Source organism: Mobula hypostoma, chromosome 9 (assembly GCF_963921235.1).
Source record: "Mobula hypostoma chromosome 9, sMobHyp1.1, whole genome shotgun sequence".
Taxonomy (NCBI): Eukaryota; Metazoa; Chordata; class Chondrichthyes; order Myliobatiformes; family Myliobatidae; genus Mobula; species Mobula hypostoma.
In genome coordinates, this window is record NC_086105.1 from 16,368,189 (window position 1) to 16,512,367 (window position 144,179).

At 41.2% G+C, this 144,179-nt stretch overlaps 2 protein-coding genes across 8 annotated transcripts; both read left to right on the forward strand.

Moving 5' to 3' along the window:
- Positions 1–10,260: 10,260 nt before the first annotated feature.
- On the forward strand, positions 10,261–46,607 carry cand1 (cullin-associated and neddylation-dissociated 1). Of its 3 annotated transcripts, none has more exons than XM_063057793.1 (15): positions 10,261–10,568; positions 20,252–20,395; positions 24,341–24,495; positions 28,897–29,020; positions 32,962–33,218; positions 33,300–33,405; positions 33,661–33,809; positions 36,033–36,325; positions 36,762–36,903; positions 38,790–40,283; positions 41,278–41,373; positions 41,947–42,116; positions 42,210–42,374; positions 42,797–42,904; positions 44,004–46,607. In XM_063057793.1, the coding sequence occupies exons 1-15, from the start codon at positions 10,501–10,503 to the stop codon at positions 44,226–44,228; spliced, it is 3,696 nt and encodes a 1,231-aa protein (XP_062913863.1). In that variant the 5' UTR covers positions 10,261–10,500; the 3' UTR covers positions 44,229–46,607. The 3 variants fall into 3 exon arrangements, with proteins under 3 accessions (XP_062913863.1, XP_062913864.1, XP_062913865.1); XM_063057794.1 differs by having other exon boundaries at positions 33,661–33,788; XM_063057795.1 differs by lacking the exon at positions 10,261–10,568 and adding an exon at positions 22,020–22,161 and having other exon boundaries at positions 20,258–20,395.
- A 2,294-nt stretch (positions 46,608–48,901) lies between these two features.
- On the forward strand, positions 48,902–81,011 carry LOC134352320 (uncharacterized). 5 transcript variants are annotated; one of them, XM_063059618.1, is made up of 8 exons: positions 48,902–49,390; positions 53,646–53,744; positions 54,454–54,511; positions 57,803–58,010; positions 60,760–60,861; positions 61,029–61,161; positions 70,527–70,747; positions 77,291–81,011. In XM_063059618.1, the coding sequence occupies exons 2-8, from the start codon at positions 53,739–53,741 to the stop codon at positions 78,507–78,509; spliced, it is 1,947 nt and encodes a 648-aa protein (XP_062915688.1). In that variant the 5' UTR covers positions 48,902–49,390; positions 53,646–53,738; the 3' UTR covers positions 78,510–81,011. The 5 variants fall into 5 exon arrangements, with proteins under 5 accessions (XP_062915688.1, XP_062915686.1, XP_062915687.1 ...); XM_063059616.1 differs by lacking the exon at positions 48,902–49,390 and adding an exon at positions 49,903–50,344; XM_063059617.1 differs by lacking the exon at positions 48,902–49,390 and adding an exon at positions 49,903–50,344 and having other exon boundaries at positions 70,530–70,747.
- The last annotated feature ends 63,168 nt before the right edge of the window (positions 81,012–144,179 follow it).

Below are 144,179 nucleotides of genomic sequence, written 5' to 3' on the forward strand. Positions count from 1 at the left end.
TATACATCCTGAAATTCTTATTCTTCACAGACATCCATGAAAACAGAAGAGTGCCCCAAAGAATGAGTGCCAGTAAAAATGTTAGAACCCCAAAGCCCCCTACTCCTCCCTCCCATGCACTAGCAGCAGCAAAGCAACAATCCTCTCCTTCCCCTACTTACTTCAGCAAAAAAAAGCATCAGCACCCTCCACCCATCAAACAAGCTGTGGCAAAGCCCCCAAGAAAGACCATGATCTGTTGTTCAAGAAAAACTAATCGTTCATCAGGGAATTCAACATACACAGGCTCTCTTTCTCTCTCCCCCCCCCCAAAAAAAGGGACAGAGAGGTTATGGGGAAAAGGCAGGAGAATGGGGTTGAGCGGGATCACAAATGAACTATGATAGAATGGTTGTACAGACTTGATGCGCTGAATGACCTAATTCTGCTCCTATGTCTTATGGTCTTATTTGGAGAAGCATAGTCTGATTAGGGATAGTTAGGCTTTGCGAGCCTGATGGACGTTTATGAGGAAGTGACAAAATGAATTGAAGGCAGAGTATTGGATATGGTATACATGGATATAGTGCATAAGTTGTTCAACAAGGTTCACTGTGGTAGGCTCAATCAGAAAGTGATGAGGCTTTGCAATCTGTCAATGTGCTGATGTAACCTATGATAACTTCCTACACTATCCACAAGACCACCAATGCTTCATTTCATCTGCAAACTTTCCCTGAATGATAGGTCAGAGGGTGGAGCAGTTGGTGTAAAGAGATATGCAACATGTAGAGAAACTGCAGGCAGGATAGGCAGTGGATTATATGCAGTTTGTTGGATGGGTTGAAATATGTCTATTTTAATGCAAGAAGCATCAACCACAAGGGTGGCTGGATCAGTACATAGAACTACTACACTGTTACCATTACAGAGACTTGGCTGCGCCGTGGGAAAGGAATGGCTGCTGGACATCCCAGTGTGTAGGTATTTCAAAAAGGATCTAAGAAAACTTCTATAGAATACTTCCAATAGAATGATTTCTCACTTTCTATTTCTGACTTCCACCCACGTTGATTCAGTAGACAATGGCTCCATGACATCCTCGCTTTCTGCAGCTGTGATAATACACCTGACTGGCAATGCCACTCCCCGCATTTCTTTTACCTCCCTCCCTGTCCCTTTTGATTATTAAGGTTGTCAAAGGTTACAGAGGGAAAGCAGAAGAGAGTTGAGAGGGAGATAAAAGTCAGACTTGATCGAAATGCAGAGTAGACAATAGGCTGAATAGTCTATTTCTGCTTCTATATTCCACAGTCTTATCATGGAATGGGTATAGATGATTTTGTGCTTCTATGTTCTACGGTTTTATCATGGAATGGGTATAGATGATTTTTTATTATTATGCTTCATATTATGCACCTGAAAACTGTCATATTTAATGGATTTGCTTATGCCTGAATTTGATGTACTACCTCTTTAGGGACTCTTCAGATTCAGCTAACTTGCTTAATATCCCTATTTCCTCCTAGCAGATCGTTAAATTGCACGTTGAGGAACATGTTTTGCTCTGGCAGTTAACACTGCATGGTAAAGCTAAATGCTATCCGCACAAAACCATGGGTGGATACTTGGAGGACATTTTGATCATGCAGCTAACCGAGCTGGTGCTTCACAACTCTTGTAGCCCAGGTTCAATCCTGACCTTGGATTCTGTTTGCATGAAGTTTGCACAACTTCTGTGTAACTGTGTGGATCTCCACAGGCGCTCTGGTTTCGCTGCACATTCCAACGATGTGTGGGTTCAGAGGTTAATTGATGATTGTAGACTGTCTCTGGTATCTAACTGAGTAGCAGTTTTAGGGAAGTGGGAGAGGAGTGGAAAACTGATGAGTAGACGGGACGAATAAAATGGGATGAGTGTGAAAGCAGGGGTTCCTGACCTTTTTTATGTCATGGACCAATACCACTTAGCAAGGTGTCCATGAACCCCAGGTTGGGAACCCTGTGTGAAAGGATGATTGTTGGCTAGCATGGACTTGTTAGGCTGAAGAACCTATTTTCCTTCTGAACAGTACTATGAGAGTATAGATTGCTCAAATTGTGTAATGATAGCCTTTTCTTCTTCTTCTTCAGCCATTCACCCCTACTGAGGCACAGGCTGCCAACAGCAGTCCTCTATCCTGGGCCATTCTTTCAAATTTTCCCAGGTGTAGCCCATCTTCTTGGTGTGTCTTTCTTCGACCATGGACAAGGTGCTTGGAGCTTCTTTTGGCATCACTGTAGCAGTGTTTTTATGGGATAGGGTTGCTAGCCCCATGCCCAACCATGCCCTTTCGCAGCCAGGCTTGGGACCGTCCATGGCAACGTTAATAATAGCTTTGTAACCGGTGAGAAAACATGGAGCTTAAGAGCACTCAATCACAAACGTGAAAGCATCAAAATTTCTCAGCTACTTAAGACATAATAGTGTGTCTCAGCCATCTAAGTATAAATCTATATCTGCTTCTGCTGTGCCATTTAAAACTGATCAATATTAGAGAGAACCTTAATTTGTCTTGTCCTTTGCAAAACCTTAATGCGTCAAGGGTTTCACAGCCAATGACAATGTTCGAAGTGTAGTCACTGTAATAAAGTAGAAAATATGCCAGCCAATTTGTGCACTGTGAAGCCCTCCAACAGCAGTGAAATCTTAATAATACTGTGTTGTTTTGTTAAGCTGTATTGGTTAATGGATGAATATTGGTTTTGATTGTGGGAAGAGTTTTCTTCCTGTACTTCAGACAACTCTCTAATTTATGCTTCCTCTAAGATTGAGAAATTCATATTGTACATCTAAAGTTATTATTTTAAATTTGTCATTCTTGTTTCTCTGTTCTTTTTAATCTTTGGCAGACAGAAAGAAATCTCCGGTAAATAAAGCAGGAACCTAAAAAGGATACATTTAGAGAAAAATCGGTATAAAAATGTGGATTACTGACTGCTGTGGTGGCGGGGTGGAGATGCATCTCTACCAAAGGAGGTGTGAGGTGCTTCTTCCCTCCACTAACCTGTGGGTCACCCTTGGGCAAGGTGTAGCATCCGCTTAGCCCTCTGATCAGGGTCACATGAAGCCATTGGAGCAGGAGATGGATGGCTGTATGAGCAGCTGGTGCATATCACAGGTCTTGGTTGTGCAACCACTGATGTCAGGCACAGTCTCTGAAGTGTATTGATAATGACTGGGGTCACCTGCTTTCTAAAGACACTGACCAGAAGAGGGCAAAAGCAAACCACTTCTGTAGAAACATTTGCCAAGGACAATCATGGCCATGAGACCATGATCACCCACGTCATACGACACAGCACATAGTGAAAACATAAACAATTGCAAGTAGCAACTCTAACTGATTGGATTTAAAGATTGGTTCACATCTGTAGGGATAGTGGTGATGTAACGTTTAATCTATCAAATCTTTGTTCGAAAACATTTGTAGAATTCTAATGTATTTCTGGAATCTACCATAAATTTACTGATGCAATGTGGGAAGTGCTTAGAAGATTTAGATTTTAGATGAGATTAGATTAGATTATGAGGACACTCAGTCCTCGTTTATTGTCATTTAGAAATGCATGCATGCATTAAGAAATGATACAATGTTCCTCCAGAGTGATATCACAAAAAAAAAAGACAAACCAAAGATTAACACTGACAAGACCACATAATTATAACATATAGTTACAGCAGTGCAAAGCAATACCATAATTTGATAAAGAGCAGACCATGGGAATGGTAAAAAAAAAGTCTCAAAGTTCCGATCGACTCCCGATAGTCCCCGATAGCAGGCGGCAGAAGGGAGAAACTCTCTCTGCCATAAACCTCCAGGCACTGTTGATGATGCATTGGAAGCAGTCCGAAAACTTCGAGCCTCCGACCAGCCCTTCAATACCGAGCACCGAGCACCATCTCTGCCGAGCGCTTTGACCCCATCCCGGCCGCTGAGCAACAAGCAAATCCAAGAATTCGGGGCCTTCCCCTCCGGAGATCCTGGATCACACAGTAACAGCGGCAGCGAAAAAGGCATTTCAGAAGTTACTCCAGATGGTCTTGCTAGAATTGAAATAGTTTTATATTAAGAAAACTGAAGCAGCCTTGCTAGTCTCTGAGAAAGAGAAAGCAGAGACCCTTATCAAGAAGGGTGATTAAGTGGCTGTGGAAGAACCATTTCCAAATGTGAATACTTATAACAAGGGGTCCCACTACTACAGTAGGGGTTCCCAGGTATTGTCCATGACATAATAAGGGTTGGGAAGCCCTGTATTGCAGGTACTTTGATTAAATATCACAGCTCATTTATTTTTGCACTCAGGGTTGATGCGGGATTTGATGCCTTGTGAAGAGTTTGATGCTTTGAAAGGATGAAATATTGAGGGCGAAGAGAATGGAAGTGCAGATTGGGAAAATTCCACCCATTTTCTGTTCCTATGGAGTATATGCATCTACGTAAGCATTGTTATGGCATGTTTGATTACAGACTGCAAAATTCTGGCAAGAAATTAAAAGCAATTAAGCTGTTGGATAACTGATAGATAATTTTGGGAACACACACCACATTATACTATAGGTCTCTGCTGATCTCAATGTTTGCATAAATACAGAATGCTGTCATGTTATTTTAGCAATATACAGCATATTTAAAGATGACCTTAAATGATTGGGATTTATTGTAAAAGAGCAAAATATCATAGAAATAGATATCATAAAGTCTGGTCAATTCGAGGCCTAGTGTTCAGTGATTGACGCAGACATCCCACCTCTCCCGGAAGTTCTGGGAGTCTCCTGGATATTAATAGTGGCTCCCTGATGCCTGCAAGTTATATATAATATCGCGGAAATTGATTTTTTTGATAGCCAGCGAGAGAACGACAGAGAGAGGGAGAGAGAGAGAGAGGGAGAGAGAGAGAGAGAGAGAGAGAGAGAGAGAGAGAGAGAGAGAGAGAGAGAGAGAGAGAGAGAGAGAGAGAGAGAGAGAGAGAGAGAGAGAGAGAGAGCACACGCGCCATGGCAGAATGTTTCAAAAAGAGAAAATATAAAACGTACGTCACCCCAGACTACCCTAAAGTATACCCTGCCTAATAGGGGTCAAAAATAATTTCAGTGTTGCTCGCTGCACTGTTTGCAACAGTGACTTTTCCATTGCCCATGATGGGTTAAAACTGTAAAAGACATGTTGAGGTGAGTTTAACAGGTGTCATTTGTTTATTAGCATAGCTAAACTAGTTATTTAAACTAGCTGGCTAGCTGCTAAGGAGCTACTCTATTGCAGACATTCCAGCTCTCCTGGAAGTTCCAGGAGTCTCCCACAGGTTCCGGGAGTCTCCCGCAAATTGATGGTGCTACCTCCTTGAAATGAGTTTTTGCAGGGTGGGATGGGGTTGACGTGTCCTGGGTTTGATGCTGGGACCGAAGCCCAAGGATCAAATCGGAGTACGAAAGTCGAGGGCCGTTGACTGGAACCAAGTCTGCGAATCTCTACCAGCCCACCGGGGAGGTTGACACCTGGTGTCTGAAAGCCAGAGTCTGCTGGAGGCCTGTCCTGAGGTGAAAGGACTGTGTATGTGAGGGGCCGGGAGGGAGGAATGGGGCTTGCTTTGCTGTTATTGCTTGGTTGTTTGTTGTATTCTGTGTTGTTTTGCCTAGCACTGTGGACATGCTAATTTGGCACTGGATGTGTAATGTGTGGCGACATTTCTGGGTTGCTCCCAGCATAGCCTCCGGTGTGCTGGTTGTTAATGCAAGTGTTGCCTTTTTACTGTACGTTTCGATGTACACGTGACAACTAAACTTGAATCTTGAACTGACGTCTATCCTGATGCATTCATTGTACATTCTGAGTGAAGGATATCTCCCTGTTAGAATACTTTAGTGTGCCTGCCTTGAGTCCAAGTATTCCTAACCTGTATTGTGTTTGATTCTGCCATCCAAAAATGATCAAACAGTCCCTGGACTGCCTTTACGAGAAACATTCAGTACCTTCCCTCATTCATGCCAAGTCAAGTTCATTGTAATTCCAAGCAAGCTTGTCTCCAAACTCCTGGGACTCAACCTCAACTTCCTGACCAACAGGCTGCAGCCAGTAAGGATGAGCAGTGACACCTCTGCCATCGTTATTCTCACCACTCTTGTCCCACAAGGCTGTGTCTTCAGCCCCTCCTCATCCACTCTCTGCATCTCCTTGACAGTGTGGCCAGATCCTACTCTAACTCCATTTGCAGGTGATACCTGATGCACTATCAATTACTCCAGAAGACTGGAAGTAGAGTAAATACTGAAAGGCTTTTATCAGCAGTAAAGTGTGACCTCGACCATGCTGAGTATCTGCCCTGGACTGAGGGAGGAGCAGTGGCACAATCGCCTTTATTCAGGGTTCTGTGGGAGGAGCCACAGGAGCAGTCAGCAGAGGGGCGTGTCCAGACAGGTAACCCAGTTACAACATATATATAAGCAACACACATCAAAGTTGCTGGTGAACGCAGCAGGCCAGGCAGCAACTATAGGAAGAGGTACAGTCGACATTTCGGGCCGAGACTCTTCATCAGGACTAACTGAAAGAAGAGCTAGTAAGAGATTTGAAAGTGGGAGGGGGAGGGGGAGATCCAAAATGATAGGAGAAGACAGGAGGGGGAGGGATGGGACCAAGAGCTGGACAGGTGATTGGCAAAAGGGATATGAGAGGATCATGGGACAGGAGGCCCAGGGAGAAAGAAAAGGGGGAGAGGGGAAAAACCCAGAGGATGGGCAAGGGGTATAGTTAGAGGGACAGAGGGAGAAAAAGGAGAGAGAAAGAATGTGTGCATATAAATAAATAACAGATGGGGTACGAGGGGAAGGTGGGGTATTAGTGGAAGTTTGAGAAGTCAATGTTCATGCCATCAGGTTGGAGGCTACCCACACGGAATATAATGTGTTGTTCCTCCAACCTGAGTGTGGCTTCATCTTTACAGTAGAGGAGGCCATGGATAGACATATCAGAATGGGAATGGGACATGGAATTAAAATGTGTGGCCACTGGGAGATCCTGCTTTCTCTGGCGGACAGAGCGTAGGTGTTCAGCAAAACGATCTCCCAGTCTGCGTTGGGTCTCGCCAATACATAGAAGGCCACATCAGGAGCACCGGACGCAGTATATCACCCCAGCCGACCCACAGGTGAAGTGGCGCCTCACCTGGAAGGACTGTCTGGGGCCCTGAATGGTAGTGAGGGAGGAAGTGTAAGGGCATGTGTAGCACTTGTTCCATCTTACACTTCCTCCCTTACCTGTGTATTTTGATGCCATGGCCAGCAAAACTAATCAGTGTCTTTACTTCGTCAGGTGGCTTAAGAAGTTTGGCAGGTCCCCTTTGACCCTCACCAACTTTTATTGCTGCACTACAGAAGTGCCCGATTTGGATGCAATAATGGCCTGGTATGACAACTACTGTATTCTGTTTGAAACTGCAAAAATCTGAACTGAAGGTGCAGCTCAGCTCTTCAGGAAAATCAGCCTCCCCTCCACGGTCTCTGTCTATACTGCCCTCTGCCTCACAAAGGCTGAGGGTAGCAGACACCAACAGAATCAACAAACTCACTCGTAAGGCCAGTGATGTTGTGGGGATGAAACTGGACTCTCTCACGGTGGTGTCTGAAAAGAGGATGCTGTCTAAGTAGCATGCCATCTTGGTCAATGTCTCCCATCCACTACATAATGTACTGGGTGGGCACAGGAGTACATTCAGCCAGAGACTCATTCCACCGAGATGCAACACAGAGCATCATAGGAAGTCATTCCTGCCTGTGGCCATCAAACTTTACAACTCCTCCCTTGGAGGGTCAGACACTCTGAGCCAATTGGCTGGTCCTGGACTTATTTCCATCTGGCATAATTTACATATTATTATTTAATTATTTATGGTTTTATATTGCTATATTTATATTCTATTCTTGGTTGGGGTAACTGTAACGAAACCCAATTTCCCTCGGGATCAATAAAGTATGTCTATCTATCTATCTAAAAGCAGCTAGCATGATCAAAAGATCCCACCCACACCCACCCAGGACGTTTTCTCTTCTCATTGCCCCCCCCCACCCCGCTGCCTTTGGGGGGGGAGTCAGATACAACTCATGCAAAATGCTGGAGGAACTCAGCAGGCAGACAGCATCTATGGAAACGAATAAACAGTCGATATTTTGGGCTGAGACCCACTTCAGGACTGAAAAGGAAGGGGGAAAATGCCAGAATAAAAAGGAGGGGGGAGGGGAAGGGAAAGAGGCTAGCTGAGAGTGATAGGTGAAGCCAGGTGGGTGAGAAAGACCAATAGCTGGAAAAGACGGTATCCGATAGGAGGAAAGAATGAATTATAAGAGAAAGGGAAGGAGGAGCGGACCCAGGGGGAAGTCATAGGCAGGTGAGAAGAGGTAAAATGTCAGAGGGGGAATAGAGGGACAGGGAGGGGAAGGGAGAAATCGATATATATGAAAGAGGCTTACTTCCGTCTCGCCTTTATGAGCCTGTTGAACAGTCCCCTAGTACTAGAGGATGGTTTCTTGTTCTCACAATCTACCTTACACTTTACTTACCTGCACCGTACTTTCCTGTAACTGTAGCACAATTCTGCACTCTTGTACGACCTCAGTGTATGGTTGTGATGATTTGAGCTGTATAAACAGTATGTAGGACAAGCTTTTCCACTGCACCTCAGTGAATGTGGCAATGATAAACCTAAAAGGATCCAGTGCTTCCCCAGTGTATATCAAAGGCCCAGTTATTATCAAAGTATACAACTCCGACATTCTTCAATTCTCCGGGTAGCCATGAAACCAAGAAAGAATTGAGTGGCAGCACAATCGTCAAGCCCCAAATCCTACCTCCCCGCAAAAAATCATCAAGCCCCAAATCCTACCTCCCCGCAAAAAATCATCAAGCCCCAAATCCTACCTCCCCGCAAAAAATCGTCAAGCCCCAAATCCTACCTCCCCGCAAAAAATCATCAAGCCCCAAATCCTACCTCCCCGCAAAAAATCATCAAGCCCCAAATCCTACCTCCCCGCAAAAAAAAGATGGTTCAGGCATATTACCCCCAAATCCCTCCTCCCGCACAAACAAACAAAATGGAACAGGCACATTGATTCCCAAATCCCTCTTCCCACACACAAAAAAATGAATAAAACAGAACAGGCACATCAACCCCTTTATCCTCCTCCTCAGACAAAAAACTGAGAAGATTGGGCAAAGAAAACACAGAGTATAAAAACTGAAAGACTGAGAAAAAGTGTCTATTGTCCAAATCCACATCCAAAACGCAGGAAAAAACTATCAGAAGGGACGGTTGAGGAAGGTATAAATGCCACCAGCCTAGACATGCCCAGGCATCATCCCTGATGAAGATGGCAGAGTCTGTCATCGAAACGTTGGTAAAAATTGATACTTGTACCAGGCTGGAAGCCCGAGAAGAGTTTATTCTTTATAATAAACCAATTATTAAGCAGCGTCCATTATTAAGGACCTCCAGTGCCCAGGATATGCCCTTTTCTCACTGCTACCATCAGGTAGGAGGTACAGAAGCCTGAAGGCACACACTCAGCGATTCAGGAACAGCTTCTTCCCCTCTGCCATCCAGTTCCTAAATGCACATTGAAGCTTTGGACGCTACTTCACTTTTTTTTAAATATACAGTATTTCTGTTTTTGCACATTAAAAATAATTTCAATATATGTAATTGACTTATTTGTTTATTTATTTTTATTTTATTTATTATTTTCTCTCTGCGCTAGATTATGTATCACCGGCATGTGACGTGAAATTTGTTAATTTAGCGGCAGCAGTTCAATGCAATAATAAACCTGATTCTGATTTACCAATACGCACGGTACAATGAGGTACGGTGAAAATTTTGCTTGCAGATGCATCACGGACACTTAGGAACAGACAACACGCAGTATACATATTATATAAAACGGTGCGTAGGGAGGGAGAAAATGTCTGCAAGAACAAAACAAGGGTTCTCGTATCTGAAACTTTGTTTCCATTCGCAAGTTTGCTCCCTCACTTGCTGTATTTGTCAATATTTTTACCACTTTATTACATATTTTCAGCATCTATGGTGCTTTTAATTCCCTTGTGCGGATCTTCTCCCTATTTCTTTTTAATTTGTTTCCCCACACTCTCCAACACGCCGGAGTAGTTTCGCGCGCGTGATTGAAATCAGCTGGCGGCGACAGTGCGCAGGCGCGGGAATGCAAATGGCGCATGCGCGGTGACCCACGACCCCTTGGCGGGGGTTGCGCCAAACTCCTGCAGACGCGCGTTGGCGGCGGTTTTGCTGCTGTGGAGGGAGTAGAGCGCTCCGTCGACGCCGGTGTGGCCACACAGCTGCGCGCCACTGCCGCCCCTTCCTCTCTTTCCTCCCTCTCTCCCTCCCGTCCGTGAAGCCGGACAGCCGGGGCCGCAGTCGGAGCTGAAGGAAGCGTCAAGCGTGGCCGCAAGGCGCTGGGGTGAAGGCCGCAACATGGCGAGCGCCTCCTACCACATCTCCAACCTGCTGGAGAAGATGACGTCCAGCGACAAGGACTTCAGGTGACGGCCTGATGCTGCCGCTTTGTCTCCTTGCCATCGAAGTTTGCGCCAGGCTCCGTTTATTAGTTAGAGTCACAGTCTCCCTTCCCCGCCCCTCCCTTTCCGTGCCTCCCCTGCCCCCTTCCTTCCCTCCCAACCTTGCTCTCGCTTTCCCCGACCTCTCGAATGAAGTAATTGCCCATGGGTACAGCGACTACTACAGAGGCTGTAATGGCCCCCCGGCCACCCTCTTTTGCTCAGTTCCTAGGTCATCTACCTTTAAGCCTGTTCTTTAATGGCAAATTCCAATTTTTATGTTGACGATCAGGGTGGTGATTGAAATGGTTACATCGTTTTTTAAAAATATACCCGTCTTTCCTAAATAAAAGCAATGACGCTGGAAAGTCCTGAAGGATGATTTTGTAGGAGCTGGGATTACATAGTGATGCAGTTGTAAGTGCCGAGAGGAAAGATCTGTGACAGAATAAACTGGAGAGGTTAGAGCTATATAAATAAATATAGTTTGTGTAAATAGATAGTAATCAGAAGTCACCAAAGGAGTGGGAAGAATATCGGAAATCTGAAAAATAAAAATTGTGTTTGAAAGATGCTGAACACAATGTTGACCTAGGAAGGTTATATGTGACTAATTAGAAAATGAGATAATATTTCATGTGTTTGCATGAGCTTCGTTGCAGTGGTTTATCAACTGACAGAGTGATTGAGTGAGGGCAGATTTAAGTGAAGCAAAAAAAAAATAGCTTGGGGTCAGGCCTGCAGAATTAATTGCTTATTTGGTGTACAATCTTGTTAGAAATATCATATCTGATGGAATCATAAATAAAAATAAAGCTCTTTATGTGGAAATCTTGTTTAGAGCCCTGAATGATTTGTAGGTGAAGACAGAAGTACATTTATTTGCATTTCTTCTGGTTGTCCAGGAAGGTGCTCTAATGTGCGTGTATATGTAGCGCAAAAAGAGGGCGGTGAAAAAAGTGAGGTAGTGTACACGGGTTCATTGTCCATTCAGAAACCTCATGGCAGAGGGGAAGAAGGTGTTCCTAAAATGTTGAGTCTCTCTTCAGTCTCCTGTACATTCTTGATGGTAGGTTTGATAAATAATGGAAGAATAAACACATGCTAGAAGGAACGATTCCTTTGGAAAGCTGAAAAGGCATCTGATGGTCACGTCACATTGGAGGCATTGAAAACTGTGGCCAAAACCTGTTGAATGTGATGGCTAATAAATTAGGTTTTAAGTTACATTTTTGGACCAGAACTGTGTTGCTGATGCTTCAAAATCAATTGCACATAAAGAGCAGTGTTTCAGTAATGTGGTCCTTTCAGCTTGACCTGTCAAGTTATTGTGTTTTCCATTTCCCACTGCTTTTACCTACTAGAGGCAGCTCAGTATTCCATGTCTCATTGGTGGATCAATCCTGACTGCATAATCTTCACAGTAAGTGCAACCAATCTGATTCATGGAGGGTTTTGCACCTAGCTGCATCAGTATTCTAAACTAATCTGTTCAAACATTGAAGAGGGGTAGATATGAAATTATTTGGAAGTTGAAACTGTCCTGAATGCACAATTTCACATACTGCAGTCAGTTTTATTATTGTTGCTGTGGTCCTGAGTAAACATGGGAATGATAAGGATACCTCTGGAAAAATTAGTTATTCTGGATGTAGGCAACACTTTTGTAGAGTTGTAGAATAATACAGCATGGAATTAAGTTCTTGAACCCAAATCATCCATGCTAAGACATATGCCATTCTGAACTAGTCCCATTTGTCTGTGTTTGACCCATATCCCTCAAAATCATTCCTAACTATATACCAGTCCAAATGTCTGAAAAGTTGCTATGCTCCTTGCTTCAATCACTTCCCCGGCAGCTCATTCCATATATGCATCACCCTCTGTGTGAAAGTTTGCCCTTCAGGTTCCTTTTAAATCTTTTCCTCTCTGACCTGAAACTTACGCCCTCTGTGTTTCCTACCCCACCCCCACTTCCCTGGGAAATACAGTGCATACACCTTATCTAAGCCCCTCATGATTGTATACACTTCTATAAGGTCACTGGTAGGGCTGTTGGTTTGCTCTTTAAGTATGTTTAAGTCTGGTTGCTTCATCATCATCATGTGTCATATGACATTGGCGATCATGGACTTATAAAATGACCATGATTGTGATTTTACAGTTTGGGTGGCCTCAGCCATTATCAGTGCTTTTCATTGATTGCCTGGCGTCAGTGGTCACATAACCAGGACTTGCGATATGCACCAGCTACTCATACAACCATCCACCACTTGCTCCCATGGCTTCACCTGACCCTGATCAGTGCTATACCTCGCCCAAGGGTGATCTGTGGATTAGCAGACAGAAGGAGCACCTTTGGTAGAGATGCACCTCCACCCTGCCATCAGCACATCCAGTATAAAGAAAGATGTCATGGCTGTGCTATCTCACGGATGGTATTGAATTGTTATGAAACAGCAACTGATGAGAGGAAAGTGGAAGCCCATGCGACAGAGGTCACAAGTTGTTTGTGCATTGTTTATTATAGAGTTCCTTTGCTCAGAGCATCATCTTGTTCAGTGTGTATTTTGAGGCGAGATAAATGGTGCATATTTAAAGGGTAATAGAACCAAGATTAAAGCTACAGGCTAAGTTAGAATTTATAGATTTACAGAACTAAGCACTACTTTCAAGTCTTTAAACCTCTGCCTTAATTTTAACTGAGCCAAAATTATGTCGAGTTCTGACATTGTTCTATGGGATGGATTCGAAAGACTGTGTGAAGGGGAATGCAGTTGATGAGGATTCAATTTATACACTGAAAATGAAAAAGCTGGATTCAGTTCCCGGGCTGTCAGGAGAGCTTTAAAAATGCAGTGGGATGCACTAGAAATAATACATTTTGGCCCAAGTAAGCAGCTGCCCCAATTAGCCAAAGTTTTATGGAAATATTCAAAGTATGTAGAAAGACAAATTATTGTTTAACTGAGTAACACATTATGTATTTAAATGAAATGCAGACAAATTAGACCATTACCCTTACTACAGTGCATCAGAATTGTATATAGTTCCCAGTGGCATACAAGAAAAAAATCTGCAGATGCTGGAAATCCAAACAACACGCAAACTGCTGGAGGAACTCAGCAGATAAGGCAGCATCTATGGAAAAGAGTAAACAGTTGACCTTCCGGGCTGAGACCTTTCATCAATCAGTCCTGATGAAGGGTCTCAGCCCGAAACATTGACTGTACTCTTTTCCATAGATGATACCTGGCCTACTGAGTTCTTCCTATGAGTGTGCTTATAGTTCCCGATAGTTATTGGAGGAATTCATCCAGTGTGTGCCGCTGTGTTCTTTTGATTGACTGTAGATGAACAAAATCAGCGCAGGCACCTATTGCAGATAATGGACTGCCTTCATACAATGGTTTCGACGATGCATCCTCCAAATCTTCATTTTAATTGTTATCTTCAAGATGATTGTTAGTTCCTCCAAATTCTTTGTAGTTCCTAACATGTTGAAGTTTCATTTTCATTTCTGGCATCTCTGAACCTGAATGCTTGAATCCGCAGTGAAAACAGTTCCAAATTGTCTTTCTGCTTACTTCTTGCCAACTATCAGTAATAAAAAAAAAACTGCTTTCTGAGCAGGATGGTGTGTTTACAGACATTTAAAATCTCCCTCTCCCAGTGTGTCATGCGCTGCTGTTCCAAATCATCTATCATTGTCCCTGTACATAAGAAAACCAAGGTAGCATGTCTGAACGATTAGCACCCTGTTGCACTCACTTCAATTATAAGCAAATGCTTTGAGAGGCTGGTGAAAGTTTACATCTGCAACATGTTGCTGCTCACAAGGATCCCCTACAATCGGCCAACCGACGGAACTGCTCTACTGATGATGCCATGGCCACAGCATTACACACTGTCTTCATTCAGCTTGAGAATAGTGATGTATATGTTAGAATGCTGTTTCTGGACTACAGTTAAGCATTCAACACCATAATTCCCTCCAGATTTGACAGGAAGCTCAGAGACCTTGGCTGGCACCTCACCTTGTGACTTCCTCTAGACTTCCTATTGGATCACTGACAGGTGGTAAGGATGGGCTCCCTCACCTCTGACCCTCAACAGAGGTTCCCCCCCACCCACCCACCCAGGGTTGTGTCCTGAGTCCCCTCCCCTACTTCCTTTACACCCACGACTGTACTGTCGCACACAGCTCCAACCTGCTGATCAAATTCGCAGATGACACAACTTTGATCAGCCTTATTTCTAGCAGTAATGGGACAGCCTACAGAAGAGAGGTTGACACCCTGACACAGTGGTGCCAAGATAACAACCTCCCTCTCAATGTCCAAAAGAGGTAATTATGGATTATAGGAGGAACGGAAACAGGCTCGCCCTGATCAGCATCAATGGGTCTGCAGTTGAGAGGGTGAGTAGTTTCAAGTTCTTCGGTATACACATCTCCGAAAATCTCACCTGGGCTGTTCATGACAGCTGTGTGGCAAAAAAGCACAACAGTGTCTCTTCCACCTCAGGTGACAAGAAGTTCAGCATGAGCCCCTAAATCCTCAAGACCTTCCACAGGGGCACCATTGAAAGCATCCTGACTGGCTGTATCATCGCCTGGTACGGGAACTGTACTGACCTTGATTGCTGGGCACTGCAGAGAGTGGTACAGACAGCCCAGCGCATCTGTGGATGTGAACTTCCCTCCACTGAGGACATTTACAGCAGCACATGCAGAAAGAAGACCTGGAAGATCACGCAGCATTAAAGCCAGGACCAACAGGCTACAGAACAGCTTTCTGCAAGCCATTAGCCTTATAAATTCACATGTCTGTACATTGTGTTGGAGTCATAACACAAAGATTTTTACTCCCTCACATTGTGGGATGGATGTAAGATTTAAATAAATTCTTAAAAAATTCTAATTGAAACACACAACTAATGCTATTCAGGAACTGTTTGCACTAAGCACAATGTAGTGTGGCCGCCACACAAGTACACGTGACTTTCACTATTTAGCAACTTCGGCGACAGTCTCCTGTCCGAATTACGTGACATAGTATCCCAAATAAATGAAGAGAATCTGTGCTCTTTTCTGGATTTGTTTTTGTTCGTTAAGAGTTGTCACAAATAAATGGCTCTCCTGATTAACTGATGGTTCAATTAACTGAAATCAACTGTATTAAGATTACTTGGAGTTCCATTAGATTAAACATGAAAGCGAGAGAAAACTGTGAGGTAATTGACAACTAGCAGGCAGTGAAAGGTGAGAAATCTGAATGCAGCCTTGAACTCTGGTACCAATATTCTGGCACAGAGATTTGCTGCCAGTAATCACCCATTTGCCATTAGTGTTTGCCTCTGATCCCCATGAGCTTTACTTGGGGTTTTTGGTGTAACACATGTAGAAGTGCAGTTTTTGATGTCAAAGCACTTTCCCCATAACTTGAAGTAGGACCAGAAGATTTCAAAAGAATATGGAAGGAACTTTGTTACTTTAGTTGATAGTTTAATTTTAAGTTTTTGTATTAATAATTTTGGTGTCATGCATTATTTATGAGCTGCATGAGAACTATTCTGGGGTGTCATTTGTTTTCACTTGATTTTAAATGCCTTGTGGTTGTAAAATATCTCAATAGTAGGTTTAAGACCATAAGGTATGGAAGCAGAATCAGGTGATTTAGTCCATGGAGTCTGCTATGCCATTTTATAATGGCTGATCAATTTTTCCCGTCAGTACCAATCTCCTACTTCTCCCATATCCCTTCATATCCTGACTCCCTTTGCGTCTCAGTTTTTTGTATTTTCTCTCCACTTAGAAAATAGTCAACCCTTTCATTTCTTCTACTGAAGTGTATGACTATACACTTCCCGACACTATATTCCATCTGCCACTTCTTTGCTTATTCTCCTAATCTACCTAAGTCTGTAGCTTCTCTACTTCCTCAAAACTACCTGCCCTTATACCTATCTTTGTATTGTCTGCAGACTTTCCATCAAAGCCATCAATTCCATTACCCAAATCATTGACATATAGTGTACAAAGAATTGGTCCCGAGAAAGACCCCTGTGGAACATCAATAGTCACTGGCATCCAACCAGAAAAGAATCCCTTTATTTCAGCCCTTCCTGCCAGTCAGCCATTGCGTTATCCATGGTAAAATCTTTCCAGTAATACCATGCGCTCGTAGCTTGTTAAGCAGTTTCATGTGTGGCGCCTTGTCAAAGGCCTAAAAATCCAAGTACACAGCATCAACTGGTTCTCCTTTCTCTATCATGCTTATTTCTTCAAATAATTCCAACAGATTTGTCAGGCAAGATCTTCCCGTGAGGAAATCATACTGACTATGCCTATTTTATTAGGTGCCACTAAGTACCTTGAGATTTCTTCATTAATAATTGACTCCAATATCTTCCCAACCACTGAGGTCAGACTAACTGACCGATAATTTCCTTCCTTCTGCCTCTCTCCCGTCTTGAAGAATGGTGTGGCAGTTGCAATTTTCCAGTCTTCCAGAATGATTCCAGAATCTAGTGATTCTTGAAAGATCATTACGAATACATCCATAATCTCCTTAGCTGCCTCTTTCAGAACTCTGGGGTGTACTTACCTACCTTCAGATCTCTGTTTCCCATGTACCTTCTCTCTAGTAATAGTATCTTAACACATCATGACCCCTGACAACTGGAACTTCCACAGCACTGCTAGTATCTTCCACGGTCAAGACTGATGCAAAATACTTGCTCAGTCTGCCTGCCATTTCCTTGCTCCCCATTACTACCTCTCCAGTGTTGACTTCCAGCGGTCCAATATCCACTTTCGTCTCTCTTTTATACTTTATTTATCTGAAGAAACTTGATATCATCTTTAATATTATTGACTGGCTTATTTTCATATTGCATCTTTACGTTTGTGATGACTTTATTAGTTGCCTTCTGTTGATTTTAAGTCTCCCAGTCTTCTAACTTACCTTAACTTTTGCTCTATTATATGCCCGCTTTGACTTTGACTTTTATGTTGGCTTTGACTTCTCTTAGCCACGGTTGTGTCATCTTGCCTTTAGAATTCCTTTTTGGTAGGTATATCTCCTGTATCTTCAGAATTGTTTCCAGGAATTCCACGCATTGCTGCTCTGCTGTCATCCCTGCCAGTGTTCTTTTCCAATCAATTCTGGCCAACTCCTCTCTCATGCCCCTACACCCTTTACTGTAATTCCGATACATCTGACTTGAGCTTCTCCTTATCAAATTTAAGAGTGAATTCGATCTTCTTATGATCACTTGCCCCTAAGGTTTCCTTTATCTTAATCTCTCTTATCAATACCGATTCATTGCACAACACCCAATCCAGAATAGCTAGCTGATCCCCTAGTGGGCTCAACCACAGGCTGCTTTAAAAAGCCAGTTTGTAGGCATTCTAGAAATTCTCTCTCTTGGAATTCAGCACCAACCTGTTTTTATCCCAATTTACCTGCATATTGAAACACCCCATGATTTCAATGTTGACCAGATTCTGGCATGCACTTTCTGTCTCTTGTTGTAACTTGTAGACTACATCCTTACTACTGTTTGGGAGTCTGTATATAATTTCCATTAGGGTCTTTTTACCCTTGCAGTTCCTTAGCTCTACCCACAATGATTCAACACCTTCTGACCCTATGTCACCTCTTTCTAATGATTTGATATCATTTTTTACCAACAGACCAACGCCACCCACTCCGCCTTCCTGTCTGTCCTTTTGCTACATTGTGTATCTTTGGACATTAAACTCTCAGCTATAATCTTTCAGCCATAATTCAGTGATGCCTACAACATCATACATGCCAATCTATATCTCTTCTACAAGTTCATCCACCTTATTCCATACACTCTGTGCATTCAAATATAATACCTTCAGTCCTGTGTTCACCATTTTCAATTTTTATTCACCTTTTATGTTGCAGCTCATCCTGTTGACTGCAATTTTGTCATATCATCAGCCTTGTTTATCGTTTCACTGCTCATTACTTCTGTTTGTAAACCAACTATCTCATCTTCAGCGCTATCTCTCCGGTTCCCATCCCCTTGTCAAATTAGTTTAAACCCACCCAAACAACTTTAGCCAACTGACCTGAAAGGGTATTAGACGCCCTTGGGTTCAGGTGTAACCTGTCCCTTTTGTACAGCTCGTACCTTCCCCAGCAAGAGAGGGTGAATAGTTTAAAGTTCTTTGGTATACACACTACCGAAGATCTCACTTGGACTGTGTACACAGGTTTTGTAGCAAAAAAAAAAGCACAACAGCGTCTTTTCTACCTCAGGCAACTGAAGTTTGGCAGGGCTCCCAAATTCTCATAATTCTCATACCATCTACAGGTGCACCACTGAGAGCATACCGACTGACTGTATCACCGCCTGGTATGGGAACTGCACCAACCTTGATCGCTGGGCACTGCAGAAAGTGGTACGGGCAGCCCAGTGCATCTGTGGACATGCAGAACGAAGGCCTGAAAGATCATCAGGGACACCAGTCACCCTGGCAAATGCTACCGCAGCATTAAACCCAGAACCAATAGTCTACAGGACAGCTTCTTTCTACAAGCCATTAAACTTTTAAATTCACATGTCAGTATATTGCAGCAGAGTCATAAGGCAAAGAGTTTTACTCCAATCACTTTGTGGGATGGATGTCAGATTTAAATTAATTCAAATTCACAGAAGAGATCCCAATGATGAACTCCTGCCCCCTGCACCAGTTCCCCAGCCATGCATTCACCTGCCAATTCATTCTAGTCTTGCCTCTCTGCCATGTGGCATAGGCAGCAATCCAGGTTTACTACCCTGGAGGTCCTGTTTCTCAACTTTCTGTTTTCAGGACCTCCTCACCTTTCACTGGTGCCAATATGCATCAAGACTTCTGGCTGCTCACCCTCGCCTTGAGAATATCTTGGACCCGATCTGAGACCTTCCTGATCCTGGCACCAGCGAGGCAGAATACTATCCGGGTGCCTTTCATGCGTCCACTGAAGCTTGTTTCAGTTCCTCTGACTAAGGAATCTCCTATCAACACTACAGTCCTTTTCACCTCTGTTTCTCTGAGCCACGGTACCAGAGACCCAGTCACTTGCTCCCTCCTGGTAGGTCATTCCCCTCATTAGTATCCAAAGTTCTATAACTATTATTGAGGGGAATGTATGTTAACTAAGTATGTTTTGTTGAATATTCTGCTTGTAGTTTCAGTAACTTGGGGAACATGAATGTTTGATCAAGTTTTTACTGTTGGTAAATATACTTATTCACAGCCAATGTTTTCTATCTCACTCACCAAACTTGCAAATTTGATTCAATGTTACAGGTGTACTCTGCACTGGCTGTGCATTTCCCCTCTTTGTCCTGACATTCACCTAGTTACCTGTCCTGTGCAATCTAAGGGTGACTACTTCCCTATAGCTCCTGTCTGTCTCCACCTCATTCTCCCATATGAATCGACGGTCATCAGTTCCTTAATGCGTTCTCACAGGAGGTTTATTTGTTCTAAAATTTAAAGCAGCTGAAACACCATTACAAATGCATTTTAGCTGCTGTTTGCTAGTCAATGAAAAATGTGCAATATTCAAATTTGCCATGGTATTTGTAGTCAGTGTTAATAGAAAATTAAACATGTAATTGTGTTTTATTTGTATGATTTTTAGATTCATGGCAACCAATGATTTGATGACAGAATTGCAAAAAGATTCCATTAAATTAGATGATGACAGTGAACGAAAAGTGGTCAAAATGATCTTGAAGTTACTGGAAGACAAGAATGGTGAAGTACAGAATCTTGCTGTTAAATGGTAAAAGATCATTCTCAATTCAGAAAACAAAGTTGCATGAATCATTATTTTATACTTGCTTGAATAGTTGGTTATTTAGAAGTATTTCCTGTGAGGTCTTCATATAATATCTGGTATGATACAATGGATTCTGGACCTTAGTCTACCATATAATGATTTGGCAAGTTATTACTTTCCTGCACTTTATTTGTGGCTGTTACATTTTATTCTGCATTCTGTTCTTGTTTTACATTGTACTACCTCAAAGCACAGTTTAATGAATTGATTTGTATAAACAGTATGCAAAGCAAGCTTTTTACTGTACCTGGGCACATATGACAATAATAAACCAGTTCCCTTTCCAATATGCCATACTATTACGATGGGGTGTGTATGACCTATACCCTTACCTAGAATTGCAGTCCTCAGTTTAGGCAAATTTCTGCCAGGACTTGAGTTATGCAGCTATTTCTTTGTTAGTTTGTGTCCTGGGAATGGGTGTTATTGAATAAATCATCACTGAATAGTTTTATGTTTTGTTTGGGCTCAGCTCAAGAAGGCTTGCTATTCATTTCTGCAATCGGGTGCCTGAGGTTACTCAACTTTAAATGCTAGATGATGGTGTTGAGGAGTGGGTGCATTCTTCTGTGCCATTAGTAGGTATTTTATCCGGCTCTATTACTTGTGTATGCTTATCCCACAAACAACTGATCCTGATTCTTTCCGATAAGACTGAGTAATTCCAGAATAATTTTGAAACTTATAGCATTAGGATCTCTAATATTATGGGAAGGATCAAAACTAAATAACTAGCCATCATATTTAGCTGGAAGAATTAATTTTTCTGAAGTGTCCATATTTTTATATTGTCTTAAGCAATTTTATTAAGACATATTTCACGATGTTCTATTTTTGTGGATATATATTGATAATATTTCCTTACATCCTAATCTCTACTTGCAGTTTTTATTGGACCCACTTTATTACTAACGGAATATTTGTACCAAGCCATTAAAAAGGCCTAACTACATAGTAATTGTATAGAAACAGAAAGCAGATATCTTAATACCAACTTAAGGCCATTGGCAAAATAACCAGAGTTTGGCATGAAGATTTTAGTGCACAACATATTACTATTTTCAAATTATTACCCTTAAAGCATATTGGAAGCAGCCTTAAACTCCAGAAAAAAAGAAATGATCAAATTTGTCCAATCTCTTTAAAGCTAATGCCCTCTAATCCTGGCAGTCTCTTCTGAACCCTTTCCAAGGCTTCCACATCCTTTCTGCAATGGTCACCTCCTCACTTGGCAATGGGCATGTGGCCAAGTGGTTAAGGCATTCGTCTGGTGATCTGAAGGTCACCAGTTCGAGCCTTAGCTGAGGCAGCGTGTTATGTCATTGAGCAAGGTACTTAACCACACATTGCTCTATGTGTGAGGAGTGGCGCGCCACACAGTCTTTCGTCCTGTGCCCTGTAAGGCATGAAAATGCCCGATGCTGGCCTCTTAGGCCTGAGTCGACGATCCCTCCCCCCCCACCCCCTCAAATAATCAACTTTGTAAGCCATGACTTGCCCCAAGAATCTGTGTTGATTGACCCTAATTAACCATGTTCTTCCATTGCTTCCCTACCATTGATGTCAGGCTCTTTGGTCTTTAACTTCCTGGACTGAACTAGAACTGCACATACTACTCTGTAACTGTTATACGCTGTGCTCCTCGTGGTAAAGGCAAGCGTACCATGCACAACTTTTACCACTCTGTCTGCTTGTGTTGTAATTTTCAGGCAAGTATGGATTTGGATCCCACTGCTGTCAATGGTGCTGCTGTTAATTATTTTTAAATATATTTTGGCGATTATTTATTTGATTGCCCTAAGTGCCACATCTTGCACTTAACCAGATTAAACTCCGATCTGACATTTTCCCACCCATAACTGTATCCATTTGCTTCCTTTGACGATCTTCTTCACTGTCTGCAACTCGACCACTTTTTGTGTTTGTCTGCAAATTTACCAGCTCATCTAGATTTTCATCCATTCCACTTATTTACGTCATAAGCAGTAGGTGTCCCAGCACTGATCCTGTGGTGCACCTCTGGTAACAGACCTCCAGTCAGGATAACACCTTCACCACTATCCTCCTGTCTTTTATCAGCAAGTCACTTCTGGATCCAAACTACCAATTCACCATGGATCGTATGCATCTTCCGGATCAACTTACCCTGAGGATCGTTGTCAAACATCATACTGAAATCTATGTATACAACAATCACTTTTCTACCTTATCATTCATTTTGGTCATCTCAAAAAATACAAAGCCGTGCTAACTGACCCCAATTAGTCCATATTCTTCCAAATATGAGTAAATCATATCCTTAAAAATTTTCTCCAAGCCGTTCCCTATCATTGAAGTCAGGCTCTTTGGCCTGTAATTTCCTGAATTATCCCTATTTTCTTTAAGCAACGAAACATCATTGGCTACTTTCCAGACCTCTGGGACCTCCCTGTGGCTAGAGAGGATGCAGTCCATGGAGTCTGAAATCCCAGGCTTCTGCATTTGACAATGCACTTGGAAGTCTACTTTCAGTTCAGAACCATAGTCAAGCAGATATACTCTGTCCATTGCTACAGCTGTGATCCCCTGGTGGTCACCCATTTCGGTTCCTCTTGCCGTTCCTACACTGACATGCCTGTCCGCAAATTCCTTGACCTACCAGTGAGGTAGGTTGGAGGAGCAGCACCTCGTATTCCATCTTTATTCAGCCTGACAGCATGCAAATTGATTTTTCTAAGTTCCAGTAACCACTCTCCTATTTTCCCCCAGCCATGCCTCCTCATCCCATTTATTCCCCCTTATTCTAGTGGCCCTTTTACCCTGTCTCTTCCCCTGCCCTACCTTCTGATCCCCCACTTCTTTCCCTTTATTCCTTCTTCAACCCTTTACCTCTTCCACCTATCACCTTCTAGCTTCTCACATTCCCTTTCTCACCCATGTGCCTTCAACCCTCCCCCCCTCCCCCCCGCCACATTTTATTCTGGTTTCTTCCTCCTTCCTTTCCAGCCCAGGTGAATGGTCTCAGCTTGGAACTTCCAATTTCATTTCCCTCCACAGATGCTGCTTGATCTGCTAAGTTCCCCCAGAATTTTGTATTGTTGCTCAGAACCACAGAACTTGTGGAATCAATCCCAATATATTTAGTTCAGTATGTCTTCTTGCTCTTCATGTGTGCAAGTACATTTCACTTATTATCTTTTGGCAATCTGTAAATTTAAATCATGTTGTATATCACAGATGGTTGTTTTATGTATCAAACCATAGTGCATTCTTTGTGACTGCTTGCTCCAAATCAGTAATCTTAACTCTTGCATTAATAGACAAAATTTTGGGAATAAGAGAATTCATTGATTTATTATTTAATGATTTACTACTGGCTGTGTTTTGACGAGACTTTTATAGTCATTGAAACAAGTGTAATTTTTACTTTACAAATCTTTTAATTTAGTATTAGCAGTAGTAATCACATTGTTCTCACAAGAAAAACAATTGTGTTAAATTGTTTAAAAGTTGGTGGAAAGAACAGAACAAACAAAAACAATGCTGGAAATATGCATCAAGGCAGCATCTGAAAAGAGAAAATGTTAACATTTTAAATTACAGAGCCTTTGTCGAAAGGAGGAAACAAGTTACTATTTAGTTGCAAAATAATTTAAAACTAACTTAATTTATCCCTTTCCAGTTTTGAGGAAGGATTTTTAAATTTGTTAAGCATTTCCAGCATTTTTATATCATATTTACAGCATCTGCAGCTTTTAAAATTTTGATGAGTTTATTTTAAAAGAGAAAATTTTGCATTTAATATCATTAAATATGACGTACATAGGTTATTTTTGTATCAAAATATGCTTTTGAGTATGTTCCAATCTATTTTTCTATTTAATTTCTAATTAAATATTTGTCCTTTAGTCTTGGCCCATTGGTCAGCAAAGTAAAGGAATATCAGGTGGAAACAATTGTGGATACCTTGTGTACCAATATGCTGTCAGATAAGGAACAACTACGAGATATTTCCAGTATTGGACTGAAAACGGTGATCGGAGAGTTGCCTCCAGCCTCTAGTGGTAAGCTTGTACTCAAATGATCCGGAACTCTTCATTTGAATTCCTCATCAACAAGTCTTAAGGTTACCATCCTTCCCAGGAATGAACGATACCTACACCTTCACTTGCGGAAATCATCACCACTTTGGATTACGTTAGCACTTGCATCACTGATCACCCAGATCTGTGTAAACTACTGAGTGAATAACATTCTTTTTTAAATTCAAAGCCCGATAGTGGGGGGAGAAGCTATTTTAATGTTAGTCTTGGTAATATTTAAATATGGATATAGAAATAATTAGTGGAGTTAATTGTCATAAAATGGTTAAAATTATAATTTGCCACTGCTAGCCGATTCAACCCTTCAGATCATAATGGATGATCAATATTAGAATATCATCTGTTTAGTTTAGAGATGCAGCACATTAACAAGCACTTCCAACCCAACAAGCCTGTGCCACCCAATTACACCCACGTGACGAATTTACCTACAAAACCATATGACTTTGGAATGTGGGAGGAGCATCTGGAGGTAGTCCACTTGGTTAACAGGAGTACGTACAAACTCTTACAGTCAGTGGCGGAATTGAAAACACGGAGCTGGTGCTATAACTGCTAAGCTACAGTGCCACCGAAGCAATTGAAGATGTCAAAATCCCATGCTAATGGTTGGGAATGTTTTTGAGACACATGAACCCTCCTCTTTTCACAAACTGGAGAGTTTGGGAATAGGGATCCTAACATACAGATGCAAGAAAACTTTGTAAACCCTTTGCAATTACTTGTTTTTCTGCATTAATTACTCGTAAAATGTGGTCTGATCTTCATCTTAAGTCACAATAATAGGAAAATGCAATCTGCTTAAGCTAATAACACACAAACAGTTGTTCTTTTCATGTCTGTCTTGAACATATTTTTTAATCATTCACAGTCTAGGCTGGAAAAAGTATGTGAACCCTTGTATTTAATAACTGGTAGCACCTTCAGCAGCAATAACCTTCACAAAATGTTTTCTGTAGCTGTTGATCAGACTTGCACATCAGCAAGTTGGAATTTTAGACCATCCCTCCATACCAAACTGTTTCAGTTCATCATTATTTCTGGGATACCTTGCATGAACAGCCCTCTTCAGATCATACCATGGCATCTCAATTGGGTTAAGGTCTGGACTCCTGACTTGACCATTCCAGAACAAAAAAATTCTCTTTTTAAACCATTCTGTTATTGATTTATTCTTGTGTTTCAGATCATTGTCTTGTTCCGTCATCCAACTTCTATTAAGCTTCATGACTGCTACCCTGACATTCTCCTGTAAAATGTCTTGGAATTCATTGTTCCCTCAATGATTTCAAGCTGTCCAGGCCCTGAGGCAGCAAAGCAGCCCCGAACCTTGATGCTCCTTCCATGATGTTTCACTGTTGGGATGAGGTTTTGGTGTTGGTGTGTGGTGCCCTTTTTCCGCCAAATATAGCAGTATGCATTTCTGTCAAAAAGTTCAACTTTTGTCTCACCTGGCCACAGAACATTGTTCCAGAAATGTTGTGGAGCATCCAGGAAGTCTTTTGCAAACTTGAGATGTGCAGCAATGTTTGTTTTTGGAGAGCTGTGGTTTTCTCCATGGTGTCCTTCCATGAATATCATTCTTATTTTTATTGTAGTGGAAACATGAACAGAGACTTTAGCAAGTTCTAGAGATTTCTGCAGGTCCTTGGTTTCTTCTTCACTTCCTTCAGCATCGCACATTGTGCTCTTGGTCTAATCTTGGCAGGACTCCCACTCCGAGGAGGAGTAGAAACAGTACTGAATTTCCTCCATTTGTAGACAATTTCTCTTATTGTGGACTGATGAACACTCAGCTCTTTAGAAATACTGTTGTAGCCTTTCCCAGCTTCATGCATCTCTACAATTCTTCTAAGGTCCTCTGAAAGTTGTTTTGATTGAAGCATCATGCACATAAACAGATCTTTCTTGAGAAGAGTGGGCTCTGTCAGTAACCTGACTTTGTCTTTTTTTTATAGGGCAGGGCACCTCTGCAACCCACACCTCCAATCTTATCTCATTGAATCCAAACACGAGGAATTCTACAGATGCTGGAAATTCAAACAACACACATCAAAGTTGCTGGTGAACGCAGCAGGCCAGGCAGCATCTCTAGGAAGAGGTACAGTCGACGTTTCGGGCCGAGACCCTGCGTCAGGACTAACTGAAGGAAGAGCTATTAAGAGATTTGAAAGTGGGTGGGGGAAGGGGAGATCCAAAGTGATAGGAGAAGACAGGAGGGGGAGGGATGGACAGTACCACTTCCTGGAGATGCTGCCTGGCCTGCTGCGTTCACCAGCAACTTTGATGTGTGTTCATTGAATCCAAATAGCTTTTGTAGAAGGCATTACCCCAGAGGCTCTCATACTTTTTTGAACCTAGACTGTGATTGTTTAAATGATGTACTCAGTATTGACGAGGCATACAATTGTTTGGCGTCTTGTGTTTGTCTGTTATTGTGACTTAGATGAAGATCAGACTATATTTTCTGAGTAATTAATGCAGAAAGCCAGGTAATTGCAAACTTTTTCTTGCAACAATAAAATATGGCTGGGCTTTAGAAGAGTGAAGTGAGTAAACACTTTGATGTGCAAAGCTTTGAAAACATTTGCAGCTGTTCATCAAATGATAATAGATACTAAGTTAGTGTTATTTTGAGTGATGGATTTTTATTAAGTTAAGCTTTTAAGGGATATTAGGCAAAGCTAGGTAAGTAACAGCTCAGCTAGTTTGTCATTGAAAGGTTTGACTATCTTGGCAAGTAGCCCACCTCTGATCTTGAGTTCCTGTGTGCTGGAAGTTCAATTGTTTGCTTCATGTTTTTCTGGGAGAATGCTTTTAGGTTCCTGGAACCTTGTATTGATGAATTACTGACAGTAGAAATGCTACTGAGTAAATTCTCCTTATTTATCTGGCCTGACTGGGTTTAATACCTCCTTTGATCTAGGGGAAATTTATACATCTAAGCAATATATCTTTATCTGATTCATCTGATAATAGATATAATTCTCATAAACTTATTGTCAGAAGAACATAATTTTTTTAAAGATATGAACTTTATTATTCCATTCTTTTAAGCTATTTTGTCATTGTCTTGTGTTGCACCTAATTTATATCTAAACTCCATTTACTTGGGAACCAATTTGTATACCATTCTAATAGTTGATCCAGCATTCACAGCCTTTAAGGGAACCAAGTTCTCTTTCCACTTCTGTTTGAATGAAAGCATGATTCCTAATCTACTTCAAAAGATCTCCAGTACAAATTTACATACTTAACTCCATTATTTTAAATCAACCCTTCAAGCTGATTGTTAAATTTTACTTAAGCAAAAGTACTGATGAATATGAGGGTAGATAAATGTGTTCATGCAACAGACCTCATAATATTGACAATTATTACATGAATAATGTGGATAAATAGTTTAGAAGTGGGTCAGTTGTTAGAGGTGATATTGGAAAGTTAAGTTCAGTGATGAATAATTCTATCATGCACCATAACATACAAACTCATTGCATTCAGCAGTTTAGTTGCTGCTGCTATCAGTAAAGAGTTTGTATGTTCTCTCCGTCACCGCATGCTCCAAGTGCTCCAGTTTCCTCCCATGTTCCAAAGACATACAGATTAGTAAATTGTGGGCAACTTATGTTGACGCTGGAAGCGTAGCAACACTTAAGATATTTTCAGATTATGTTGGTTGTTGCTGCAGATTACACATTTCACTATGTTTGAATATACATGTGACAAAGTTAATCTTATTGTAAGAAATTATTTTAAGTAGTCCTAACATTTCAGACAAGGTCCATTTTTTAAAATTCTTTATGCATTTTGCTCTTTGCTTTTTCTAATGATGCTTTTATTTATTTACTGAGGTACAGCACGGAATAGGCCCTTCTGTCCCTTCAAGCCACCCCAATTTAATCCCAGCCTATTCACAGGACAATCTACAATGACCAATTAACCTACCAACTGGTACGTCTTTGGACTGTGAGAGGAAACCATAGCACCAGGAAGAAACCCACAAGGTCACGGAGAAAATGTAGAAACTCCTTTCAGGCAGCAGGAATTGAACCCGGGTCGCTGGTACTGTAAAATGTTGTGCTAACCATTATGCTGCTATGCTGCCTTATTATTTTTATTTAAAAAATTTCATATTTGACCAAAGAACTTGGTTATTTGCTTATGCATTTGAAGTAATAAGTAATGTTAGGTTTGTTGCTGGCTGGAAAACCAGATTTCAAATGTGGTTTTAGAAAATGTATTCCAAGTAGTGGTATCATATGACTGACACAAATTCCTATGTTACATAGAACACTGGCAACACTGAAGTTCATTCACATTATTCATGTGAGAGCTGTTTGGGAATGTGTATTTATTTTCCAGGATCTGCTTTGGCAGCTAATGTTTGTAAAAAGATCACAGGACGTCTCACTAATGCTATTGCCAAACAGGAAGATGTCTCTGTTCAGTTGGAAGCTCTGGATATCATGGCAGATATGCTAAGCAGGTAATTTTATCTTTGGATGTCGGTTGAAAATCCATACTTTGTAAAGCTCTGTAATAAAGAAATAAACTTTAGTCATTTCTAGAGATAACACCACTGGTGTTCATAAACTGCTTAAGAAAGTCATTTTAAAGAATGTGTAAAGTTACTTGAGGGTAAAAAAGAAAATGGATTTTGCTTTGGAAATTTACCGTAACAATGCTCTAATGGGAACCTGCTGTAAAGGTTAAGATTAATAGGTACTGCAAGAGGGTAGCCATTTTGAAGTATAGATTAGCAAATTTAAATAGCATAGATAATTCTGAACTTGGGTTTCTTCCTAGAATCATCATCCACAATTAACTGGCTTGACACAAAGCGCCAGAATTGCTGCCCTTCCACACTTGCATGTTGGGTTATGAGATGAAGGGAGATCTCAGCAGTGAGTATGTATTGGGCAGTGTAATTGTGAAGCACTGTTCCTGCAACACCATTGCAGCCTTTCATCCAAGGCAAAACAGATGATAGATACTCATCTCATGTCAAAGCAATTTTTTTTAATGCTTGGCACTTCAGAGACACTTTGAACAAAGAAGAGGCCCTTCAACCCACAGTGTTGTACTAAACCAATTAAATTAATAATCAAAGGGCTAACTAAACTAACCTCCTGTGCCTAAACTATATCCATATACTTACATTTGTCTCACAATAATGTGTCTGTCTTCAACGTCTCTAATGTTTCTGTCTATCACCACAATCCCAGGCTGCGCATTCTGACATCCACCCCTCGCATCTCCTTTGAAATTACTCACTCTCAACTTCAATGCATGCCTTCTGGTATTAGACATTACAACCTTTGAAAAAAGAAAAATATATTGCCTGTTTACTCCATCTACATTATGCTTCTCATAATCTTATCAGATCTATCAGATCTTCCCTCAGCTGCTCAAGAGAAAACAACCCAAGTTTATTTAGCCTCTCGTGATAGCATATGCCTTCTAATCTAGGCAGCATCCTGATAAACCTCTTCTGCACCCTGACCAAAGCAGCAACATCCTTCCAATAATGGGGTGAGCAGAATTGTACACAAAACTCCAGATGCGGCCTAATTTAAGTTTTATAAAGCTGCAACCTGACTTCTGAAATCAACGTCTCAATTGATAAAAGCAAACATGCCATGTGTCTTCTCAACCACCCTATCAACCTGTGTAGCCACTTTTAGGGAGCTACGAACTTCTACCCCAAGATCTCTCTGCTCAACAAAACTTAAGGATCTTGCCCGTAACAGTGCGCTGTCTCTTTGCATTTGTCCTACGAAGGTGCAACACTTCACATTGGGCTAAGTTAAACACCTGCCATTTCTCTGTCCGCATCTGAAACTGATCTATATCCTGGTGATTTTTTTTTTCCCCAGTCTTCTACGCTATCCATTACACCAATTTTAGTATCATCTGCAAACTTAATATCTACATTTTCATCCAGGTCATTTATATACATGACAAACAGCAGAGGCGCCAATACAGATCCCTGCAGAACAGTACTAATCACAGACTTCCAGCTAGATTAAGTCTGTTTGACCGCTATCATCTTTTATGTCTTCTACGGACAAGCCAGTTTTGAATCCAAATGACCAATTCATCATGGATCCTATGCATCTTATTCTTCCAGATAAACCTTCCATGAGGGACCTTGTCAAATGGCTTATTAAAATCCTTTAAACAACATACCCAACTCTACTTTCATCAATCAGCCTCCTTGCCTTGTCAAAAAAAACTCAATTGTTAGTAAGACACGACTTGCCCTGCACAAAGCCATACTGGCTCTCACTAACTAAGCCATGTTTTTCCAAATGCTCATAAATTCCATCCCTAAGAGTTCTCTCCGGTAACTTCCCTGCCACTGGTGTGGGACTGACTGGCCTATAGTTTCCAGGATTATCTCTGGTTCTCTCCTTGAATAATGGAACAACATTAGCTACTTGCCAGTCCTCTGGGACCTTGCATATGGCTGGAGAGGACACGAAGATATTGGTCAAGGCTCTAGCAGTCTCCTCTTGTTTGATAACTCGGAATGTGTACCATCAGACCCTGGGGACTTATCCACTTCAGTTCTCTTTGAGAGATCTAACACTACCTCCTCCTTTAACTCAAAGTGCCTTAACGCATCAATACACGCAACACTGAACTCCCTATCTGCCGTGTCCTCCTTGGTAAGTACTGATGTAGAGTAGTCACTAAAGACCTCACCCACATCCCCTGCATCCAAGCAAATGTTCTCCCCTTTATCCGCGGGTGATCCTACCCTCTCTAGTTATCTTTTTGCTCTTGATGTATGTATAGAATGCCTTGGGATTCTCTTTAATTCCACTTGCCAAGGATTTTTCATGTCCCCTCCTGGTTTCCTAATTCCCTCTTGCGTTCTTTTCTGGTATTTGTATAATACCTGAGGGCTCGCTTTGATTCTGTTCCTAAGCTTTACGTACTTAACCTTTTTCTTGATTAAATTTCCTCACTCTCGACATCTCAGGTTCTCACCTTGCCACCCTTGTCCTTCCTATTCAGTAGCTAAAAAATATCGTTTCATCATTATCCAAGCTGATATTTCCTACTGACCTAAATGGTCTGTGATTCTGCTGTCATGTTGGACAGATCCTTTTGTAGCACTTGCAACTCTTGCAAGTTTGTACTGTACCGTTGACTACCACGTGGAAGGTTAGATGGGTAATATGTTTCTCTGTAAGTCACAAACTTGCAACAGGGTCAGCTGAAGTATGAGACTAAGTACCGCTGAATGCTGGCAGTTCTTTCTGGAACCACTGGCCGTAACTAGCACTGTTTAGCCCATTGAGTCAGTATTACAACTAAGCTCAAAGACCAGATACAGCAGAAAGGAGCAATGTGATTTAATTTCAAAAATTGACACCAGAGTAGCTAAAATCCAGCTGATGTAGGGAGTATGTTTCTGCATTTTACCCATCTTTTTTAATTAAACAGATTGGTACAATTCTGTCTACGAATTTTATACTAGTCGCGTACTGCAGAATCAACATATAATCCTTAACAGCAACAGAGAATACTAGAAACAAGCAAATATCAGGCAACAACTGTGAAGAGTAACAGTTTTCATGTTTTCTGAAGAAAACAGTTCATCTGAACTGGGTTCCAGTTTGGTCATTGATCTGAAACATTACCTGTTTCAGTTTCCATTGATGTTTACCACGTTTTCCGTTTTTTGTTTCAGAATTCCAACTCCAGTTTTTTAAAAATTATTTTTGAATATCCCTTAACTTCAGTATAGAGGGTTAAACCTTGCTTTGTTAGATCATTTCAAAAAATGGTTGAAAACTATTGTCAGGCCATGTTTGATACGATGCAATAAAAACTTAAAATTTCGGTACACTAAATAGAAGAAGTTAATACATAGTAAATTAAAATGCCCTTTATGAATTTTTTTTTTATAGACTGATAATCTGTGAAATCTTAAATGAAAGTATAGTGGAAAACTTTTTTTTAACTTCAAGTAAGCGGAACTGAAAGATACTCCAGCTCAAAGATATCCAATCATTTTCCAACTGTTTTCCAGCAGTATTTATTTAAAATAAAAGAACAGAAGTGGTAAATATTGAATAACATGTAAACAATGTACTGTTTATTAATCAGTTGAATTTGTCTGTCTTATTTCGTCCCATGTTTTTTCTAATGTACAGAATAGAAACCCTGATTTGGTTTGAAGCAAATATGTCTTGTAGTTCCATTATGAAAATGGATGAGAAATATCAAAGTTTATTTTTAAAACAAACATGACTTTATGAAAACCATTAAAATATAAATGTGCTTTGTTTCTTGCACTTTGTACTGTTACTTGGGATGTCTGGCGATTCCTGAATTGAAAGAGCACTTCAGATAGGTTGATGAAAAGTAACTATTTTTGGTTGAACTGTAACTGGAATCTTCTATCTTTTCTAGGCAAGGAGGTCTGCTGGTTAATTTCCATCCATCAATTTTGAACTGCCTTCTTCCCCAGCTTACCAGTCCTCGGCTTGCTGTGCGGAAGAGAACGATTATAGCCCTTGGTCACCTCGTTATGAGCTGTGGAAACTTGGTCTTTGTTGACCTGATTGAGCATTTGTTGACAGAACTTGCTAAAAACGAATCTATGTCTACAACCAGGACCTATATTCAGTGCATTGCTGCTATTAGCAGACAGGCAGGACACCGAATAGGTAACACGAATATGCAAAACTTATAGTAGTTAGCGAAAGTCATTGTTTGCGAGAATATTTGAAACTTTGTGTTCTCTTTAGGAGAATATTTGGAAAAAATCATTCCATTAGTTGTTAAATTCTGCAGTGTTGAAGATGATGAGCTGAGAGAATACTGCATTCAAGCTTTTGAGTCTTTTGTGAGAAGGTAAGATGTTAATTGGTAACTTGGAATTATAATAAAATGCTACCATCACACTGAAGTAAATTGCTGCCTTAGTGTGGTGATGGTATACAACTTGTTTCATTGTTGTAAGTAGAGCTTATGTTTGATTTGCCCTTTAGATAGAAAGTAAAATGCAGCTTTCTTCATAAGTGGTTTTGTGATTTAGATGTTGGATAGGTTTAAAATCGCTGACTTAATTTTAACATTAAACATTATTTTAATGCTCATGTTTCTTAGGTGCCCAAAGGAAGTTTTTCTTCATGTCACCACCATTATTAACATATGCCTGAGGTACTTGACTTATGACCCCAATTACAATTATGACGACGATGATGACGAAGATGATGCGGCAATGGAGTCCGAAGGTGGAGATGATGATGATCAAGGTTAAAGTAAAACTGATACAAATGTTCTATCTTTCCACATTAAAATTGGATGATGTATTTGGCATTAAGTAAAATGTGAGGAAATATATTGGCATGGATAAGGGGAGCTAACCAGTAGGATAAAAATGTCCAAATACTCTAAATAGTCATTTAGAGTAATTGATGTCTGAACTGGCAAACACCAGCATCAGCACTGGAGCCTCAGCTATTGACAACATATATTGATGGATTGGATGTAGAGACTTAAATGTACTGTAGTCAACTTTGTTAATGATACAAAAATAGGTTTTTGCAAGTTTTGATAGGTTAGAGAGGAATATAGAAGGGTTAAGTGTATGGAATTCAAGTTATTGCTTTGCAAAGGGATATGGGAATCCCAGTAGATCAAAAATTCAAATAATCCAGTACCCAGTTTTTTGAAAATCCCAGTAGTTCAGCATCTGACTTGATCGGTAATTTGGTGTGTTAAGCCTGCGTCTAGAGTCTGCAGGTGTGCAGCTGGAGTCTTGAATCTCGACTGTGGGCCACATATGTAGCTGGTGCCCATCTCTGAAATTCCATGAGTCAGGAATGTTTATGGCTGGATCAGGGTGTTTTGATTTCATGAGCTGAAGCTGAAAATGTGAAATTTACAGAAGTAAATTTACCAAGTTCTACTTTGTGTCCCCTTTAAAGTCTGTGGATTCAATAAAAAATTCTTTACACATTAAAGGTGCGTGAAGTATTAATGGGAGTCTGATGCTCTGGAAAGTTTGCTGTTCCAGTGCCTTCCTAATATAACACGTCTTATTGTATGCTAGTATTTTGCTAAATATTTATAGGGTGCTGGTGAGAAAGCACCTGGAAAACTTCCTTTGGATGTGATTGTGTTCTAGTAAGTGCAGGGGAAATTAACTTTTCCTCAGATGAAGGAGTTGATTTATGAAGCAAGATTGGGCCTACGTATGTAAGATGTAAGAGTTCAGAAGGATAGAGTTAGTATTTAAATACTTTTAAGGGGAATTGGCACTGCTGAGAGTCGAATGGATATTTGTAACTTGGGACAGTTTCAGAATAAGAGGTGACATTTCAGATGAAGAATTTCTTTTCAAGATGGTGAATCTTTTGAATTGTGAACTCCTGAGTTCTATGGAGGTAGAATCAATTTATTATTAATAGGCATTAACAGTCATTTTAAGTAACAAGGGAGTTGGTGATATGGGGAGAGAACATGAAAGTGGTATTGAAATGGGGTCATCTGTGATCTTATTGAAGAGGCTTGCAGGAGCAACTCTACTAAGGCTTGTAGGTGTCTTAAGTATGTCTCCCTGGTCTTCAGGAATGTACTTTTCTGTTCCTGTTCAAGTGTTAGTCCTGTCTTGGTTGGTAGCTTTCTCAAAAGGTTGTGCACCCAAATCCCAAGTGAGTAATTTGTGCACAAAATTTCAGGAGGGCATGTCATGTACAGCACCGAGGGTGCAGCAACTTCTGAAGGAGATATTAAGTTGCCCTCTAGTGGATGAGAATTTGTGCATGGCTATGCTAGTATCTTGGCCAATATTTATCTCTTAAATTTACTAAAACATCAACGAATAAAGACCAGATGCTCTATTTATAAATAAAGAGCTTGATTAGCACAAATTAATTACTCCATTGGTTGGAAGTCAAAAAACGAAACTATTGTGCTGGAAATCTGAAATAGAAACAGGAAATGGTGGAAACATTTGTATCAGGTGGCATCTGTGGAAAGAGAAATAGATGAAGTGTGTTTAACCTCGGGCATCAGCTATATTTCTTTCCACAGATGCTGTCTTAACAAAAATGTTTCCAGCCTTCTCTGTTTTTATTAAGGCTGTTGTATTTGGTACATCACAATTTTGTAAATTGGTTTGGGATTGCCTGGGGCTGTCAAAGGCTTTCATGTTGAGGAACATGCTACTAAATTAATGTTATAGCACTGTTAATTAGGTACTAAATAATTCTAATAAAATTAATTCTCGTGAGTTGTTTTTATGTGGACTTTTGCATATTGCTTTAATAACGTAACATCTAAGTGATGAATGTTCTTCCTGTTCTTTGTGCTGTTCTGCATTATGATGTACATTAACAGCCATGAAAATTCCAGTTGAATTTCTCTCCTTTCTTTCTACTTCATGATGTTTTCATTGATCTAAATATCTGTTGTGTCTGGATTCATGGTGCTATATATTAACTTTTTCTGCATTTGTCTTCACCTCTTACTAGGGAGTGATGATGAGTACAGTGATGATGATGATATGAGCTGGAAGGTGCGTCGTGCTGCTGCCAAGTGCTTAGATGGTGTGGTCAGCACTCGTCATGAAATGCTACCAGAATTTTATAAAACTGTATCTCCAGCACTGATTGCTAGATTCAAGGAACGTGAGGAGAATGTTAAAGCAGATGTTTTCCATGCCTATCTCTCATTGCTAAAGCAGACCAGACCTGCTCAGAGCTGGCATCTTGACCCAGATGCAATGGAACAAGAAGAGACACCTTTGGTTATGCTACAGAATCAAGTAAGTTTAAAGACGGCATTTATCATAATGAGTGCTACTTCATTGATCTGTATTCTATCACATTGGAAGGTGCAGAACATCCAATCTGAGCCTTCCATTAATTGCAACTGTGCCTTCAGATGGACTGAGTCTTGCTTTACAGTCACTATGTGCTTCATGCAAAAAGTGTTTCTCTTCATTTGAATGATGTATTGGCACTGGTATTAAGAGAAGTCTTGTAGATTGTATACCATTCTTATGAAAAGATAGTGACTCGAAAAGAAAATTCTTCTATCTGGCTGATGTAAAAAGGCTTGGGAAAATTTATTTAACCTGTGTGTTATTGAATTGGGGTATTGAATGTTTGATTACATGATTTATTATTATGTTCCATCTTTCTCATTTGTGTAGCATTTAAGGAGCTTAATTCAGATCTTGGTTAACTTTTCTTTTATAGGTTCCCAATATTGTAAAAGCGTTACACAAGCAGATGAAAGAGAAGAGTGTGAAAACTCGCCAGTGTTGTTTTCACATGCTGACCGAGCTGGTCAATGTGTTGCCAGGGGCTTTGACTCAGCATGTACCAGTTCTGGTTCCAGGTGAAGATGTCTTTTTGTAAAGTTACTTTTTAAGATCCTTATAAATTGTTGCAGTCTGAAAATTTACCTAAGACTTAGAATAGATTCTTTAAATATATTTGCCCTAACATAAATTGGAATGGAAGAGTCTTGAGTTCACGTTGTGTGAGTTGACACTATTGCAAATGAATGCTGATTTCCAGATTTTAAAACTATATTGCCCTGTTTTCCTCATGTCTTAAATCTGCCTGATAGCTTTTGGTCATCTCTCCTAATGGGTAATATCCCACTGGAATGATGTTAATTGGGTCAGATATGGAGGTCTGAATGTTCTGACTACTTGTCCCTGGATGTTGGGCAGCATGATGTCATAAGATCTTGGTGGAGACTTATACTTAGCCAGGGTACCTTTGGGACATTGACAGCCTTCAACAATTCTCACCCTTGGGCAGAACCTTGTCTATTAAAGCCCTGAAAACTTACTAAGATTTAAAATTTACAATATCACTTAGAACAATTTTAATAGTTTAAAATATTTCATCATCATCATTGTGCTGTGTGGCATGACATGGATGATCATGGTTTTTATGACTATGATTGTTCTTGGCAAATTTTTCTACAGGAGTGGTTTGCCATTGCCTTCTTCTGGGCAGTGTCTTTATAAGGCGGGTGACCCCAGCCATTATCAATACTCTTCAGCGACTGTCTGCCTGGTGTCAGTGGCTGCATAACCAGAACTTGTGATATACACCAGCTGCTCATACGATCATCTGCCACCTGCTTCCATGGCTTCATGTGACCCTGATCGGCAGGGGGGGGGGAGTTGCTGAGCAATTGCTGCACCTCATTTGGTAGAGATGTATCCCCAGCCTGCCACTCATTAACTATTTAGTTTTTAAAAATAAAATATATTATAACATCAAGGTGTAATAATGGCTTTCCCCACATTTATGAATTAAGAATGCTCATTGAACTGAATATGGATTCCGATTCTATGTCAGGTCTGGCTGGCATATCATTGCCAATTTGGAATAATGCTAGGCATTACTAGTGTGCATGCCCTGATGAATTCATTAACAGAGCAGATAACCATATGCTAAATGCTGGTAGATCCCACCAGACCATTGGCTACAATAAGTAAAGTTTTGCTTATTATTTTCTTAGATGGTTGAAAGTCAAACGTCAATTTATATTTTTATAACTTATATGGAAATCAAAACTTGTATGATTAGTGTGGGACCCCATGGGAATTTCACCTGGAAAGGAACATTAATTAGGACAAGGTTAGCATAGGAAATAGAGATTTTGTATCTGCAGAAATTTAATAATCACAAAATCGAATAAAGGGAAGATAAAGTCTTTAATAAAAAGGATGAAAGAAATGCTTGTAAAAAGCAAATGGCACAAAAATGTAGATGTAAGGAGCCATTTGAAATCATTTTAAAATGACAGTTAATGGAGCAAGAACTTTAAAACTGGTATTATTGAATGTTCCTCTTCTAAGTATTTAATTTAGATTATTACATTTGTGATTTATCCAAAGGAGTATAGCGGGTTTACAAATTGCTCTAAATTAATTCTGCTTTTGGCAATAGCAAATAATATTTTTATTTGCATTGAAGACAGTTTGACATTTTGATAAACACAATGGTAGAGGCTGATTGTTGGTGCAAGATCGACAGTTGAGGAAAAAATGGACAGTTAATTTGCTAAATCAAAAAATGGCAAATTGCAAACGTTTTCTCATATTATGAAATATGCACATTTCTCAATATGATCCTCCTGTGCTTCTGATGAAATGCATTATTATATTTGCTTGAGATATGCTAATATTTTTCATACATATTTGTAAATTAAGTGTTAAAATTATTCTAGACTGTTAGCTGATGTTTTTTTTTATTTTGCAGGAATAATCTTTTCCTTAAACGATAAATCTAGTTCATCCAACCTGAAGATTGATGCTCTTTCATGTTTGTACGTTATCCTTTGTAACCATTCGCCTCAGGTCTTCCACCCTCATGTAGATGCCTTAGTTCCACCGGTTGTGGCTTGTGTAGGTGATCCTTTCTATAAAATCACTTCAGAAGCTCTTCTTGTAACTCAGCAACTTGTAAAAGTAGTAAGGCCTGTTGATCATCTCTACACGTTTGATGCTGCTCCATACATTAATGACTTATTCACTTGCACTGTCAAGCGATTAAAAGCTGCTGACATTGATCAAGAGGTGAAGGAAAGAGCAATTTCCTGTATGGGACAGATAATATGTAATCTTGGTGACCATTTAGGCAGTGATTTACCTAGTACACTGCAGATTTTTTTGGAGAGGCTGAAGAATGAAATTACTAGACTGACGACGGTGAAAGCCTTGACGTTAATAGCTGGATCTTCTCTCAAGATTGACCTGCGACCAATACTAAGTGAAGGTGTACCAATTTTAGCTTCGTTCTTGAGAAAAAACCAGCGGGCATTGAAGCTAAGTACCCTTTCTGCTTTGGACATCCTAATCAAGAACTATAATGACAGCCTGACACCTGCTATGATTGAAGCAGTTTTAGTGGAGCTTCCACCACTTATTAGTGAAAGTGACATGCATGTGTCGCAGATGGCCATAAACTTTCTTACAACCTTGGCCAAGGTGCATCCTTCTTCTCTTTCAAAAGTCAGTGGTTCAATTCTTACAGAGCTTATTGGGCTTGTTCGGTCCCCACTACTTCAAGGAGGAGCTCTCAGTGCAATGCTGTATTTTTTCCAAGCCCTTGTTGGAACTGGAACTGCAAATCTGGGTTACATGGAGTTGCTACGAATGTTGACTGGTCCTGTTTATTCTCAAAGCAACGCGTTGACTCACAAGCAGTCCTATTATTCGATAGCAAAGTGTGTAGCAGCACTAACTCGAGCCTGCCCGAAAGAAGGGCCAGCAGTGGTTGGGCAATTTATCCAGGATGTAAAGAATTCCAGATCCACCGATTCGATTCGACTCCTGTCTTTGTTGTCCCTTGGAGAGGTTGGTCATCATATTGACTTGAGTGGGCAAACTGAGCTTAAGTCTGTTATTTTAGAAGCTTTCTCTTCCTCAAGTGAGGAAGTGAAATCTGCAGCATCCTATGCCCTAGGAAGCATTAGTGTTGGAAACCTTCCGGAGTACCTACCTTTTGTTCTGCAAGAAATAACAAGTCAACCCAAAAGGCAGTACCTGCTTCTGCATTCTCTGAAAGAGATTATTAGTTCCTCTTCAGTTGGAGGTCTCAAACCCTATGTGGAAAACATTTGGAGTTTGCTGCTGAAACACTGTGAATGCGCAGAAGAAGGAACTCGAAATGTTGTTGCAGAGTGCCTGGGGAAGCTTACTTTGATAGATCCAGAGACATTATTACCACGGCTTAAAGGGTACTTGGATTCGGGTGAGTTATTTCTTCAGAAAATGTATTTTGACTTAGATTGTAACTTAGTAATGGAGGGTAGAAGAAAAGAATAGAACTTTGCAATCTTGTTTAACACTGGTAACCAACTACTGATCCTATGAAATGCAGGTAATCATAAATTCCATCTTTGTGTGTGATATCTTTAGCTCTGTTAATAGGGGTAAGTACAGTATGTGATAGCAAAAAATGGGAATGAAGTAACATTTGAATACAATAGTGATAGAGTTTGAATGTTTATGAATGATGTGTCATTTTTCAGCCTGTGCCACAAACTCCCATTTTCTAGCCCCTTACTTCACTCTTCCCAGCAATGATCTGAGGCTGAACTATATTGCTGCATTGTCTGTCATCTCATGCACCACATCAGGAATATAGAAAGCCCAGCACCTGTAGATTCCCCTTCATGATGTACACAGTCCCGATTTGGGCAAATATCACTGGTCTTCCGTCATTGGATCTAAATCCTGTAAGCCCCAATTGAGCAGCGCAATGGAAGTGCCCTTACCTGAACTGCAGTTGTTTAAAAAGGTGGACCATTTCCATCTTCAAGGTCAATTAAGGATGGGTAATAAATGCTGGCTTTGTTAGTGTCCATATTTTGATCAATAAATCCAACTTCGATTCTGACGGCTTGAATATAATTAACTTAGTTGCTTCACTCTGGGAGTTGCTGTACCCTCAAACTCAGGCATTCATTGTGCCCTTTTGCCATTTTGGCCTTCTCATCCCTTCAAAGCCCAAATCTTTAACTGATCTTTAGGTTGGTCAGTAACATGTTTTGGAGCTCTTTGTTAAATCCACGTACATTTGTAAGTAAATATTTTAGAAGAATCAATTTCAGTACAAAAATATTAATGTAGTATAATAAAGTATGATTCAATCATAGAAACTCCAGCTGTTAAGTAAAGTATTAACAAGCATTTTATCCAGCATTCAGTTCATGATGTGCTTTGATCTTGTTACTCTCATATAGGGTCGTCTTACGCTCGAAGCTCTGTGGTTACAGCTGTGAAGTTTACTATTTCTGATCACCCACAGCCAATAGACCCTCTGTTGAAGAACTGCATAGGTAAACATTTCATTTTCAGACTCTGCTGTTTTTAAGTTTTTTGCAATACCTCTATATAATTATTTTAAAAGCTTCTATATTTGCCTCACTTCAGCATACTGGCTAAGATTATACCCATTAACACACCCATCCCCAGGACAAAGTACATCTATTCTATACAACCTATGGGTGCAGGATCAACTGGAAAATATTGTGTGGTATTTCATGAAACTATTCTCCTTAAGACCTAGTGGGTAAAGGCATGTCTGTTTCACCCAAAATAAATGAGGGTTCATTGCAAAATTCTGCTGCATTGAGTGATATTGGTTGGCAGTAGTATGAGGCAGTAGTGCCATTGCGTGGGATGGGAAATAGCGAGGTATGGTTCTTCCTGCAGATTTCAATTGATTAACATTTATTGGCTAATGTAAGAGTAGAAATGAAGTCTTTACTGCAATTGTAATCTGACCATGGATGCCAGAAGTTGGGAGAGTTAGGTATCTATTTCAAGTTTGAATTTATGATAGCACTCTAGTGATTTTTGGAAAGACCAAAAAAAAATTGCATTAATTTTTGACTAAATTGCTCTTTCAGGTGATTTCCTAAAAACATTGGAGGATCCGGATCTCAATGTTAGAAGAGTAGCTTTAGTTACTTTCAATTCAGCTGCACATAATAAACCATCGTTAATCAGAGATCTCTTGGATACTATTCTTCCTCACCTTTACAATGAAACAAAAGTTAGAAAGGAATTAATAAGAGAGGTTTGTGTATTTAATTTTAAAGTGACTGCAAAAATTTTATAAAATTTGTACTTTTAAGCCAGGCTTTGTCATATGCTGTCTGTTTTTTGACAGGTGGAAATGGGACCATTCAAGCACACTGTGGATGATGGTTTAGATATTAGGAAAGCAGCTTTTGAGTGCATGTACACGCTTCTAGATAGCTGTCTTGACAGATTAGACATTTTTGAATTTCTGAACCATGTTGAAGATGGACTCAAGGACCACTATGATATCAAGGTAATAACCTGAATCTCATTTATATTTTCCAGTAATGATTAGCAGCTGTCTGAAGCAAAAGCTGATGGCTATTTTACTTTGCAGATGTTACCAGTGTTAAGTATTTATTTCAGCCTTTGAAAATGTTCACTGATGTGTAGTTTTCCACAGATATCGGGGAATAAAGATCATGTAACCATCTGTTTATTTTGCTTCTCTTTCATGGTGTGTAAAGGACAGTTTAACATTTGGTCCATGTAGAGATAAGATGTAAAATAACCATTGTCAAGGCCAAATATCAGTGTTTCACTCATGGCTCAGGTACACAATAGGAGTAAAAGGGATTTTGTGTACTAATTGGGTTTTTTTAAAAGCAAGTTAAAGACTGATTAATTAAATCGTTGTCAATAGAGCTCTGTAGAAACCTACTTTTTATTTGACAGATGCTGACTTTCTTGATGTTAGTACGGTTGTCAACTCTTTGTCCAAGTGCAGTTCTGCAGAGGTTGGACAGGCTGGTGGAACCTTTACGTGCTACATGTACAACAAAGGTAGGCTGATATGCATAAAAGTTACTATGGTAGCAAAGTTTATTGGATTACATTTTGCTGAACATGAATGTAATTGTATTCTTAGTTTTCTAACATAGGCAAGTAAGGAATTACTTAGTCCTGGCATTCTGTAATAATGCTTAATTTGAGTATTGATGTTTTTGCCTAAAGACATTTTGATTTCTACTGTATTGACCAGTGCCTAATCCTCCAGTGACTTAAATGTACGTCAAAGAAATTATGTAATTAGTTAACTTAGAAGAAAGTGCCCACACCTTGTGGTTTTTAAATTGATATTCATTTAAAAGGTAGATATTGTGGAAAACATTTTGCTCATTATTCATATCTGGTTTGAATTGACAAAGATATCAAAGTTGGTGTTTATTTTCCTTTAATGTCGAGTCATTTTATACCAGGAGTATGACAAAGAATAGTTATTTTTTCATAGGACTTGCAAATTCTGACTGGATTAGAGGATCGTGATAATGTTTTTACTTTTTAAGGTTAAGGCTTTAATTTCAATTGGTGTGTACTAGATGAACAAGACTTTAAGTAACTTGCAGTCAAGGTTGAAAACTGAACATGTGATCATTAAACTTGGAATGCATTCTCTTAGGCAAAATGTACACCAATACTGTCCTTGCAAATATCATCAGGCACGCTTCATCCTAAACCAAAGGAATGTTGCCAATATATTATTCTTTTCCCTCCTGTTACTATTCTTCTCTACAATCCAGAAATAAGTTTATCATCCAGTATGTTGAAATTATAAACCTGGTCAATTTTGAAAATTAATATAATTATTCAATTCCCTTTACAACCTTGTGATGACTTGTGCATTTATGCATAGCAAGCTTTTACAAGAATAAATTATGATAAAAATGTTGCAGGATAAGTATTGATTAGTATACCTTGGGTAATTCCCCAGCTCTTCAGTCGTCATCCGTCAGTTCTGCACTGGCTGTGTCAGACTAAATTTTTGTACTGAAGTTTCTGAAGGAGGATATATTTGTATTAATTTGATCTGAACAACATTTAAAGTTAAAACAGAATCTTCGGAGAATGTTTAGTACACTTTAATGATTTTTTTCTCTATCAGGTAAAAGCCAATTCAGTCAAACAAGAGTTTGAGAAGCAAGATGAACTGAAACGCTCAGCAATGAGGGCAGTTGCAGCATTATTGACCATTCCAGAAGCAGAGAAAAGTCCACTTATGAGTGAGTTTCAGTCTCAAATAAGCTCCAACCCTGAATTGGCAGCTATCTTTGAAAGTATTCAGAAGGACTCATCTTCTACTAGCTTGGAGTCGATGGACACTACCTAAATCTTCTCTTCCAAAGAAGGAAACTCTAATTTTATTGTTGTAATGCACTGGAATTTCAGTCAGTACACAAGCAAAAAATAATCTGTACTTTGAGCTTTAAGCTTATGAATTTATTTTTAGTTTCATGGAAATACGTTTTTGTTTATTGTTGCTTTTTTTAGTGTTTAACCCAAATGGTCCTTGTAGTTAAAAGTGGGAAAAAGTGTAAATTTCACAGAATTCTTCATTGTCATACCACATCCAATTCAACAGTATTTTAAAAAGGTAAAACAATTGTAGAAGTAGATTGTGTATAGATATGCAGTAAAGATACTGGTGCGCTGAACGAATGAACTTGGAATATAAATGTTGAACTTTACTCCTGGGAGATTATCATTAAGGAAACTTCATGACATTCACCTTATTATTTGACATATTTTGTAAGGATAAAAGGTCTGTTTATCTGTCCACTGTTTGTTTCAGCTTGCTAAACAATAGTTAAAGAACTCTGCATTGTGGAAATTTATTATATTAAAATGACAGTTCTTAAATCATAGATTCGTACTTCCTATTCTTGAAATAACACAATTATTTCCATGAATGCTTCAGTACTCCGTAAACATTCCAAAATGTAACATGGAATTTGTATTTTTGTTTAGGATCTATATCGTGAACTCAACGTTTTATTCTGCGCACCACTTAAAGCCTTCATTTTTTTTATTTGATCTTATACATTCAAAATTTTTTTTCAAGTTAAGTCTAATAAATCTGCACTGAGGTTCTAGATTCGGTCCAATTCTAATACAGTGATATTGACTTGAGAAGTCTCATTTTAGTCTGGCTGATCACAGCATTGGAGTAAATACTAATTTATACATTCCTTAAAGCAATTTTTCAAAGGCAATCTTGCATCTCTGAATAATGGAGTCATCAATTTCACTTTCTTTATTCAATCCGTGTTATTTGGGAATCTTGGCGCATATGTTTATTTTGTTGATTGCTGGAGCCATAATGAATGGATAAGGTATTGAAAATACTAAACTTAACTTGATTCAGGTAGCAACTTGCATTTAAATACTTCATTTCATGTAAGAAAACCTCCCACATGGTTTTCTGACAAATTAAAAGACGTTAAACAGGAATTTAAGGGTAATGAAGAAGACAAGTGGAAATTAAGAAAGATGACCTTAGAGAATCTGTTTTTGAATGGTACAAGTGAGGTGGAAGAAAATTAGATGGGGTATGTGTTTGTTCATTTGGGTGGGAGTAAAGTTGTGATGCATAAAGGAAGGTCACACTGCTCTTAATTCTACTTTAGGTATTCAAATTTTAAGAATGTTGCATTTCTGTCATTTGTTACACCTTGTGTATATAATTTATCGACATTTTAGAAAATGATTCCACTGCAAACAAATGAGTTTTTATTACATATTTCCAGTGATTTCCTAGTTTCCATTGCAGTGTTAACATTGAGTGATAGGGTTTGTTCTGTAATACCTTGATAAAGAAATTTAAATTAAATAGCCATATTCTGTAAGCTAATGGCCAACTTGAATATTTGAGTTCTGTATTGCCGTCAAACAGATTTGTTTGCTCCAAGTGGCTACAATGACTTTTTTAATAATGGCCAAACATCTGTTTTGTTTAAAGAGATAACTGTTCATTAGCAGCAAAGCTATTATAGTACCATTTTCCCCTTCAGCATGAGATGAGAAGAGAGGGAACAACTTTTTTCCTAAGTTGCAATTTTTAAATTCAGTATTGCAAATAAACTTGCTGTGTAGCTGAGGTTTTGATCCAAGATTACTTTCTAAGACTGGATTACATTTCATTTATACTATTTGAGTGGAAGTTCATGGGTTCATTCATTTATCTCTGAAATGCAGATTATAATTTCACGTTTGCTTCTTTGTGCAAAGACCCGTACTTCCCTAAATTGTTGCTGTGTTTTGTACAGCAGGTATTTTAAATATTATTTGATGCATTAATAATGATCAGTAATGTTTTTGAGGGGGGAAGGGTGCAAAATAGTATTGAATTTGTTATAATCTGCTAAATTGTACATGTCAGAGGTTAACATTCTGTGAAGTCACAATTTTGTTAGCATTCATTGATGCTATTGGTGGTTCTGAAATATGCATTAATGTCTTTGGTTTATTCACTTTAACTGTCCAGAGATTTGCAATTCTTTTTGGTGAGTATGGATTTAGTATGTTGGGATGTGTACATTTTGTTAGTTGCTGATTTGTTTGATTTGGTTCAAATTTTTGGTTTGCTTCTACATAAACTAAGGCTAATAGCCGAGGAAATACAGATCTGCTTACAACAATAAGAGAAAGGATTGACCTTTTGAGTTGTAGTTCATGGCCAATGCATGTTTTCTTCCCAAAATATTAAATAAATGTTTTGAAAGAATGAATGGCTGTTTTAAAATCTGTCCAGTTGCAACATAGGATCATTTCTTAATATAATTGTACACATTAAGAACACATGGAGGGAGAGAAAAGAAACTTGAATTTTGTGATCCAACTGGAAGTTCACTGTCTTCAGAACATCTTTACATGCCAAGATACTTCACATCTACAGACTTAATCAGAACGAATATACTTCAGTGTTGTTGTCAGTTGTGTGGGGAAAAATCCCTTTAAGCTACTTTTTGCTCTGACGCAGTGATTGTTGAACAGTGCATATCAAAATCTCCTTTCTCCTCGTATCATATGCCAAGGGGTTTAACTTATTATTTGAAAAATGATGTGAGGCAATGCTCATTCACTAATCAAAATATTGGATGTCCTGACTCATACTGTGTATAGAAAATACTGTACCTCTTGGTTTCTTCATCTTTGGTTCCTAAACCTTTGATTTTTTCACTTGGAAGGTCTAGGAACTTCAATCATCAATTTTCCCATTCTTTTATTGCTGAGCAAAACTAACAGTGCTTTGAGCGTGTCCTCACACTTGATAAGGTACCTCCTGAAGCTACAGTAATTAACATCTTGGGCACAGGTGGAAAATTAATGCTGGATTTGCCTGTGGCCTGAGAACACTTTAAAGATTCTTGCCCCTTTGGTCAGATATAATTAATGTAGTATTTGAATGTAGCAATTTAATTTGTGACTACAGCTGCCACTGCAGTACGTTTCAAACCCTAAACTACTGCCGATTTTTATACAAAGCAAATTGTCATGTCACTTAAGATACTTTGTACAATTTTTCATGTGACTTCTGATAATTATTTCTAGAACTTTTTCGTACAATTTTTCATGTGACTTCCGATTATTTCTGGAACTTTCCTCACATTGATTGAACTGCATGTGCTCTGGTTGTAAGGGAGTAATGTTTCCAGCATTCTGGTTCTTAGTAGCATTCGTCTAGTTACCTCAAGGTCGCTAGTTCGAGCCTCAGCTGTGGCAGTGTGTTTGTGGCCTTAAGCAAGGCACTTAATTGCACATTGCTCTAGTCTGTGCGAGGAGTGGTGCCCCACACAGACTTTCAATCTGCGCCTTGTAAGGCATGAAAATGCCCGACGCAGGCCTCTCATGGTCTGAGTCAATGTTCCCAACCCCCCCCCCCCAATCTCTGGTTCTGGATATTAATTGCTTATTTATTTACATTTTTTCTTTATTTGCAAAAGTTTGTCTGGTAGCCTGGTTGAACACCCTAACTGGGGAGCCTTTCGTTGATTCTGTTATGTCTATTTTTCTATAGATTTGAGTATGCCCACAGAAAATGAATCTCAGGCTGAATATCGTTTCATGTGTGTACTTTGATAATAAATTTACTTTACACTTTGTCCTCGTAGATAACTTTATAGTATTTGTTACAGCTGTGATGTTTATTGTGGCCAGTGCACTGTACGGTATAAATTGAAATGTGGTTATCTGGATGGGTTTAGAGAGGCACTGGTATAGCTTGGATAGACTATTATTATCTGCCATCTTACTGATCTGCTGTCAGTTGTTGAAAGGCCTGGTTAGCCTGAATGTGGAGAGTCTGTCCCTGTAGTTGGGGGGGGGGGCGGTCTTGAGACCAGAACACAGCCCCAGACTAGTGGGATGCATATTTAAAACGGAGACGAGGAGGAATGGCCTAATTCTGCTGCTATATCTTAAGGTCTTATCTTCCTCTTCCCAAAAGATCAAGTCAGGAGTAGTCCGCTGCGATAGTCTTGTGACATTGAGGATTTTTTTTTTAAAAAAAGGCTAAACAATTACTCTGAATATAATGCAACAATACCTTAGAAAATATTGAAGAGACATCACGGGGGTGGTGGTCGTGGTGACAGTTTTACTTTATTCATTGTCTAATCATTTTAGGAGACAAGAAACGAGTAGAGATTGTGCACCCTTTATCGGAAAACCTCCAAAATATTAATTTGTTTTTGAACGCTGACATGATGCCACAAACGGAAAATTCCACAAGGCGCTGGGAAAACTCACCACAAACAATTGATTAGCAATTGTTAGTTTTCACCAGTGATCATAGCGAATTTCGTTAATGTTAATCACAAAGGGTCTCGGTTCGGAATGTCGACTGTTCACTTTTCCATAGATGCTACCCGGCCTGTTGAGTTCCTCCAGCATTTGTGTGCATTACCTTCATTATATTAATGGTATGCAATAATTACTGTTAGGTGCAGGTGTGTAAAACAAAGACTGGACTGCTTACATGTCGGTAAATTCAGAGTCGGGAATGATGGCGATGCCAAACGTATACTGACTGTCCACCTGGGCGCCCGAGGTCGTGATAGTTTACCTTTCCGCTGGTTCAATGTACATATTGTTTCATGCACAGAACTATGGCATGTATTAAATAAAACTACCTTCAGGGTATATGTACCATATAAGCTGTAAATGTAATATAAATAGATTTTGTGTTTGGCTGGGTCCCATCCTTAACCTATCTCATTCTATACTCAAAATCATAAAAATCAGGGCACTTCCGGCCCCAAGCATTTCAGATAAGGGATGTTCAACCTGTATACACCTCCAACTTTTCAATTTCTCACGGCACAAGTTTGCTCCTGCTTCGAGGGTATGGTGTGTGACTGACGGACGGTCACGCCCAAAGCGAATGAGAAGCGACTAGGATTTGATCAATGTTGCGTCTGTCAGCAGCTTTCTAAAGTCCAGTGGGTTGCAGAGCGTTCTAGCAGAACTGAATCAGTAAATCCCAATCTCGCAGTGAGTGTTGGTCAACTTCAAAGTATTTTACAATTGGTATATTAGAAAAGCTTATTGTGAAATTCTGGAGTTTGTTAGTTAAATTAGTTATATTCCTCTTGGACAGTCTCTTGGGATTGTGGATCTGTTTTCGCTTTGCTGTCAAGACGAGCGGTAAATCACTAGGAAGGTGGTGCTGATCTTGGAGGAGGACAGGGGTATAGAGTTCTTCGATCGCGCACCCAGTGCTTCTGTGTGTCTTTGGATGTTTGGGACGCTCTCAATTCCATCCCGGATATTCCTCCCGACTTTGAACTTTGTCTTAACACAAAATTAAGAGCTTGTGAGATAATTGTAGAATGTCGGCACTGCGTGTGTGTGTGTTGGTGGGTCTAATGCGGGATTGTAGGTTGAATTTGGAGTCACTGCATACTTCTCCGTGGGAGGTGGTTTCCGCGGGTCTCTCCCTGCCCCCGAGATCTCACCGGCGGCCGGACGCTACGGAATCTCACCTCCCGCGGTCGGCACCGACATTCCCGCACCGGCTCACTGCGGACTCTCGCGATACTCTCCACTTCTTTAGAAATATTAACTTCTATGAACTTCTCTGCCACAGAGTTGGTTTTCGGTTGAACGGTACAGATGAGACGCCTTTACCAAAGGGTGGAGTCATTGTTGGGTGGTATGCGGTTGGATTTGGGAGGAAGATTCTGAAACAGCTAGGTTCGACCTGGTGCAAGTCCAGCGAGGGATGGCGTGTTGCTGAGTTGGGGCCGTGCCCGCAAAAATACCATAATTCAGACCGCATGCTGGAAGGCGTAACTAAAGCGCATGAGACACCTACCATGCCCAGTGTTTAGCAAATGTTCTGTGCACTGGGTCCAGCCAACGCTCGGGTTTTATTGGAAGTCATGTACAAATACCACAGCAGACTTCATCTCGCAGCGTCGACGTTTTATCCACTGTGATTTAAAGGTACTTGTTGGAAAGGGACCTATTGAGGCTGGTGCTTGGGTTTGGACAATTGTTTAAGTAAGTGATCAAGCGATTATCTCTTTGCTCAGAAATATGTGACCGTAGCATCCGCTGCTGCTGCTAAATCAACGTTACATTTTAAAGATAGGTCGAACAACTGTCCCCATTTCTGAAATTATGTTTTTAACATCTTTGGAGTTTAGACGCCAGATTAATTATCCTGAAGCTTGCTCTCATCTGCTTTTGTAAAGCTAGACCAGCCTTTCGTCTGAGAAGCGTGGGGCACTTGTTTCCATGTGAGTACAGTACAGAACATTTTGCCAATATACTGTATATAACACAGAATGAAGTGGTAAAAGTACTGGATATAGTGTACTGTACTGACACTACAATAAATATTAGCAACTATTTGTATTGGATGGAGAAGAGTATATTCAAGAAGTCTACGAAAGGATGAACCGTTTTTCTTGCATCTTGGAGCAAGCTGAACAGGAGCAGTGCTATTTATTTACGCTTATTTCGAAATCGGTCAATTTTGGTGACATATCCGCAACCACAAAATCACATCAAAGCTACTTCCCAGCATTCATACTTACATTAGTAACCTTGACTTGGCTTTAGTAGGGCATGGAAATTTGTCTGTTGCAATGAGCATCCTTCTAGATTTGAAACAAGATGACAGTAAAGATTTCTGCTGAGGAGTCTCAAACAAGTCTTCCTCCAACACCAAAACCATAGCCCAACTTGTAAAAAAGAAAAGTTCAAAAGTTCACGCCAGACATAAACTTGAAGATACCATATTTCACATTAAAAAGTTTAAATATGAAAATTCAACATAATGTTTTCCGGAAGTGGAATTTCAAGTAGATTTGAAAGTGTATAACAGTTTGTAAAAAGAAGTTATTGCATGTGATTGTAGTTGCGTATTGCCCTAGAGAAGCTGCTGGAGTATGAACTGCCGCAGACCTGCTAGTGAGGGCCTGTCCACAGTGTTATTCACAAGGGTCTTCAGGACGTGAATGTGCTGATCATGAAGAATAGTTATTCCAGTTCTGGATGGTATGTCATTTGGAGCTGAATTTGCTGGATGTAGTGTTCGCATTTGTCTGTTGTCCTCCGTAGTATAGTACTGGAGATTACCGATTTAGTGGTTGTGATGTAACTGACCTTGGTAGGTAACTACAACACAGTGCAGTTTATAGATGGAAGGACAGCCAATTTGCAAGCTGTTTCGTTCTGGAAGGTGTCGGACTTTTGGAGTTTTATTCGAACTACAATTTTTCAGGAAGTTGGCAAGTATTCCAGTGTGATTGCCAGTCAAATAGTCTTCGAGCAGCTCATGTTGCCACAATATAGAGATGACTAGACTTGTTAAATTCCTGGTGAATAGGGAATACAAGACGATGATTGAATACTGTGTCATGGTCTGAATTACAAGGTGGGGGGGTATATAAAAATCCCATTGGAGGCAGCTGGTGTTTGGAACTTGCATTGTCAGGACCTTGCAGTACCTAGGCATAGTGTGCACAATGCATGGAATTGAACTTGGAAACTGAAGAAACTTTTCTCATGATTGTCTGCCAAGTCTTTTTGTGGTATATCTGCCAGGTTGCTTGAAGGAGCCCATGACGTTAATCTTTGACATGGTGTTTGCAGCAGTGTCCAAGGGGTTAACAAAATCTCCATGACCAAGCAGGTGAATTGGTAGCCTACCTGCTGCTGTTGACAAACTGATATTACCGTATAAAGAGCGTTTGATTGTTCTGGCAACACACATCAAAGTTGCTGGTGAACGCAGCAGGCCAGGCAGCATCTCTAGGAAGAGGTACAGTCGACGTTTCGGGCCGAGACCCTTCGTCAGGACTAACTGAAGGAAGAGTGAGTAAGAGATTTGAAAGTGGGAAGGGGAGGGGGAGATCCAAAATGATAGGAGAAGACAGGAGGGGGAGGGATGGAGCCAAGAGCTGGACAGGTGATAGGCAAAAGGGATACGAGAGGATCATGGGACAGGAGGTCCGGGAAGAAAGACAAGGTGGGGGGGGAACCCAGAGGATGGGCAAGGGGTATATTCAGAGGGACAGAGGGAGAAAAAGGAGAGTGAGAGAAAGAATGTGTGTATAAAAATAAATAATAGATGGGGTATGAGGGGGAGATGGGGCATCTCTCTCTCTCCTTTTTCTCCCTCTGTCCCTCTGAATATACCCCTTGCCCATCCTCTGGGTTCCCCCCCCACCTTGTCTTTCTTCCCGGACCTCCTGTCCCATGATCCTCTCGTATCCCTTTTGCCTATCACCTGTCCAGCTCTTGGCTCCATCCCTCCCCCTCCTGTCTTCTCCTATCATTTTGGATCTCCCCCTCCCCTTCCCACTTTCAAATCTCTTACTCACTCTTCCTTCAGTTAGTCCTGACGAAGGGTCTCGGCCCGAAACGTCGACTGTACCTCTTCCTAGAGATGCTGCCTGGCCTGCTGCGTTCACCAGCAACTTTGATGTGTGTTGCTTGAATTTCCAGCATCTGCAGAATTCCTGTTGTTTGATTGTTCTGGGCCTGTATTCATTGAAATGTAGAGCGGGGGGGGGGGATCTCATTGAAACCTATTTCTACAGTGAGGGAGTCTAAGGCCGGAGGACACAGCTTCAGCATAGAGGGATGTCCATTCAGAATAGAGACGAGGAGGAATTTCTTCAGCCAGAGGTTGATGAATCTGTGCAATTCGTCGCCACAAGTAGTGGTGGAGATCTGGTCATTGGATGTATTTAAGGCAAAGGTTAAAAGGTTCTTGAATAGTCAGGGCATGAAATGTTATAGGGATATGACAGGAGAGTAGGGTTGAGAAGGAAAATGGATCAGCCATGATGAAATGGCAGAGCAGATTCAATGGGCCGAATGGCCTAATTCTGCTCCTGTCTATTATGGTCTTACAGAATGACGTGAATTAGAACGGACTGTACTAAACTCAGAGCCTATGCAAGAAAAACGATTGCTGCTCTCACAATGGGAATATTTAAATTCCAATTATTTAAAGAAGTTACAGATTCTACAGCTCAGGTTCAACCACATTGGACTTAATAAGTTTCTTTAAGAAATTATATGGACATACATTTAGGTGGTTGGGGCTCAGTATCCATTAATAATTGGGTCTAAATGTGGGGAAGGATTATGCAAAGTACGTCAAATAGCCAGTTTGTTTCTTAATCTTACCAAACTGCAAATTACTGAGTGACTTGTAAATTATTTCACTGAACTTTGCTTTGTCAATTCAGTAAAGTGCTGTATTTTTGCATCTTCATTTATCCATCAGATTTTCAACATTCTTAAAACTATTATAAGAAAAAGTGAAAAGAAAGTTGCTGAGAAGACTAAATTAACTAGTGAACGAAAACTGCAGAAGGAGATGTCTGTAAGTCCAATTAGATTATAAGTGGAAATAATAGTCTAAATTATTTACCTAAGTAAATAATTCATTTCTGGTAATACTTTATTATAAGTTTTATAAAATAAACTTCTTATAAAATAGACTTTTTTCCTGTTGAAATACATTAAATTTTAATGTCATATTGTCAGGAGTGTATGTTTACTGTATCATTTTTAACATTATTTCTGTTTGTCACTAAAAATAGTAGGCCTCTAACAATTAGTAATTAATACTGCACCTAGAGTCATCCCAGGCTTCAGTTGACAGTTGTGAAATCAGATCCACATTTTCAGAATAAATTTAGTATTGAAACAAAAATCATATCTTTTTATGCCAGAGTCAGCTAAAGACTGACAATGAATATTGCGTCAAGTAAATTTTGTGGTTACTTTTGCAATATATTTATCAAAATTTCATACAGTGAGTAATGACTATATCTACCAACATAAAATACACATTTCTGACTTATTATAAAACACAAGGGATTCTGCAGATGCTGGAAATCTTGAGCAACATTCTCAAAAATTGCTGGGGGATCTCAGCAGGTCAAGCATTCACCTGACTTGCTGAGTTTCCCCAGCATTCTATGTGTATTGTTCCTGACTTACTGAGCTTGTTTGTTGCACTTTTTCAGATTCTCAATGTTATGATTCAGTATTTGAATACTGAACTTTAAATTTTAACACATTCACAGAATCCTATCAGACTGTACAAAAGACCGATAAAATCGCAGGGACAGTTGAGAGTTGCAGGTAAAGTTGAATTTTATGAATTTTCAATTTCATGGAAGTTTTTCAATGTGACCTTACCTGCAGAAATCAGTTCATTGTTGTCTTTGAGACTAATTAAAGTGCTTGCATTTTTCATATTCTTATAAAAATATCAGGATTGGCTCTTTAGATTAACTACACTTGCAATAATAATCAACAACTAATGGGAGATTTACTCTATTTGAAATACTGAGATGGTGCTCAGTACTCACTGTCGGAGAGCTGATCAGAGCTCGAAGTTTTCGGATGACTCAGAGTCGGACTGTGGTTGGGCATGGCAGGGAGAGTTTTTCTTCCTTCTCCCGTCTGTGTGAGATGTGGGACATTTGAGAGACTTTGAACTTTTACTGTGCTCATGGACTGTTCTTCGTCAAGTTATGGTGTTGTTGCACTGCTGTAACTATATGTTATAATTATGTGGTTTTGTTAGTTTCTTTCAGTCTTGGTCTGTCCTGTGTTTTGTGATATCACACCGGAGGAAATATTGTATCATTTCTTAATGCATGCATTACTAAATGACAATAAAAGAGGACTGCGTGTCTTCATAATCACAATCTAAAATAATGTGCTATTTTAAGAATTCATTACACAAAAGCTATCTAGGTAAGTACAGTACTGTGCAAAAAGTCTTAGGCACATATATATAGCTAAGGTAAAGACTGTAGTAATTTTATATATTGCACATAAACATGTCTTATTTGAGTGATGATGAACCTGATTCTCATATAGGTTTCTTTTGTGGACTGAGAGCGGGAAAGGGTCAGGGAGAGGGAAATTATGGTTGGGAAAAGTGGAAGGCACAGAAAGCAGAGCAGGAAGCACCAGAGAGACCTTCTGTAATGATCAATAAACCAATTGTGTGGAATCAAATGACCTTACCTGGCGTCTCAAGGCTGGCTGTCTCCATCCTCGCCAGCCATCCCCCCCCGCAATTCCGGCACCCCTTCTCTACTACCTGTCCCACATTCCTCCCACAGCACTCCACCCTTGCCACTCCCAGCATCCTTTGCTCCTGTCAGATCGACAAACTCGCTCTCTGCTCCAAGTTGACAACACAGTACTACGTAAAAGTCTTAGGCACTCTGGCTATATATATGTGCTTAAGTCCTTTGCACGGTACCGTGCATGGATAGGAGAGGTTTATAAAGCTACGGTCCAAATGCAGGCTTATGGATAGCTCACTGGGCATTACAACCAGCACGGTCAGGTTGTGCCAAAGGGTCTGTTTCTATAGTGTGTGACTCATGGACTTTAAGTGAATTAATTTGTCCTATAATATAGTGTCCCTTTAAAAGTTTGTGAATACATCGAGATTAATAACTGAACGTCCACATTCTCTATGCTGGAGAACTCCAGAGGTTCAAAACATAGATGGAGAGGATATTCATTGGTGCTCAAGCTTCCAACACCACAGTCCAAGCCTTCCCAAACTCATCAAATCTATGCATTTTTCACTAGTTTTGCTGTTTAAAAATTAATCTACCCTTCACATCTCTTCACCCTCAAGCAGGGCTCAATTACCATATCCTACCGATATTACAAGCATAATATTTTACCTGCAAATGCTGGCTTTTAAATTAAGCATCTAATTCATGACTACATCCAGCAATCTTGGGCAACAATACAGGCAGTGGGATAGTTCAGCTATCAGCAGCCGCTAACACCATCCAAGTACTCAAGTCAAAGGCAAGTTTATTGTCATATGCACACATACAATGCAAAACACAGTTACAGCAGCATCACAGGCACATAAAATCAAAAAAAATATAAATTAAACATTTTTATTATTGAACTATATATACTATATACAACCTTGAGATTCGTCTTCTTGCAGGCAGCCACAAAACAATGAAACACAATAGAACCCATTAAGAAAAACCCACACAACAAAGACCGTCAAACACATAATGTGCGGATAAAAAGGAACAAATCGTGCAAGCAATAAAAAGTCAACAAATTAGATAGATACTTTATTGATCCCAAAGGTAATTACAGTGTCACAGAAATTACACCCAGAATATTAACCGCTGAGCCCACAAAAGTTGCATGGGGCCACTTCTGCTCTGTGCCAAGTTTGTGAATCCACCCCAATTTGTACACAAGCAAGAAGTAGAAGAATCCCCTGAAATTGAGCATCGGAACTAACCCTGTGCAGAACCTGCCTTCCACCCACAGCTCACACTGACAATTTGAAACACATCCACAACACTTCCTGTATTGTTCCCTCAGATACCCAACCACAGGCAACTGAGGTGTATCAGTGCTGACCTACCTCTCTCCCCTTCTCTCCAGTACAAACTGTGCGTTACAGCACTTTTCCTAGTCCAAGACAAGGCTGTGACAAGCCATACAAATCCTGTTTGGAGGCAATGGTTCTTTCTGTACTTGTACTCTTTCAATCAAAAAGTGCCGGTTGTGACAGATTTAGCGGCTAGAAGTAGAAGTTAACTATTTTCTACATGCACATGAGACTACAAATAAGGAGGGAAATGGACAGTTGACATATCAAGTTGAGATCCTTTGTTCGACCCAAAATGTTAACTGTGCATTTCCCTCCATAGGTGTTCCCTGGCTCGCTGAGTGCCTCCAGCACTTCATGTTGTTCTAGAAACTAACACCTGCAGCCTTTTCTGTGTACGTATCAAATCAGGCTTGCCATTCGCTGTGGTCCTTGCTGCCTTGCTTTGTTTCCTGGTACCCCAGAGGCTCCAATATAAAATTCTAATGCCTATGTCCAAATCGATTTGGAGTTGCAGAGAGGTTAGAGGGGTTTTGAAATTTTATTAACACTCATGGAATGCTGCTGGCCTGGTATTCACTGCTAGATGGGTGGTTGAAGCAGGAAGCCTCATTGCATTTCAAAGGTACTTGGGTGAGTAGTTAATATTTTGCAACCAAGAATAATGCAGGCTGTGAGCTTGGAGTGGGAACTGGGCTTGGGAGCTTCTTTACAGCCAGAATGGTTTTCTAATGAGTCAAAAACTTGAAAATTTAATATAAAATAAAACATTTTAATGTTGTGGCAAGTATGAAAATTCACCAAGAAAAATATTCCAGTGCAATTCTGGGCAGAATTACCAATTCATTGCTAAGGAAAATGGGCAGAATTGCAACATTTTTAATTCCTCTGGAGATTGTGGGAATAAAAGGTATGCTTCCAAGTAGGAATAAGAAACACAGATCTTGTTTTTTTCCACAACTTTTTAAATATAAAAGCACATGTTTTAGATGACTTATTGGCTACATCAAAGTATCCTCCTAATGGTGTTCCAGAAAACAGAACCAACATGCACACGACCATCCCACATCTTCCAAAAATCAACTCTGCTGTTGTTCAAGAGAATGACGTAAAAGAGCAGCAAGTGCCAATTTCTCATATTGCTGACTACTTCATGGCGAGGAAGAAAACTCTTAAGTTGAATGGATTTCATTGGCAGAGGGAATATGTTCCCATACCTAGCAATCTGCCATTGGCAATAAGGTAAGAAATTTCATCTCTTATACTGAATCTGAAAATAGATCAGAGTTCTCAATGTTTTGCTTTCAGGGATGTTTAAATATTTACCTTACTAGCCTTTGTATCTTAAACCAGAAATTATTTTTAATTCTGTTATCTTTCAACATTAAAGTCCATTACTTTTTTCACATTTGCCTTCATTTGATTTCAATAATTAATGCACAGTGCTCTTATTGTGTTTAGCTTATGTACTGGTAAGTGTAAACTTAGGCCCTGAAAATATGAGAACTTTTATTAATAATTTAACATACTCAATTGGATTATAGTTTTTGATATTAGGTTGGTTAATCAACAAATTAAAGGCAATCACTAAATTTATAATGAAAAGTAACGTTTATTGAACAGTCTTTTTACTGGCAGCACTGTGAGACAGCAGCAGGCAAGTTTGTTGTCATGCTCTTACAGCCACATTTCAGATCTTGGGTGCTGTCCATGTGAAATTTCTCCATTTACTTTGAACTTTGACATTCTTCCTGTAAGTCCTTAGTTTTCCCTTTTGTGCATCTGTTTCCACGCACATCCCAAAGACCTATTGGTAGGTTATTTGGTCACTAAGTTGTTCCTGTTTTAGATGGGTGGATGAGAACTGAGGAGAGAAGATGTGGGGAAGAATAAATGAGAGCACGTAGGATTAAAGTGTAGTGCAGCCTCCTTTGTTGTAAGGAAATTTGAGATATTAAGCTTAAGGATTTGATATATCATCTCAGCTGTAACAAGGCCAACATCTGAAGTACTAGAAGACAAAAAAAAAGCTGTTTTTAAAGTAATATAAGAAACACAAAGCTTGAAAATAAACTTTGATTTTTTAAAAAACATTCATCAGCATATAGAAACATAGAAACATAGAAAATAGGTGCAGGAGAAGGCCATTCGGCCCTTCGAGCCTGCACCGCCATTTATTATGATCATGGCTGATCATCCAACTCAGAACCCTGCACCAGCCTTCCCTCCATACCCCCTGATCCCAGTAGCCACAAAGGCCATATCTAACTCCCTCTTAAATATAGCCAATGAACTGGCCTCAACTGTTTCCTGTGGCAGAGAATTCCACAGATTCACCACTCTCTGTGTGAAGAAGTTTTTCCTAATCTCAGTCCTAAAAGGCTTCCCCCTTATCCTCAAACTGTGACCCCTTGTTCTGGACTTCCCCAACATCGGGAACAATCCCCCTGCATCAAGCCTGTCCAATCCCTTTAGGATTTTATACGTTTCAATCAGATCCCCCCTCAATCTTCTAAATTCCAACGAGTACAAGCCCAGTTCATCCAGTCTTTCTTCATATGAAAGTCCTGCCATCCCAGGAATCAATCTGTTGAACCTTCTTTGTACTCCCTCTATGGCAAGGATGTCTTTCCTCAGATTAGGGGACCAAAACTGCACACAATACTCCAGGTGTGGTCTCACCAAGGCCTTGTACAACTGCAGTAGTACCTCCCTGCTCCTGTACTCGAATCCTCTCGCTATAAATGCCAGCGTACCATTCGCCTTTTTCACCGCCTGCTGTACCTGCATGCCCACTTTCAATGACTGGTGTATAATGACACCCAGGTCTTGTTGCACCTCCCCTTTTCCTAATCGGCCACCATTCAGATAATAATCTGTTTTCCTATTTTTGCCACCAAAGTGGATAACTTCACATTTATCCACATTAAATTGCATCTGCCATGAATTTGCCCACTCACCCAACCTATCCAAGTCATCCTGCATCCTCTTAGCATCCTCCTCACAGCTAATGCTGCCGCCCAGCTTCGTGTCATCCGCAAACTTGGAGATGCTGCATTTAATTCCCTCATCCAAGTCATTAATATATATTGTAAACAACTGGGGTCCCAGCACTGAGCCTTGCGGTACCCCACTAGTCACTGCCTGCCATTCTGAAAAGGTCCCGTTTATTCCCACTCTTTGCTTCCTGTCTGCTAACCAATTCTCTATCCACATCAATACCTTACCCCCAATACCGTGTGCTTTAAGTTTGCACACTAATCTCCTGTGTGGGACCTTGTCAAAAGCCTTTTGAAAATCCAAATATACCACATCCACTGGTTCTCCCCTATCCACTCTACTAGTTACATCCTCAAAAAATTCAATGAGATTCGTCAGACATGATTTTCCTTTCACAAATCCATGCTGACTTTGTTCGATGATTTCACTGCTTTCCAAATGTGCTGTTATCACATCTTTGACAACTGACTCCAGCAGTTCCCCACCACCGACGTTAGGCTAACCGGTCTATAATTCCCCGGTTTCTCTCTCCCTCCTTTTTTAAAACGTGGGGTTACATTAGCCACCCTCCAATCCTCAAGAACTAGTCCAGAATCTAACGAGATTTGAAAAATTATCACTAATGCATCCACTATTTCTTGGGCTACTTTCTTAAGCACTCTGGGATGCAGACCATCTGGCCCTGGGGATTTATCTGCCTTTAATCCCTTCAATTTACCTTACACCACTTCCCTACTAACATGTATTTCGCTCAGTTCCTCCATCTCACTGGACCCTCTGTCCCCTACTATTTCTGGAAGATTATTTATGTCCTTATTTATATAGTTAAAAAAAATTATTGCAGTGACCAAAATATTAGAAATCCATTAAGAGATGTGTTTCTTTCAAAACATGGGGGGGGTTAGGTGGGTGGCTTTGTGTGTGTAGTATGATACCAGAATTTGTCAAATGTGAATTTCACAATATACAATATTTTCACATTTTGTTTCAGGGGTTACAGGACTGGGAATCGTGATAATATGACGCATAAAGAAAAATGTATAGGAAATAGAAAAGGAAGAAAATCTGGTCTTTCAGAAACCTGCACAACAAGGTTTGCATGTTTCGACTTTGCTCTTTTCATAACAAAAATACAGCACAATGTACTAAGGTACATTTGTATGTAAATAAAATAAAATCCTAACTGTTTTACTTTTAAATACTGGAAGAAAAATAGTTGAGTGGAAATCTGCAAGAAGATCTGTTTCTATTTTTTTTTAGAAAAAATATGCAAAGTTCTGCAGAAGGATCAGCAGGTACAGATTCAAATAATACTGGCTTGGACAGCAGTGAAGCTGAGGACAGCCCGCCTTTGAGACAATACAATGGACCATTAATAACCAAGTTCCAAACAGTATGTGATGACAGAGTTTTTAAGAAAATTTTACTGTGAATATTATATGTTTCTGCTGGTGTTGTGGTTTATCCCAATGCATAATTTATAATAAGTAAATGAAGATGTTCCCTTTACCACAGTTTAGTGAGCAGAGTAGTATTTGGTAAACACAGTCTCACATAAGTTGACTCTTGCACCTATTTTTTTTTTGTTGTACTTGGTTATGCAGCCCCAAATAAATAAATATCCACATACAAATTAATGAAGAAGGGAAAAAAGACAATGCATTTTCTGACAGATTAAAATACTAAACCACTTGGTGCATGTTGATCTGCGAACTAAATTTACTGAATTCATACTATAGTTTCTAATATGGCCTGTTGCAAATTGCAGCATAGTGCAGATTTACAATGATCCAGCTGAGCGGATGATTGAAATATATTACCGAAGAAAACAGCATAAGGTATGAGCAGGCCATTTCTCCATTCAAACATCTGATAAAATTGCAGGTGGTTATCTATTTCAATTGCACATAGTTGTAGTATCTATATGTCCATTCATCATGCTATTATCTAAAAATCTGATTAGTCTTCAACATATCCATTGTATAATCACCACAAACTTATGGAAAATCAAACAGATTTCATTTTATTTCTGTCCTAAATTCTAAGCAGGAATCCGTGTTCGGAGAATGTTCCCTGCCAAGCCCTTTAAGAATTTTACAAGTTTAAGTGTGAACTTCTCCAACTTTTCTAAACATCAGGGAATGTAGATCCTGCCAACTTGATCTTAACTCCAAGGTCAATTCTCCCAGTCCCAGGAAAGAGATTGGACAACGTCAACTGTGCCAACTTTGAAGAGTATTTTCTTCCTTGGGTTAAAACTGAACGGCATATCTGGTTTCAACCCAGGACCCTATTAAAGGCATTTAAAACTCCTATTTTGTTTAAATTCTCTTGTAATAAAGACATTTGCTTTACTAACTGTTTGTCACACTTGCAAGTCAATTTTGTCAAAATGTGTAGCCATTGGGATGAGTTGCAGTGCAATAAAGTTGCAGTGAAATCAAAGCAAAAAGTATCAAATACTGGTCTTAAGGTGTTGTACTTAAATGCACGCAGCATAAGGAATAAGGTGGATGATCTTGTTGTACAGCTACAGATTGGCAGGTATGATATTGTGGCCATCATTGAGACCTGGCTAAAGGATGCATGTCTCTGGGAGCTGAACGTCCAAGGATACACGGTGTATTGGAAGGATAGGAAGGTAGGCAGAGGGGGAGGCGTGGCTTTATTGGTAAGAAATGATATTAAATCATTAGAAAGAGGTGATATAGGATCGGAAGGTGCAGAATCTTTATGGGTTGAGCTAAGGAATAGCAGGGGTAAAAGGACCCTGACGGCAGTTATTTATAGGCCTCCAAGCAGCTGCAGGGATGTGGACTACAAATTACAACTGGAAATAGAAAAGGCTTGTCAGAAGGGCAGTGTTATGATAATTGTGGGAGATTTTACCATGCGAGTAGATTGGAAAAATCAGGTCAGCACTGGATCTCGAGAGAGAGAATTTGTAGAATGTCTGCGAGATGGCTTTTTAGAACAGCTTGTTGTTGAGCCCACTAGGGGATCAGCTGTACTGGATTGGGTATTGTGTAATGAACCGGAGGTGATTGGAGAGATTGAGGTGAAGGAACCCTTAGGAGGCAGTGATCATAACATGATTGAGTTCACTGTGAAATTAGAAAAAGAGAAGCCGAAATCTGATGTGTCGGTGTTTCAGTGGAGTAAAGGAAATTACAGTGGCATGAGAGAGGAACTGGCCAAAGTTGACTGGAAAGAGACACTGGTGGGAAAGACGGCAGAGCAGCAGTGGCTGGAGTTTATGCGAGAAATGAGGAATGTGCAAGACAGGTATATTCCAAAAAAGAAGAAATTTTCGAGTGGAAAAAGGATGTAACCGTGGTTGACAAGAGAAGTCAAAGCCAAAGTTAAAGCAAAAGAGAGGGCATACAAGGAAGCAAAAATTAGTGGGAAGACAGAGGATTGGGAAGTTTTTAAAACCTTACAAAAGGAAACCAAGAAGGTCATTAAGAGAGAAAAGATTAACTATGAAAGGAAACTAGCAAATAATATTAAAGAGGATACTAAAAGCTTTTTCAAGTATATAAAGAGTAAAAGACAGGTGAGAGTAGATATAGGACCGATAGAAAATGATACTGGAGAAATTGTAATGGGAGATGAGGAGATGGCAGAGGAACTGAACAAGTATTTTGCATCAGTCTTCACTGAGGAAGACAGCAGGATACCAGACACTCAAGGGTGGCAGGGAAGAGAAGTGTGCGCAGTCACAATTACGACAGAGAAAGTACTCAGGAAGCTGAATAGGCTAAAGGTAGATAAATCTCCTGGACCAGATGTTCTGAAGGAAGTAGCTGTGGAGATTGCGGAGGCATTAGCGATGATCTTTCAAAAGTCGATAGATTCTGGCATGGTTCCGGAAGACTGGAAGATTGCAAATGTCACTCCACTATTTAAGAAGGGGGCAAGGAAGCAAAAACGAAATTATAGACCTGTTAGCTTGACGTCGGTGGTTGGAAAGTTGTTGGAGTTGATTGTCAAGGATGAGGTTACAGAGTACCTGGAGGTATATGACAAGATAGGCAGAACTCAGCATGGATTCCTTAAAGGAAAATCCTGCCTGACAAACCTATTACAATTTTTTGAGGAAATTACCAGTAGGCTAGACAAGGGAGATGCAGTGGATGTTGTATATTTGGATTTTCAGAAGGCCTTTGACAAGGTGCCACACATGAGGCTACTTAACAAGATAAGAGCCTTATGGAATTACAGGAAAGTTACATACATGGATAGAGCTTTGGCTGATTGGCAGGAAACAGAGAGTGGGAATAAAAGGATCCTATTCTGGTTGGCTGCCGGTTACCAGTGGTGTTCCACAGGGATCAGTGTTGGGGCCGCTTCTTTTTACATTGTACATCAACAATTTGGATTATGGAATAGATGGCTTTGTGGCTAAGTTTGCTGACGATACGAAGATAGGTGGAGGGGCTGGTAGTGCTGAGGAAACGGAGAGTCTGCAGAGAGACTTGGATAGATTGGAAGAATGGGCAGAGAAGTGGCAAATGAAGTACAATGTTGGAAAGTGTATGGTTATGCACTTTGGCAGAAAAAATAAACGGGCAGACTATTATTTAAATGGGGAAAGAATTGGAAGTTCTGAGATGCAACAGGACTTGGGAGTCGTCGTACAGGATTCCCTTAAAGTTAACCTCCAAGTTGAGTCAGTAGTGAAGAAGGCGAATGCAATGTTGGCATTCATTTCTAGAGGAATAGAGTATAGGAGCAGGGATATGATGTTGAGGGTCTATAAGGCGCTGGTGAAACCTCACTTGGAGTACTGTGGGCAGTTTTGGGCTCCTTATTTAAGAAAGGATGTGCTGACGTTAGAGAGGGTACAGAGAAGATTCACTAGAATGATTCCGGGAATGAGAGCGTTAACATATGAGGAACGTTTGTCCGCTCTTGGACTGTATTCGTTGGAGTTTAGAAGAATGAGGGGAGACCTCATAGAAACATTTCGAATGTTAAAAGGCATGGACAGAGTGGATGTGGCAAAGTTGTTTCCCATGATGGGGGAGTCTAGTACGAGAGGGCATGACTTCAGGATTGAAGGGCGCTCTTTCAGAACAGAAATGCGATGAAATTTTTTTAGTCAGAGGGTGGTGAATCTATGGAATTTGTTGCCATGGGCAGCAGTGGAGGCCAAGTCATTGGGTGTACTTAAGGCAGAGATTGATAGGTATCTGAGTAGCCAGGGCATCAAAGGTTATGGTGAGAAGGCGGGGCAGTGGGACTAAATAGGATAAAATGGATCAGCTCATGATAAAATGGCGGAGCAGACTCGATGGGCTGAATGGTCTACTTCTGCTCCTTTGTCTTATGGTCTAATTTTCTGCGATTTCTCTCCCAGAACATCCAGATTTTTGTGTATATAAACATCCGTCATTTTCCCACCATTCTGATTTAAAGCGTCCACTTTACTTTTTTTTCAACATTGCTCTCTATTATACTCACTGTGTTACAATTTTTTTATCCAGTCAATTAATCTATTTTTATACTTTCTTACCCCTTGGTTTAGTTTTCCAGCTGGTTTTATATCATTAACAAGTTGGACGTGTTATACCAGGTTCTATCAGCTAAGTAAAAGGTTATATAACTAGCCAAGGTCCATGTGCTGATGTTATTGGTAGCCCAGTAGTTATAGTTTGCCTCCCTGAAAATGACACCCATTCTTGTTATGCATAAACTATTATTAATGTTACTTTAAGACTCATGAGCCCTAATCTGTAATAACCTCATGTACTGTCGTCCATTACCTGCTTTTAAATATTTAAATACTGTATCATGTCCACTGATACTTCTCATACCTATCCGACTCTGTGTTAAATGGCTCTTCATATTCATCAAAGATGATTTCCCTTTCATAAATCCTTGTTGGGTTTACCCAGTCATATCTATTTTTACAAGTGCTCTGTTAATTAACAATTCTACACTCTAATCCAAGACTACTTTCATAATATATTCTGCTCATTTTAGCAAAAAAAAAGTGTCGACACTAGAAATCCAAAACACAAACACAAAATGTTAAGAGCACTTGGTAGCTCAAATGTCATACAGGGGAATTTATCTTTCAAGTCAAGAGCCCTTCATCAAAAATGGAAATGTGGGAAAACAAGCTCTTTAGGTTGTAGAGAAGAGTGACTGGAATGTTCATGATGGTTTCAAACCAAAGTAATGAAGCAATTTCTTCCTTAAAAACTGTTGCTAGGAGACCATAAGACCATAAGATATAGGAGCAGAAGTAGGCCATTTGGCCCATTGAGTCTGCTCCGCCATTCAATCATGGGCTGATCCAATTCTTCCAGTCATCCCCACTCCCCTGCCTTCACCCCAAACCCTTTGATGCCCCGGCTAATCAAGAACCTATCTATCTCTGCCTTAAATATTTGGCCACCACTGCCACTCGTGGCAACAAATTCCACTGATTTACCGCCCTCTGACTAAAGTAATTTCTCCGCATCTCAGTTCTAAATGGACATCCTTCAATCCTCTTGTCCTAGAATCCCCTACCATTGGAAATAACTTTGCCACATCTAATCTGTTCAGGCCTTTAAACATTTGGAACGTTTCTTTGAGATACCCCCTCATTCTCCTGAACTCCAGGGAATACAGCCCAAGAACTGCCAGACGTTCCTCATACGGTAACCCTTTCATTCCTGGAGTCATTCTCGTGAATCTTCTCTGAACCCTCTCCAATGTCAGGATATCCTTTCTAAAATAAGGAGCCCAAAACTCCACACAATACTCTAACTGTGGTCTCACAAATGCCTTATAGAGCCTCAACATCACATCCCTGCTCTTATATTCTATACCTCTAAAAATGAATGCCAACATTGCATTCGCCTTCTTCACAACTGACTCAACCTTTAGGGTATCCTGCACAAGGACTCCCAAGTCCCTTTGCATCTCTGCATTTTGAATTCTCTCCCCATCTAGATAATAGTCTGCCCATTTATTTCTTCCACCAAAATGCATGACCATACACTTTCCAACAATGCAGAATAATCTGCAATAGCTCCAAAAAATGTAGTGCACCATCAGATCAGAAAGTCTTTCAATCTGTTGAGTCTGTGCTGACCGTCAAGCACCCATCTACCCTCATCCCACTTCATTCTCTGCAAACTTCCTCCAGATTCTATCACTCACCACAGACTAGGAGAGTTTACAGTGTTTAATTATCACACTAACCTGCAAAGTTCAAAGTAAGTTTTACTATTAGAGTACATGTATGTCACCATATGCAACTCTGAGATTCATTTTCCTATGGGCATATTCAGCAAATCTACAGAATAGTAACTGTAACAGAATTAATGAAAGACCAACCAGAGTGCAGAAGACAACAAACTGTGCAAATGCAAATATAAATAAATAGCAATAAATAACGAGAACATGAGATAAAGTGTCCTTAAAGTGAGATCATTGTTTGTGGGAAACATCTCAATGATGGGGCAAGTGAGTGTAGTTATTCCCTTTTGTTGAAGAGTCTGATGGTTGAGGGGTAGTAACTGTTCTTGAACCTGGTGGTGCAAGTCCTGAGGCTCTTGTTCCTTCTACCTGATGGCAGCAATGAGAAAAGAGCACGGCCTGGGTGGTGGGATCGCTGATGGAGGATGCTGCTTTCCTAGGACGGCATTTCATGTAGATGTGCTCAATGGCTGGGAGGACTTTACCCATGATATACCGTGCTGAGTCCACTACTTTTCCGTTCAAAGGCATTGGTGTTTCCATACCAGGCTGTGATGTAGCCAGTCAGTACATACTCCACTGCACATCTATAGAAGTTTGTCAAAGTTTTTGAAGTCATGCTGAATCTCTGCAGACTACTAAGGAAGTAGAGGCACTACTGTGCTTTCTTTGCAATTACACCTGCATGCTGGGTCCAGGACAGATCCTCTGAAATAGTGACACCCAGGAATTTAAAGTTGCTGACCCTCTCCACCTCTGATCCCCCGATGAGGACTGACTCATGGACACCCAGTTTCCCTCTACTGAGGTCTACAGTCACTTCCTTGGTCTTGCTGACATTGAGTGAGAGATTGTTGTTATGACACCGCTCAGCCAAAATGTAAGTCTCCCTCCTGTACTCCACATTATGGGATGTGGAAGGAAAGCACTCGGAAGAAACCTACGTGGTGATGAGGAGAATGACCAAGCTCCACGCGAAGGGCAGGATTGAAACTGGTTCACCGCAGATGTGTAATAGCACCTTGACTAGCTATACCCCTATGGTGCCAAGTGTTGATTATCTGAATACTAAGTCTTGAGCACTGCAGACCACCATGATAAAAGTTGAGGCATCACTTATCAACTTTCCATTGAGCGTTGTCAGAGCAAAGTAGGAGGGCAAGCATACGGATCAGAGTGGGATGGACGATTAAAGTGAAAGAGAATTGGAAACTTGGGGCCACCCCTGGGGAGTGAACATGGGTACTCTGCAAAGTAGTCCCCAAGCTGTGTTTGGTGTCTCCATTAGAGTGAGGGCAATGTCAAGGGCATTGAAGCTAATATGCTAAAAAGGAAGAAGTGCAGGTGAATTGCTGCCTCACTTGGAAGGACTTGACCTCCGCATGGTAGTAAAGGAAGTGACACGTAAAAGGGCAGATGTAGTGGTTCCTGTGTTTACATAGGAATCAGCTGTGAGAAGAGGAGTGTTGGTGGAAGTGGAAGAATGGATCGGGCATCACAAGAAGGAGGAATCCGTTTGGAATGTTGACAGGAAAGGGGAACACATTTGCAGTTAAATCTTGTAGCAGATTAATATTGTAATGGTGAGATTGAAGGTGAGGATAGGGGATCCTCTATGCTTGTCTGTTCGGTGGAGAATGAACGAGAGTGGAAGTGCAGGAGGTAGAGGAAGTGCAGGTGAAGAGCCCTGACCGATCAGTAGAGAGGAAACCATGGGCAAGAAAAAAGAAAGACACCTTAATGCATTGGTGTGGGAAGTATCAATAGAGCAGAAAACATTGGTTTGCACACTGCTGGGGATTCTGTTCTTTCCACCCTCCCCGCAGTCTCTAAAATTGTTCTTGTCCATTTTTGATGAGGGTCATCGTTTCTCTTCGTGATTTGCTGAGTGGTTCTCATATCATCTTTTTCTATTTGCCATTTCCAATGGTCTTGTGGTTTGCAGTTTTTCTCCCAGCTCTTTACCAGTTGGCTTGTATACATTGCCCTCTAATCCTACTTCTTACTAAAATCTTGGGAATTCTGTAAAGTCCTCTGTTCTTGCTTTTTTTGGCAAAATAATATTTGAAGGAAGAAAAGGCTGCAATTTGAGAAGGGTGACAAGTCCTTTGATTTTCTGGCCATAACCTGTATTTTGATCTTGTTTCTGGTAATTGCAATTTTACACCCTGTTTTGAGATTAAATAAAAATCACAGTGGAATTTGGATTATTCCCACACTGCACATAACACTGTAGAGGAAACATCTGGATGTTACTTTAATACACCATTTTTAAAAAAGATAGATTATTTACGGTTACCCACTCATCTGAACTGTTGGAATTTTGGCTTGCTCATGCATTGCTGTACTTCCAGTCCCGTCATTCTTTTATGCCAAGTTACTTTAAATAAGCTGTTGCCCCATCAGTTATGAACCTCAACTTTGGCTGGTGTGTAAAACCAATGATAATTGTTCAGCTGCCTGTTGGCTAACAAATTATTGTTTAGGGAGGCAAGAATGTAAAGGAGCTAGTGAAGTACAATGAATAATGGACTGTGACCCCCCCCCCCCCGAATACATTGCAATACATTTGCTAGGCTAGGAGGAAATAGCACGGGAATGGCACTGCAATTGGATAGTTCTTTCAAAGCAGCCATTGTAGATGTGATACACTGAGCTGCCTCATTCAAGTTCTCAGATTCCTTGAAACACAGCAAGCTAGCTTATTTAAAGCCAAGTTTATTTCATGTTCAGAAGTACATGTATGCATGGATGCAATGAAAAAGGTACTTGCAGTAACATTGGAGGTACGTAGCACTATAAAAGCAGCATTCACAATAAAAAACAAATTGTACACAATTTTTAGAAGAAACAACACAATTAGAACAAAAAAAGTCAATTTTATTGCAAAGTAGTCATAGTGTTGTGAATCTGTGGTGATTAGGGTTTTGCCTATTGCTTCAAGAATAGAAAGGTTGAAAGGAAGAATCTAGTTGTGTGGGACATAAGATTTCTGTGTACCACCTGCCTGATGGTAGCTCCCATTAGCTTCCAAGCCTTTTCGGGTTCTTAGTGGAATTTGTCTATTCTTGCTTTAACTTTATGATCTCTTAATATTCTCTGTGAACAAATTCTGTTGTAAGATATTTCATTGATCTGGCTTTAATGATCTCATGTGGGAGACTGTTCTAGATTTCACTAGCTCTTAATTTCACTGATGTCTGAGCTCAGATTTGAACATTGCACCCCTTTGTTCAAGACTGTCACACTGGAGGATATAATTTTCCTCCATCTACCTTATCATCTTGACCACTTTCATTACACCACTTATTCATCTTCTCCATGCAAATACCGGGAAGTTACCAAGGGTAAGGATCTTAACACTAATCAGATCCGAACTAGAGCTATATGCTACTTGCTCTCATTGCTACACAGAGAAGCTTTTAATTCCCAGATTTAATATTGGGGTGCTGCTCCTACAAGTGTCATATTTTGCAAAGTCAAATCACTTGCTTTATTTATAAGCTTGTCTTTTATTCTGTTATTACAACCTTGCTCAAGCTTCACTCTTTTTTAACAAAGCAGGCAAGAACAAAGATGGCAGCAAGGTTCCAGGGAGGACTTGGGTACGCAGTGGATGGTGGCAGGAGTTTAAATGTGAAGAGTGTAAAAAGTGCTAACATTGCAAATAGCTCATCAGACTCTGTTGCAAGAATGAAGTGGACAAAAAGCTTTATGAGAAAAGCTGTTAATAGGCAGCAAAGACCTTCGGCAACTTCACTTGCAGAGAAAGGAAATACCAGGTGAAGTGAAGCTGCTGTTACAATGTATTTCCATTTTAATGTATCAGAGCGCTCCACTTCAGTGTTAAGAAAAGCCATTAATTCTAATGTTGTTCTCCACTTTAATCCATTAATACCATAGCATGGTCATGTAACAATAGCTCTGCTTTTCCATTGGAAATCATTGAATGCTTTTAGGGCAGGAGTCCATAATCATCTCTCTCCTAGAGCAGTTCACTAGTTCCATAAATATATATTCTTTTCAAGGCCTCAATGGAACCTTCCTCACCCACTTTACAAGCAGTGGATTCCTGATTCTAACCACACACTGAATTCTTTAAAAAAAAACATTCTCTTTATTGCACTTTGAATTTAATTCACCTTTATATTGTTTACCTGTGATCTCTAGTCCAAGACCATCTGCTAGTGGGGAGCCTTCCATTATCTACTCAGTCCCTGCCTCTCGCCAGTTTATGTATTTTTATTCAATCTTCTGTCATGCTTCTCCTAAGAAGGCAGTCCTAGCCTCGGATCTATCCATATAACATCACCCCAGGAACTATTCTTGAATATCTTCTCTGGACCCTTTGTAATATCTTCACAGTTTTTTCAGACAGAGGCAACTAGAGTTGAACACTATATTTCCCTTGGGGCTGGATCACTGTTTTATAAAGGTTTAGCATGACTTCCATGATGTATACTCTGTTCCTTTGTTGATTTAAGTTCAGAATTGTGTGTCCCTTATCAGCTGCTTTCTCAACCTACCCTGCCACATTCGATGCTTGTGCACCCATATCCCTGGTCCCTCTGCTTCTGCACTCATCGTAGAACAATATCCTTTATTCTATATTATTCCTTCTCATTCTTCCTATTAAGGAGCATCACCTTGTACCACGTTGATGAGATGCTATAACTGTGCGAGAAAAGGTTCTTGAGTATAGTTTTGGTTGCTGACACACTTGATGTGAACCCATTTTCAATTTGTAATAAATGTATGGTTACTGAATTCCAATCATGATTGATGCATTCACTGTTGTTGCAATACACCGTTACTTCTCTTTGCAGAACTCCTTTTGACAACAGCATGATTTGTGCTGAATCAGCTCGCCTACCTACCCATTTGATTCCCGTGGCTAGACAATCCTTTTGTATCAAAGTTCAAAGTAAATTTTGTTATCCAAGTACATGTATGTCACCCACATACGACCCCGATATTCTTTTTCCTGCAGCAACTCTATAGAATAGTAACTATAACAAGATTCAAAGAAAGATCAACCAGAGTGCAGAAAACAACAAACTGTGCAAATACAGATATAAATAAATAGCAATAAAGAATGAGAACATGAAATAAAAAGTCCTTAAAGTGAGATCATTGGTTGTTGGAACACTTCAATGATGGGGCAAGTGAGTGTACTTATTCCCTTTTGTTCAAGAGCCTGATGGTTGAGGGGTAGTAGCTGTTCTTAAACCTGGTGGTGTGAGTCCTGAGGCTCTTGTACCTTCTACCTGAAGGCAGCAATGAGAAAAGAGCATGTCCAGGGTGGTGAAGATCTACCACGATGGACACTGCTTTCCTCCTGTTTCGGGTAGATGTGTTCAATGGTTGGGAGGGCTTTACCTGTGATGCCCTGGACTGAATCCACTACCTTTTGTAGGATTTTCCGTTCAAAGGCATTGGTGTTCCCGTACATTGCTGTGATGCAGCCAGGCAATACACTCTCCAATACACATCTATAGAGATTTTTGATGTCATGCTGAATCTCCGCAGACCCCTAAGAAAGTAGAGGCGCTGCGTGTTTTCTTTGCAATTACATTGACGTGCAGGGTCCAGGCCAGGTCCTCTGAAATAGTAACACCCAGGAGTTTTAAGTGTACTGACCCTCTCCACCTCTTCTCCTCCAGTGTGGTCCTGCAGGATACATCAAAGTCCAGCCTCGCTGTCATGACTGTCATAGTTATCAAAGCTCGTTCATGTCTGCTTCTGTAATTGGAAAGCCAGAAGCAGCTTCTGTGTTGTCGCACCGTTGCAAGGAATGCACTTACTCACCCAAGGATATAATTCAGTGGAGCTCTACAGAGCTGCTGACTGAAAATGAGCATGATCTGGGCCATTAGGCGCAGCAGAAGGACACCACTGTTCCCAGGCACCATAGTCCACAGAGCAGAACTGAAAAACTAACCAGAGTAAACATTAACTACAGACTAAATACTTAAAAGCCAATTGGAAAAAGTAAACAAAGTCCTACAAGTTGTTAGATTATTATGATTTTTTATTTGCCCTTCCATTACTACAACTTGAATCTACTTTTTCTTTCATTATTCCTTTCTGTATCTCTCAATATTTCTCGTATTTTCCTCCTTTCGACAGCACACACTGTTAAAATGGAAAACCAACATAAAAGGCTAAGGGATGTTAGAAATGAGTTCTTGCTTTATTAATCAAACTTAGAAAAGGATATTCGGTGTGTTAAGCTTTCTCATTTCACTTCCTATTCTTGATCAATAGTGCTCACCAGTAACCCAAACTCAAAGACAGTATTTATAACTTCAGAAGCTCCAAGAAGCATCTTTTGCCTGAAGAGATTAGATCTATATCTCAAAGAATATGAAATATTGAACACAACACACTGCCTGTGTTATTTTGATTTATTTATTGAAATCCGACTCAGAATGTCCTTTGAGCCGCACCACCCAGCGACCTCCCAATTAAACCTAGCATCATCATGGGATAATTTACAATGACCAATTAACCTACTAGCCTGCACACCTTTGGACTGTGGGAGGAAACTGGAGCACCCATATACTCTATGGCAAGGATGTGCAAACTCCTTACAGACGACGTCGGAATCGAACTCCAAACTCTGACGCCCCGAGCTGCAATAGTGTCCTGCTAACCACAATGCTACCATGGCGCCAATTTGAAATCATTGCTCAAAAATTTAGCGTTTGTAGCACAGTTAGTTGCTGACTGACTCACTCAGTGAATTGATTGATCTAGAAGCATATATTAGAATTTTGATATTTTTGATGATAGTTGCTACTCAGAATGTACAGTAGACCACGCTGACCTCCAACACCAATCCACCATCTGGCAGCTACAGTTACTTGATTCCAGCTAAAGCCAGAGAATTGCCAGTTTCCTCTGGAGACTGCTGTGATCTAGATTTATCTCCCTCCTCAAAATGCTGGCCACTCAATATCATTATCAGGAACGATTGTATCAATTTCCACACCTGCACAAGTTCACCATCACCATTGTCAACCCTTCTTCTGTCTCTAAGTAACACACACAAAATGCTGGTGGAACGCAGCAGGTCAGGCAGCATCTATAGGAAGAGGTATGGTCAACGTTTCGGGCCGAGACCCTTTGACAAAGGGTCTCGGCCCGAAATGTCAACTGTACCTCTTCCTATAGATGCTGCCTGACCCGCTGCGTTCACCAGCATTTTGTGTGTGTTACTTGAATTTCCAGTGTCTGCAGATTTCCTTGTGTTTCTGTCTCTAAGTTGTCATTTAGATTGGCTTACCTTCATTACTGGATGAGTAGATATTTTCCATCATCTAAAATTGGAAAAGCAAAGTCAATGTCCTGCATAAACCTTGTCATCAGCTCCATGATTCTCCTTGGCAAATGCCTGAGGCTGACTGTCTTGATGTCACAGCGTATCCGGAGGGAGCTTCTCAGGATCCACACACACACATCTCTGTTAAACTACTCATTTCCAGATCCTCCCCATACTTCGATTCCCCTCACTTTGGCTCTGCCAAAGTTCTTATAATACCACTGCTAGCTTAATTCTTGCAACACACATCAAAGTTGCTGGTGAACGCTGCAGGCCAGGCAGCATCTCCAGGAAGAGGTACAGTCGACGTTTCAGGCCGAGACCCTTTGTCAGGACTAACTGAAAGAAGAGCTAGTAAGAGATTTGAAAGTGGGAGGGGGAGAGGGAGATCCAAAATGATAGGAGAAGACAGGAGGGGGAGGGATGGAGCCAAGAGCTAGACAGGTGATTGGCAAAAGGGATATGAGAGGATCATGGGACAGGAAGAGGAGTTTAATTTTTGGTTGTTCCAGTGCACACCTGGTTGGTATTCCTCATTTCAGCATCCTTAAACTGGAGATAGGTGGTGGAGTGGAGATACATCTCTACCAAAGGAGGTGTAAGGCGCTCCTTCACTCCGCTAGCCTGCCAGTCACCCGTGGGCAAGGTGTAACACCTGTTCATCCTCCAATCAGGGTCACTTGAAGCCATGGGAGCGGGTGGTGGATGGTTGTATGAGCAGTCGGTGTATATCACAAGTCCTGGTTATGCGACTACTGACGCCAGGTCACCCATCTTATAAAGACACTGCCCAGAAGAATGCAATGGCAAACCAATTCTGCAAAAAAAATTGCCATAGGACCATGGTTGTCTACATCATACGACATGGCATATATGATGATGAAGAATCTGGAGATGATCCAAAATTGTGCTGCGTGTATCAAATTTTGTTCACTCATTACACTAAGCCAGTATGACTACTTTGACTCTCTGTTAAGCAATATCTCATTTTAAAAATAAACATTTAATACAATCTCTGTTTTCTGCCCCATTATCACCCTCTGAAATATCTACATTTCTCCAAATCATGAAGGTCAAAACTGAATAAATGTGGAGAAGCTTGTTCCAATGGTAGAAGAGTTAAAAACAAAAGAACAGAGTGAAGGAGTCAAGTCACAGAAAAGTATTTGTCTTTACACAGCACGTGGTTAGGACTTGGAGTGCACTGTTAGGGTTAGTGGTGGGGACAGACCCAACTGTGACAATCACTGGGGAGCTGGATCAATACCTGAAAGGAAAGAATTCACCATAAAATGGGGCCAGCTTAATTATTTTGTAAACGCTCTTCCATGTTTTAACTTTTCTGCAGTTCAAGCCTGATTTTGATTTTAAAAGCCTGTCTGTATAATCGACCTTCCCTCATTTCCTTTCCTACATTGTTCTTACAATCTTCATTATGAAGTGTGGGGACCAAATAAATCTCTCCCTCTGCAGTCCAAATTTTTCTGGTGATGACCTATCAACCTTGCCATCTTGGGGACAGTTTGCCATCCGCCTCAGCTTCCCACTATTGAATACTTCATTGAGAATTTTAAACATCTGCGAGTGCAGGAAATATTTAAAATAACAGAAAATGTCGGATCTCCTTCCTCAGGCTTCCTTTGTCCCCGCTTCTGTTCTGACAAAGGATTCCTAACCTGCAACATTGATCGTTTCTTTCTCCATAGATACCGCCTGCCGTGCTAAGTATTTCCAGCACTTTCTGATACCTGAAATGTTTTTATTCTTTCACTAAGAGAAAAAGATACACAAAGAAGTGCAGGGGGAAAATCAGCATCTAAAATGGCTGTTTGTGTGCTGATTACCGAAGAGGTTGACGGGTGCAGTTGTAAGGGTCTTTGCCCCACTGACCCCCTCCCCATTGCCTAGGGTGAATAACCGTCAACCCTGCCAAACAATGCAATTGCTTTGGTGCGGATAAGGTGTTAGTCGCCCAATGATCAGCCACGACACAAATATGAAACAATATACAAAGTGCAAGTAAAAAATTATACTTTATAGCAAATTTTTGGTGTTGGGTTAGTAGAAACAACTACAAGAAAAGGCGCCACATAAGTAATTTATCAGTCTTGTGCACATAATATTTTAATATGTTGGAGCTCATGCCTCCGATTCCATTCACAACGTCCTTCCGAGACTCCGGCCGCCCTCTGAACCCCCAAGGTCCAGTGTCTGCTGCCCTGGAACTGCCATCCGTTCCTCACACGTCCGTCCTCTCAGCTCGCCTCCCGACAAAGCCCGTGCTCCTCAACTCAGCACACATATACAAGATAACAGAACGTGACTTCCATTGGCTAACAAATGAATACAGTTTCCATTATCTCCCTGTATAACCCAAACATTGCAGTTACAGAGAACCCCTTGCTCAGCAGTTAACAGTACAAGAAGTCATTTTAATATAACACTTCAGAGAAGCCATTTTGGTAATAAGCGATTAACAGTTAACAGTCCACCTAGTATACTGAGAGCCCTACACAGTGATTACAGGGCAGGCATACCTATTGTCAGGGAGTCATGACTTGGTCCTGGGGATTGCAAACAGGTGATTTTAAAATAAATTAATTAAATAAATCTGAAGTGAAACGACTAATTTAAGTAATGGCAGCCAATAAGCTACTAGATTGGAATCTGGACCACTAATTATTCCCTTTTTTCATTTGACCTATATGTAACTCTAGACCAAGGGCTCCCAACCTTTTTTATATCATGGAGCCTTGCCAGTAATTGAGGGATCTATGGAGCCCATGTTGGGAACTCCTGCTCTAGCCACATGCCAGCCTGGTTAATTCAGACTTGCCTGACACATGAAGGTTAATAAATGCTGTTCCATGAATGAATAGATTGAAAACAAAGTGTTCACTATTTTATATGGAGAAAGCAAAATGTAAAATCATCTCCAGTTTAAATAATACTTCTTGTAAATATTTAAAATGTATCCTTAAAGTGTTTTTACATTTTGAAGGACTGAACTGGAACAAGACTGCTGTGCAAATGGATTTACCTTGGATTTGGAGCTCAAGCACAGACCTGTAAGTCCGGCTGCAAACTGTAATGTACCTACGGGCTCGGACATGTTGTGCTTTGATGATAACTGTGTTCACAATTTAGAAAATGTCAATGGGGAGAAAGGAGATGATCCAGCTGCAGAGTTAATATCTAAAACGACTTTCCAGAACCCAGACGGTCACAATTTCTTTCCTGTGACTCCAAATTGTGAGAGCTATGAAGGAAAAATGAAACAAGTAATTAAAGAGCCTGTCAGTAAACATCAACAGATTAAAGCAAGCTCCTCTGTAGTAACCAGTTTAAGCAAATCATCTGTGAAGTCACGTTCAAACAAAATATCTGGGAAAACAGCTTGCTGCAGTGCAGTCAGCAAATACTCTGATAAAGATTCCAAAGTTAGTTCTGGTGCGAGTGAAGATGGTGGAAGTGAAGAGCACACTTTTGACCTGAATCAGATTTTGCAAGAGAGGGGGGCCAGCATATGTGCCAACACTCGAGTGCTCTTGAAGTGTGGTGTGGGACACCATAATCAGAAGCAACCTCTAAAGTCTTCGCTGAAGAAGTCACTTGACTGGCGTGCTCATTCTCAAACAACAACTGTACATCTCCCCAAGACTGGAGAGCAGTGGAGTGCTTCTTGTGTAAATCAAACTTTAGACAGAAGCATGAAAGCTTGTTTACGAACTAGACTTGAACCACTCCATCGATCATTAAACCAAACCGCACAAGATTTTGTATGCTCAGTCCCCGAGGAATCCACAGAGTTTTGTACAAAGTTCTGTGATCAGAAGCAGTACAGGAAGCTAAGACAACATTGCCATCAACCTTCTAATCATTGTCGTCGAAATGTCTGCAATCTGGAATTGCAGACTGCAACACAGCAGAGATTGGAGCGATTATGTTACTATGGCACAGTGGAGCAAGGATTCGGCAGGGATAGGGACATGAATGCAAATGCAAATACGCATTCTAATCAATTTTGTCAGAGGGAAAACCACACATTTCAGCCCAACGATGAACCACAGCATTTACAATTCCCTCAGCCGCGAGATTTAATATGGTGTAAAAGTCCCTCAGCAAAACGTACGGTTGAACTATGTAGTTCTCATGGTGACGAAGTTCCGAAAATAACCATGACGTGTCCTACTCCAATCCCATGCAGAACGCCATCTTAGCGAGAGGCAATCTAGAAGTTTGTCAGTTTTTCAGCTGATGTCTGTACATTGGCAGGTAACTGCAGGAGAGTTTATTTAACAAAGATGGGATTGGGAGGGGAGACTGCAAAAGGTACAGTGACGAGGAACTGATGAAGAGATGCTAGTGTTCATTGTCCTTTCCCTGTTTATTCTCCGACTCCAAGCTACACCCTATGGAAGTCACTTTCCAGTCGAAAGGTAGGAGTGGCACGGTAGTGTAGTGGTTAGCACAACGCTTTACGGTACAGGTGACCTAGGTTCAATTCCCACCACTGCCTGTACAAAGTGCGTACATTCTCCCCGGTGCTCTAGTTTCCTTCCACAGTCCAAAGACTTGTCAGTTGCTAGGTTAATTTGTCATTGTAAATTGTCCCATGATTAGGGTTGAATCAGTGGATTGCTGGGAGTTGCAGCTCGAAGGCCCAGAAGGGCCTATTTCATGCTGATCTCAATAAATATATAAATAAATACAAATTAAAAAAATCAAAACATGTGGAAATCCTCTCCAAAGACAGTGTTTACTCTATAACGTTCTAAACAATAAATTTAATGCACTTTGTCTTTATAAAAAGAAAGATTCCTATATAAAAATTTGAGAATTGTTTTATAGACAATTCCCATAACATTCACCTGAACAGGCAGTCCTAAACATGCTTCCCCTGCTCTGTACTGTTAGCCTAGTAATACATCCTAAGAAGTGCCTTACAATGGGAAGTCATGGAAGTTGAGGACAAGCAGCCATAAGAGTGAGCAAGAATTTGGCCAGTCCACTTGACTGTCCTGTCAAAATGCATCTGTCCTTTCAGTAGCAGGGACTGTGAATCATACAAAGGACTTATCCACACAGAGCCATTGTGGAAGCAAATCAATCTTAATCCCAAGAGACTGTCAGAAAGGTGGAAGACCGGAAAGTTTCAATGAATATGTAGCTTTTCATTTAGCTGAGAACTTCCCTTTTAAGCCATGATCCGTTGGTCCAAGTTAACACACAGTTTTGCTCTGATTTTGAACATAATGGTCTCTCAATTCTTGAGGCTGAGAAATGCTACATTCTTCATGCTTGTGATAGAAGTTATGTGGGACCATGCTTGGGCCATTCCCCACTTTAATCATTCTTAAAAATTTTATTCTTAATAATACATTTGTAATGGGAGGGCTAATCTGATGGGCACACGATTTGTCCATCCAAATGTGGTGAGGTGTTTCATAATGTGCAAAACAACCGTCCTAATTTTGGCCATGCGAGACAGGCAAATAGATCCTTGGCATCAATATGATGCTTGACTGTGGTGGGAGCTCAGCTGAATAACACTTAAATCAATTACATTCTGGAAACTGGGCAGTTTTTAAAACTGTCAAATGATCACAGGCCCAATTTCTGGAGAGTCTCCAAAAGGAAATTTCCTTCAGCTGTTCATCTGCAGTGTAAGTACTACTGACCTCAATGCATTTTTGAGGTCAGGAGCAAAGCCACCGGCTGGAGGTGCTTTCTTCCCATTCAAGAGGCATCCCAAAACTGCCTGTCCAAAAATTTGTTTTTAATTGGTGCAAGAACTAACTCAGCCTTCATAGTTCATGAAATAGAATCTCATTTCTTATTAGACAGGCCTTAAGAATCATTGAGCATAGAAACAGGCCGGTCATCCCACTAAGTCTGTGATATCACACACTCTATTCTCCCCACATTCACATCAACTCTCCCAAGTTTCTACCACTCATCTACACAGCAAGGGCAATTTACAGTGGCCATTTAAAGGGGTGTGTGATGAAACTAGAGCACCAGGTTGCAAGATTTCATTAAAAAATTAATTTCAAGTACAACTGGATTTGAATAAATTGTAATGAATGCTTCCAGTCTGAAGCAAAGTTTAAAGTTCTTTAAGCATAAGTTGTGTGACTGTGAATGTTGGTATTCCACACAAAAAATTTAACATTTTTTAACATTAACATGTTAACATTTTTTCAAATATAAACATAAGACAATGGAATTGTTAAAAAATGTTAAAAATGTTAAATTCTTAGTTTGGAACAAATTTCCCAATAATTCAGTATTTTATATTGCATTTGACATATTTGAATGAAATCACCTTTGCTGCACCTTCTGTACAGATGATTTGTTGATTTAGGCACAAAATGACTCAAACATATCTTTCACACGTAAGGCAGTATGTAAATATTTCTCAATAGGTTTCAATAGGTACATATAACGTCAGGGAAACGTATACAATATACGTACTGAAATTCTTTTTCTTCTGTGATTTATTTAGAATGCTGATATTTAACTGCTAGTTCATGGTAACCATGTAAAATAAATTTTACAAGGAAAGTGCTGTATCAAGTTGAAATGCCTGACTAACATATACATTTTGGCAGATACCAACTTGGCAAGGAACCGGTTTTTGAAATTCTACATCTATCGAGCCAACCTGAATTCGTAGGTTATATGAATGTATTTTGTGCTTCTGTGTCATTATTTCAGGCATTATAACAACTACTTAAATAAAATTTTCAAATGTTTGGCTGTTTTATCCTGGATAAAGATCATTTTAAAGCATTTATATCATTGCTGAAGTTCTAAATCTGCTTAATTGGCAGTAATACAATGATTATGGGTATCCATATTGACTGACATAACTGTTTGTATGGTTTTGAGGTTGCAGTTGTGATCCTATCCCTTTTGAAATGACCTATTACATTCTTTATTTTATAATACTTGCATATAATGCATTGGTTCATTCTGAACTTATAAAGCTGGGATGCATATATACCTGGCATTTCCTGCACGAATATCTTCCCCCTCCGGGAGAAGGCTCAGGAGCTTGAAGACTCGTACAGCCAGACTTGGGAACAGCTTCTTTCCAACTGTGATAAGACTGCTGAATGGATCCTGACCCGGGTCTGGGCCGTACCCTCCAAATATCCGGACCTGCCTCTCGTTTTTTTGCACTACCTTACTTTCCATTTTTCTATTTTCTATTTATGATTTATAATTTAAATTTTTAATATTGACTAATTTTTACTATTTTTAATATTTAATATTTGTAATCCAGGGAGAGGGAAGCACAGAATCAAATATCGCTGTGATGATTGTATGTTCTAGTATCAATTGTTTGGCGACAGTAAAGTAAAGTAAGTGTACTAAGAATTCTTTTAGAGGGTTTTGATTGGTTCTGCTTCTTTTAGAGACAGAGTGATCTGGTGCTGCAGTGATTTGGAGCTAAGATTACTAGGAATATCTTCTGGCTCTTGCTGCAGGGCTCCTTGTGATTGAAGAGGATGGGTATTAAAGCAGTTCAGGTCTCAGACATTTTCATGCTTGTTTTCTGGCCCTGATCCACTCCAGAGATGGGTTGTACTTGTGTGAAACCAGCTGTTGTTTCCTGCTGGTACCTCACCTACATCCTGCCACTACGGGTCAAACTCTACACGATGGGGTTCAGAAAGAACATCACCAGCTCTGTCTGGCCATCCTTGACGGATGAGATATGGAGAGCCCTGAGCCAAGTGAATGATCTGAAAGATTGTATTTATCCTCCAGCTCAGAATCCAATTGATGAGTTTGCTTCAAAGTATCCTTGATGTATCTGACATTTATATTTGGGTGCTTGCCCTAGAATTCTGATGCATATTTACCTTCAGATATTGAGTTTGTATTTTGCAACCTTTTTACTCCTGTGTTTGTATTTACATAGAACATTGAACAGTAGAGTGCAGGAACAGACTTGCCGGCCCACAGTGTTGTGTTGAGCCAGATAAAAAGCAAATCAAAAACACCTAAGCACTCATCCCTCCTACCTACATAATATTCCTATCCCTCCATCTTCCTCACATCCATGTGCCTATGTAAACATCTCTCAAAAGCCTCTAATGTATTTGCCTCGACAGCTATACCAGGCAGTGCATTCACCACTCCGAGTAAAAAAAACTGACTCCTCACATCCCCCTTGAACTTACCCTTCTCACCTTCAATGCATGCCCTGTGGAACCCTGGGAAACCGATACTCCCTGTCTACTCTATTTATACCCGTCATAATCTTATAAACCTCCATCAGATCTCCCCTCAACCTCTGCCGCTCCATTGGAATATGCCCAATATTGATTCAATTCAATGTCAGATGTAAAGAGGGCCATTGTGATAGTTGTGATAACATCACTACATTTTAAGCAAATTGTAAATCAGTGTGATATATTGTTACTATCTTTTTAGTGCCAGGGTTTCAAGGTCAAATTTAGCAGCAAAGCCAAAGCATTAAAAAAAGAATCAGAATCAGGTTTAATATCACCAGCACATGTCATGAAATTTGTTAACTTTGCCTCAGCAGTACAATATAGAGAAAAAAACTGAATTACATTAAGTAAAGGCATCCGTTAGTCTTGCGAGACCATGGATCTGCGCCTGGAAAGTCTTCACTCTCCAGGGTGCAGGCCTGGACAAGGTTGTATGGAAGACCAGCAGTTGCCCATGCTGCAAGTCTCCCCTCTTCACGACACCAATGTTGTCCGAGGAAAGGGCATTAGGACCCATACAGCTTGGCACTAGTGTTGTCGCAGAGCAATGTGTAGTTAAGTGCCTTGCTCAAGGACACAACACGTTCCCACGGCTGGGGCTGGAACTCACGACCTTCAGGTAGCTAGTCCAATGCCTTAACCACTTGGCCACGTGCCCACACATTAAGTATATATATATAATATAGTTAAGATAAGTAGTGTAAAAACAGAAATTGAAAAGATTAAAAATTCAGAAAATTTAGAAGAAATAACAGTACCATCATACCACAACTTTAAAAAAAAAGCATAAACCATTTGAGGAACACAGTGAACCAGGTAGCATCCAAGTGAAGGGTCTCAGCCCAAAATGTCAACTGTCTGCTTGTATCCATAGGTGCTGCCTGACCTGCTGAGTTCTTCCAGCAATTCGGTTTTTTTTTACTCCAGATTCCAGCGTCCGCAGCCTCTTTTGATTTCTCCAGGCAACTGTTCCGAATCATTTTCAGCTGTGGTGGGGTTTTGCCACTTGTAAACATTTAATCATTTCTTCGTCTTAGGTCTCAGTCAGCGTAGCTACTTGTGGAATATTGTGTGGCAAAGTTCCTGAGAGAAGTCAATGAGTGTTAGAATTCAGGAACATATGTGATTTTATTAACCAAGAAGGGGGAAAAAAAAATAACAGCTAGCAACGGAAATGTCACTGTGCATAATGAATCCTAATTAGCAGCTTCTGTAGATACTTCTGGTTATTTTTGAGCAATTACTATCTTTATATAAAATTTAGCTGTATGTGTTAAAAATGAAAACTTTTAACTTCATTTCCAATGACTCCTGTGTGGCATTGTTTCCAGTTTTCTATTTCTGTAACTGTGTGCTGCACATACTGCATTATCTCATGGAAGAATGTATTTTCCTTTAATTGACTGGTTACAACTCAGGTGAACCTTTGGTTTTTCTTCTACTATATAAACTGAATACACCCAGCAGGAGGGATTGACTCTTGCTTGTTTAACACGTGCTGACAATGTGGCATAAAGTACGAGCTTTTCCCCTGAATGTTACAATGGTTATCAGTAATGTCGGATTTTATCCTCAGCTCTTATCCTTTCTTGTGATGGTGATTGACGTTCACTTTTTCATCCAGCACACTGAAGTCAGCTGCAGTAGCTCTGCCACCACCATGCCATAAGTAAGCTGACAGCAGCTGGAAATTCTGGTTGACTGCACAGTTGTTTGGGGAAAATTACTGAGCTTTTTATTAGAGAAGCCTTTCTGTTCACTAGTTGATATTTTCCATTAAATGTTTCAGGGTTTATACTCCTTCCTAAAGGTAGGTCTGTAAATTTTGCTTTCAATTTAGCTCATATACGCACAAATTTGGTGTCACAATACATCATCACATTTCTCCGTGTAGTGTATGGTTTCTGACTGTTCGCCAAATACCATTTTCCCCCTTCATAAGTCCCAAAGGCAATCATTCTTTTAGTGAAACTGAATCGCACAGTAATCAATTACATTCGAATGGACACTTGGAAATCAGACACAAAAATATTAAGTTTTTAAAAAAATCATCTATCATGAGGGAATTCAATTGGAATTTCTATTTTTGAAAGTTGCAAGAAAAATAGATCAGGTCTACAGTGAACGGGAAGGAATTTCAGAAAACTAGATTCTAGAAGTGTAAAATATAAACACAATGTGCTGGAAACACTCAGCAGGTCAGGCAGCAGCTGTGGAAAGAGAAGCAGACATTACACTTCAAGTCCAACACTCTTCATCAGAACGGGGAAAGAGAGGAAAACAAAACAAGAACACGAGGAAATCTGCAGATGCTGGAATTTCAAGCAACACACATAGAAATTGCTGGTGAACGCAGCAGGCCAGGCAGCATCTATGGGAAGTGGTACAGTCGACGTTTTGGGCCGAGACCCTTTGTCAGGACTATCTGAAAGAAGAGATAGTAAGAGATTTGAAAGTGGGAGGGGGAGGGGGAGGGATCCAAAATGATAAGAGAAGACAGGAGGGGGGAGGGATGGAGCTAAGAGCTGGAAAGTTGATTGGCAAAAGGGATATGAGGGGATCATGGGACGGGAGGCCTAGGGAGAAAGAAAGGGAGAGGGGGAAGCCCAGAGGATGGGCAAGGAGTATAGTGAGAGGGACAGAGGGAGAAAAAGGAGAGAGAGAAAAAAATATATGATAATAAATATAAATAACGGATGGGGTATGAGGGAGAGGTGGGGCATTAACGGAAGTGAGAGAAGTCAATGTTCATGCCATCAGGTTGAAAAGTTGTTGCGGAGGGGGAGGGAATTGAAAAGATAAAATGACTATCTCTGACAGAGTGAGGCCAAGGTTGCCATAGAGTAGGGGTTCCCAACTTTTTTAATGCCACCGACTCCCACGATTAAGCAGGTTGGGAATGCCTGCCATAGAGGGTCAGATGTTGATGAAGTAATCTGGTTGGTGAGTTAATGAGAGAATTTAGAGAGAAATAGCTTGAACAAACATTAAAAAATATGACCTGGGCAGGGTTGGAGAGAAAAAAAACAGACAGGAATTGAAAAGGTGTAAAATACAAAATTGTGAAAAACCTAAGGAGATCAGGCCATGCTTATGAAAAGCTTTAAAGCTGAGGCATATTACAGATGGATACTCTCTGGTACAATTGGCCAGTCTTAGTACAAGCAGAAACGCAGGGTTACCTGAACTGTGAATTTAAAACAAGTCCAGGACACTGCACAGAGACGTGATATACTGTTCCTCAAGCTTACATTGGGTCTCAGTATAACTTTGCCAGTGGCTACAGATGGATGGGTTAGAGTGGAGTGAGATTAAAGGACAAGTGACGATGGATCTTTGAGTTGAATTATTAACACCCTTTCTCTTTTCACAGATGCTACTTCACTACTGAGTTTCCCAGCACTTCATTATGTGGGACAGCAGGTTGAGCAGATTAGTCAGAATTATAGGTGTTCATTCTTTAGTGTCTGTTGTTGTAACAATCCTGAAGTTTAACTGAAATACTAACCCCTCAGTGGTTCAATGGAAGCTCCAGTTTGTTTCTCTATAGATTTGATCTGACTTGCTAAGTATCTCCAGCACTTTCAGACTTTTTTTCTTTTAGTTTTCTATTATCTACAGTATTTTGATGTCCTATTTTGCCTGATAAGTTAGTTAATAATAGTGCACAAGGTGTAACTAACTTTGAAAATGTTTGAAAATATAATTAGGCAGACTATTCTCTTTAACTCTCTCGGTAAGGAATATTTGCTTATTTATTCTAATTACATTGTGCAATGGCATATGTTTTAGCTTTTTTACAAGAACATGCAGTGTTAATGGTGGGCAGAAGACCAGAAAATAAATAAATTTGGTGACTGTACAAAAAACAAAGCACAGTTGGACAAAAAGTCCATTTTTTCCTCCCTAGTACATTCATTTCAATAGTACAGTTGTCTTCCATTTGAAATAAATGTTGTAATGACTGGGTAGACAGGTGCAATTCACTAGCTTGGAACCCTGGAGTGTATATAGCATTTGACATAAATATTTCACCTCAGAGCTAAACTTTGACTTCAAAGAGAAATGTATATGATAATTTAAAGCACTTAAAAAGAAACAAAAGCTCGAGGTTCCTTTTTCTATATTTTCATGTTTTCTCATCCATATATTGTAGACAAAGTGAATCAAGGGAATTCTCAGAATATTTAATAGAATAGTTAATTTGTATGTCTTCAACTGATAAATTGCTCTTTTGACAATGTTGTTGACTCGTGTTTGAAACATTTATTAAGACTACCCAGCAGAGAGGCAATTAGTTGGGATTCTGTGCTATGGTCTTTGCATTTGCAAGCATCAGTGCTAACATCGACCTCCTGCAGTCTTCTATCAACCTGCTGTGGCACATTCCTTAAATACTTGTAAACCGGGCCAGATTCACAAGGGCTCTAGACTAAAACTTGCTTTAAGCAAGTGAACAAAACTAACGAACGAAAAGGAGCTTTAAGCAATGGTAAAATTAATTTTGAATCAACAGAATGTTATAGAGGTAAATTTCAACTACTTCCATAAAATTGGCATTAGGCCTAGAGTTTTACATTGTGATTTGTCACACCAGAATGCTCCCTGAAGTACAATAATGCCACATTGACTATGATAGCTTTTTGTTGCTGTGCAACTAACTAAACTGGAGCTGGTCACCATAAATATTCATATTGGGTTTTAGACTGATTGCAGGGGCATTGGTATGAAATTTGTAAAACTCGTAGGCGGAGGCTACCATATGAATAATCTGCTTAATTTTATCAGGATTTGTAAAGCATAACCATGTTCCCCAAAGGGACTGCTGTCGGCTGTCTGGTGTCATTTTTAAAAAAATTTTTGCACAAACAAGAGTGGCTGACATATTAATTTCTGCCACAAAAGGCTTGTTATTATCTGGTATATCCAGTTACACTTGGTTTATTGGGTGGTACATTGGTGCTCCCTCACAGTTCCAGTGTGACCCCAATCTCAGATACTGTCTGTGTAAGGTGTGTGTGTGTTCTCCCTTTCACTCGGGGATCTGGTTTGCTTCATTTCCTAAAGGTGTGCAGGTCATTTGATCAATAAGACCATAAGATGAGGGAACAGAATTAGGCCAATTGGCCTGTCGATTCTGCTCGGCCGTTTCAACACGACTGAGCCATTTTCCCTCTCAGCCCCAACCTCCTGCCTTCTCCCCGTATTCCAAGAATCTATCAACCTCTGCCTTAAATATAGCCAATGGCTAGGCCTCCACAGCCGCCTGTGGCAATGAATTTCACAGATTCAACACCCTCTGGCTAAAGAAATTACTCTTCATCTTCGTTCTAAAAGGACCCCCTCTATTCTGAGGCTGTGTCCTCTTGTTTTAGACTCTCCCACTATAGGAAGCATCCTCTTCACATCCAATCTATCAAGGCCTTTCAATATTTGTAGGTTTCGATGAGATCATCACTCATTCTTCTGAATTCCAGTGAGTAGAGATCCAGAGACATCAAACACTCCTCATTTGGCAAGTTGTTCATTCCTAGAATCATTTTCGTGAACCTCCTCTGCAGTGTCAGCACATCCTTTCTTAGATAAGGGGCCCAAAACTGCTCACAAGTACAAGTGAGGCCTCGCCAGTGCTTTATAAAGCCTCAGCATTACATCCTTACTTTTATATTCTAGTTCTCTTGAAACGAATGCTAACATTGCATTTGCTTTCCTCACCACAGACTCAAATGGACCTTTAGTGAATCCTGCATGAGGACTTACAAGTCCCTTTGCTACTCAGAATTTTGAGTTTTCTCTCCATTTATAAAATAGTCTATGCTTTTATTTCTTCTACCAAAGAGCATGACCATACATGTCCCGACAGTGTGTTCCATCTGCCACTTCTAATTTGTCTAAGTCTTTCTGTAGCCTCTCTCCTCCCTTAAAACTACCTGCTCCTCCACCTAGCTTTCTATCGTCTGTAAACTTGGCTGCAAAGCCTTCAATTCCATCATCCAAATCATTGACATATAACATAAAAGGAAATGGTCCCAACACAGACCCCTGTGGAACAGCACTAGTCAGTAGTAGTCAGGCAAAAAAAGCTCCCATTATTCCCATTCATTGTCTCCTGCCAATTAGCCAATGCTCTATCCATGCTAATATCATACCTGTAATACCATAGGCTTTTAACTTGTTATGCAGTCTCGTGTGTGCACCTTGTCAAGGCCTTCTGAAAATCCAAGAACACATTGGCATCTGTAAGTAGTTTCTATTGCCTGGTAGAATATTAATGGGAATGTGCAGAGAAGAAAAAGGGAGTGGTGTAAATGGGTGCTTGATGATTTGAATGGATTTAACTAAAGAGATAGTTTTTGTCATTTATGACTCTCTAATTCTTTGTATCCTTACAACTGTTTTTGAACAAGTTGTTACATCTGCTCTTTTTCAGTCAATTCATTCGTGTCTAGAAAGCATTAGAAGATTATGGGAGACTTCCTTCAGACCAATACAGTTAATCTAATCCAGAATTTATACAAATAGACACAAATCTAGACACGCAACAGTGTATACAAATATACACATTCTGGACTCTGCTTTTAACTTGTGGACAAGTCCAAACATAACAATTTATAGTTAAATGAATACATTGAACTATACACCTAGATCACAGACATTTCTATACAAAGAAAACTCACACACTGAGCAATGCACAATTCTAATTGTATAGTTGTATGAACATACAACTATATATAGATCATAAAGATATTATGCCAATTATTTGAACACAGTAAAGTGCAGGAAAATTTACTCACAAATCTACTACAAACTGGCGCCGAGTGGATTTGGAGAGGTCAAGAATGGCTCCTTCAGCAGTGAGATTTAGACCCGGAGCACTTCGCCGGTGGCAGGGCTGGGTCCTAGTGCGAGGTTTAGACAACTTAAACGCTAGCCCTGATGGCCTGTGGGCTTCTCTCCGCAACGCTAAGGCTGTGAGAAGGCCCCGGGCTGCCGTGCTTCGTGCCTGTGAACTTTGCCGCAATTTGCACCGCTAATATGATGAACTGAGTACTGAGGCTTTGGGCCTCACTCCAGGCTGCTCCAGGAATTTGGATCGAGGACTCAAACGGGATTGAAATGTTGTTGTTGCTTGCTTCTATTGCTCATATGATTTATTTTGTTTTTTTTTCTCTTTCTCCGTGGGCACCGGGTGTTCTTATTTTTTAAATTTGGTTCTTTTGGGTTTCTTGCTTTGCGACTGCCTGTAATCAAACAAATCTCAAGGTTGTATAATTTATACATACTTTGATAATAAATGCACTTTGAAACTTTAAAATCTGCTGAGCTGCATATTTCTACACCCACATTGCTGTATGGAAATTGTAGGTATTCAACTATATAAAATATATATTCACAGCTGCAAAATAGTCTATGTAGGAAAATCACAGACATTTAATTGCTTTGATAAATCTTCATATCAGTTTCTGATCAGCATCTATCTGCCTCTAGAGGTTTACAAAAGCATGAGGGGCATAGATGAGGTGAATGGTCATAGTTTTTTTTTCCCCCCCAGGGTTGGGGAGTCAAAACTTGACAGCACAGGTTTAAGGTGAGAGGGGAAATATTTAAAAGAGGATTTGAGGGGCATTTTTCCCCGCATAGAGGGTGACCTGACAGGAAGTAGTAGAGGTGGGTAGAATTACAGTGTTTTAAAGCTCTTTGGACTGGTGCACGGACGGGAAAGGTTTAAAACTTTAGAGCTGGGATTCCCAACCTGGGCTCCATGGACCCTTTGATTAATGGTAAGGCTCCATGGCATAAACAAAGGTTGGGAACCCCTGGTTTAGAGGGACAGGAATGGTTTTGAAGATTGGGGCCAAATGTAAGGAAATGGGACTGGATCGAGTGGACAGCATGGCTGGCATTGGGTGAGTTCAACCAAAGGGCCTGTTCAGTGCTGTATGACAATGACTAACTTCCATCCATTAAACAACCTAGGATTCCATGGAGCGCCCTAATTAGACTGATAAAAGATATTCATTTATTATTCCTAATCATCTCCACACTTCCTGATCCTACCAGTTTCTTATCTATGTAACTACAAAAGATATTTGACTCTCCTTCCGATACCTGCTTTTGTCTTCCAGCTCGTGCTCTTTCTCATTTTATTCTCCTTTCTGTCCCTGCTCTCATTCAGCCTGATTCTCACTGGAGTTCTACACGAAATTTTCTTTCATCACTGTGTATCTCTTTTGTCTTCTCTGCTTTTCCTGAAGCATTTGCCCTCCAGAGGTCACCCATCATACAGTTACAATTTTGCCTCCTAAGATTTGATTCTACTTCGTGCTGGCCGTGTCCACATCAATTCCAACCCTCGTCCTATTTAAAAGTTCACCTTTGGATTTAGACCATTAGACACAGGAGCAGGGTAAGGCCATTTGTCTGTCAAATCTGCTCCACCATTCCATCATGGCTGATTTATTATCCCTCTCAACCCATTCTCCTGCCTTGTCCCTGTAACCTTTGGCACCCTGACTAATCGTCAACTTGTCAACCTCTGCTTTAAATACACCCAATTAGTCCTCCACAGCTGTGTGTGTCAATGAATTCCATCGACTCAGCATCCTCTGGCTATAGAAATTCCTCCTCATCTCTTTTCTGTATTCTGAGGCTGTTCCCCACAATAGGAAGCATCCTCTCCACATCCACTCTATCTAGGCCTTTCAATACTCGATAGGTTTCAATGAGATCCCTCTTCCTTCTTCTAAACTCTGGTAAGTACAAGCCCAGAGCCATCAAATGCTCCTCATACATTAACCCTTTAATTCCTGGGACCATTCTCGTGAATCTCCTCTGGACCCTCTCCAACGTCAGCAGAACTATTTTTAGATAAGAAGCCCTAAAAATAGCTCACATTACTCCAAGGGTGGTCTGACCAATGCCTTAAAGACTCAGCATTACATCCTTGCTTTTATATTCTATTTCTCCTTGCATCTTCCTTAAGATCTAAGCCTTCTGATCTGATGATATCTGCTTCCTAATTGTTCTCCTATTAATAACTGATTCACATATCCCAAATCATCCCTGTGAAATAAATTCAATGAAGCCCAGTTCCTTGTTAGGTTTGAAACATATTGATCAAGTTCCCTTGACCATGTTTCAGAACGACCACCCACTAACCCTTACCATTTTATTTCAATGTTCCATACAATAATAGAGCTATTGAAATCACTGATAAGCGCTACAGCTTTTACACATTTGTATAATCTCCCTGATTTACTCCTAGAAACCTCTTATATGGCTTGGTAGACCACCGAATATATTTCATATCTGATAGTTCCCTCCTTCTTCTCAACACTAACCAAGTATGTACTTTCACAAGGCCATTCTCCATAGCAACCACCTTAGTGCTTACTAACTCTGTCTCCTTTTTATCCTTCCCTATACTTTTAGACCAGCTTATAACCTGCAGTTAAGTGCCCAATCTTATCCTTGAAGAGCCCTGTTTAAAATTTTCACCACCACATCGTAATCCTACTTACTTAAGCTTACGGACCATCAATTTTATTCACTATATTTCATGTATTTACATGCATTTTAATTCTATTGCATCTCTCACTCTCTCCCTTCAAACACTTTACCATTTCCTTCTCTTTTCCTAACCAGCACTCCCATTTTATGCCCCTCATGTTGCTACATGCTGACATCTGTGTCAATTAAATTCAAACTTTTCCCAGCTTCATTCTTGAATCCCTCTGGTCAAACATTGGTTCCAGTCCCCTAAAATAAGATCATAGGATTTAGAAGCAGAATTAGGCCAGTCAGCCCATCGAGTCTTCTCTGTTATTCCATCCTGGCTGATTTATTATCCCTCTCAGCCCCATTCCCTTGCCTTCTCTCCGTAACCTTTGAATCAAGAACCGATCAACCTCTGCTTTAAATACACCCAATGACTTGGCATGCACAGCCGTCTGCAGCAGTGAATTCCACAGATCCGCCACTGACCTCATCTCTGTTCTAAAGGGATGGCTTGTACTCTGAAGCTGTGCCCCCTAGTCCTGGACTCTGCCACCATTAGAAAAACCTTCTCCACATTCACTCTATCTAGGCCTTTCAATATTTGACAGGTTTCAATGAGATCCCCCTCATCTTCTAAACTTCCAGTGAGAACAGGCCCAGTTGTTAACCCCTTTATTCCTGGAATCATTCTTGTGAGCCTCCTCTGGACCCTGTCCAATGCCAGTACATTATTCCTCAGATATGCTACCTGTTCAACCTGTCCTCCTTGAACAGATCTCACCTGATTCCAGTTGAGATGCCAACTGATATGAATCTCATATATCCAGTATTCAGTTAGATAATGATCTTCCCATTTGTTTTCTTGCCAGTACATTGTACTGGGATTAATCTAGAAATTAATTCATGAAGTTCTATTTTTTAGCTTTCTCTCCAGCTCTGAAAGTTGATTGCAGGGAATCCTGTCCTCATGTTGCTGGTGTCAATATGTAGCACAAATACAATATGCCACTTATTAGTGCATGTCTGACCTTTATTGAGTTCTTGCCTCTTGTAGGCTTATTTGCTATTTATTAATGCATGAGGCAGTAATCTACACTAAATTAAGTGATCAATAATAGACATTTGTAAGACATTTGAAGTGTTGAGTGGTAGGCTGGTCTTGAAGGGGAATCCAAGGTGAGCTGGCCAATTGGGTTGGTGTTAGGTGTTAGGAGGAAGAGGGTAGTGATAGAACAATGCCTGGAGTTCATGGAGTAATACAACACGGCAAGACGCCTTTGGCCCAGCTGGTCCATACCAACCCAGATGCCCCATTTTGCTTTTCTGATTGCAAGTCTTTGACCAGTGATGTACTGCAGGGATGGATAAGGATGTGGAGAACAGAGTCGGTAAGTTATGGGGAAAGGTTGAGCTTGTTTCCCTGGATGAAGGGCACTGAGAGGTAACTATATACTGTATATAATATAGAAATTATACACAGTATGAAATAAAAATTTGAGAGGCTCAGTTAGTTAGTCAGGATCTTATCCCCATGTCAGGGGTATCAAAAACAAGAGATGTAGGGTGATGGAAAGAAATTTTAAAGTGCACTCACACCACCAGGTTCAAAAACCACCAGGTTTTTTTTGAGGATGTGACTAAACACATTGATGAAGGTAGAGCTGTAGATGTAGTGTATATGGATTTCAGCAAGGAATTTGACAAGGTATCCCATGCAAGGCATATTGAGAAAGTAAGGAGGCATGGGATCCAGGGGACGTTGCTTTGTGGATCCAGAACTGGATTGCCCACAGAAGGCAAAGAGTGGTTGTAGACGGGCCATTTTTTGCATGGAGGCTGGTGACCAGTGGTGTGCCTGAGGGATCTGTTCTGGGACCCCTACTCTTTGAGATTTTTATAAATGACCTGGATGAGGAAATGGAGGGATGGGTTAGTAAATTTGATGATGAAACAAAGGTTGGGGGTGTTGTGGATAGTGTGGAGGGCTGTCAGAGGTTACAACGGGACACTGATAGGATGCAAAACTGGGCTGAGAAGTGGCAGATGGAGTTCAATCCAGATAAGTGTGAGGTTGTTCATTTTGGTAGGTGAAATATGATGGCAGAACATAGCATTGATGGCAAGACTCTTGGCCGTGTGGAGGATCAGAGGGATCTTGGGGTCCGAGTCCACAGGACACTCAAAGCTGCTATGCAAGTTGACTCTGTGGTTAAGAAGGCATACAGTGCATTGGCCTTCAACAATCATGGGATTGAGTTTAAGAGCCGAGAGGTAATGTTGCAGCTATATAAGATCCTGATCAGACCCCACTTGGAGTACTGTGCTCAATTTTGGTCGCCTCACTACAGGAAGGATGTGGAAACCATAGAAAGGGTGCAGGGGAGATTTACAAGGATGATGCCTGGATTTGGGAGCATGCCTTATGAGAATAGGTTGAGTGAACTTGGCCTTTTCTCCTTGGAGTGACGGAGGATGAGAGGTGACCTGACAGAGGTGTACAAGGTAATGAGAGGCATTGATCATGTGGATAGTCAGAGGCTTTTTCCCAGGGCTGAAATGGCTAGCACGAGAGGGCATAGTTTTAAGGTGCTTGGAAGAAGGTACACAGGAAATGTCAGGGGTAAGTTTTTTATGCAGAGAGTGGTGAGTGTGTGGAATGGGCTGCCGGCGGTGATGGTGGAGGTGCAAATGATCGGGTCTTTTAAGAGAGTCCTGGGTGGATACATGGAGCTTAGAGAAATAGAGGGCTATAGGTAAGCCTAGGTAGTTCTAAGGTAAGGACATGTTCAGCACAGCTTTGTGGGCTGAAGGGCCTGTATTGTGCTGTAGGTTTTCTATGTTTCTATGTTTCTAAGAGCAGTTACTACCCCTCAACCATCAGGCTCTTGAATAAAAGAGGATAACTACATTCACTTGCCCCATCATTGAAATGTTCCTCAAACCTCGAACCAAATTTCTCAGTTTAAGGACTCTATCACATTATCTCATGTTCTCATTATTTATTGCTATTTGTTTGCATTTACACAGTTTGTTGTCTTCTGCACTGGTTGATGTTTTGTTGATCCTGTTATAGCTACTATTCTATAGATTTCCTGAGTATGCCCACAGGAAAATTAATCTCAGAATTGAATATGGTAACATATATGTACTTTGATAATAAAATTTACTTTGAACTTTGAGAGAAATTTTTTTGTACAGGTAATGGATGATAAGCCAGGGGGAGGTGATTGATTTCAGATATAATGACTGTTTAAGAGGCATTTGGATAGGTTCTTAAATAGACAAGGAATAGAGGGGTGCGTCCAAATGGTTAAAAAGGTCAGCATGGAGATAGTGGGCCGAAGGGCCCATTTTTGTGATGCGTGACTCTGACTTCAATCTCTTCTAATGGGAAGTCATTGTTGAGGCTGCACAAGTTGGACAACCACCACATGGGATTGTCTTCAACTACTAAAACACATTACAACAGATCATAGTCGCACCACTCCTGTGTTTTTGTTTTGATCAATATTTGTTTCAATTTTGCTAGGGGTCCTTCACCATAACCAGCATCATTAAAACATCAACAGCTCTTACCTCGTATCTGGCATTCAGTCCATTTTTCCATGTTTGGATGGATCTGGGTGGGCCCAGTGAAATTCAGGTTGAACACTGATGTATAAGCTACTGTAAATGGCAATATTGAGAACGTCCTGCTTCTCTTTGTCGTTGAACAGTACAAGACTGATAAAGTGGTGATCACCCGCATTTTGTGAGTGGAATTATGCAGCCTCATTGATAACTTACTAAACTAGCTCCTTGTTTTAATTAGTACCTGCAAACTAATCTTCCTGTTTTTGGCATTCTGTTAATGATATCCATATTCAAAATATGCTACAGGTGATGGATTATTGAAATAAAAGCAGAAAATGCTGGAGAAATAATAAATCTCAATAATTCTCCAAGCCCCCGCGCGCGCCCCCCCCCCAACTCAGGGACCAACAGGCTCTCACTCACCATCAAAGAGAAAGGGGGGGGGGGAAGAGAGAGAATCACTCAAGTTCACCCCACCTGCTGTCTCGATGTTTCACTCTCCTGCGACATTTCAGTCGACAACGTTGGCGAGGTTGTCCGCAAGACCACTCCCTGAAGGCACACGTCTTCCAGGCCGTTCGGTCGCACGCTGAGTCTGAGAACCCAGTGAAGAACTGCAGTATGAGCTGAAGCTGTAGATCACGGACTCTGACAGGACCCCAGCCACCTTGAAAGGAAAAGGAAGACAAAAGAAGAATAAGCTGTTTTGCTGATGAACTAGAAGAAGTCACCTAGGTTTACAAAATCCTCTGGCATCATCTTTTCTAACCCGAAAGAAAATAGAACTTCCTATGTTGCAGATATGCAGAGATTCAAAAAAAAACTTTATTGTCATTCTAACTGTACATCAGCTCTGCAGGGCAGAATGAGACAGCGTTTCCCAGGAGCAGTGCAATCATAACATAACAAACGCAACACTAAATAATAAACATAACAATAAATAGTAAAACACAACAGCCACATGTCAGTTAAAATCAAGTTATAAGTGTCCAGTGCAAGTTAAACGTGTCCAAAGCAGAGTCAGGTGGAGCAGCTATTTAGCAGTCTGACTGCCTGTGGGAGGAAGCTGTTTAGTAGCCTTGTGGTTTTAGTTTTGATGCTCCTGTAACGTTTGCCTGATGGCAGAAGAACAAATAGTTCATGGAGAGGGTGTGAGGGGTCTTTAATGATGTACCGTGTCTTCTGGAGGCATCGACTCTGAAAGAGGTCTTGGACAGAAGGTAGGGAGACCCCAATAATCTTCTCTGCTCCCCTAACCACCCTCTGCAAGGCTTTTTTGTCGACAGCACTGCCGCTGGAGTACCAGGTTGTGATGCAAAAGGTCAGCACACTCTCAACCATGCCTCTGTAGAATGTAGTTAAGATGCTTGTTTAAGCTTCCTCAGAAAGTGCAATCTCTGCTGGGCCCGTTTCACAATCCCAGTGGTGTTCCTGGACCAGGTGAGATTGTCCGAGATCTGCACCCCAACGAACTTGATGTTTTCCACTCTCTCTACTGTGGAGCCGCTGATGCTGAGGGGTGTGTGCTCAGGCTGAGACCGTCTCAAATAACTTCCTTCAGAAATTCTCCACAGGTGCTGCCTGACCTCCTAATAACTCTCAGCGTTCTCTTTTATTTTGGATGGACAAAGTCATTGTAAATATTTCTGATGAAAATCTCCTCTGCAAATAATTAGCTGCACTTTTTGCTGATAAACCAATAAACCATTCAATACAAAATTTGCTGGCAATTAAAAACGATAAAAATATCATGTAATAGCATTTATGCCATAAGACACCGGTGCAGAATTGGGTTGTTCAGCCCATCAAGGCTGGTCTGCCATTCCATCAAAGCTGATTTACTATCCCTCTCAATCCCATTCTCCTGGCTTCCATCTGTAGCATTTAGCATCCTGACTGATTACAACCTATTGACCTCCGCTTTAAATAAACCCAGTGACTTCGTTATACCCAATACATTTAATTGGTTAGTATTTTGTGTGCTCATTCTATTTTGTTTATCAATAACTATTTGTCTCAGAATTCTTGATGCTTGTGCATTCTGAGTATGTGCAAATTGCAGAATTTTCCAGCTGATAAACTTTGCCTCAACAGCCTTTGAAGACTCCATCTCCATATTGAGTGAGGATTTAAGTTTCCCTGTGACACTTCCAAAGAGCTTTGAAAGAAACTGGAGACTGATTCATTATTTCATCAAAGTCTGACATTTACTTGTATTAATTAACACCCAAAATCCAAGCAGTAGCACACGAGAATAGTGTAGATGCCTGTGTGGGATGATATCATTGTGGTTTATTTATTAATAATTGGAAAATAAAAGGATTATTTTGCAGTGAATGAACTGTTTATTTTTCTTACAAGTCATTTAAGAGTACACACATGCTTTATTTCTCTCACAGGCAATTTTTCCCCTGAAATTCAGAGGCTGCAATTATTGGAAGATTTTGAGCAAACTTTAATTTGTGGAAGTTTGTGTACATTATTGTACAAAATTATAGCCTCAGTAATAGTTTCTGTCATTCCTGTTATCACGGCTTCTGTCCTCCTGATGGGGCCTGTCAAGAAGGCTGGGAAATTCAGCCTTGGATTTCCTTTCAAATGGAAACAAGTCTTCTAGAAGAAAGACCTTCCTTATTAATTTTCAAGAAGTTATTCAGATCTCTGTTATTTAATGTTCCCTCTCATATTAGAAATATTTTGGTTAAGCATGAACAACACGAAAGCTTAGCTAATTTTTAAGCTGTAAAACTTGTGATGCAAGAGGAAACATAATGGTTGCCAATTGCAGTTAAATTCCAATAGATCTTCGGCTCTTCCCAATCCCTGACAATATTGGGACACACTGGCAATGTCTGAAATATTAAATTTATAACTACCCTGGGAGAAGCTGACTTGGAGCCCTGGAATGACCAAGACTTGCGGTCAAGGTCCTGAGAGCAGGTGAGTGGGAGATCAAAAACTGTGAGAACAGAAGGGATGGAGTCCAGAGACTCTGCAAGTAGAGCAGGCCAGCCAATCCAGCCCATCGTGCTAAAGACCTTTTAACATAACCACCACTATCTAGTCATCAAAAATTTAAAAAGGACCAATTGCACATTTTCAATTTTTCCTATGTTCCTGGCTAAAGCTTCGTTGCAGTAGCCAAAGCAGGGCTGAAAATCTTTATCACAAACTACTGATAGTAACCTCCATTCAAAGCCCCAAATAGTCCTTCCAGGTGAAGCAACACTTCACTTGCGAATATATTGTGTCCAACCCTCCTGATGCGGCCTCCTCTACGTTGGTGAGGCCCGTCGTAAATTGCGGTCGGCTTCATCGAGCATCTCCGCACCATCTGCTACCAGTGGGACTTCCTGGTAGCATTTTAATTCCGGTTCCTATTCCTGCTCTGACATGCTGATCCATGGTCACCTGTTGTGCCAAGATGAGGCCACCCTCAGGGTGAAGGAGCAGTACCTTATATTCCATCTGGGTACCTTCCAACCTGATGGTAAGAATATTGATTTCTCCTGCTGGTGAACAAAATTTCCCCCTTCCTCTCTTCCCCACTCTGTCCTTGTACTTCTTCTCACCTGCCTATTTCTTCCCCCGGGTCCCCTCACCCTTCCTTTTCTCCTATTATCCACTTTCTTCTCCTATCAGATTCTTTCTTCTCCTGCCTGTGACCTTTCTCACCCACCTGGCTTCACCTTTCACCTTTCACCTTCCAGCTAGCCTCTTTCCCCTCCCCCCCCACCTTTTAATTCAGGCTTCTTCTCCTTCCTTCTCAGTCCCAAAGCAGGGTCTTGGCTCGAAACTGTTTATACATTTCCATACTTGCATTCTGACCTGCTGCATTCCTCCAGCATTTCGTGTGTGTTGCTCTTGATAGTAATTCTTTGCTCACCAAAAATTTTGAGGGGATGTTGTGTAACAATTTATTCATTCTGGTGATCAATGAAAAATAAAAGACGTATATATATTATGTTTGTGAAATAAGTATTTTACAAATTAATAAAGTCTTATGAAAACAACGGGTGTGGTTTGATTACTTAATAGCATTTTGTCACAATTAAATTAATTATTGGATTGTTTCATCTTCGGTTCCTGGTCACTGTGTTGAGAGGAGAATATTGCAGGAGGGAGATGGTTGGGGAAGCAAAGTTTTTGGAGGGTGGGTGTGGTTTTGGGCTGGAAGGGGACTGGGCAAAAATTCCAAGCTTGCAGTTGGGCTTGGTGGGAGTGGGGTGTTCAGTCATGTCTGGTGACCTTGCCTTCTACCACGTAAACAATCCAGACCATGTTACAACATATGAAGGGCCCGTTCAATGGCTCCATTTAATATAAGAGAATGAGTACAGCATACACCCTGAAATTCTTACTCTTCACAGACATCCTCAAAACTGAAGAAAAGCCCCAAAGAATGAATGACAGGAAAACATTAGAACCCCAAAGCCCTCCCCCCATGCACAAGCTGCAGCAAAGCATCAACCCTCCCATCCCCCCATCTGCCTCAGCAAAAGCATCAGTTCCCCATCACCAGTAATGCAAGCAATAGCAAAGTCCCCGAAGAGATCACGATCTAGAGTCCATTAAAAAGCCCCTATCCAAACTTCCCTTAAATGTTGAAATCGAGCTTGTATGCACCACTTGCGCTGACAGCTCATTCCACATTCTCACGACCTCTGAGCAAAGAAGTTTCCCCTCCTGTTCCCCTTAAACTTTTCATCTTTCACTCTTAACCCATGGCCTCCGGTTTAAGAAATGTTTTTCAATGGAAAAGTAATTCCACGGACCTTGGTAACTTGTTTCATAGAATTTCTAGTCCAAAATATCTTAATCTATTTGGCCAGCTTCTGGCATCCATGTCTATGGTTTCATTAACCTAGCACAAGGTGCTATACAACGGCAGATCTGCCTGGCTCTCGTTTGAATGAATGCATTCAATCCCACTTACGAAATACCCATACACAGCCCAACAGATGGGCATTCAGGCATTAATTATATATTGTCCATCACATTCAGCTCACAACATGACCACTAGGTGGCGGTACTTCACTTTTGAAGTTGCAATTGTTTTGCTGTATCTGAAGATTTTACAGTCTTTTAGAATATTTTCAGAAAAATTACGATATTATCCATATAACTTAATTACCAATTATATCTTTTTCAGATTTTTAAAAAACTTATTTGATCAGTGCATTATTGATTGAGTTGAGGGTGCTTCTGTGTTGATCATACAATTACGCCATTTTGTTCTTACGAGGATGTAGTCGAGATGTTTCCTGTAGGTGGAGGCTCTGTTTTCGTATGTCCACAGGGGATCTTCATAGCAGTCATAGGGTCCATTCTCACGTACGGATGCGAGATGTGGACACTCACCAAGATTATGCGAATTTAACCAATTTCCCCCGTGATTAATAAAGTATGACTATGACTATGACTATGAAAGTCTCTAGATGGTTGCTATACACAAATGATGGCTCTTGATGGCTCTTGATGTGAGTTGGCAACAGCACATGACGAACATCGAGCTCTATAACAGCCTACCGATGCTCTCCACTAAAATCGGGGCGAGAAGACTGCAACTAGTGGGGCACTGTCTACGCCACCCCGAGCTACCTGCCGGCCTAGTCATCATACAGGAGCCCAAGCACGGGAGGATGAACCCTGGGTGCCCTCCCAAGACTATGGTTAACACGCTCCTAGAAGACAGCGGCGTGGCTAATGTAGATGAACTGAACACACTGATGAGGGAGAGGGAGAAGTGGAGAGTCCGTCATCGTGCCCGACACGGCCCCCTAGGCCTGAGTCAACGTAGTAGTAGTAGTAATAGCATTATTGATTAGGCAGCACTTAAGATTGATCGCAAATTAAATCTCTATGCTTGGTTTGGTAGTCAAGACATGGTATTATTTCAAAATGTTAAATAGCACTTTGGAAGAAGAATTAATAGTAACAAAGACATGGAGTGTGCTCCTTTGGATGAAGGATTACATAGTCCAACACAATGTAACTTAGCTACGTCACTACTGACTGAGATATCTGAGGCGTGGCAGTCATGGAGACCAGTTTTAGTGTGCAGCAGGCACTGAGCAAGAAGCCTCAATATTACTGGTCCGTGCCAAGTGCGTAAAGTTCACTGCACAGTGACCACTCCAGTATTTGATTGGCTAAATATCAGCAAAGGCTGTGGGCCTGCTCCAGCGGCTCCAGGCTTTGCGCCTGTGAGCTGCACGACATTTTAATCCGCTGTGCGATGGACTGAGGCTGAGGCGCATCGGGTGTTTGTGTTTTTTTTGGCAGGTTCTTTCTGGTTTCTTGTTTTGTGGCTGCCTGTAAGGACACAAATCTCAAGGTTGACAATAAATGTACTTTGAACCTTCGCACTGGGTATCCCTTCCATTATATTGAATTGCACTGCCACTGTGCTAAGTCAGAATAACTTTGCAGCTCACAACTGGGCAACAAGGCTTTACACAATGTCACAAAAGAATATAGTATATTTCACCATAACCTGTAAGCACTTGGCACAACCAATCCCTCCCTATACCATTATAATCAAACTATGGTGTCAACCCTGATTCAGTATCTGTAAGTGGAAATGAAGACGAGCCTGGTAAAATTATAACACATTATGCATGCATGATAAAGCACTGAGATAGTATGCTGATGGCAAAACTAGGTGATCCCACAGTCGCCAGATCAGAAAAGCTCTGCAATGCTATCCTGTCCATTCAGAAACCATGGTGAGCAATTCAGAATCGAATCAGATTTAATATCACTGCCATATGTTGTGAAATATGCTGAAGGTTTTGCCATGGGCCTCACAGTCCTCTGACCTAAACATCATTGAGAATCTGTGGATAGACCTCAAAAGAGCAGTGCATGCAAGATGGGCCAAGAATCTCACAGAACTAGAAGCCTTTTGCAAGGAGGAATGGGCGAAAATCCCCCAAACAAGAACTGAAAGACTTTTAGCTGTTCATCTTTTACTCGCTTAGCTACTCACAGTAAAAGAAATTTTGACAGGGGGTACCCAAACTTTTGCATGCCACTGTATATATATATATATAATAGTTAAATTAAATAAGTAGTGCAAAAATAGAAATAAAAAAATTGTGAGATAGTGTTCATGGGTTCAATTTCCAATCAGAATCAGATGGCAGAGGGGAAGAAGCTGTTCCTGAGTCGTTGATTAGCAATATAAATCAGGTCATGGCATTTTGCATATTAAACACTAACTTTTGAAAGCTTTCTCAGTGGATATTATTTGCTTGTGTCTGTTCCAGAAGAAAATCAATGCTGGTGGTAATCATAAATACCAGTTTGAGGAAAGTGCAGTCTCTTTATTTTTAGATAACTTGCAAAGAAAAAGTTACACTTTTAGAACTCTGTTCTTAAACCATTACCAAAGAAAGAACTCTCCAGTTAGCAAGAGGAAATCTGGACATCTGATAGGTTAAATCAAGGTTGCCATTTGGAGAACAGATCTCGTTTTTCTTCTTCCTGTCTGTTAATGGAACTGCTGAGTGTGACTTTCTGGGAAACGGTTCCTAGCTGCTGGTAGGCCGACAGACATAGTGCCTGATCCTGCTGATTCGGTACAGTATGGCAGAGCTAACCTTGTTGCTATGAAAGAGGTCAGCACAACAGAGTGAAGAGCCCAATGCTGGCTGTGGAAACTTGACCCTCAGTGCTAAACTTAACTCAGCCAACGCAACAGAACATAATAAACTTTTTAATCTGCACATATGCTCTCAGCAACTGTAGAAAATTATAGTTTTAGTTCAAGAATATATTAACTCTTAAGCTTAACAATCACATTCAATTACATACAGGAATACTTACAAACTGGACCAGGATTCTATTTTCAAAACAACTGTCTTTTTCTTTCAAATACTCAAGGTTTAAAAATTATCCTTAATTTTTCTCCCTCTCTCCAACCACACCAATGAGCCTTCTCATCTTAAAGATCTGTAGATTAGTGCAGCAAATATTGCAAATTCCTTCAGTCAACCTTGACTTATAAACTTAGCAATTAATTTATATGAAAGTATTCACCCAGAGCAGTTGCTATTCCATGTGCCAAGTCACATGGGATAACATGTTGCATACTGACCCACAGAGAAGAAATTAAACCATCAGAAATGGTTGCAATTTAGTGATAAATTGGAAATCCCAGGTGTTGCTTAAGTTGCAAAAGCTTAACCTTAGGAGACTATTATTTTACATGGCTCATTATAAGAAAATATGTGACACAATAATCAATAGTTAATACACATCACCTGCAGACCCTGTTGCAATGAATTATTAATCCTCACTGGCAATGAGAGAAACAAGGAGGAGTACGTCATACGGGCCTTGTGCTCGCTTTGCCGTTCAATATTTTCACGGCTGATCTTTTACCTCAGCACCATTTCCCTGCACTCAACTCGTTTAATATTCTATCAAAGTTCAAAGTAAATTTATATATATGTCACCATATACAACCCTGAGATCTATTTTCTTGCAGGCATACTCAATAAATCTCTAGCATAATAAACAGAACTGAATCAATGAAAGACTGTTCCGACTTGGCCTTCCAACCAACCTGCAAAAACACAACAAACTGTCCAAATACAAAAAGAAAGAAATAATAAATAAACAATAAATATTGTGAACGTGAGGTGAAGAGTCCTTGAAAATGAGTCCATTGGTTGTGGGAACATTTCAATGATGGGGCGAGTGAAGTTGAATGAAGTTATCCCCTCTGGTTCAAGAGCCTGATGGTCGAGGGGCAATAACTGTTCCTGAACCTGTTGTTGTGAGTTGTGGCATTGCTGTGTCTTCTTTCTGATGGCAGCAGCGAGAAGTTATGTCCTGGGTGGTGGGGATCTCCGATGATGGATGCTGTTTTCCTGTGACAGCATTTCATGTGGATGTGCTCAGTGGTGGGGAGGCCTTTTCCTGTGATGGATTGGGCCGTATCCATTACTTTTTATAGGATTTTCCATTCAAAGTGATTGGTGTTTCCATACCAGGCTGTGATGCATCCATTTCTCTTCTGGATATTTTCAGCAATTAAGCTTCTACAACCTCTCAGATAACAATTCCAAATATTTACAACCTCTTTGAGAAGAAATGTCTTCCTCTCTCGGTCCTGACTGAACTGATCACTTATTTTGACTCTGTGACCCCAATTCTAGTTATTCCAGTGAAGAGAAACACCAACTCCACACCCAGCCTGCCAGGCTTCCCCCCCCACCCCCGGGTAAATTTGTTGCATTTCCATCAGATTGACAGACAGTAGTCTTCTGTTCACAACCATTTCATATGTTACTCCAAAAATGTAGATCTGCATATGACTGCAGACCATAAGGCCATTAGATTCAGAAGAATTATATTAAATATTTAGGATTAGGCCATTTAGCCCATCGAGTCTGCTCCACCATTTCATCTTGGCTGATCCATTTCCCCCTCAACCCCAACCTCCTGCCGTCTTCCTGTATCCCTTCATGCCCTGACTAATCAAGAATCTATCAACCTCTGCCTTAAATATACCTAATGACTTGGCCTCCACAGCCAACTGTGGCAACAAATTCCACATGTTCACCACTCCCTGGCTAAAGAAATTCCTCCTTCTCTCCATTCTGAATGGACTTCCCTCTATTCTGAGGTTATGTCCTCCGGTCTTAGACTCCACCACCATAGGAAACATCCTCTCCACATCTACTCTATCGAGGCCTTTCCACGTTCGATAGGTTTCAATTACAATTAATGCTGGAAACATGGTGACACATTTTCGGGTTGGACCGTGTTGGTTGTTGACGTAAATGACACATTTCACTGTATGTTTCAATGTACATGTGCCATATAAAGTGAACATTTACCTTATAAAGGTAAGATAAAGGTGAGTGCTCTGGTGTCCTCCCACAGCCCAAAGACATACCGGTTGGTAGGTTAATTGGTCATATTCTTGTGAGCCGGATGGTGGTGTAGTGGCATCAGCACTGGGCTTCAAGGCAGATGGTCCTGAGTTCAAATCCAGCCGGGTCCCATCCTGGACAGTAGCAGTATCTGTGTATCTACGTCTGTATCTTGTCATGAAAACCTTATGTTAACAAAAACACCAAATTCCCGTGATTAGGCTAGGGTTAAATCAGGGGATTACTGGTTGGCATCTATTCTGTGCTGTATCTCAATAATTGAAATCAATAAATGAATAATCATGTATTCAGTCGGATTTACAACCAAAAATAGGTATAGAGCCACGTCAAGAGAAATTAGAGTAGATGGCTGTCTAGGTAGATTTCATAAGTGGCCCTATGGTGAAGAGAGGCTGAGAACAGTTATCAGACATGGAGTCAGAGCTGATGAACTCTGTTTCTCTTTCCACAGATGTTGCCTGACCTGTCAGGTAGTTTCTCTTTTTAATACCAGTATCCACATTTTAAAACTATTTTCAATTCGCTGACACTTGGGCTGGTTGACTTGCTGAGTGTCTGCAACAGTTTTTGTTTGTGTGTCAGATCCTGGGCTGGGTTGTCACTTGTAAACTCTTGCTGACTCACAGGGATTTCCTTTCAATTGGCTCTCACCTGACAGTTCACCTCCACCGCAGCCACATGAAAAAAAATCTTTCACCCATTGTGATCTCATTGGCTCATTGTCCTGTTCCCTTTAAGCTGACTTTTGTGCAGTTTCCTGCACTCTCCAGTAATGTCAATGTCTTCTACTGCGACTATGTTAATGTTCCAGGCATTAACAGGTAGGAGATTGCTCTCCAGTATAAGGTGTTGCGGAAGTGATCTCTCTCTCCCTTGCTAATGAGAGAGAGCCTGACTGAGATATGGAAGGACTGGGTTTTGGTCTGTAGTTTTTTTGGACTCTAGATCAAAGTCTCTTTGGGAGTTTTGTTATTGCTTGCATGGTGGTGGGAGGGGTTGTCAGTGCTTTTGCTGGGGCAAATGGGGGAGGGCGAGGGTCAATGCTTTTTCTGCTGGTTGTACATGGGGGGGGCTTTGGGGTTCAGATATTTCTGTCATTCATTCTTTCAGATTTTTTTCTGTTTTGTGCATGTCTGCAAAGAGTAAGAATTTCAAGTTGTATACTCTATACATTCTCTGCTATTAAATTGAACCATTGAAGTCTGCTTGCCCATTTGTGTCTAAGCTTTAGCCATGTTTAAATCTAAGGCTTCTAAAAATGGTTTTTTTGAGTTAGCTGTTGGGACTGGATTCTAATAGCTATTCTACACTTCTACATTCCCATCATCTCCTTTTAGAAATGGCTGATTTAATTGCATGCCTGGCTCCTACTGAATAATACTGAACACTTATAGTTACTGTCGCCCAGCCTGTCACTGGGTACTGAATCTAGATGGGACAGCTGATCTATGAATGATAGCGCCACTGATCTGAAGCTAACTGTCAGTCCATCAACAGAAACTGGAAGAGCTGAACGCACGGGAATGATTTCATTCTTAATAAACAGCTGCCAATTGCCAACCATACAGAGAGAAATTGGGTTATGGATTGATGGTCCGGGCTTCAAAAATACTCTTGACAGGTCTGCTTAATGCTGCGTCCCTTCAGAAACATTCAGTAACCAACTTTGCTAAATTATTAGATTGTTTAAAGCTTAAAATTAGCATTTTCTTTATTTTAAATCAATTACTGTTGATCTAAATTTGAACTTCCAGCTCAGTACAATGTATCACAGTGGAGTGCATTCCATCTGACAAAGCCAAAGCAAATTTATTAACCAAGTATTTATATGTTCCCCATATGCAGCCTGGAGATTCATTTTATTGCAGCTATTTGCAGGAAAATAAAGAAATATAATAGATTTTATGAATACTATATTTAAATAATCTGTTACTAGGGCGTGGCCAAGTGGTTAAGGTGTTCGTCTAGTGATCTGAAGGTCACTAGTTCGAGCCTTGGCTGAGGCAGTGTGTTGTGTCCCTCAGCAAGGCACTTAACCACACATTGCTCTGCAATGACACCGGTGCCAAGCTATATGGGTCCTAGTGCCCTTCCCTTGGACAACATCGGTGGCGTGGAGAGGGGAGACTTGCAACATGGGCAACTGCCGGTTTTCCATACAACCTTGCCCAGGCCTGCGCCCTGGAAAGCCTTCCAAGGCGCGAATCCATGGTCTCACGAGACTAATGGATGCCTATAATAATACTATCATACACTAATAAAAAGTTCATACTAATTAACAATCTCTACAACGACAATGATGAAGTGAAGTAATTTGGGCAAGTATTTGAAAGTGCATACAATAATTAGCTTCCATGCTTGGCTCCAATAGTTCCCACGTGACTCTTAGATGAACCTGACATTCTGAGGCCTCTGTTGGCCAGGGTCAACTATGAAAGTTGCATCCTTGCTGTCCAGGTACGCAAAGCCAGGGCAGTACGATGTGGAGAGTAAGCTGTTGCCCATGCAGCAAGATCTCCCTCTTTGCACATCTGATGAACCCAGAGGAACAGCAGAAGCAGATAGAGTTTGGAACCAGCAGCGTCGCAGGAGTTGCCAGTCAGCATTGAACTCAGTGTAGGGCAGCCTTAGGGACTCCAGCTCCAGATTTTCCCCTGGGATTTACTCCCAAAGCCTTCACCATGAGTGGGTGTAGCTGCAACGCAGTGGAGGTTTGAGATCAGAGTTTCCCTTCTCCTAGATCAGCTCCAATCATGGCTGTCGAGCCCCATCTTTGCCCCTTCTCTTGCCAGTAGAATTAGTTCTGCTGGGCTTAGTAGCTAAGCCCACGTGAAGGCTAGGAGCTAGAGAGGCTATTTGAGGTGCACACTTTTGGGAGCATTTAACAAGTAGTGGGAGCTTATCCCCACTATCTTCTATGGCTTTGACAACCTCAAGGAACCAGCCTGAAATTAGTTCATTATTAAAGTTTTTAATTTCAATATTAGACATCATATTTCTGTTTCTTTAAAAAGTATTTTTGATGAAATAGGAGGAAGGGTTAGCCACTCTGACTTTGTGCCTGTTCCATCATTTAATCATCACTGAACTGATAGTAAACTCAACTCTACCTTCTTGTGTAGCCTGAGAATCCTTTTAACCCCTTGCTGATCCAGAATCCAACTACCTCTGCCTTAAAATATTCTAAGACTTTGCTTTATCTGTTTGTTGTCAGAGGCAAATCAATATCTCTGCTGCTTAGATAAGTTAAATTCATTCCAGGAGTAGATTTTCCTGTTTTTGCAGCTCAGATGTCAGGATGGGCCTTGGGAAGGGAGGGTCAGTATGATTAGCTGCAAGATGATGGAGGAAGGGATGAACGCCCGGTCGTGAACAGGTTAGGGCAGTGATTGGTGGCTTGCGATTGGATTGTAGAGTTATTGGAACTGCAAAGGGTTAGGGAGTTGTGGGAGAGTGAGGGACAGCTATCTGAGGAGGGAAATACTTAATTTGGAGCATGATGTAGTTTCCTGCATCATGGTACACGTCCTGTTGGTGCTTAATTGTCCAAGACAGCTCTATCCTTAGTTGGATACTAAAGAATTAGAATCCAGATCCAAGCACATCCTTGCAACAGTGCATCAGACACAGAGAGGGCCAGAAGGAAACAAAACAGAATTTGCATTGCATTTTGTAAATCTACCTTTTATCAAATGATCATCTCTTCTAGAAATGTTATTGCACAACACGCAAAAAAAGACTTGTGTGAAACTATTGAATTTCTAGGGCTGGGTTCTCCAGATTGCACTGAGAACAGATAAGCTTGGTGTTAATTTTAGCAAGCTTTGGCTGAGTGATGGGGAACAGCAGAACATTCAACCACTAGCCTTGGTGAAGGGCGTGCAAGGATAAACTGGCTGTGACTACCGCTTGTACCCAGTCAGTTGACTACAGTGGAGCACTGCCAAAGGCAATGGCCAAGAATATCCTGACCTTTTGACTAGAGGAGAAAGTGTAACAGCTGGACATACAATGGACACCTAATGGGGAAGTGTTCATTCACTCTTATTTTCAGGCTTAAAAATAAGCATGAAGGTGAAAATTAACTACATCAGATTTTAGTGCTCTGCACTTGAAATAAAGTATAGTTTTAATTATTATTCCATGTGGCTCTGGACACCTCAGCAGATGGAGTGAGAAATATGTATTTCTGGAACACTTGCCTATTCTCCAACTAAGGTTCAGCAGGCAAGCCAGTATCCACTGGTTTTCGGGCCCATATATAGCAGAACGAAGACCCTCATCCTCGACCTCGAAGGATAGCCACGACGAACTAGGTGGGTGGTCGGGTGGAGGTAAGTCTCTACTGTAAGGCGCTTCTTCCCTCTGTTAGCCGGCAGGTCACCGTTGGGCAAGGTGTGACACCTACATAGCCCCCCCAAATCCCCAATCAGGGTCACGTGAAGCCTTGGGAACAGGTGGTGGATGGTCGTATGAGCAGTTGGTGCATATCACAAGTCCTGGTCATGCGAACAATGACACCAGGTGGGCAACCGCTGAAGAGTATTGGGAATATCAATAACTGTGGCGCTTCTGTTCCTGACGAACTTAACGTATTCTACACAAGATTCAAACAGAAGAGGAGCATCCCGCTCCCTCCGGATGAACTGGACCTGGTGGCATTGAGATTCATTGTCACCGAGGAGGACGTTAGAAGGGCCTTCCTGAAGATAAATCCAAGGAAGGCGACGGGCCCAGATGGCGTCCCGGGACGGGTTCTCCGGGCCTGTGCAAGCGAGTTAGCTGGAGTGTTTGCTGACATCTTCAACTGCTCCTTGCTTCAGTCTAAGATTCCCTCGTGTTTTAAGAAGGCAACGATAATCCCAGTGTCGAAGAAGAGCAAGGTGGCATGCCTGAATGACTATCAACCTGTGGCTCTGACATCAATTGCTATGAAGTGCTTCGAGAGATTGGTTATGGCACACATCAACCACAGCCTACTGGTCAATCTCGACGCTTTGCAATTCACCTACCGGAGCAACAGGTCAACGGCAGATGCCATCTCTCTGGCCCTACATTCCTCCTTAGAACACCTGGAGAATAAAGACGCATACGTAAGGCTCCTTTTCATTGACTATAGCTCTGCCTTTAATACCATCATTCCAAATAAACTGATTCCTAAGCTCCGGAACCTGGGCCTTAGCACTCAGATCTGCAGCTGGATCTTCAACTTCCTCACAGACAGGACCCAGGCTGTAAAAATAGGGGACAAGCTCTCCTGTACAATCACTCTGAGCACTAGTTCCCCACAAGGTTGTGTACTCAGCCCGCTGCTGTACTCACTGTACTCCCATGATTGTGTAGCCAAGTTTCCATCAAACTCAATATATAGGTTTGCTGATGACAAAACAGTTGTAGGCCGTATCTCGGGTAATGGTGAGCTTGAGTACAGAGAGGAAATTAAGAACCTGGTGGCATGGTGCGAAGACAATTACCTATCCCTCAACGTCAGCAAGACGAAGAAATTGGTTGTTGACTTCAGAAGGAGTAGCGGACCGCATGATGCAATTTACATCGGTGGTGCGCAAGTGGAACAGGTCAAAAGCTCTAAGTTCCTCAGGGTCAATATCACAAATGACCTGACTTGGTCCAACTAAGCAGAGTCCATTGCCAAGAAGGCCCACCTGAGGAAACTAAATAAATTTGCCCTGTCCCCTAAAACCCTCACTAATTTTTATAGATACACCATAGAAAGCATTCTTCTAGGGTGCATCACAACCTGGTATGGAAGTTGTCCTGTCCAAGACTGAAAGAAGCTGCAGAAGATCGTGAACACGGCGCAGCACATCACACAAACCAATCTTCCGTCCTTGGACTCACTTTACACCGCATGCTGTCGGAGCAGTGCTGCCAGGATAATCAAGGACACGACCCACCCAGCCAACACACTTTTCATCCCTCTTCCCTCCGGGAGAAGGCTCAGGAGCTTGAAGACTCGTACGGCCAGATTTGGGAACAGCTTCTTTCCAACTGTGATAAGACTGCTGAACGGATCCTGACCCGGATCTGGGCCGTACCCTCCAAATATCCGGACCTGCCTCTCGGTTTTTTTGCACCACCATACTTTCCATTTTTCTATTTTCTATTTATGATTTATAATTTAAATTTTTAGTATTTACTAATTTTTACAATTTTTAATATATTTATATTTAATACTTGTAATCCAGGGAGCGGGAAGTGCAGAATCAAATATCGCTGTGATGATTATACGTTCTAGTATCAATTGTTTGGCGACAATAAAGTATAAAGTATTGATAATGGCTGGGGTCACCCGTCTGGTAAAGACACTGTTCAGAAAATGGCAATGGCAAACCACTTCTGTAGAAAAATTTACCAAGAACATTCACGGTCATGGAACAACCACGATTGTCTACGTCATACAACATGGCACATAATGAACAAACAATATAATTAGGGTAAATGTTCTGATTTCAGCACGGAGTCTTATCTATGGCTGCTGCTCGTTTCCACAGAGGTCTTTCTTGACATGTGTGGTGGTAGTGAGGTCCTGCTGAGGACTGTTGTGTTATGATTATTTAAATTTTTTGCCATAATGATCATGATCTATATCATTTGAAAATCATTTCAGGATTATGTTTTCACTTGAATGGGATATGAAGGCTGATAACAATATTTCATTGGCCATAAATGCTGACTATTGTCCACAGTTCTGATTGGATTCCCCACTACCCGAGGTTAGGACCTAAGGTCTGTAACTTACAGGAATGCTCCCTTCTCACTGCTTCCATTGAGGAGGCTGTACAAGATCCTTAGATCCCACGCCACCAGATTCAGGAACAGTTATTACCCTTTAACCGCCAGTGTAGATAACTTCATTTACCTCAACTCTAAACTGATTCCATAACCTATGGACTCACTTTCAAGGACTCTACAACCCATGTTGTCAGCATTATTTATTTAGATTAGATTATGAAGACATGCAGTCCTCTTTTATTGTCATTTAGTAATGCATGCATTAAGAAATGATACAATGCTTTTCCAGAATGATATCACAGAAACACATGACAAACCAAGACTGAAAAACTGACAAAAACCACATAATTATAACATATAGTTACAACAGTGCAAAGCAATACGGTAATTTGATAAGAACAGACCATGGGCACGGTACAGTCCCATCACCTCACGCAGACGGTAAACCTCCAGCGCTGCAAACTTGCCGATGCAGCATCCTGGAAGTACCCGATCACAGTCCGACTCCGAGTCTGTCCGAAAACTCCGATGCACCGAGCACCATCTCCGCCGAGCACTTCGACCCCAGCCCCGGCAACAGGCAACAGGCAAGGCCAAGGATTTGGGGCCTTCCCCTCCGGAGATTCTCGATCGCACAGTAGCAGCAGCAGCGAAGCAGGCATTTCGGAAGTTTCTCCAGATGTTCCTCCGTGCTTCTTCACGTCCGTCTCAATCAAATCAGGATTGCGCACGGAGTCCTATTTCATAGGTACGATATCAATTCGGAACGGCTGCGTGTGCTGCGTCACGCCGCCATCTTCTCCTCCCTCCTTTATTTATTATTTGTTGCATTTTTGTGTTTGCACAGTTTGTCTTTTGCACGTTGGTTATTTCTCAGTCTTCGCTTGTTTGGAGTTTTTCCATTGATTCTATTGTATTTCTTTATTTTACTGTGAAAGCCTGCAAGGAAGTGAATCTCACTAGTCCCTGAGCAGTCCTACATTGGGTTCAAAGCTGACCTGCAAACCCCGCGATGCTCCTGGTGCCAAACTGTATCGGCCTTTGCCATTGCTTCGGATTCATGTGCTGTGTGGAAAGGAGGAGGTTGCTGCATGAGCAGCAACTTGTTTTCCATCTCATACAGCCCCGGCTTGTGTATCGACTTCAACAGCTAGGACACACCATCCACGGTCGACCTGACCAATGGAGGCCATCATATGTACTTTGCTCACATAAATTTACTTTGAACTTTGAATCTTGCATAACCAAATGCAAAAATGGTCGTTCCTCTCCAGCTTCAAAATAGTGCAGGTGGTGAAGCAACTTTGGGGTTATTGGCTCGTGATCTGTGGACCACCCTGGGGAGGGGAGGTGGACAAAGGTATGCATTCGAGCACTTTGTGGAGTTGTAGGAGAGACCGAGATGTTGACAATCAGCTTGTGGCATATGGGGACTGCAACTGGCTGACAGGAGGGCCAAGAGCAGGAATGGGCCCAGGATGATGGTGGTGAGCCCGAAAAAGAGCAGAAGTGAGGGCCTGCGTGGTTGGCTAGTTGCAAAGGATAAAATCTAAATGTGAACTTATTTGCAGGTGGAAACGGAAAAGCCACTTGCGCTTCCACAGGAGCTGGCCTAGCATACATAATGTGAAACTACTGCCTGCACTATTCATGACCCAACATTCAAAGGACTTCCAAATGTACATTGAATATCTTTGGCAGCCACGCATGTGCCCACAATTTTATGTTGTTGTGCATAACATAACTGCATTGTATGTTAGACTTTCTGGATCACTGTCCTTCAATGTCACGTTCATGGTCTGAGTCTGAGGCCTCCGTCGGTCAGCGTTGACCATGGATATTTTGATCTAGCTGTCTAGATACACAGGACTGGCCAGTACGATATGGAGAACAAGCTGTTGCATATGTATCAAGCTTCCCTCCTTCATGCATCTGATGAATCTGAAGGAGTGTCAGAGACCGATACATTTCGGTACCAGCAGCGTCACAGGAGTTGCCAGTTAGCATTGAACTCAATGTAGGACTGCCTCAGGGACTCCAGTTCCGGAATTTTCTCTCGGAGCCTTCCCCATGAGCAGGTACAGCCGCAAAGGAGCAAAGGTTTGAGACTAGAGTTTTCCTCACTCGCTTTGACCGAGAGAACAAGGAGGTCACCCTCAAAGTGGATCTCCCACCTGGTGAACTGCCTCTCTCACTTTCCACCTTCGATGTTGGCACTGCCCTGAACAGGGTGAATGTACGGAAGGCAGCTGGTCCGGATGGAATACCTGGCCGTGTGCTCAGAGTCTGTGCAGGGCAGTTGGCTGGGGTCTTCACGGACATTTTTAATCTGTCCCTGGCCCAGGCAGTTGTCCCCACAAGCTTCAAGATCTCCACCATCGTGCCAGTGCCGAAGCATTCCACTGCCATGGGCCTGAATGACTTCTGCTCAGTTGCACTCACCCCCATCATTGCACAGTGCTTTGAGAGACTGGTTCTATCACATCTGAAATCCTGTCTGCCCACTACCCTGGACCCCCGTCAATTTGCCTATCGCACCAATGAGTCAACAGAGGACACCTTCTCCACGGCACTTCACTCTGCCCTGACCCTGCTGGACAACCCCAACTCTTACGTCAGAATGCTGTTCATTGACTTTAGTTCGGCATTCAATACTGTGATCCCCTCTAAGCTGATCACCAAACTTCGCCAGCCTGGTATCAGCTCATCCCTCTGCAATTGGACCTTGGACTTTCTGACTAACAGACCCCAATCAGTTAAGTTAGACAACCTCTCCTCCTCCACTCTCACCCTGAACACTGGTGTGCCTCAAGGCTGTGTGCTGAGCCCTGTTCTGTTCTCCCTTTTCACCTATGACTGCGTTCCTGTATATGGTTCTAACTCCATTATCAAGTTCGCAGATGCAACCATGGTAGTTGGCCTGATCAGAGGGGATGACGAGACGGCCTACAGGGATGAGGTCCAGCACCTGGCCGCGTGGTGTGCCGACAACAATCTGGCCCTTAGCACCCAGAAGACCAAGGAGATCATTGTGGACTTCAGGCATGCTAGGAGCCACACTCATGTCCCCATCTACATCAACTGAGCTGTAGTGGAGCGTGTATCAAGCTTCAAACTCCTTGGTGTCCACATTTCTGAGGATCTCACCTGGTCCCTGAACTCCTCCATCCTGATCAAAAAGGCGCAACAGCACCTTTATTTCCTGCGGAGCATCAAGAAAGCTCACCTCTGTCCCAGGATACTGACGGACTTTTACCGCTGTACCATTGAGAGCATACTCACCAATTGCATCTTAGTCTGGTATGGCAATTGTCCGGTATCGGACTGCAAAGCGTTCCAGCAAAACTGTCCAGCGGATTATCGGCACCCAATTGCCCCACTAAGAACATCTACCATAAACGCTGCCTGGGAAGGATGAAAAGCTTTATCAAGGATGCATCTCACCCTAACCATGGACTTTTTACTCTCCTCCCATCTGCTCCCGCACCAGCAGGCACAGGAAGAGCTTCTTCCCTGAGGCTGTGACCCTGCTAAACCTCACATCACAGCGCTAAGCAGTATTGCACCCATATTGTACTGTCTCAGTACTTTTATATTTGTGTGCTGTAGCACTTACTTTTTATTCGCAGTTATTTTGTAAGTAACACTATTGGAGGGGAGGAGAAGATGGCGGCGCGACGCAGCGCGCGGCCGCTTCGAATTGATATCGTATTTGTTAAATAGGGGCCGTGCACAATCCTGATTTGATGGAGATGGACGTGAGAAGCACGGAGAAACATCTGGAAAAACTTCTAAAATGCCTGCTTCACTGCCGCTGCTACTGTGCGATCGAGAATCTCCGGAGGGGAAGGCCGCAAATCCTCGTCTTTGCCTATTGCCTGTTGCCGGGACAGTGTCGGCAGAGATGGTGCTCGGTGTCAGAGGGTTGGTCGGAGGCTCAAAGTTTTTGGCCGGACTCAGAGTCGAACTGTGGTCGGGTGCTTCCAGGGTGCTGCATCGGCAAGTTTGCGGCGCTGGAAGCTCATGGTAGGGGGAGTTTCTCCCTTCAACCATCTGCGTGAGATGATGGGACTTTCGAGAGAATTTGAGACTTTTTTTTACCGTGCCCATGGTCTGTTCTTTATCAAATTACGGTATTGCTTTGCACTGTTGTAACTATATGTTATAATTATGTGTTTTTTGTCAGTTTTCTTTTAGTCTTAGTTTGTCTTGTGTTTCTGTGATATCATTCTGGAGGAACAAATTGTATCATTTCTTAATGCATGCATTACTAAATGACAATAAAAGAGGACTGTGTGTCATAATCTAATCTAATCTAATCTTTGCATTTCTGGTCGGATGCTAACTGCATTTCATTGGCTTTGTATCTGTACTCGGTACAATGATAATAAAGTTGAATCTAATCTGACCTAATCTAATCTTCTCCTCTATGAACTGCCAACCATGGCGGACGAGCCCCGTATGCCCGAAGCAACTGGTTTTAAGGCGCCAGTAGCCCGCCTTTGCCCCTTCACCTGTCAGGGGAAACGGTTCCACTTGGCTTAGTAGCTAAGCCGCACATGAAAGCCAGGAGCTGGAAACTGGTTGTCAGAGGTGAGTGAGACGCACGCCATTGGGAGCATTTAATAGGTAGTGGGAGCTCGTCCACATTACCACCCCTGGCTATGACAACCTTAAGGAGCCATTCATGCTTACAAGCTTAGATATCAACATCACATGGTAATATAGTACAGTGAGGGAATCTGAGCAAGCCAATGAATGGAGCCAGTAAAAAGATTGTGTATGTAGACAAGTTCACTTTTCTGGTTATTGCAGAGGTCTCCACAATTGGACTTCGGTGGGCAATGCTACTGGCGAAGGCCAACATTCCACAGTGAAATGTGTGGGACATCGGGAAGGTTCCCATAGATCACACCCTCACCGGCGGAGCACCGCATTGGCACAGGGCTCTGTGCAAACCATCTTTCCCAGAGTACTAGGCTTGATCAAATCTGACTCCATTTTCTGAACCCATGTATGATACAATACTAAGTAACACTTGCAGATTGTCTTAAACCATAAGAAATAAAAACTAGAATAAACAATTTAGTTCCTTGGGACAGTTCAGTCATTTGTTAACTGAATCAATTTTCTTCAAGTTCATATTTTCACTGTCTCACCATAACTGTTGAATCTCCTCCCTAATTAAAATTCTTCCTCACTCAGCTTTGAGTACCTTCAAGGATACAGTTTCCACTGCGATCTGGGCAAGAAATTCCAAGCACTTACAACACTTTGAAAGAAGTATTTTTTGTCTTGTCAATATGAAATAGGCACCCCTTTATTCTGGGACATGAGCACTGGTTCTTGACTCTTACATAAGAGGAAACATCCTCCCAGCATTTACTTGGTCAAGACTGAAGAATCTTATATGTTCCAATTCTTCTAAAATCCAATGAATCCAACCCAATTTATCCAACTTTCCCACATAAGCTATTCTCGTTGTACTTGGAGATCATTCTCATCTGCCTTCCCTGAACTAATTTCATCATCGTCATCACTATGTCACAACCATAGATTCGGCAGCGCAGTGGATACAGCAATGGCACTTGTGAATATGCACGTGTCAGCTAATTGTTATTTCAGTGTGATGGTATTTAACTCCATTATTTTTGTCATAGCACTTGTTGGGACTTGAGCAAAGCACAGCAATGTTTTGCTGTCTGCTTGCGTTCGGCCTTGCCTGAGAAATTGGGCAGTCGAGTGAACTGACTCTGAAGACGAGCAGTATTTGTGTTATATTTAGTCATTCCTTTCAGTTGCAGTATAGTCTTTGTTTTCCATTTGAGAGCTTTAGTTAACGGCCCTGTTTGGCCCAGCATTTATTGTTTTCTTTTCCCTCTAACTCCGTTCACATAAAAGACTGTGAACTATCGACCTGCTTCAGTGTCTCCCGCTCCGCACTTGGGCCATATCCGAACATGGTGACCCATTATGTGCCGTGTTGTATAACGTGGGTGATCATGATCTTTCTGTGACTGTGATTATTCTTGGCAAATTTTTCTACAGAAATGGTTTGCCGTTGCCTTTTTCTGGGCAGTGTCTTTATAAGATGGGTGACCCCAGCCATTACCAATACTCTTCAGAAATTGTCTGCCTGGTGTCGGTTGTCACATAACCAGGACTTATGATATGCACCAGCTGCTCAAAGAACCATCCACCACCTGCTCCAGTGGCTTCATGTGACCCAGATCGGGGGGCTAGGCAGGTGTTACACCTTGCCCAAGGGTGACCTGCAGGTTAGCACAGGGAAGGAGCATTTTACACCTCCTTTGGTAGAGATGTATCTCCACCCGCATCATCCCAAACTAATTTATCTTCCCTTAAATAAGAAGACCAAATCTGTACAAAATACTCTAAACATGCTCTCACTTATACCTGTAGAGTCCTGCTTTTACACCCCAACCAGCTTGAAATAAAAACCAGCGTTCAATTAGTCTTCCCAATTACTTGCTGTAGTTACGTGCATTTCATTTATCTGGATCACTCAGTCTCATCAATCCTACAGTAATAAAGACATTTCATTTATTTTTCAGAGTGATTAAGACAATGAAGTGGAACTTTTTATTTATCTGGATCATTTATATGCACTAAGATATTATGGAATTATAAATGCTGACTCTTGGCAAGAACCATATTATATGTTATCATCTCCATAGATTTTTGCAGTTCACAATTAAATTCTAAACAGAATACCACTAATCATTTCCTTGCCAAGTGTGCATGTGATTAATAATGGGAAAAATTGGCTTCACCAACTGAATTTTCAGTTGCACCTTATTATGAATACAATAATTTTCTCATCCTCTTTGTGGAAAGCATGTAACGATATTTGTGTCATTAAATGTACAGCCTTGACTCAAATACCTTTGCGATACAAAGAGAAATCTCAGCAATTTCTCTTCTCAAAGAGAGGCCTATTCAACAATTCATGTCTTGAGAGATTCAAGGAGAGAAAGAGAAAAGCAGAACAAATTACATGTAATCTATCAGTGGAATGGCCAAGTGTTAAAATGGATGTTCTTGTTATGTGTATACACAAGTGGCCACTTTATCAAGTACACCTGTACACCTGCTTATTAATGCAAATATCTAATCAGCCAATCACGTGGCAACAGCTCAAAGCATAAAAGCATGTAGACATGGTCAAGAGGTTCAGTTATTGTTCAGACCAACATCAGAATAGGAATGAAATGTGACCTAAGTGACTTTAACCTTGGAATGATTGTTGGTGTCAGATGGGGTGGTTGGAGTATCTCAGAAACTGATGATCACCTAGGATTTTCACGCACAACAGTATCTAGAGTTTACAGAGAATGATGTAAAAAAAATCCAAAGGCAGTTCTGTGGGTGAAAATGCCTTGTTAATGAGAGAGTTGGAGGAGAATGGTCAGAGTGGTTCAAGCTGACAGTAAGAAGACTGTAACTCAAATAACAATTGATTACAATGGTGGTGTGCAGAACAGTATTTCGGAATGCACAACATGTTGAACCTTGAAGTGGATGGGTAACAGCAGCGGACGATCACAATGGGTTCCACTCCTGTGGCCAATTTATTAGGTACACTCTGAAGCCTCTCTTGATCAGAGTCCGCAAGGGATGTTGCATCCTGGCTGTTTAGTTATGCAAGCCAGGGCAGTACAATATGGAGAGCAAGCTCTTGCCCATGTAGCAAGCTCCCCAACTCCATGCATTTGATGAATCCAAAGGAATGGCAGAGACCGATACTGTGTGGCACCAGCAGCATTGCAGGAGCTGTCAGTCAGCATTGAACTCAACATAGACCTGCCTTGGCGAATCCAGCTCTGGATTTTTCCCTGGGGGTTTACTCCTGAAGCCTTCCCTATGAGTGGGTATAGCTGCAAGGCAGCGGAGGTTTGACATCAGAGTTTTTCTTCTCCTAGATGAGCTGTCAACCATGGTCGGTAAGCCTCATCTGCCTGGAATGACTTGTTTTAAGGTGCCAGTAACCTGCCTTTCCCCCTTCTCCTATCAGTAGAAATGGTTTCCCCGGGCTTAGTTATTAAGCCACATGTAGCTGGGTTTGGTTGTCTGAGGCTATTTGAGGTGCACACCATTGGGAGCATTTAATAGGTAGTGGGAGCCTATCCCCACTGTCACCCCAGCTATAATAACCTTAAGGAAGCACTTAAGTGGCCACTGAGCATATATACAGAAGATTGAAAAGCCACATATATATGACTAGGATGCCTAAGACTCTTGCATGGTGCTGTATTTGTCAATGTGGTGGGGAGAACGAGTTGGTAAATCTTGTGGGAGCAAAGGACTTTGGGAATGGCAAGGGCGGAGCACCGCAGGAGGGGTATGGGACAGGTGGCAGAGGAGTACCAGAAGCGGGCGTTGGCAAGTGCACAGACAAACACAACCCTGTGCACAAGGCAAGGTCATTTCATTCCAAACATCGTCGTCGTGGCTACCCCTCGAGGTCTAGGATGATGGTCGTTCTGTTGATCTGCTTATGGGCTCTCAAGTGGCTTATGAGTCCAATCTTGGCTTTGAAAGTTCTTCCACATTCAGGACAGGTAGTTCCAGATGGCAGATTGGGCTTTGGTTGTTGCTGCCTCTCTTTCCATTTTCTTCTCTTTTCTTCTAATTCTGCACATCTGTTGGCTTCGAAAGTTGCTGTTCCTTCTCAGATGATGGCTTACCAGAGTTTCCTGTCCTTGGCATTGGTTTCCCAACTGTTGATGTCGATGTTACATTTCTTCATGTTGGATTTAAGATGTCTTTGAATCTCTTCTGTTGTCCGCCTCTTTTACGTTTGCCTTCTTTAAGCTGGGAGTAGAAGATTTGTTTCGGCAGACGTTCGTCTTTCATCCGAACAACATGACCGCTCCATCTTAGTTGGTTCTTGATGACGTAGGCTTCAATGCTGGTTGTTTTTGCTTCATTTGGCACACTGACGTTGGTTCTTCTATCTTCCCAGCTGATATTTAAGATGTTTGAAGACAGCATTGATGGAACTTTTCAAGTGTCTTCTAATGTCGTCGGTATGTTGTCCAGGTTTCAGATGCATACAGGAGCATTGGGATTACCACTGCTTTGTACCCTAACATTTTGGTGTCTTTTCGGATGTCACGATCATGACAAACTCTTGTTTGGAGACGTCCGAAAGCTGTTCCAGCGCATTTAAGACGATGTTGGATATCGTCATTAAGGTCGACATTGGAGGAGAGGTGACTTCCAAGATACGGAAAGTGGTCCATGTTTTCCAGGGTTGTTTCACCAAGTTGAAATGATGATTCCATCCGATTTGTTTCAATTGGTGATGGTTGATAGATGATCTGAGTCTTCTTGGAATTGATGGTAAGTCCAAGTTTCGTGTATGCACGGTTGAAGGCCGTCAGAATCTGTTGTAGGTGGTTTTCTGAAAGAGCTGCAACACCGTTGTTATCTGCGTATTGGAACTCGATGAGGGAACTCGTGGATGTCTTCGTTTTGGATTTGAAACGGGCAAGACTGAAAAGTCTGCCATCTGTTCTGTAGACAATTTCGATTCCTGCGGGTAGGTCATCCTTGATAATGTGGATGATTGTCGCAATGAAGATGGTGAACAAAGTTGGGGCAATCACGCATCCCTATTTTACTCCTGATCTAACTTGAAAAGACTCACAGTTACTGTTGCTGACCATGAGTGTGGCAAGTATGCCATCGTGAGGGAGTTTCAAGATTCAAATGTACTTTTCAGGGCATCCATAGGTGGATAGGACATCCCATAGGAGTTCCCTTGATACTGAGTCAAAGGCTTTGGTGAGGTCAATGAATGCCATGTACAAAGAAGTTGTTCATGACATTTTTCTTGTAGTTGTCGCATTGTGAAGATCATGTCGATTGCTCCATGTGATGGTCTAAAACTGGCTTGTGTCTCCAGAAGGATCTTCTCAGTTAAAGTCTTGAGCCGGTTGTTCATGATGCCGGTGAGGATCTTTCCTGCTGTAGCTAACAGGGAAATTCCACGATAATTTCTGCACTCGGATCGGTCGCCTTTCCTTTTATAGATGGTAACGATTTCTGAGTCTCTAAAGTCTGCTGGTATGTCTTCATTTATCCAGATCTTGATGAGAAGTTGATGCAGTTGGTAATGAAGTGGGTTACCTCCAATTTTGTAGACCTCGGCTGGTATTCCATCGAGTCCAGCGGCCTTATTATTTTTCAAGGTTTTGATGGCTTCCTTGACTTCTTCAAGGGTTGGTACTTTGCTTAGGGAGTCATCAACGGGCTGTTTTGGAATGTTGTTAATCACATTCCTGTCAAATGAGACAGTTTAATTTAGAAGATCTTCAAAGTGCTCCCTCCATCTAGAATTGATGTCAGCATTGCTCTTCAGGATGGTTGAACCATCTTTGCTTTTGAGAGGGGCTTGACTGTGCGTGGATTGGCCAAAAATAGCTTTAGTTGTGTTGAAAAAGCCTCGAGTGTCATTGGCATCTGCTAGTTGTTGGATTTCCTGAGCTTTCTTCCTCCACCATTGGTTTTCCAGGTTTCAGGTGCTCTTCTGGACTGCAGCCTTGCATTCCTGATAGTGTTTCCTTTTGGTAGCCGATTGTTGATCATTTTGTAAGGTGATGAAAGCTTTTCTCTTTTCGTCAATGAGTTATTGGAGCAGTTTGTCGTTATCATCAAACCAATCCTGATGTTTTTTCGTCTTGAACCCAATTGTTTCTTTGCAGGATGTGATGATAGCATTCTTCAATTGATTCCAGTGTTCTTCTACAGATGGTGGGATTTGTTGAAGCAGTTGTTCTTGAAGACTTTGTTGGAACTTCTGTACATAGCTGATGTCTTGAAGGAAGTCAACATTAAATTTCTTAATAGTGTTCTGATTTTGGTGTTTCCTTTTGGGCCGAATCCTCATTCTCATGGTGAACAAGATGAGTCGATGGTCTGTCCAGCACACGTCAGCACCAGTAACAGCTCTTGCTATAAGTACATCTTGTTGGTCCGGAGATCGTATGATGATGTAGTCGATGAGGTGCCAGTGTTTGGAGCGTGGATGCTGCCAGGAGACCTTGTGCCTGTTTTTCTGGCGAAATAGGATGTTTGTAATCACCAGGTTGTGTTCAGCACATTTGGTGAGGAGGAGTGTTCCATTGGTGTTGACCTTGCCAACTCTTTCCTTGCTTATTATTCCAGTCCAGAGCCCATGACCTTTCCCGACTCTGGCATTGAAGTCTCCCAAGAGAATGATCTTGTCATTGTTGGGAACAGAGGAAAGGACATGGTCAAGTTGGGTGTAGAAGTTCATTCTTACTTCATCTTCAGCATCCAGAGTTGGAGCATAGGCGCTGATGATGGTAGCATGTTGGTTCTTGACAAGTTGGATTCGCAGAGTCATGAGACGTTCGTTGATTCCCAGTGGTTGCTCTGTCAACTTCTGATGTAGGCTGTTTCGGATGGCAAGACCTTCTCCATGGATCCTTGGTTGTTCAGGATCAAGTCCTTTCCAGAAAAAGGTGTATTGACCTTGCTCTTCCTTTAGTTGCCCATCTCCAGCTCTGCGGGTCTCACTCAGAGCAACAATGTCAAAGTTGAATTTTTGGAGTTCCTGGGCAACAAAGGCAGTTCTCCTCTTTGGTCGGTCTGAGTTTAGGTTATCCATCAGAGTTCGTATATTCCAGGTTCCAAATTTCATAGTTTCACTTCTCAATGTTTTTCGACCGCATGATGGTGATCCCTCTGGACGCAGCTTTCCAGACACGATGGGGTGAAGCAGACTACTTTTAGGGCACCTTTTCTAGCCCCTTCCCAGTTCAGGGTGAGCAGAGTGGATCTTAAATAGGGTTGCTCAGATGTGAATACTGCTGCCGAACAACTTTCCTGCTTCTGTCCAAAAGTTGAGCCACTGAATCAAGTATTCACCACTTTCGTGCTGGTTCTTGACTAGGAGTTTCCAACCATCACATTGCCTGCTCCCGTCGCCCTCCCCCAATCGCTGAAAGACTTGAAGAAGTGGCCCACAGAGTGAAGATGCCTGTGCGTGTATTTGTTTAACGTGTACTTGATGTTGCATTCCAAGAAGCACACGATACTTCACAAATCAACCAACTGATTCTAATGGCATGGAAACCAAGATGATTGGAGCTGATGGATTTGTTGCAGCCTTCATCCGCCTTCACAGCTGTTGAGTTCGAAGTAATTTCGTCCACCTGTTCCACCGCTGAGGTCTTGGTTGGATTGTTCTTTGTCAGGGACCTCACCTTCGACCTTACCACCACGGGTGACCCTACCAGGAGCACAGCTCCAGACGGCATCACTCTCGGGATCTCAGGACCACACAAGCCTCTCCACCGCGACAAGGTGACAATCCACGGAGAAGCATTCCAAACAATTGGTTTATTGATCATGACAGAAAGTATCTGTGGTTCTTCCCACTCCCTCTCCTCTCCCTTCCTCTTTTCCCAGCCATGATTCCCCTCTCCCAGCTCCCCTTTCCACTCTCAGTCCACAACAGGGACCCATATCAGAATCAGGTTTATCAGCACTCACATATGTCATGAAATTTGCTTTTTTCTGTGGCAGCAGTATAGAGCAACACATAAAATTACTACATTTCCGTGTAAAAGTCTTAGGCATCTTAACTATACATGGTTTCCTTCAGGGAAAATCCTGCCTGACGAACCTGTTAGAATTCTTTGAGGAGATTACAAGTTGGATAGATAAAGGGGATGCAGTAGATGTTGAAAATTTGGACTTTCAGCAGGCCTTTGACAAGGTGCCATACATGAGGCTACTTACCAACTTAAGAGCCCATGGTATTACAGGAAAGTCACTAACATGGTTAGAGCGTTGGCTGATTGGTAGGAGGCAGCAAGTGAGGATAAAAATATCCTTTTCTGGTTGGCTGTCAGTGACTAGTGGTGTTCCTGCAGGGGTCGGTGTTGTGACCACTTCTTTTTATGCTGTATATAAATGATTTAATGATGGAATAGGTGGGTTTGTTGCCAAGTTTGCAGATGATACGAAGATTGGTGGAGGGGCAGGTATTGTTGAGGAAATAGGTAGGCTGCAGAAGGACTTAGACAGATTAGGAGAATGGGCAAGAAAGTGGAAAATGAAATACAATGTTGGAAAATGCATGGTCGTGCACTTTGGTAGTAGAAATAAATGTGTGGACAATTTTCTAAACGGGGAGAAAATTCAGGACTCCAAGATGCCGAAGGACTTGGGAGTCATTGTGCAGAACACCCTGAAGGTTAACTTGCAAGTTGAGTTGGTGGTGAGGAAGGCAAATGCCATGTTAGAATTCCTTTTTGAAGTCTAGAATATGTGCAAGGATGTATTCCTGAGACTTTATAAGCCACTGGTGAGGCCTCACATTGAGTATTGTGAACAGTTTTGGTCCCCTCATATTAGAAAAGGTGTTCTGGCATTGGAGGCAGTCCAGAGAAGGTTCACAAAGAGATTCCAGGAATGAAAGGGTTATCATACGAGGAACATTTGATGGCTCTGGGTCTGTAATTGCTGGAATTCAGAAGGATGAAGGGGAATCTCATTGAAACCTTTCGAATGTTGAAAGGCCTAGATAGACTAGATGTGGAAAGGATGCTTCCCATGATGGAAGAGTCTAGGACAAGAGGGCGTAACCTCAAGATAGAGGGGCGCCTTTTTAAAACAGAGATGTGGAGCAATTTCTTCAGCCAAAGGGTGGTGAATTTGTGGAATTTGTTGCCAGACGCAGCTGTGGAGGCCAGATCATTGGGTGTATTTAAGGCAGAGATTGATAGGTTCTTGATTGGACATGGCATCAAAGGATATGGGGAGAAGGCTGGAAACTGGGGTTGAGGAGGAGATAGAAAGAAGGATCAGCCATGGTCCAGATGGTCTAATTCTGCTCCTATGTTTTATGGTCTTATGGCCTCATATAGTGTATGTCCTTAACATGTACAAGAGACTAATTTTCCTTTCTCTACAGTGTTTCTCTTCTCTCTTGTTTGTGAGCAGCCTTCCTGGAAAAGGGCTTTCCACAGTGCTGTCCAGGAGTGAGTTTCTAGGTAGACCCAATGATAATGAAGAAAGATGTTATTTTAACACAGGATGGTATGCAACTTGAAAGGAATTGTGCGAATAGTGGTTAAAAGATTACTTTCTTCATCTGAGATTGCATGTCAACAGAGCACGTCTTCGAGAGTAGAATCATTAATAATAATGACAAAGGACAATGGTATTGAAACCTTTTTTTATTGATTCTGGTATGATAAAAAGCAATTTATTCATTGTCAACACCTCAGCTCTTGGTGTATAGCCTTGTAGGCTGCAGATCTTCAAAAGATCATTCCGGTATTTTTTAACTGCTTTGAGAACAGTGGGGATCTGAAGCCTTCTGCTCAGAGGGGAATAGAACGAGAAAACTTCAACATATTTAACAAGTGCACAGCCAGGAAGAACCCATCTTTTACAAGAGTACAGTCTGAGAACTGAGAAGTGGAATGAAACAAAATAGCTTCATATTTGGCCAGCATAGAGGCAAAGAGCCAATTGGATTCCTTTCCAATTTGCAAATTTCTATTTTTCTCTAATCATATGCTGAAGGGGTTCTCTACAGCAAGGGTTCCCAACCTTTTTATACCATGGACCAATACCATTAAACGAGAGGGACCCCAGGTTGAAAACTCCTTCTCCACAGTGTTTTCCCTCTCTTTTGCTTGTGATTATTAAGAGAAAACTTCCACACGGGTTCTCCCATTCACATCAATTCGCAACACAAAAGCCCCACAAGAACAATAAAAAATGACCGAGTGAGAGGAGCTCTACAGCAGCTGAAGCACTGCGATTTGTTAATTAAATAAAGCAGGAAATGTTGGAAACACTCAGCAGGTCAGGCAGCGTCTGTGGAAAGAGTAACAATGGCAAACTTCTTATAGAACCAAGACACAAAAGCTGCAGATGCTGGAATCTGGAGCAAAAAGTGATGGAAGAACCCACCAGATCAAGCATCATCTGTGAGGGGAAAGGGATAGTCAGTGTTTCAGGCCATTACCATGCATCAGGACTAAAAGTGTCGATGGAAGATTGCTAGTTGATACATTAGTGGGAGGGGTGAGATAGAGGGTGGTAGGTGACCTATTGCAGTCATTGGAAAAGTCTCATAAAAAAGAAACCATTTAGCTGTGATAGTGTTGATGGTCTATTGGGTCCTCTATAGGGGTCTATCGTGCTGATGGCTCATAGGCAACTGACCTTCATTCAACCACATATTAGCAGATACTTCTTTCCTTCCTCCGGAGTTGTTCCGTTTCCCTTAAGTCCATCAGACTTGGCAGGACTTTCTTATGATGAAAGACTGGATCGACTAGGCTTATACTCGCTGGAATTTAGAAGATTGAGGGGGGATCTTATTGAAATGTATAAAATTCTAAAGGGATTGGACAGGCTAGATGCAGGAAGATTGTTCCCGATGTTGGGGAAGTCCAGAACAAGGGGTCACAGTTTGAGGATTAAGGGGAAGCCTTTTAGGACCGAGATGAAGAAAAATTTCTTCACACAGGGAGTGGTGAATCTCTGGAATTTTCTGGCACAGGTAACAGTTGAGGTCAATTCATTGGCTATATTTAAGAGGGAGTTAGATATGGCCCTTGTGTTTAAAGGGATCAGGGGGGAAGGAGAGAAGGCAGGTACAGGGTTCTGAGTTGGATGATCAGCCATGATCATACTGAATGGCGGTGCAGGCTCAAAGGGCTGAATGGTCTACTCCTGCACCTATTTTCTATGTTTCTATATAAATATTGTACTTCCAACCATTAAGTTCCTGGGTTTGTTAAACGTCAACTTCCAACATCCGATGTTTATTGAATCAGATAAAAAGTTGGGTGTTGGTGATTAACAACAAGTATTTCAGGTTCTATGTTCAAACACAATTATCAGAACGTAATGGACAATGTCTGCATGATCAGCTGTTGCTAAACAACAAGGCAAGTCAATCAGTCATCAAGCATCAGAACTAATCAGTTAAAGATTGGGCTTCAGGGAAGATGTGTCCAAAAAAACCAGATGTCCAACAAAATTAGATTGTCACACTTCTATTTTGCAATGATTGAATGTGATTTCCTTAAAATTGGTTGCAGAGTCATTTCACACGTAGAGTCATAGAAAAGTACAGCACAGGATCAGGCCCTTCGGCTCATCTAGTCCATGCCAACACCATTTAAACTGCCTACTCCCATCGACTTGCACCGGGACCGTAGACGTCAATGCTCCCACCATCCATGTACCTATCCAAACTTCTCTTCAACATTGAAATCAAACTCGCATGCACCACGTGCCGGCAGCTCATTTCACATCTTTCTGCTGTCATCTGAAATGGTTAATAAATGAGTGTTTACATCATTTTCTTTTTTTTATTCAATTAGCAAGTTGCAGTGCTCCAACTTCTGAAGTTTGTCCCACTTTGCGGTATTGTATCGTTCTCTTGTGGGGCTTTTGCGTCGCGCTGCTGAAGATATGACAAGTTTACAGGAGAACCGTGCAGAAATTTTCTCTCGTTAATTATGAGCAAAAGAGAAATGAAAAACAGCCTGTTCTGCATTTGATCATGGAATCATATGTTTATGGATGGGAAAGGAGGCCATTTGGCCCTTTGCTTTCATTCCATCTAAATATGGAGCCATTTTGTTTCATTCCACTTCTCTTGTAAATGATGGCTCTTCCTGTACGTATCTGTGTACCATACTTGTTAAATATGTTGCGATTTTCTGCTTCCACCATACTTTGAGCAGACAGTCGATGGAATAGCAAGAATATCAGTACTGTTGACTGAATGTTTGGTCAATGATATTGGCTTTATGTAGGTGGGGAAGTTTTGAAAAAGGATTTCAGTGCCTACTCTGTGATAGCTGACGGCAAAGCTGCTGATGGTATGGCAACTAAATATGGGGCAATTTCAAAATGGTTGGTTTTGTAGAGTACAAATATATTGAAACACACAAAATGCTGGGGGAGCTCAGCCAGTCAGCAGCCTCTATGGAGAGGAGTTTCAGTCCGAGACGTCTCAGCTGCCTGACTTGCTGAGTTCTTCCAGCATTTTGCGAGTGTTACTTGGATTTCCAACATCTGCAGATTATCTCGTCTGTGCTACAAATATCTTTGACCTTTACAGGAATGGTGGAGATGATAAAAACAGTGAAATTTATAAAGGTAAGAATTTATAAGTTGAAAACCCTCTTCACTAGGAACTGCTTAAAGTCAGCAAACACGGGAAAGATGGAATAATAGTACATTGAAAGTAAAGACTAGAATTTTGGATGATACATGTTTCTGAGCCAAGAAAACATTGAAGGGGTCAAGTCTAGATGAACAAGATTATGGATGTGGGACTCAGCAGCAAATGATTGGGGGCAAAAGCTAGGTTATGTCACCAAAGTGCAAACAGACAGTCGTAATGATGGTGCAGGGAAATGGTCCAGTGGTCATTTGAGTGCCAATATGACAGAAAAGTTGTGAATCTGGTCATCATTTCAGTGATGCCCCAGCACTCACCTATCAGGCAAACATGCAGAGCCGAAGTAGACAAAGGTAGAAAGGAAAGCCTGATGTTGAGTAATTATTTGGTGTTCACCAGGGATACTGTCAGCAAACTGAAGGAGCTGGTTAATTAGAGCACGTGAGCACATTTTACACCAAGGAGCACCTGCCTCCCTGACATATATGTAGATTAAAGACGACAAACAACTCCAAGTGATTGCTTTAGATACCTGGCAGGATGTATATGCACAGAAAGTGAGCAAAGGCTGCAATTTTCTGTGATAGGTGCTTCTGCTAAAATAACGTTAGGTGACTTTTTTTTGGTGCAGCTGCAATGACATCTCATTTCATTATCCACACATATTGCTTGTAAATATTGTTTTCTGAAGAGCAAAGATTTATGCCTGGCTGCTAGCAACCAATAATGACAATCTGCCAGCTTTGCTTTTTGAAGTTTTATATGCTCTACTGCACACAGCTATTTATAAGACAGTGCATTTTCAGGCAAGCATCCCTACTTTTTTAGATTAGACATCACTTGGATTTTTCTTCCATTGTGTCAAATGTGACAAAATGTGTTCGTAAATTTAGATGCAATTGCTTAATCCTGAAATAAGTTCAAGGCAAATTGCATTAGGAATCTACTAATGGCAGTGTGCCTTGTCATAAATCACAGAGTAGTACTCCCCTTATTGCAGCCCATTTGCCAAAATAAATATGGAACAAAAGTTTATTTTTTGGACACAGAAGATTTTCAGTCCTATGGAAAAGTTGTAATGCACTAAATAAAAGTTGTAATAAAACAGAAAGTTATAAACGTTTTCTTCAAAATTGTGTTATCTTTATTTTGTATTTTTTAATTGAAAATCTCCTCACTATCACTGTCTAATCTGATATTAGACCAAGATACATGGAGCTGTAGAGAAGTTGTTATATTAGACTGTAACAATATACATGTTGTACTCAGTAATATGTTTATTTGTGGGTCTACTTTTAATATTTAATGATGTTATTTGTCTTCTTCACACTTCAAATTGAAAACCTCACATCACAATATGATACTGGTGAGGAAAATGACTTAATCCATTTTAAGTACTCTTCAGGCATAAGGAGACTTATTTTTCCTCACCACACGATGAATAGTCTTTACTGAAAGACCATTCAATTTCTTCATTGTTATTTTGATGAAATGTGCCTTAAAATTTGTCCTTCAACGTTTTAACTCTAGAGCCCCTTCATTACATTCTGGATATATACCCAAGTAGTGTTCCAATTAAATCATATGTATGCCTACCTATTTCCATAAAGTCACCTGTCAATTGATTCTGTTCACAGTTGCTCTGGTTGTTTCTCTTCCCTGAATACTGTCATCATCCTCATTATGTGCCGTGTCAAACGATGTAGGCGAACCTGGTTTATCCATGACCATGAATGTTCCTGGAAATTTTTCTACAGAAGTTGTTTGCCATTGCCTACTTATAGGCAGTGCTTTTACAAGACTTCCAGTCAAGATGGCGCCAGAGGATGACGATTCCTCGGGCGACATCTTTCAGATAGCCAATCTCTTCCATTGTTTCACTTTCTCTAAGTCTTCTGCCTGTTCTTTTTGTTTTGATTGTGTTACGGAAACTGTTGGAGCCTATGACATGCAGTTCGGGCTTCGATAGAAAGATCTAGCACTCTGCTGCGTGCTGAGAGGACTAACAACGACAGCTGCCTCATGGAGAAGACCAGAGACAGGGTGAGGGTCATGAACAACTCCATTTCGAAGCGTTGAGGAAGATTGACGCACCAAGGCAAATGCGGAAGAGATCAGTGGTTGGTAGCCAGGTCGGTGGCTTTCGGACCCGGTGTGGCGGTCATTCTTCACAGAAGGATTGAATTTGTGAGGCTGCTCTTTTCAAATGCCGATGGAAGGATGTTTTCGATATTTTAGGATTTATGTAATTATTGGACTATACTATATATTGGTCTCCTTCAGTTTTCGTGTTTTCTTTCTTGTTGCTGACTGGTGGATGGGTGATATGTTATTTTTTATGCGAGGGAGGAGTTGGGGATTTGGGATCTGGTGTTCTTGGTGTTTTTCTGTGAGGGCAATCTGTTAGCTTTTTGTGCATTAGAGAGGGGGTTGGGAGCACTGATGCTATCGTTGTTGTTCATTTCTGTGAAGAAGGGGGTTGGGGATTTGATGATATCACCGTTTTTTTACAAGGGAGGGAGTTGGTTGAAGGTTTGACATTATTGTTGCTGTTTTTTGTGAGGGAAGGGTTGGGAGTTTGGGGTTTTTGATGTTCCAGCTGCACGATCTGTCAATTTTTTTGTGCGAGGGAGGGAGTGGGGGAGGTTTTGGGGTTTGTAAATTTTGTTTCTTTTTCTTTTTCATGCTGGGGTGGTTGATGTCTTTTCTTTCAGCAACTCCCATGGTCTTTCTGTATTTCATGGCTATCTGGAGAAGACAAATATCAGAGATGTATTGCACATGCATACTTAGACAATAAAATAAACCTTTGAACCTTTGAATCTTTACAAGATGGGAGACCCCAGCCATTATCAATATTCCTCAGAGATTGTCTGCCTGGCGTCAGTGGTCGCATAACCAGGACTTGTGATATGAACCAGCAGCTCATACAACCACCCACTACCTGCTCCCATGCCTTCACGTGATCATGATTGTGGGGGTTAAGCAGGGGTTACACCTGGCCCAAAGAGTGACCTGAGGCAATCGGAGGGAAGGAGCTCGTTACACCTCCTTTAGTAAGGACATATCTCCACCCACCACCCAATGCTGCGGCATTAAAATTACCTGAATAGTCTGCACCATCTGATGACTTTGAATGCTTTCTCTTGAATGTCTTGCTGATGACATCTTCCAGCCTAGTCCCTCTCCCTATGTGAGAATAGATGCAACACATTCCCAGAGGCAAATTATTTTTGTTGTTAGAAATGAAGATCTGATGCATAGTCTTCCACCTTAAATATTAACTCTGCTGCTCTTCCCATGGGTGCAGACTGACCTGTGGAGCATTTTTTGTTGTCACTCTGTGTTCAGAACTGAAGCCCAGCCCCTGCTGAATATGCCTGCTGGTAACTTTGGACATGTGTCACCTGCCTGAAGGATTTCAGAGCTGAAGGGTTACTTCTGACTCCAACAGCTCCCCACAGAAAATGAATATCAGTGTGGTATAGGGTGACGTCTGCGTACTTTGATAAGAAATTTACTTTGAATGGAAAATGTGGAGTTTGCCCCCAAAAAGGTGAGGGGGATGCAGTAGGACCTTCCTCATGCAGAGAGTGGGTAGAATGTTCAACCTGGTTCCACAAGGAGTATTTGAGGCAAATGGCCAAGATGCAATGTTACATGGGGCTCTGAGAAACTGAAAGCCTTATCTTGAAGGTTAAGTGATGGAAACAAGATCTAAGAGCCTGGAATAATTGGACCTGATTCTATGCTGTAATTTCCAAGTTGTTCTATGTAAATTGGATCAAATTAATAGACAGACTGGAATGAATTTTCATCTACTCACAACTTATCATGTTGTTAGTTAAATATCGTCAAACTCTGCTGTTAGTTGGAAGAAAATGAATGTTCTGTTCGTTAACTCTCTACCACTGTGCTAACATCATAGATAGGATTAAAGTTTTCCCTTCTGGGCTGGCTTTATAAGGAAAAAAATGATTCCACTTCTAACATTTCCTGAGATGCAGTCACTGATTAAATATTAGAGTACTTAATCATAATTCGAGTTATAAAATGTAAGTGAGATTGAAGGAGTACAGAGAAAATTCACAGGAATGTTGCCGGGATTGGAGGACTGAGTTATAAGGAAAGGTTGAGGACTTTATTCCTTGGAGTGTAGAAGACTGAGAGGAGATTTGATAGACGTATACAAAATTATAGATAGATAGGGTAAATGCAAGCAGGCTTTTTCTACTACAAATGGAGGTCATGGTTTAAGGGTGAAAAATTTACAGGGAATATGAGGGGGAGCCTCATCACTCTGAGGGTGGTGAGAGTGTGGAATGAGGTGCCAGTGCAAGTGGTGCAGGCAAGCTCAATTTCAACGTTTTAGAGAAGTTTGGATAGGGACATGGACGGCAATGGTATGGAGGGCTAGGGTCCTGGTGCAGGTTGATGAGAGTAGGCAGTTTAAATGGTTTGGCATGGACTAGATGGGCTGAAGGGCCTGCTTTTGTGCTGTACTTTCCTGTGACTTTAAGACTCTATAGCTGCACCTGAGACAGGGAGGACATGTGTTGGCAGAGGAACTTTATGATTCATATGTGTGAAACAGTTTGGGAAAAAAATCAGCTTATTTTCACAACAAGAAGTTGAAAATACTTTAAAGGAATTGACATAAAATATTAGGACATGGTGAGAAAAGTCCTATGACTAGAGACAAAATTGCCAATGGGAACTGACGACATATATTGAAATTCCAGTAGGTTTTAGACCTCTGTACGTATGCTGTTAAGTGTGAAACTCCAAGCTCAGTGACAGATGTGTGGTGATGTTTCTATCACTGCCTTCTCTCACACAAGGTCAGACCAGACATAGGATCTGAAATCACATTGATTTTTCCACAGATTCTAGGCTTGTTGATTAGGAGGCATGGGGAACATAAGTATTTTGTTAAATGACTTTACTTTCCTTTAATGATTTTAATTATTTCTAGTTGTTTTGTGGTTTGAATTACCTTAATATTTTTACTAAAAATATCAGGTAACATTTTTACATATTTAGCTTAAAGTACTGTAATACATTTAATAACAGTTAAAATGACACTCTGTTTTGACAGAAGGTAAGACTGCCCCCCAGCTTTGTAATTTGCGAAAGCCTGCATGTCAGTTCTCTGTTCTATGTCACTTCTGGCCTACTGAGGCTTTGCTGTACAATTCAAGGGTGTGGAATCTGCAGCACGGACTCTTTAGGTCCAGCACAAGTCAAGGAGGGAGTGCAGGGATCCTGTGTGAAATTCCAGGGGCCAGGCTTAAGTCCAGCACGATTACACCAATATTGATACGAACTCAGTATAAACTCCTGACCACTATTTCCATATCCTCCCCACCCACCCACTTGGCCAAAAAAAGAGACTGCCTGCTGGATGAAACCACTGTGGAGCATGGCATGGATTTTTGTAGTGTCATGCCATCTCCAACGGGAGAAATATTGTGGCAGGGCATTGCTGTAATGTACTGAAAACATAATGTTGTTATTTCTACAGAATCGCAAAAATGCTCAGGTTCACAACACAGATCACTGCCCTGTTATTGCCTTTCCCTTGGCTAAACTTAAAGGATGTGCAAAAGTCTTGGGCACCCTTCATTTTTTATATGGGTACACGTTGTGTGGCCTCTGCAGAGCCCTGATCAGAAGGGGTCTTCATGGAAGAATTGCTGCCAAAAAGCCACTGCTCTGCAGTGGAAACAAAGCCAAGAGACTCCCCTATGCACAAAAAGACACAGACTAGGATGCTGAACAACGACAGCAAGTGCTCTGGACTGAGCAGTCAAAATTTGAAATTTTTGGCCCAAACAGGAGGCACTTGGTCTGCAGAAGACTGGAGATGAATGTCTGTAGGCAATAATAAAGCATGGCAGAGGTTCCGGCAGGTGGTTTGGGGCTATGTTTCTGCAAATGGAGTTGGCGATCTGGTCCGAATGAGTGGAATTCTCAATGCTGAGAATTAGAAGCAGATTCTTATCCATCACGCAGTACCATCAGGGAGATGACTGATCAGTCCCAGCTTCATCCTGCAGCAGGACAATGACACCAAACACAAGGCCAAGGTCATAAAGAACTACCTCCAGCCAAAAGGAGAATGAGAATTTCTGCAATAGATGGTATGGCCTCCATAGAACCTTAATCGCAACATTAAGGCTGTCTGGGATTGCCGGGAGAGACAAACACAAGAGTAAAAGGATCTAGTGCTTCCCGGCGTATTTGACAAATAAGCAAGTGAAGACAGCCAAAGTCTCCAGAAGAACTGTGGCAAGTTACCAAAACTCTTGGAACAACCTACCAGTCTATTTTCTAATAGAACTGCATGACAGTATATCTAAGAGAATTGATGCAGTTTTAAAAGCAAAGGGTGGTCGCATTGAATATTCGGTTGATTTAGTTTCTTACTGTCTGTTGCTCTTTATAGTCAATTTTTTGCTATTTAGAAACTTTTCATTTCATTATTTTTGAAAACGTCTTTGCTTTCCAGATTTTATTTTACATGTGCCTGAGACTTTTGCACGGTACAGTACATCAAGCCAAAAACATATGGTGAAAAAGCACATCACCCTCATCCTCACCAGAAAAACAACAAGATGTGCTTCAGTTCCAGTACACTTAAGCACTTTCTGTCAGCGTAAGCAAACTCCCAGTGGAGCATGGTATGTCTTCTATTTTCGTCTGCAGTGGCTTCAGACAAAAAGAAACATGATATTCCTGCATTAAATTACTGAAACCATATATGGTAAGAAAGCACCTGCCTTGCTCTAACCTTGGTAAAACACAACAGTTCATTAAGCACACCAAAGCAAGATTGTTTTGCTCAAAGTAGAGCATAAGGATAGATTCATTCTTGTGGATCTTCTACAACATTGTTCATTAGTAATCCTGGTCTGAAAACTTCTATGATGTTTAAATCTAAATCTGGGCTGTGCAATTAAAGACCACTGTTCGAAGTGGGTAGTTCCAGATATATAGAACTGGTATGTGCCAATACAGGGCAGTTGCAAGTGTTTATAAGTTTTAGGCTCCAAACTGAGAAACTCACCTCATTTTGAAGTTGTATCCGCAATGATGCATGATATCTAATATCTGGGTTGAAAGAGTGTACGAGATGGAAGGAAAACTAATGGCCCCTAAATCTAGTGGGTCTTGAGGTGGCTGGGATATATGGTTGTGCCATATTTTTCTGATATTTCTGTGTGACGTTCTTAGGAGGCCATTCAGCCTATCAGTTCTATGCTAGCTCACAGAGCATTATGCTCAGCCATATTCACCCTTTTATTTCTTTCTCATGTCCATCAACTCCACACGGACTGTCCCACCACTTGTCTATGTTTTAGCGAGTTTCCAGTGGCCAATGAACCCGCTAAGGCAGATGTTGCACGTTCAGGCTCCACACGGACTGCACCTGAGATCAGTATCAAACCAGGGTCACAGGAACTCTGGTGCAGAAGCACTAATTGTTTAACTACTGTGCCCTGTGCTGATCCACCCCTACAAAGGCCTTGAATGGTAACTGATGGACAAAGGCATTTCAGGTGAGCAAAAGGTCCCATTCACCAGTGTCAAGGAACCTGTCACAAGGGTCCACCCCCTCTGCTGGGCAGATATTCCCTACCTCAATGTTGGTTAAGTGTCCCTTTCTCCAGGATGGTGAGGCCTGCTTCACTGACAGGTAACGTTGCATGTTTACTTGTGAGTATGAAGCCCATTCCACTCAGGAGCAGAAGACCCACCACAGCTATGAGCCAAATACCTTTCTTGTTAGTGAGCAAAACATCTGTCTCACTGGTGGATGACATCTTGGCCAGTTCGATAATGTGTCCCATTCAATAGAATCATAAAGCTGTCACTCAGAGGAGGTATCTACTGCTGGAAAGAGGCTTATTGTACTCATGGGTGCAGTAAGTCTCTGGTGGGTAAGGAAATTGTATCGCTTAGTGGAATATTTTAGTCATAGAGCTCTACAGCATGGGGCCAGGCAATTTGGCCCATCTGGTCTGTGCTGAAGTTTTATTCTGCCTAGTCCCACCAACTCACACCTGGATCATGGCCCTCCACACAACTTTCATCAATGCACTCATCCAAACTTCTTCTAAATGTTGCATTCGAACCTACATCTACCACTTCCACTGGCAGTTCACTTCACACTCGCACCACTCTCTGAGTGAAGAAGCTCCCCGTCAGGTTCCCCTTAGATATTTATTCAATACTTTACACTCAGTGTTTTAGGAACAACTTTGTCCCCTCTGACATCGGATTTCTGAACAGTCCATGAAATCACCCCACTACTTTGATCTCAATATGCGCTATATTTTAATTTTTTTATATACAGTGGATTCTGGTTAATTGATCCATTGGTTAATCAGGTCAGCTACTTATTTGGGACAATTCTTAAAAAATAAAGACAAATTGAGATTCCAGCTGGATTCCCTTCATTTATTTGGGACACCACACTGCTTAGTTGAGGCAGGCACCTGTTGCCAAACATTTTCTAACTTGCTTTGGTAGTGTGCACGTTCTGTGGCCATTAGGCAATACACTGTGCTTAGAGCCAACAGTTTTTAAATAACCATCACTTGCATGTTTGTGTTCAAAAAGTAGTGATTTTTGTTAATGATGGTGAATAATAAACAGAAAGACAATTATGAATTATTTTACTCACTGCAGTTTCAAGCATTCAGACATGGAGATGCCAGAAAAGGCCTGGAGTGAAAATGAAACATTTGCACTAAATCAACAAGTTAGAAACTACAAAGAATTTGAAGACATTGACAATAATCTTTAATGTTACAATTGAAATGAAGATTGGAGGATATGATCCTCGAAAGCATTATGTGAAGGCAGTCCATTATCTGTACAAAGTCCCTGCTCAGATTTTGTTCATTTACAGTCAATCAAAAGAACATGTCAGCATATACTGAATGAATTCTTTCGTCGATAACTAATACACTGTTTCATAGTACTATTGGTAACACTATTGGTAGTGTTCTAATTTTTTCTGTATTTCATTTAAATACATAATTTATTACTAAGTTCAATGGTAGTTTTCTTTATATACCTTTTTAACTATTTCCATAAAACTTTAGCTAACTGGAGCAGCTGCTTAATTGGGTCAAAACATACTGGCCCTGATATCCCAATTAGTTGGAATCCAATGTAAGTTATATGTAACTTATAGTAATTTTTTAAATGTTTTCCATAGTACTGCTGCTGCAAAACAAAAAATTTCATGACATATGTCAATTATAATGAATCTATTTCTGGTTCTGCTGCATCCACACCCTGCCAGTGGATCAGTGTTGACTCCTTTGCCTGGGAAAGTTAGCCCAGAGCCTGAGTGGTCCCCTGTCCATGTCTCCATGGGTGGAAGTCACTGCCTGGCTGTGACACTGAGGCAAACCTAAGGCTAGGAAGGCATAGGCATGTCTCAGTGCCACAGCCAGGTTACGTTCCCCATGCACTCTCTTGAGCATCTGCAACGTCAAATGGATATTGTCAAGGAATGGGGGAGTTTCACAAGCTGCCTCATTGCCTGCAGCTGGCAGTAGCCATTGCCTTGATATAAGAGCTGAGCACACTGGAACGTTCCTACTAAAGCAAACACCAGCAACTGAACATCAGTTCTTGCCATGTAAAATATTTACATTCATGTTCATTTGCACTTATCATTAGCAGAATCATGCCTGGCAGGGGGATGAAATACTTTTCTACTGCTGCATTGGACAGACCTCTGGTTGCAGGCTCAAGATGTCTCAAAAGTACTGACCTCTTTTTGCCTTCTAGAACACAGAACATAAATCAGTACAGCACAATACAGGCCCTTCAGCCACGATGTTGTTCTGACCTTTAGCCTACCCAAGGTCAATCTAATCCTTACTTCCCACATAGTCCTCCATTTTTCTTTCATTAATGTACAAACGTACTTATCTAAGTGTGCCTTAAATGTCTCCACCATTGCCTCTGGCAGTATATCACATTGGTTTGTCAGTCTGTGTAAACATTCTACCACTGATATCCTCTGTACACTTCCTTCAATTCACCTTAATAGTATATCCTCTCATATTAGTCATTGCCGTTCTGGGAAAAAGGCACTGACTGTCCACTCTATCTATGCCTCTTATCACCCTCTATCAAAGTCACCTCCCATCCTCCTTCACTAAAAGAGAAAAGCCCTAGCCCACTCAACCTTTCCACATTAGACATGCTCTCTGATCCAGACAGCATCGTAGTAAATCTCCTCTGTGCCTTCTCCAAAGCTTCCATATCCTTCCTATCGTAGACCGATCAGAACTGAACACAATACCTCAATTATGATCTAACACCCGGAACCTTATAGAACTGCAACATTACCTCAATCCTCTGACTAATGAAGGCACGCACACTGTATGACTTCTTAATCACCTATCAATTTGTGCGGCAACCTTGAGGATTTAGACCCCAAGATCCCCCTGTTCCTCCATACTGCTAAGAATCCTACCACTAACTTTGTTCAACTTCCCAAAGTGTGTCACTTCACATTTCCGGATTGAACTCTGACACTTCTCAGCCCAGCTCTGAATCCTGTCAAAATCCTGTGGTAATGTACATTAACCTTCCACACTATACACCACAGTACCAATCTTCATGTCATCTGCAAACTTACTAACTCACCCTTCCAATTCCTCATCTAAATCATTTATAAAAATCACAAAGAGCAGGGCCCCAGAATGGATCCCCATGGATCTCCACCAGTCACCAATCTCCAGGCAGGATATGCTCCATCTACTAGAACCCTCTGCCTTCTGTGGGCAGGCAATTCTGAATCCACACAGCTAAGTTTCCCTGGATGCAATCCTTCTTGACTTTCTAAATGAGCATACCAGTGGAACCTTGTTGAACACTTTACTAAAATCCATATACGCCACATCCACTGCTGTACCTTCTTCATCAGTTTGTTTTATCACATTCTTGAAAAAGTCAATCAGGCACAAATATCTCCTCACAAAGCCTGATTACTTAATCAGACTATGCTTCTCCCAATACTTGTAAACCCTATCTCTAAGAGCCCTCTCCAGTAGTTTGTCCACCACTGATGTAAAACTCACTGGTTTATGATCCCCAGGATTATCCCTTTCACCTTTCTAGAACAAGGAATAACATTTGCCATTCTTCCAATCTTCTGGTACTACTCCTGTGGCCAATGAGGATGCAAAGGTCACTGCCAATGGCACGGCAATCTCTTCCTCACCCCCTGTAACATCCTGGGGTATATCATGTCCAGCTCTGGGGACTTATCTATCCTAATGTTGTTCAAAAATTTAAACTTATCCTCTTTATTAACCTTGACGAGTTCCAGCATATTAACTTGTTCTATGCTGATTTCATATTTGTCAATGTCCCTCTCTCTGGTGAATACAGAAGCGAGGTATTCATTAAGGGCCTACCCTATCCTGTTAGATACGTTTCATATCTCCAGGCACATGTTTCCTCTTTTATCCCCAAGCAGACCTACTCGCACTCCAGTCATCTTCCTCTTCATGTATGTGTAGAATATCTTGGGGTTTCACATCCCCTTCAAGCTCTCCTAAGTTCCTTCTCGGCTGCTTTATAACTCCCAAGAGCCCTATCTGGCTTTAGCTTTCTAAATCTTAAGCTTGCTTCCTTCCTCTTGACTAAATGTTCCATTTCCTTTCCCTTCCTCAATAGGACAAACCTATCCAGAACCCCATGCCAGTGCTCCCTAAACAACCTCCGCATTTCCACTGTGCATATCTCTGAGTATATCCCTTCCCGATTTATGATCCAATTTTCTGCCTCATAGCATCATAATTTGCCCTCCTAAATACTTTCCCATACAGTCTTCTCCTACCCTTTTCCAAGGTTATGGTAAAGGACAGAGGGTTGTAGTCACTGTCTCCAAAATGTTCACCCACCGAGAAGTCTGGTTCATTGCTTAGTACAAGATCCAACATGGCCTCTCCTCTAGTCAGCCTGTCCGCATATTGTGTAAGGACTCCTTCCTGGATACACGTAACAAATTCTGCCCCATCTAAACTCCTTGCATGAAGGAGGTGCCAATCAATACTAGGGAAGTTGAAGTCACCCATGAAAACTATTCTGTTAGTTTTGTGCCTTTCTAAGACCTGCTTACTTATTCTGCCCCTCAGAGTCCCAGTTGCAATTGGGGTGGTGGGGGGGGCTATAAGATACTCCTGACAGAGTGATTACCCTTTCAGTTTCTGATATCCACTCACAGTGACTCAGCAGACAATTCCTCCCTTTCTGTAACTGCGATACTGTCCCTGATTAGAAATCCCACTCTGCCACCTCTTTTAAACCCCAGAACATCCAGCAGCCATTCCTGCACTTATGACAACCAAGCCTTTGAAATGACAACAAGGTCATAGTTTAATGTACTGATCCATGATCTAAGTTCATCGCCCTTGTTCTCGATTCTTCTTGCATTAAAGTAAATACATTTCAATCCATCCAAATGACTGAATTTATGCTCTATCCACTGTCAATCCTTCCTCACACATTGCATCTACATTTTCTCTATCTGCTCCATCATCTGACCTATCAACTTGGTTCCCATACCCTGCCAACCTAGTTTAAGCCCTCCCCGAAAGCTCTAGAAAACCTGCCCGCAAGGATATTGGTCTCTCTTGAGTTCAGGTGTAACCTATCCCTGTTGTTCAAGTTTATTGTCATTCAACCGTACACTTGTATACCACCAAATGAAGCAACGCTCTTCTGGACCAAGGTGCACAACACCATACATATAACTCACACACATAACACATAAAGTTATATTACCGCAAATAAATTAACAAACAAAAAGGTGCATATACGACATAAGTTAAAAACTAAACAGTAGAATGCAATTAGTGCTTCGTATGTAATAAGAACTGGGTAGTGGCAGGGAGTTCAGTAGTCTTACGGCCTGGGAGAAGAAGCTGTACAGGTCATACCTCCCCCAGAAGAGATTCTAATGATCCACAAATCTTAAACCCTGTCCCCTGCATCAATTTTTCAGCCATGCATTCATTTGCCATATAACCCTATTATTACCCTCACTCACTGGCTTGTGGCTTAGACAGCAATCCTGAGATCACTGCCCCTCTGGTCCTGCTAGCTCTCTTTATTTTCTCTTCAGGACCCCATCCTTTTTCCTAGCTGTGTCATTGGTATCATTGAGTGCTACGACTTCCAGCTGCTCTCCCTCCCTCTTAAGAATGCTATGGACTGGATCTGAACCATCTCTGATGCTGGAACCAGGGAGGAAACATATCATCTGTGATTTTTTTTTTATGTCCACATAATCTCCTTCCTGTTCTAACTATCGAATACCCTATCACCACTGATCTCTTCTCCTTTTTTCCCTTCTGAGCCACAGAGCCAGACTCAGCCTGAGGCCTAGTTGCTGTGGCTTTACACTGGTAGGTTCTCTTCCCCCTTCTTCCATTTCTCTCCATCCTAAAACTTGTTTAATGTCTGGCTTTTCCCATTTCAGATAAAAGTCATTGGAATGCCCCCTTCATTTGACTTTCCTCAGATACTGGCTTATCTGCTGATAATCAACGGATCTTTTATTCCATTTCATATTTCAAGAACCAATGCTATTCTGACTTTGGATTTGTCATTGGTATTTGAACATAGTAATTTGACAATCTTGCTCCGTTATCATTTGTATTTAAAGAGGAATTAGCTAAATATTTTAAATATGTAGGAACGGAAGATGATAGGAAACTGTCACAGACTCGATGAGACCTGGGGCAGATCACTGATGTTCACCCATGAATGACAAGACCAGGACTGAGGGGCTGAGTGGCCTACTCCTGAAGGGTCTCAGCCCAAAACATTGACTGTACCTATTTCCACAGATGCTGCCTGGCCTGCTGAGTTCCTCCAGGACTTTGTGTGTGTGTTGCTTGGATTTCAAGCACCTGCAGACCTTCTCTTGTTTATGTATAATTTCTTGTCCTGTTTTCTTATGTTGCTTGATTATATTCTTATAATCAAATGACATGACAAGCCATTTCACAGATCAGTTAAAAACCAACCATTTTACTACGTGTCTGAAGTCACACGGAGGCCTGACTGGGCAAACCTGGTATATTTCCCTCCCTGAATGAATTAGACACTTCTTGGTGCCACTCTGATGAAAAATGCAGTAGATTATGTAAAATAACCTGATTATTCATTATTTTTTCCAGAGCTTTCTGCATATATAAGTTTTCCATTCTTGTACAAAAGAAAGCATTTTATTTCAAGAGATCGAAGAAAATTTAAACTAGGCCCTTTTCTCACAAAAAATATTAATTACAAAAAAAAATAAAGAGTGATGTTGTCTAATGAATTAATGACTCTGCACAGAAAACTTAGAAACACATGATGTAAAGTGAATAAAAGAACAATCCCTCCTTGCTTCACCTCAGTGCTTAACATGTCTTCTATGATACAAAATACTTGAATATAATGATATTACATTTGTAAGTGGAGCAAGCTTTCATCAAGAATGAACGTGTCCAAGAGAAATAATTATCCTAAGGGATATTGTGTAATTAAGGTAATGCCCAATCATAGCATATAAAGATAATTAATAGCACAATTATTGTTTCATTTTGAAAAAGTGCACTTGCTATCAGACACCTGAGATCAAGCATTGAAAACTGGCCCTCTGTGTTA

Coding starts and splice junctions, on each gene's coding strand:
- cand1 (XM_063057793.1), top strand. CDS start 10,501: ATGGCGAGCGCCTCCTACCACATCTCCAACCTGCTGGAGAAGATGACG. Junction 10,569..20,251: donor TCCAGCGACAAGGACTTCAG/GTGACGGCCTGA, acceptor TATGATTTTTAG/ATTCATGGCAACCAATGATT. Junction 42,375..42,796: donor AGGACCACTATGATATCAAG/GTAATAACCTGA, acceptor TTTATTTGACAG/ATGCTGACTTTCTTGATGTT.
- LOC134352320 (XM_063059616.1), top strand. CDS start 50,201: ATGAGACACCTACCATGCCCAGTGTTTAGCAAATGTTCTGTGCACTGG. Junction 58,011..60,759: donor AATCTGCCATTGGCAATAAG/GTAAGAAATTTC, acceptor ATTTTGTTTCAG/GGGTTACAGGACTGGGAATC. Junction 60,862..61,028: donor TCAGAAACCTGCACAACAAG/GTTTGCATGTTT, acceptor ATTTTTTTTTAG/AAAAAATATGCAAAGTTCTG.